We start from the raw sequence: 144179 nt of genomic DNA, 5'->3' as shown, positions 1-144179 counted from the left end.
TCCACCTCTCTTTCTTTCTCTATATAATGTACTGTATTTAACCAGAAGCACATGATTTTACATAAATGTGCTATATATACATATTTAAATCTAAATGAATAGATGCAGAATTGGGGTGTTTATGTACTGCTTGATCATATCTATTTAATTTATCTTTCTCCGTGATCATATCTATTCTGGGGAAAAAATATATGAGTCATCTGTGCAGTAACATAAAGACCCCGTAGGTAATGGGATCCGCTGCCACCTTAAGACTGAGGCCCGAAGTTGCAGAAACGCAGCTTTTATTGTGCCAAAGCCAGGAATGGCTTGAGCAGAAGGCAGTATAAGTATATAAGTATATATGTATTTCCCTTTCCTTTTGTACCATTATTGGCTTTGGCTCAAAAAATGCAGCAAAAACTAAAAGCATCTTTTCACTGTATATGGGTGCATTCACACGATGTAACATGCTGCGTGATCTGGCACGTATACGGTGTGTCAGAGTTTGCGCGCCGTAAAAGCTCCCATTCATTTCAATGGGAGTTAGGATCGTATACGTTGCGTTATTTTGCGGCCGTGATTTTGCGGCCAAATGAATGGGAGCTTTTACTGTGTGCAAACTCTGACACGCCGTATACGTGCCAGATCACGCTGCACGTTACATTGTGTGAATGCACCCTATAAGAGAATTTGCTATTGAATTACATAACACACAATTACTTGTGAATGGTTAGAGAGACCTAAAGGGGTTGAGCAGGATCAGCAAAACGCAGCTGCATTCTTCCAAAAACAGCACCACACCTCTCATGTAGGTGATGAGAGACATTGCAGCTCAGTTCCATTGAAGTAAAAGGGACTGAACTTTAATGCCATGTACTGTAATATGTAATATGTACCTGTAGCGTATATAGGCAAAAGGAGAAATAAAGGCGCACATATAGTGAGTTTGGCACAATAATAAATCAAAAAGAGATGAAAAATTGTGAACCTATTACTGTATAACTAAGTTAAGTGACCTCTTAAAAAAATGAAAATGGTATGTTTTCTTGGTGAATTCATGCACCAGTACACCGCGGTACCAGTGGCGTAACTAGGAATGGCGGGGCCCCGTGGCGAACTTTTGACATGGGGCCCCCCCCATCCCAACTGACGCCGAAGACCTCGACTGACCCCCTCCTCCGCACTCTATTATGTCCCTTACTTACTTGCCCCTGCACACAGTATTAACCCCAATAGTGTCCCCTGCACACACAGTATTAACCCCAATAGTGTCCCCTGCACACACAGTGTTAACCCCTATAGTGTCCCCTGCACACAGTGTTAACCCCTATAGTGTCCCCTGCACACACAGTGTTAACCCCTATAGTGTCCCCTGCACACACAGTGTTAACCCCTATAGTGTCCCCTGCACACACAGTGTTAACCCCTATAGTGTCCCCTGCACACACAGTGTTAACCCCTATAGTGTCCCCTGCACACACAGTGTTAACCCCTATAGTGTCCCCTGCACACACAGTGTTAACCCCTATAGTGTCCCCTGCACACACAGTGTTAACCCCTATAGTGTCCCCTGCACACACAGTGTTAACCCCTATAGTGTCCCCTGCACACACAGTGTTAACCCCTATAGTGTCCCCTGCACACACAGTGTTAACCCCTATAGTGTCCCCTGCACACACAGTGTTAACCCCTATAGTGTCCCCTGCACACACAGTGTTAACCCCTATAGTGTCCCCTGCACACACAGTGTTAACCCCTATAGTGTCCCCTGCACACACAGTGTTAACCCCTATAGTGTCCCCTACACACACAGTGTTAACCCCTATAGTGTCCCATGCACACACAGTGTTAACCCCTATAGTGTCCCCTACACACACAGTGTTAACCCCTATAGTGTCCCCTGCACACACAGTGTTAACCCCTATAGTGTCCCCTGCACACAGTGTTAACCCCAATAGTGTCCCTCTGTGGACACCCATAAACAATTATTATACTCTGAGGTCTTTTCAGACCCCAGAGTATAATAATCGGAGACTAAATCGGGAATAAAAACATAAAAAAAAACCCCACTGTTGCTTCTTACCTGTTCCCCGGCTCCTGTGCTGTGCTGTCCTCCTCTCGCGTCCTTCGTTAATGACGTCGGACGTCACATGACCCGGGAAGCATGCCGGGTTCATGTGACGTCAGAGACGTCAGACAGCAGTAGGACGGAGGCCTGGCAGGATCGCGGAGAGGTAAGTAACAGTGTTTTATGTTTATTACCTCTCCCGATCCGCCGTTCATTATACTCGGGGGTCTGCAAAGACCCCCGAGTATAATGATAGCCTCTGTGGGGCCCGCGGTGTCACTTGCCGATCCCGGCCCAGCCAGGATCGGCAAGTGAATAGGGCCCGTAACTGCCTATTGAAAAAAACCGCAGCGGTAGCGGCTGTCACCGGGCCCCCTAATGGCCCGGGCCCTGAGGCAGCTGCTACTGCTGCTACCACGGTAGTTACGCCCCTGCGCGGTACCATTGTGTACCATTTTGTTAGAAAGATGAGATTAGCGGCTGCATTCAGGACAGATTGTAGAGGGGAGAGTTTAGTTGGAGGAAACCCAAATAGAAGAGAATTGCAATAGTCAAGACAAGAGAGAATCAGAGCGTTAATGAGGGGTTTTGAAGTTTTCACAGTGAGAAAATGGCTGATTATGGAGATGTATGTGATGAGCAGGTGATAAGAGTGTGCAAGTCTCTGAATATGTGGGGTGAACCGAACCTGAGATCTGAGTCAAATAAAACGATTGGTGGTCTACAGTGTCAAGTGCTGTCAAAAAGTATAAGAAGTGAATAGTTTGGTTGTACAAAGCACGATACCTACCAAACAGCCATCGCCCAGACACTGGTATGACCCTCTCTCCCTTTACTGCTGTTTTACTACTCTGCAATAATGCCAGTTTTTATATGATCGTTGCTGGTGAGTGCTCCTATTTTTTCTATTACTATTTGATGCATAAACTGAATAGTTCCTTTTAGATTTAGTCTCCAGGAGGTCATTGGAGACTTTTGTAAGGGCCGTTTCTGTACAGCGTAATCTGCGAAAACCTGAATATAAAGAGTTAACAGAAAGGAAGGGGAGGTTAGAGATGGGTCAATAGTTAGCTGTAAAGGATGGGTCAACGGAGGGTGGGTGGGGATATGACAGTGTTTTTAAAGAAGAAGATAAAGATTCCAGAAGAGAGAGAGATGGGGAGACAGGGGTGTTAATGGGAATGTTAAAATTACATATAAGGGCTCGTTCACATCTGCGCCCGGTCTCCATTCTGCAGGTTTCCGTTTCCTGCATAAAACAGAGCAGGATATGGAAACCTGCAGGAGTCTTTCTCACCCATTCATTTGAATAGGTGAGAAAGCTGTCTGGCCGTGAGCGGCGGTGAGCGTTTTATTCTCTCCGCCGCGAAATCGTGTTTTTTAATCCGGACACAGAGTCGGGCATGCAGTACTCTGTGTCCGGATTTTAAAAAACCGGTTTCGCGGCGGAGAGCATAAAACGCTCACCGCCGCTCACGGCCGGACCCGGTCTGTGGTTTCCGTCTTCTTGCATGCAGAAGACGGAAACCATAGAACGGAGACCAGAACGCAGGTGTGAACCTAGCGTCAGAAAAGTAGGAATTTCCCAGGATTTGAAAGGAGAGGAGAGCAATGTTACTGGGGGAATGACCTGAAAAGTGTTTTGTGGTGAAGGTAGGATACCCCTCCCCACCATGCATATTATCAGGTCTAGGGGTGTGTGAAGATCGTAGACCATCATAACAGAGACTAACAGGTTAGGCCAGGGGTCTCGAACTCAATTTACGCGGGGGCCGCTGGAGGTAGAGTCTGGGTGATCCTGGGCTGCATCAGGTTTTCCACAAGCTATGCTCACCGCTGCAAATTTAGCTCCGCCCAATTTTATGATGTCTCCGCCCACTCTTATTCATTTTTCATGTGCCCCCACACAGTATAATCCTCCTACAGTCACCCATACATTATATGTCCCCACATTAAAATGTTCCCTTTCAACTGCCCCACATTATTAAGTCCCTCTCCTGGTGCCCCAGTTTAAACTGGGGGAAACTAGAGGGGACATGAAACTAGGGCAGCTGGAGGGGGACATAAAACAGTGGGGGTAGTTGGAGGGGGAAATAAATTAATGACAGCTGAAGTGGGACATTAAACTGGGGGCAACTAGAGGGGGACATTAAACTCGAGAGGCTAGAAGCAGACATTAAACCGTAGGGGTAGCTGGACAGTGACAATAAACTGGGGACAACTAGAGGCAGACAGGTCCCCCTCCAGCTACTCCCACGGTTTACTGCCCCCTCCAGTTGTCCCCAGTTTAAGTGCCCCCCTTCATCTACCCCCAGTTTCATCTCTCCCCACCATTTCTCCTCCAGTTTGATATCCCCCTTCATTTGCCCCATTTTATGTCCCCCCTCCATCTGTCCCCATTTTCATGCTCCCCCTCATTTCTGCCCCCAGTTTCATGTTTCCCTTCCATCTGTGTCCCCAGTTTCATGTCACCCCCCCCTCCATCTCTGCCCCTAGGTTACTGACACACACACACTCCACTCTGCATCTCACATTCCTCTCAGTACTACATCTCTTCATCTTCCCACCGGCGCACTAAGACACGCCTCCCTAGTCACGTGACGTCTGACATCACACACAGGTCCTTGAGTTTTAAACTTCAGTAGTACTAGCTTTCCACCGATCACCCATCACTTTCTATTGCTGTTATAAGAGCGGGGGAGTGATCGGAGGAAAGTTTAAGTAAAACACTGACTAAAGGGACATAGCGGGACATGCAGGGGGCTGCGCGGGGGCTGCAAACTATGGCCCCGAGGGCCGCAGTTGGCCTGCGGGCCGCAAGTTTGAGACCCCTGGGTTAGGCTTTATCAAACTTTTTAATCCAGGGTTCTGTTACAACCAGCAGGTTAAAAGACTTTGAAATTAAGGGATCCTGAGTAAAGTCAAGTTTTTCCACACTGAACGGGCAAAAAAGTGCAAGAGAAAGAGTCTGGGGGCAATATGGTGGCTCAGTGGTTGGCACTGTAGCCTTGCAACACTGGAGTCCTGGGTTTGAATCCCGCTAGGAACAACATCTGCAAGGAATTTGTATGATCTCCCTGTGTTTGCGTGGATTTCCTCCCATTCTCCAAAGACATACTGATGATAGGGAAAAAAAAGAAAAAGAGAAAGAGTCTGGAGAAGGAGATGGCAGATAGCAAATATTAATAAGGTTAACTGTGTTTCTCGGTGACACTGGAATGAAGTTGAGGTTGACAGAAGAAGGAGGACCAGGGCTTGGAGAAATGGCCCCTGCAGCTAGTATGAGGAAAATGGAGAGAGACAGGAGATGGTTAAAGGGATTCTATCATTAGAATCAGAATAGCCTTACAAAAGGCTATTCTTCCCCTACCTTTAGAATTCTTCTCCATGCCACCATTCCGTTGATATTCCTGGTTTTCGACGTATGCAAATGAGTCTCCAGACAGCATAAGGAGCGGTCCACCTGTGCTGTCTAAAGACTCTCCAGCAACATCCTCCATCTTCTTCTCAAAACCACCTCTTCACCATGTCATCATCCGAACGTGGCGACTGAACATGTCTGTCAACCATTTTCCTGTGGCCTCTTACACGATTGTCCGTTTGGCCACAGGAAAATGGCCGATGGACATGCGCAGTTGGTGATTTCGGATAAAGAGGCGGTCTCAAGAAGAAGATGGAGGGCATCACTGCAGAGTCTTCAGGCAGCACAGGTGACGCCCCCTATGTTGTTTGAGCGCAGGGGGACCGTCCTCTGTGCTGTCTGTAGACTCATTTGCATATGTCAAAAGCCCGGAATATCAACGGAATGGCGGTGCAAAGAAGAATTCTAAAAGTAGGGGAAGAATAGCCTTTCTTAAGGCTATTCCGACGTGGTGGAAAGTCAAAATTGGATTCTAATGCTAGAATCCCTTTAAAGCTTAACTTAACATTTGGACAACTTTTGATTTTCTGGTAATATTTGTGCCATTAATATATTTTGTAATATACTTTATTAAGAACTTTTGTCTCCTTTCTGTGAAATCCTACATTTTTTCACTCTTCCACTTGCTTCTTTATTGAGAGCTGTTTCTGCCTCTCTCTGAATGTTACTGTGTATGGAGCACAGGGTGTGTAAAACGTAGAGAACATAAGGGTAGGGGAAGGTTATATCTCGGACATTATAAAACGTACAAAATTTTTGTGTCCTATGAGAGAGAAGGTTGCAGTGCTATCTAAGCTATTTCCAGAGATTTCCTGTACTCCAAGCCCTTACTTCATATACAGTAACATTCAGTGAGAGGCAGGAACAACTCTCAATACTAAAAAAAGGGGAATAGTGGAAAAATGAAGGTTTTCACATAATTCACATAAATTTATTAATGACACAAATACTGCCACATAAAATCAAGTCGTCCAAAAGTTTAGTTACACTTTAAATGATTTGTGAGAGCGTTTAATTTGTTTCACAGAAGCCTAAGATGGGTTAAGGTGGTTGAGGAAGGTGAATAGAGAATGGGAGCTACACATAGCTGAGGGAAGGGGAGTGGGACTGATGTGGATAGATGTAGCAGGAGGTGGGCAGCAGGTTTGTAAAAAGCAATAAATAGAATAAAAAGAAATGCAGTGAATATGGAGGGGTAATATATTGAAATGTGTTTAAAAAACTTTTTTTGGTGTGATTATTTCTGCTGCTCTGTCTTCTGTCCTGTCTAACTGCCATGATAACATCCCTTGCATTAATGAATGGTGGTGCAACCATTGGAATGACTCCTCTTTTCCATACATTTGCTTATATTATAATGCCTCTGGGGTACTGGTCTTGTGGTTAACATAAGGATTAGCTCCTTCTTTTTCACAAGGGGCTAGCTCTATAGTACATGTAGCAATCGTGTTCCTAGTTAAACACGTATAGCTTTACCTATGGAACATTAGCGCTTTCCCCAGAAATGTGCTGATATGAGTGTTGGGTTTTAGGGACAGGACACAGGAAAGTGCTGTCTACCAGTAACTGGAGCCCAGTGTATGCTGTCAGCTTGGCATTCCTGGCCAGCCTATGTGCTATAAATACTACATGAAGCATAGCTGGTGCTCAGCAATAAGAGTGCAGTAGATGAGTCACAGAAGCATTGCCAGGTTTTATGTTTCTGCTGCAAGCAGCGCTCAGTGCACATTGTTGGAGATCTGCAGGGTGCTGACAGCTTTAATCTCAATATGTAGAAACCATTATTAGTTCACAGTTGAATTATGTGCATGATCCACCAACTACAGCTTTCCTGGGTGATCCTTTATAAAATCCTAATCATCATAACTAGAAATCTCAACCTAGTGGTGACATATGTAAGGATATAATGAATAAAAATAACAGTTCAATACTTTTGCCTATTATTCGTATTCTGAGAGTTCCCATTACATTGCAGACAATGATGAACTTTGCTGTTCATCCTGATCTTCTTGGTTCCTAAAACTTTGGCAAAGTCTGACTCAAAATTAAAGGGATCCTATCTTTCAAACCATTTTTTTTTTCTAACTAACACGTCGGAATAGCCTTAAGAAAGGCTATTCTTCTCCTACCTTTCGTTGTCTTCTCTGCGCTGCCGTTCTCTTGAAATTCAGTTTTTTGTCGGTATGTAAATGAGTTCTCTCGCAGCACTGGGGGCGGGCCCCAGCGCTGAAACAGCACTGGGGGCGGCCTCAATGCTGCAAAAGAACTCTCCAGCGCCGCCTCCATCTTCGTCTGGAACGAGGTCTTCACCGCATCTTCTTCCGGTGATATCTTCTAACTTCTAAACCTCGGGCCTAGGGCAAAGCCGACTGCGCATGCTCGCGGGCACAAAAAAAAAGGCCAGTACCAGCCACAGTTACAGGGAAAATCAGCCTCCCCCACCAAAAAAAAAAAAAAAAAATTGTGATCAGATGTCCCCAAAGGTCTATTATGATTTCATGGGTACACAATGTAAAGAAAATAAATAAAATGAACAGAAAATTAAAAATAAATAAATAAGTAGAGTAATTTTAAAAATAAATAAAATAAAACACCAATAACATGCCCGTATTACAGGTTTTAGCTCCACCCCCGATGGCACAATATAAAAATAAAAATTTACATAATGGAGAGGAAAAACTACTTTAGGCCGGGACCCCGTGGGCCGGAATGCCACAATTTGCCCTTCAATAGAAATGCTTCAGGAAAATTTGGAGCATTTTACAGTAACTGCAAAGTGGATGGGATTCTTGTCCCATGCCCACTTTGCGGTAAAAACCACAGCGCAAACACGCTCCGATTTCCAAAACTGGCACAGTTTAGGAAATCGCAATATGTCAATTATATCTATGGAAACTCTGGTGTCTTCCCCGTAGATATAATTGTAACAGAAAGTCCATGGAGGAAAACTCAGCAAACTTTCTGTTTAAAGCGCTGCAAGAAGAACCGTGATGCGTTCTTGCCGCATTTTTTTAAAATATTTTCCTAATATAAAAAAATTGAAAAACGTGCAAAGATAAAAAAAACAACATAAAAATAAAGCCCTATGTGTCACCAAAAAAAGATACCGAAATTAGATGAATAACCCAAATAATAAAAATGTTATAGCCCTCAAAATCGCACTTACAAAATACCAGAAAATGTATCTTGTCCTGAACCAGAAGTGGTTAAACTACTTAAGATTTATCACAGTGGCTAATGCTGCATGACAAATCTGGCCCATTATAAACTGTCTAGCCATAACATTAATTCACCTATATGTTGTCCAAAATTTTACCATGTTACTTGTGCACCAACAAACTTCCTTGTATTACATTTACCAATCATTTTAGAAACTTTTCTAAATGATCAGACAATGTGCGTGGCTAAAAAGGGAGTCTATAACCAGAACGCTGCGTACCAACTCAGCCCTGCACATCGATAGGTTAGGGTCACCTGAATCATAAAGTGTGTTCCCCATCTGAATTGCTGTTTTCCATTGCCGAGATATTGCCGTTTTTGTCAATTTGCAAATGAGCAGTTTGGAACAACAAGGGTGATGCTATCTCTCCAAAGAGGTAAGTGGCACCCACTCGCCGTTCCAAAGAGGTCTTTTCCTTAGTGACAAAAACAGCTATATCTCGGTTGACAAACCCACCAGTTCACAATGAGAAAACACTGCTCGAGTCAGGGAATCCTAAGGGTGTGTTCATGCTACCGTTAGTGGTGTCCGTTGCTAGCATCTGTTACGAAATGTTAACAACGGACACTCACAAAACCGTCATAAATCTGTTATTGATTTTAATGGGATTTTATATGTTCGCGGGCATAATAAAAAGGGGTGCAGGACTTTTGTGTCTGTTCAAAATAACAGACTCACTATGGAAGGCAAGCATTCATTATTTTTTAACATTAATGTCTATGGTTACCAGATAGTGACGGAAGGGTGTGCGCTATACTGTCCGTTATTACTGTCTGTTTTTTTTTTTGCGCATGCTCAGAAAGCAGAAACAAAAAATAAATGCAGAAGAACGGACAGTATAAAAACGGACACTAACTGATGCTAAGGTGTTTGTTTTTTTAACTGGTTCATTAAATGGATCAAATAAAAAAAATGGATAAATTGACATCAGTTAGTGTCCATTATAATAGGTGTCTGTTTATTTTTATCAGAATGGTTGTTAAATGGTAATGTGAACGTCCCCTAACCTATCTATCTGCAGGACTGGGTTGATACTTTACTCTGGCATATATTAGCATATGTTAATATATTTGAGGGTTTTTTTGTCATTTTTTTTTAATATACATAAAACCAAGACTATTTCTTCCACATGAAAATATGAATCATTAATCGGTAGTTATTGATGAAAATGAAAAAACTAAGTAATTAAATATTGTTATACTTTTTGATAGAATAATGTCCCTTTTAGTGGACACTTATACCACCCAATGACCTGTAGGTGTCATCTGTGCTGTTTACTGGCCCAAAACAAAACAGAAGCTGTTAGATGTAACTTTCTTTTATAGTAAATGCATTACACACCAATGTAATCAGAATGGTTGTTAAATGGTAATGTGAATGACTCCTAACCTATCTATCTGCAGGACTGGGTTGATATGCAGAAAAATATCTGCAGCGGACATGCTGTGATTTCAAAACTTGCGTTTTTGTAAATCGCAGCATTTCTATTATACCTACAGAAAGACTGGTGTTATCCATATGAGTGCGGAATTTCTGTGAAAAGCACTACAGGGAAAAACCCATTGCGTCATGTTTTTTCCCACAGGGCTTTTTGGCTGTGTCTCTCTATGTGGGACCCTACCCTAATGCCCTGTTTACATGCTTTTGTATTCCATCCAGGGAGAGTCCACATGGAGACCCCCCCGAACCGAATACAAATGCAATTGCAAGCGCTGTGCTGTAAAAGCACACAGACCCCATAGACTACAATGGGGTCGGTGTGCTTGCCGTGCACTGCCCACACAAATGAATCCTCTGGTTAGAAAAGTGCAACCTTGCGGGAAGATGAGTACATTTTTGTACAATGACAAGTAACGCGTATCGATTTTTACATAGACTCCTATAGGCATAACCTATCAATAACCACCTGACCGCAGCCAGGGACCCAAGAATGCCAAAACTTGGAATAATGAGCATGTGAATTGGAGTATATGAAGTGTTATGTTGAGCTCCTGCATTATGGAAGCTGATCTGTGTAAGTTGTTCTTTTTTTAAGGCTTGCATGCTAAGCAGTCATGTTCCTAAATCTGAAGGATTCGCAGTCTCAGCTTTACTATTTTAACTTACTGCTACAACTTTTCACAGCATTCATCAAGTTAGGTGTCAGTTACCCAATCGCCAAGAGCTACTGCTGTTTTTTGTAGGGAACTGGTGCAACCTGTTTTCATCGGCCAGACCCACATATAACATTCCCATAAACAGTAGTTGAAAAGTAGTAACTTGTAAAAAAAATTCAGAATGCGTTAACAACCCAACAAATTTTGCTGTCAAAAGCCGCCACTGAAATAATAAAAATTCTGTAGCAGAGATGTCATTATATAAAAAGGGAACCTAGGCTGAGGTTGTAGGGAAGACATTTCAGAAATTTTCTTTTCTTGGCTTGCTTTTAAAAACTTTACTTGCAAAAATACTACTATCAACAACTATATAGCATGGGGTTCAGAGCAGAGCAAGCGCTAATGCTTCTTTGTGAAGGATCATGTTCATTTAAGGTGACAGATACTTTTGAGAGCTATATATCACTAATCTTCTCATAGGTCCCAGCAATGAACTATTTAAGCATTTAGGGCAGTGGCCCATGGACCGCCACTATAACCCACTATAGTATAGGTTGGTTAGTAAGGTGCCATGGAGCTTTGTTCCGTTTGCAAGTGAATAGAGAAATATGCCCCCTTTTTTGCAGTAGATCCCAGAGATGAGACCCACATCAGACTCTTATCATGTATGTTATTGATGGGTGATAAGTTTAAAATTTGATACAACCCTTTTATCTTTTTAAATTAACTTAAATGATCTTGACAGAAAAGCCCTATATCCTGAGCATATCTGTAGTGTCCCCATATACCAAACTAGGGCCTAAAGAGTAGACTTTTGACTGGCATACAGAAAATTTTCATCAAAAACACCCATATGGAGTAATGTAGGAGACTACAATATTCTACAGAAAGGTACACAATTAAAAATAAGACATACTGTTTATTTACAATCTACCCTATGAGTGATGTACTATACATATCACATACCATAGATATTTACACATTAAACATACATATTTACACACACGTATAAACAAAAATAAAAACATTATATATACACATTACTCATACATACACATATACATAGATACACATTATTATCACCATCAGCTAATATCCACAGTAACCATTGTATGTAACTTGGACAGCAGCTAGACAAGCTGGTAGGTGCTAGGTTTTCTCAGGTATCTGGCACCAGGCTGTCTGCAGTACATACCTCCCAACCATCCCGAATTCCACGAGACAATCACGGATTTGGTGTCCTGTACCACGGTCCCAGTCAGCGGGAGGTATGTCCCGGTTTCAACTCATCAGCATCCTCTGGACGCCGATGATTTGAATAAATAGGCGATTAAAGAAGGAGCTGTCACAGGTCAGCTCCTGCTTTACCGCTCCGCTCCGGCATGTGTAGGCGCGATGTGATGATGTCACATCGCGCCTACAACTATGGGAGCGAGTGAGACTGCAGAGAGAGGAGTCGGGGAGCGTTGGAAGGTGGGTATAAGCGTTTATTTTTTTTTGGGTTGCACATTGAGTGGAACATAATGTAGGGGCCCATGACACTGGGGCAGATGAAGGGGGGAAGAATGGCATGACATTGGGGGCAGATGAAGTGTGGGGGAGAGTGGCATGACACTGGGGGCACAGATGGGGGACATGAAACTGGGGGCAGAGATGGAGGGAGGACATGAACCTGGGGGCAGAGATGAGGGGACATGAAACTGGGAGCAGAGATGGGGGGCATGAAACGGGGGGCAGAGATGGAGGGGGGTCATGAAACTGGGGGCAGAGATGGAGGGGGGACATGAAACTGGGGGCAGAGATGGAGGGGGGACATGAAACTGGGGAAGAGATGGAGGTGGGACATGAAATTGGGGGCAGAGATGGAGGGGGTACATGAAACTGGGGACAGATATGGAGAGACATGAAACGGGGGGCAGAGATGTGGGGACATGGAACGGGGCAGATGGAAGGGTGACATGAAAGTGGGGGCAGAGATGGAGGGGGGACATGAAACTGGGGGAAGATGAAGGAGTTATATGAAATTGGGGGAGAGATGGAGGGGGGACATATAATTTACGGGTGACTGTAGGAGGATTATACTGTGTGGGGGCACAGCGAAAATTAATGAGAATGGGTGGAGTCAACATAAAAGTGGGTGGAGCTAAATTTTCGCCGCACATTTTGTCCCTCTTTCTGCTCTTCAAAAGTTGGGAGGTATGACAGTACATCCCACATTTGCTAAAGGATACATGAGGAGAGAAGAATCACAGAGCAATCACAATGATCGGGATGGTCCTACAGATTCTTGGCCATTCTCTTCTCACTACTGTTGGACATTTCTATCCATGTGACAATGTCTAGGCATTGTCTTCCTGGAAGATTTCATCTACCCTAGCGAAGATAAATATCATATATAGGGGGCATCACGCTGGCTCAGTGATTAGCACTGCAGCCTTGCAGCGCTGGAGTCTTGGGTTCAAATTCTGTCAACGACAACAACTGCAAGGAGTTTGTATGTTCTTCCCGTGTTTGCGTGTATTTCCTCCTATACTCCAAAGACATACTGATAGGGAAAAAATGTACACTGTGAACCCTATATGGGGTTCACAATCTACAGTACATATAAAACCATCATATATGGGTATGTGATCTGCAAGGATGGATTCATAACCAAATTGGTTCAGAGTGCCTTCCAGCACCATAATGTGTGCAGTAGTGGAGGATAGCCAGAGTTAGACTATAGTTGTGGTCTAGCTTAGAGTCAAGAAAACTATACCTGTCTAGAGAGAGACATGGAATTTTATAGTAAGAAAAAGAGTTTATTTCCCGAGTCTGAGGATAAGTTGAACAAGGGCCTCAAAGCATTAACCCTGCCCATAGTATGGGAAAAATATGCAAATCGTTTTCCAAGATGTAAATAGGAAAACAGTGCCTCTACTTGCTGCCCTCTAGGGGTAGCCCCCTTAAAAATCATGCACGACTTTTTCAACAAGTCTTAATTCTATGATGCGAGGTTTAGCAAATAGATTTGCATATTTTTCTCACAATCCCCCAGTGAAGCGAAAAAGGATTGTAAGACTCCATATTCCTGTGAAGGTCCACACTCCCTAAGGAGTGTAATTATCCCCTGATCCTACCATCAGTATGACATAATTTTGGCCGTGGTTACTGAATATATTCAAGTTAAAATTTAGATATATTGGTTTCTAAAAGCTCTGAGAGTGTTCTACACTGTTTTAAAAAATTTTAACGATCTTGATCGCCTCAAAACGCATCTTGGACCTGAGCCACTCATCCCTTCTCCTGAGTCTCATTCTTGTGCCACCATGATGGGCACTACAAACATGTTGTAACGTCTTTGACCTTTCGGGCCTCTGCACAATTCCTCCGATCGAACACTTCGGCGTATGAAGCATGTTCATTTTTGATCCTTTGTTGTTGTAACACAGGTGAGGATTTGTTGCTGTGGGTCAGTCTAGCCAGTGCTCTAGTTCCTTTGGTCATTTTGGAGTTAAGCCAGTCTTCTGAATGACATTCCTCCTGGCCAATCAAGTCTAGGGCAAATTCCTTTATATACTTTTCCAGTTCACTTCCTAATGCTTGCTATTGCCTTTCTGTGTGTGCTGGCTGTATACTGTTTGCTGCCTATATTTATATTTATGAACCTTGTTTTTTTTTCTTGTAACTACTGTCATGGATACTGATTCTGTACTTCACTGCTCAACTGGTTCCGACCCCCTTGGCAACCTTGACCACTCATTTGTTGTTGTTTGTCTTGTCTGTGCTCTCACTGGCATTATAGGAAGAGACTGTCGCCCAGTTGTCCTCTATTGCCTGGGGTAGTTGAGGCAAATAGGCAGGGTCCGGAGATGGGTTCAGTATTAGGACTCACTGTCTCTGTCTTTCCCCTTCCTTTCAGGTTCCAGCAGCAGTTACTGGGAAATTGGTCATCTAGCAATTCCCTAGTACATATGTATAACAAAATCCCCTGTAATTGCAATAATTTTCTGGGAAAAATGTCAATGGTGCCAATATTTATCAGATCAAAAGAGCTGTATCTGACAAAAGTTCTTTTCTTTATAATTGTGGTGGGCAGTTTGATTTGTCAAGTGTCACAACACCACCTAGAGTGCTTCTGGGATATAGGAACAATCTAGGTACAACTATATCAGTGCATGCAACTGGTGAGTGTCAGTTACTAGCTGTGGATCTGGTAGGTACTGCAATTTTTCTGGTGCATCATGTTCCAGGTACTGCATTGGCTACTGAGGCTATTTCTTTTCTTCCCGGTAGTTGTAGCAATAGCATTGACAGAGGTGTGGGACGATGAGTAAGTGAAGTGGACTGGGAATGGGCACAAGCCTCTTGGACAGACATTCAACTTACGTAGGCATTGGTTTTTCAAAATGTTGCAGCAAGCAGTATAGTATATAGCGTATTTCCTGCAGCAAACAACAGTATACAACCCATCTGGGAGGCACGGAAGAATTCCCCCATTTTGGCTGTATATTGAGGGTCTAAAAGGACGCCAATCCAGCATTCAATCCTCTGCTTCATGCTAATAATGCGCTTGTCACTATGCAACCAGCGAAGTATACAGTCTGCCATGCTTGCAAGTGTGTGCATGGACCTGGGGCCTGACATGGTTAGTCTTCTTAGCCAGTGTGGTTGTTATTATCATCTTGAAACAAATAAGAGACTTCTTCTCCTGACCCTACATATCAAAGCCCCCCTCTGCAACCAAAGGAGGGTATAAATCCTTTTCCTCCTCCTCTTCCAGTCTAGGATTCCCAGGTCCTCCATAATAATGATCCTGACCAAGTTTGTCATTCTCCCCCAGTTCTTCTTGCATCAACACAGGGCAGTGACAGTGGCCAAGAGGTGGAAGCAGTTCTTCTACTTTCATCTCTCGTGGCATTAGTGTCCCTGTAAGATCCTATTAACCGGTTAAGGACCAGGCCCAAAAGTATGTTAAAGACCAGGCCTTTTTTTTTCAAAACTGACATGTGTCACTTTAAATGGCAATAACTTTGAGACGCTTTAACATAGACAAGTGATTCTGAAATTGTTTTTTCGTAACACATTGTACTTCATGTCAATAGTAAATTTTGGTCGGTATGTTATGTCTTTGATTATTAAAAAATATGAAATTTGGCGAAAATTTCGAAAAAAATGCAGTTTTCAAACTTTGAAATTGCAAGTCTTCCAAATAGAGTCATACCAACCAAATTTTTTCATAAATCTAATTAACCATGTCTTTCATTTATGTTGCAATCAAATTTTAATCACTCTTTAAATTTTTTCAGATATTATAAGGCTTACAAGTCAAGCAGTAATTTTCCAAATTTTCAAGAATATTTCCAAAACACAATTTTCAAGGGACCAGTTCAGTTCAGAAGGGAACTTGAAAGGCCTCTGTAATAAAAACCCCCATAAGTCACCCCATTCTAAAAACTGCACTCCTGAAAGAATCCAAAACAGCAGGTAGAAAGTTTTTTAACCCTTTCAGCATTTCACAGCAATTAAAACAAAATGGAGGTCAAATTTACATTTTTCAATTTCTATCACTAATATATTCATTTAGCCCTAGAATTTACACATTTACTAAGGGTTAAAAGTGGAAATGCACCCCACATTTTGTTGCACAATTTCTTCCGAACACGACAATACCACATGTGTGCTGTTACCCTAATGTACGGGCACACGGTCGCTCTCAGAACGGATGGAGCGCTAATTGGATTTTGTAGACCAGATTTTGATAAAATAGTTTGCAGGCACCATGTCCCATTTGCAGAGCTCCCAAGGTGCCAAAATAGTGGAAACCCCCAAAATGTGACCCCATTTTGGAAACTAGACCCTTCAAGGAATTTATCAAGGGGTATAGTGAGCTCTTTGACCCTACAGGTGTCTCACAGATTTTTTTACCATTGAGACGTGAAAATGAAAAATTACTTTTTTTGTAATAAAATGTTACTGTAGCCCTAAATTTTTCATCTTTACAAGGGGTTAAAGGAGAAACTGCACCCCATATTTTGTTACACAATTTCTCCCGAACACGACAATACCACATATGTGCTGTTACCCTAATGTACGGGCACACGGTCGCTCTCAGAACAGATGGAGCGCTAATTGGATTTTGTAGGCCAGATTTTGATAAAATAGTTTGCAGGCACCATGTCCCATTTGCAGAGCTCCCAAGGTGCCAAAATAGTGGAAACCCCCAAAATGTGACCCCATTTTGGAAACTAGACCCTTCAAGGAATTTATCAAGGGGTATAGTGAGCTCTTTGACCCTACAGGTGTCTCACAGATTTTTTTACCATTGAGACGTGAAAATGAAAAATTACTTTTTTCGTAATAAAATGTTACTGTAGCCCCAAATTTTTCATCTTTACAAGGGGTTAAAGGAGAAACTGCACCCCATATTTTGTTACACAATTTCTCCCGAACACGACAATACCACATATGTGCTGTTACCCTAATGTACGGGCACACGGTCGCTCTCAGAACAGATGGAGTGCTAATTGGATTTTGTAGGCCAGATTTTGATAAAATAGTTTGCAGGCACCATGTCCCATTTGCAGAGCTCCCAAGGTGCCAAAATAGTGGAAACCCCCAAAATGTGACCCCATTTTGGAAACTAGACCCTTCAAGGAATTTATCAAGGGGTATAGTGAGCACTTTGACCCTACAGGAGTTTCACAGAATTGGCCCAGCAAATTGGAAAATTACATTTTTTGCTATAAAATATTGCTTTAACCCAAAATTTTGCATTTCCACAAGGGGTTAAAGGAGAAAATGCACCCCACAATTTGTTACGCATTTTCCCCCAACTACAGAAATGCCCCACATGTGGCTGTAAAGTGATGTATGGGTACACTGTAAGGTCCAGAGCAGAAAGAGCGCTGTTGGGATTTTGGCGGGCAAATTTAGCTGGAATATCTTTCAGGCACCATGTTGCATTTGGAGAGCCCTTGAAGTGCCAGAACAGTAGAAACATCCCCAAAATGACCCCATTTTGGAAACTAGACCCCTCAAGGAATTTATCAAGGGGTATAGTGAGCACTTTGACCCTACAGGAGTTTCACAGAATTGGCCCAGCAAATTGGAAAATGACATTTTTTGCTATAAAATGTTGTTTTAACCCCAAATTTTGCATTTCCACAAGGGGTTAAAGGAGAAATTGCACCCCACATTTTGTTACCCAATTCATCCCGAACGTGACAATACCCCATATGTGCTGGTAATCTAATGTACGAACGGATGGAGCGCTAATTGGATTTTGTAGGCCAGATTTTGCTAGAATAGTTTGCAGGCATCATGTCCCTTTTGCAGAGCCCCCAAAGTGCCAAAACAGTGGAAACCCCCAAAATATCACCCCATTTTGGAAACTAGACCCTTCAAGGAATTTATCAAGGGGTATATTGAGCACTTTGACCCTACAGTTGTTTCACAGAATTGGCCCAGCAAATGGGAAAATGAAATTTTTTGCTATAAAATGTTGCTTTACCCCAAATTTTGCATTTCCACAAGGGGTTAAAGGAGAAATTGCACCCCACATTTTGTTACCCAATTTCTCCCGAACGTGACAATACCCCATATGTGCTGGTACCCGAATGTACGGGCACACGGTCGCTCTCAGAACGGATGGAGCGCTAATTGGATTTTGTAGGCCAGATTTTGCTAGAATAGTTTGCAGGCATTCAATAAGTGCTTTAGCATCTTCTTAGAGTATCCAGATTTTTTGTGAAATGTTGAAAAAGATGCAAAAAATGTAATTAGTATTTTTGTTCCCCAATGTATTCATCTAGGGGTATAATTTAGGGAATTTAGAGTTTATAACAATAGGAATTTGCAGGTTTATGCAAAAAATGTAATTAGTATTTTTGTTCCCCAATGTATTCATCTAGGGGTATAATTTAGGGAATTTAGAGTTTATAACAATAGGAATTTGCAGGTTTATGCAAAAAATGGGGCTTGGTGGCAACCACAAAATTAGAAGTGGAATATTTTCTGGGGAAGAGCTCTAATAATGAACAACAGTGTGGTATCTCTCAAAACAAGAAATACACAGGCCTGGTTGTGAGGGGCATGAGGGACAAAAGTAACGGGTATCTCTGCGTCGCCCATTTTTGGCGCAGACACGGCATTTTTTTTGCACGTTAGCTCGTGTTGTTGTGGAGGGAATTAGACTGATAAAATGCCTTTCAGTTAGTCGTTTGACATTTTCAGACTGGGGGTTCTCTATGGGGTCCTGAGGGTCAAAAAGGAGGTTGTGAATTTTTTTTTCCTGGAAATCCAGATATTTGTCGGTGCCTCCCTTCTTTTTATAAAGTAAAAAGGCATTGTGAATTCCAATTTGTATTAGGTAGATGGCCACTTTTTTGTACCAGGTTTTGGTTTTCCTTTTTATCAAATAGGGCTGTAAGATTTGATCACTTAAATCCACCCCCCCCATGTGTTTGTTATACTCGGACACACTTATTGGCTTATGCTTGTCTGCTGTTGCCCCTCTTTCCCTCACTGCCACTGTTCCTGTGGGGTGTATTGTGCTCAACACATATACATCTCTCCTATCTCTGTATTTCACCGCCAACAGCTCCTCACAAGAATAAGAACAGGACTCCCCCTTTTGTATGCCCTTCCCCACTAGCTGCTACGGAAAACCAATTCGGTTTTTGCGCATGGTTCCACATGCTCCTGTGTTTGCACAATGCAAGTGTCTAAATAGGGCCACACCTGAATAGAAGTTGTCACAATACAAGTGGTACCCTTTGTGTAGCAGGGGCTGCATTATCTCCACCACTATTTTACTACTGATGGGAAAATTTGGGGGGCATCCTGGGGAATTAATTTTTTTATCTCGTCCCTCATATATTCTGAAGGCGGCGGTGTAGCCAGAACTGCTTTCGCAAAGCTTATATAGCTTTATGCCATATCTTGCCCGTTTGGAAGGGAGATATTGGCGAAAGCTCAGTCTGCCGTGAAAACTAAGGAGGGATTCGTCCACACTGACGTTTTGCTCTGGGGTGTAATGTTGTAAAAAGGAGTGGTTCAAATAATTTATGAGGGGTCTCAGTTTGAATAACCGATCACGGTTTGGATCATTACTTGGGGGGGCCTGTGAATTATCACTGAAGTGAAGGAACCTCATTATTCGCTCATAGCGAAGCCTGGACATGACTGCCGAATATATTGGGGTTGACTGTGCGGGACTTTTTGACCAATATGATCTGATTGAGGGCTTTTTTACAATACCCATATTTAGGGTGAGGCCCCAAAATTTTTTCATTTCCACTAGATCTGTGGGTGTCCAATCTTTGGCATGGGCAGAGGAAGGTTTTTGGGTTATGTACTGGGTGGCATATAAATTCGTTTGAAGGACAATTTCATTGAGGAGGTCGTCGCTTATGAATAAACTAAAATAATTCATGTGGGTAAACTGGGAATCATCCACTGTTATGCCAGGAGATGCAGTAAATGGGTGGACTCTAGGGGCAAAAGATGGAGCAGGTGCCCACTGGAGGGAACGCACATCAATTAGTGGGAAAGTGTCACTGTGTGCTGCCGCACTGCTAGTTCCTGCACCTTCACCATCTGAAGAGTCAATGTCATCAGGGAGAACGTCCCCTGAAGACATATCGGAATTGACACTTATATTGTCATTTTCATTGTCTGCAAATGTTTCAGTGTCAGACGCATCTGATGCATCTGACCAAAGAATGGCGTATGCCTCCTCACTAGTATAAAACCTCCTCGCCATAATCGCTATACAGGGGACAGATATATATATATACCTATATGGCGGGTATATATATATATATATATATATATATATATATATATTTTATACGGTAGATATATATATATGTATTTAGCTAGAGAGCTGATTACTGCGAGCCCTCTTTGACACTTTGGCTGACAATGTCTGTAAAGCGCCACAGAATATGTTAGCGCTATACAGGGGACAGATATATATATATATATACCTATATGGCGGGTATATATATATATATATATATATATATATATATATTTTATACGGTAGATATATATATATATGTATTTAGCTAGAGAGCTGATTACTGCGAGCCCTCTTTGACACTTTGGCTGACAATGTCTGTAAAGCGCCACAGAATATGTTAGCACTATACAGGGGACAGATATATATATATACCTATATGGCGGGTATATATATATATATATATATATATATATCTATATTTTATACGGTAGATATATATATATATGTATTTAGCTAGAGAGCTGATTACTGCGAGCCCTCTTTGACACTTTGGCTGACAATGTCTGTAAAGCGCCACAGAATATGTTAGCGCTATACAGGGGACAGATATATATATATACCTATATGGCGGGTATATATATATATATATATATATATATTTTATACGGTAGATATATATATATGTATTTAGCTAGAGAGCTGATTACTGCGAGCCCTCTGGCACAGTGGCTGTAAAGCGCCGCAGAATATGTTAGCGCTATACAGGGGACAGATATATATATATATATATACCTATATGGCGGGTATATATATATAGATATATCTCCCTATCTAGATCTGATATACAGAGATATATATATATATTTATTTTTTTATATATATATATATATATATATATATATGATCTATGTATAAGGTGATATGGGGTGGGAATTAGGGGTTTTTGGGCAGTGGATGGGGTGATCGATGGGTTTTTGGGCAGTGGAAACAAAGTATAGTGCTTTGTGACAGCTGCTGCTCTAAAATATCGCTTCTTCTTCTCTTCTCCTCACAAAAGAAACTAAGTGTAAGAAGAAGAGGAGAAGGAGGAGACTTAGAAGCAGCTGTCACTACAGTAAATAGAACGGATCGCTGTGACTTGCTGTCACAGCGATCACATGACCGGGGACCAATCACGCGCGATCCCCTCTAAAATGGAGTCTAAAGACCGGCCGTATTTTTACAATCGGCCGGTCTTTAGGTACCAGGATCACTGGCCGTAATTTTACGGCCAGCGGTCCTTAACCGGTTAATATTATAAAGGTGAAAGTTTGTGAGTTTGGATGTTTGTGGGTTTGTGTGTTTGGATGTTTGTTCCTCAATCACGCAAAACCCGCTTCACCGATTTGGCTGAAATTTTTCACAAACATAGTTACTACACTTGATTGCACAATAGGCTACTTTTCGTCACAATAGCGCACATACGTTTTTCCCAGGACCCCCACAAAACCCAAACTCACATCACTATTTCTGCAATCTCACACACTTTGGACCATAGCAAGCCCAGCAGAGGTCAGCAACCCCTGGCACACATGCCAAGAGTGGCACTCCTGCCATATTTCACTGGCACACCAGCAGCACAGGACCTGCAAGAGTTAAATGAAGTCCGAGATCCCTTCAGTGCTCTGCTAGAGCTCAAGCATAAGGACACTCCCCTTTGAGAGGGGTGCAGGAAACCCAGGGGGTGGAGCTTAATCGCTCAGGTCTGTGCCTGCTATAGTGGTCTGCATCCTGCCAACATTCCCCGAGGAGGAGAGGAAGCTGCTAGCAAAGTGACACTGAAAAACACACAGGTACATAGGATTACTGTTCTCATTAATGTCAGGCATTTGGGGTTATTAGTTTAGTGTTAGTAACTCCATGTGCCTCACATTAATAGGAATAAACCCCATCATGTCCCTCATATTAACCCCTGTGTGCCTCATATAAAGGTTACTAATATGTGAGACATATGGAGGTAATAATAAAAAACCTCAATAATGAAGATACTTAAAGGGGTATTCCCACCTCACATACTCATCAGTCTTTACTGCTGTAAAATCTTCTTTCTTCCTGGTTTCTTGCATCATCTGGTGGGCGGGGTTTCACATGCAACCTGCCGTTTAGCTCCCCCCCCCCATATTGGACTATGAAGTACAGGCAGCAGCAACTCCATTCTGTGTTACATACAGAGACTGCCTGTCTCTGCCATAATGAACACAATTGAATTAGCCAGCCTGATAACTGGGAGAACAGAAGAAATGAAAGCAGCTCCTCTATCTGCTAACAGGAAGCTAGGTCACGTGATGTAGACACAGGAATAGCTAGATACACAGGCTGCAGCAGATACATCACTTGACTCATGAGCAGCTAAGTCAGGGCTGTGGCCACAAAGAATTGAATAAAATAATATAGTGGACAAACAAAGCAGTTTTGCTGAAGCAGTGTATTTAGGAAAAGTCTTACATCCACATTAACAAGCAGTATAGATAGGATCCTTGTGATGGGACAACCCCTTTAACTATTACCTCCAAGTCTCTCACATATCAGTAACTCTTACACAAGGGTTAATATGAGGGACATGATGGGGTTAATTGCTATTAATAAGAGGCGCATGGAGTTACTAAACTGCCATGCACAGGGCCAGACTTTATGTGACTGCTCAAGAGTATCCTGTGCCCAAAACTTACATGTACTGGCGGAAAATAACAAATCATACAATGTCGTATATTGAAGTATATTCACTTGAAATCCCTGTCCCAAAGACACTATGTACAGTTTCTCACAACACCGTATAGCAGCTGAAATACAAATTACATTCAACACAAAAGTCTCATGTGCTCTCAGAATTACAGCAAAAACAAGATACACAGTTACATTTCATATCCCATACCTTATACACAGTACGAAAACCTTACCCGCACCTGTATATACCCACTTCTACAATCACCGCAGACGAAGTCGCGGGTACCAGCTAGTATCTAATAAAGGGATGACATCACTGATGCCATTTGTCTATACTGACAAAATTGGTGGCTTCTTCAAAGGTTTCAGAAAACGACACAATTCCCTCATGAGCCTCTAGTGGTGACTCTCAAAATAACACGTCCCTGTGGTCTTTTACATGCAGCAATCATTCACCCTTTTCTGCTGTTTACACAGGTGCTCCAGTATGTGCAACGTGGAATTCCAGTGATTTGGATTGTTGCAGATGAAGCACTGCAAGCGCAAACTGTTTTGTCGCTGCAAGTACATCAGGGTGGTTTTACCTGAAAAGTCCAGACAATTTTCTGTCCATGAGCGGCACCTCCTTCAAACCTCTCTATACATTAATAAACCAGTGCACCACCAAATGTAACACCTGTACCATGCAGGGATGATGTGCTATTCTTCCCAACTGCAGGGCACCTAATATAGTCACGCTATAGTTTTTGTCAACACTGTTGAATTGTAGTTGGTAAGGAGATACCAAAGGGGAAATTTGCTGCAGGATACAGCTCCTCCACTGTGTGCCTTTTCTGATCCAGTGGATCACCTTACACCATGAAACGAGGGAGGGGGAGTGTAAGCATTGGCTTTCCCTGGTGAACATAGTAACTGGAAACGGTCCAGTACAGAGGATCCAGAGGAGGTGGATGGGCCCCATCTGGTGTTGGAACTGGGAGTGCACAAATAAGATAGTACTAGTATCTGGCGTTATTGCGTTTCTGGACTGTGGATGCAAGTGGAGCATTAAATCTATGTATTGCATGGAAGATGACTGCATATAGTTGCTATAGTTGCTAATGCCAACACCAGCAATGATGGAAACATGTCTGCCACCACCACTAACACCAGTGTAACACCTCCAACCCCTGAGCTTCCACTAGGTCTGCCCCAGGCAGGCTTTTTGGCTGTTGGGGCTATGTATTGGCTGGAATAATTACTTTCATCACCCTCTTCCTCAGATGTCACTTTGTCGTCCTGACCTGGTTGCCTGGCCCATTGTTGTAAAAGTATCATTGTCGGCAAAGTCATCTTCCCCATATTTTTCTGACTCAACATAGCCATCGGATTCTTGCATACTCTTATAATTTCCAACTTCAGATTTCCCTCTAGTTTCCCTAACAGAATGACTACTAATACCGCACCCCCTGACACCACCAACAGTCATGTCTTTCTCTTCCACTTCTGCCTTTTTTACTTCCAAAAAAGCTGACTTTTCTTATCCAACTCATCAAAAATAAGGGACAAACTCTTACTACGAGAAATACCTTTCTCAGCAGATGCCTCACCATTGCTAGGGAACAGTAAAGATGACGAAGACATGGTTGACAGTATAGAAAGGCCCTGCAGTAAATTATGTGCTGCAATATAGAGTAGAGTAGGAACACACAGAAATATGACTCAGGATTCCATTTGCAGCATAATTCTTGGAAGTAATATATTCCTGTAACTGAGAACAGCATGGAAACTAATCAAAAATTTAATCTTCATTCTCAGGAAGTACAGCAATCCTACAACTACTGGCAGTACCATCAAGACCAGAAGTAGAGTTGCTGTTGCAACTCACATATTTATTGTTAATACTTGCAGCCGTGGATGGCATGACGGTAGCATGAGTGTTTCCTCCTTCCCTCCATTAGTCTATCCTGTTCCCTGTTTTTTTTACAGTCATTTTAATGCAGTACTCATATAATGGTGATTGGCAACAATTCTGACACTTTTTGTATTTCTTTTTTCTATTTTATTTTAAGAAAATATACAAAAAATTTTTAAAAAATCAGATGTCAATAAAATAGTGACCCGATAATGAATATTAGACTACAACACACTGCATGACACTCAGCACAGATTTCTGCAGTGATAATGGTAGTGTCAATGTATTGTTTAACTAACAACATTATTGTAAAAAATACTTAACATGAATATGAGATTTAGAACTACAAGAGTGACCTGAACAGTGAGTATTAGACTAGAACACACTAAGTGAATTGGCTCAGATTTTTGTAGTGATAATTGCAGTTTTTCTATATTGTTTAACAAAAAAAAACTTGCAAACAAACCCTTAACAAAATTAGACTGAAAGGACTGTAAAGAAGTTTAAAGGATTGTAATACACTCTGTGGACAGTGAAATCAAAGTACAGCAAGCTACACTAATGGAAGATCTGACAATGTATTAAACACATATCTCTATTGTACACAATAGGAGTCGGTCAACAAGACACCTTTAATTGTAATGGTTTAGGGGCTCTTATGTTTTGGCACTTGGGCCAGTTGCCTTTTTCCTATGTTCTTGTCTACTGTAGTACTGAAGTATGAATAAGGGGAGGTTTAGAACTAGAGGATACATATTACATGTCACTGAGCTCTATCACTACAGAGTAAAGTCAAACAGGTGTCAAGTACACTAACCATAACTCCAACAATAAAATGCAAAGTCAATGCAAAGCAACTACTGATTCATTTTACCTGCAAGCCATGCTGAACTTTTGACTGATTTAACTCTTTATATTCTAATTTAGAAAAAACTGTCCAGTATTTGTTTTTTCCTATACATTGCAGCATTATTAATCTCTTCCTGATATTCGCTGTGAATGACAAATGTTGGGACTTTAAATATGGCGACTGTTTAGGATCTATATGGGCACAATAACTGCCAGGTCTACTGTTTTACAAAGAGCGGTGGTGAGGTGGATCACTGTCCTCCAAAGCGAGAACCAGGGCCAATGATCACAGACAAAAATCTCCTGAAGGCTCCAGTTAATGTCATAACTATGTTTTTATCACATGTTGCCATAGGTCGCATGTAATAAAAGTGAATTAATTTTACAACAATATTGCAGTATACTGTATGGATGTTGCCATAGCAACCTGCACCTCCACTGTAACGCTTACAGCGGTAATACCGAAGCTTATGCCTACAATCAGAGATCGCAGGCACGAGCTTCGGCATTTCCGCTGTAAGAGTTTCAGCGGAGATGCCCTCAGGAGATGTGCCCCCCCCCCATAAAAAAAAGTTTAAAGTTAGCCCCGGAGCCGGTTGCAGGGCAGCTCCTGCGAGCTCGTTGCAGTTCCGATCTGTTCCGATGACAGCTCCCTGGCCAGTCGCTATATTACTATTGCGGCTGGTCTATGACTCTCCACAATAGTAATGTATAGAATCTTCCACAGACGGCAATACACTTGTATTGCCTTCTATGGGACTTGCAATCAAATGATTGCAGGTTCAAGTCCCCTAGGGGGGTCTAATAAAATAGTGAAAAAAAAAAGTTTTTAAAAATTTTTTAATAAATAAAAGTTGTAAATCACTCCTTCTCCTAGAATACATATAAGGGCGGGTTCACACCAGCGCGCGATCTGCGTTATACAGGTTTCCGTTTTCTGTCAGCAGAAGTTGGAAAACGGCATTTAGTGTCCGCCGGTGAGCGCCCGTGAGCGTCTTCTGCTCTCCGTGGCGAAACCGTTTTTTTTTTATTTTTACCGGACACAAAGTCCTGCATGTCCAACTCTGTGTCTAGTTAAAAAAACAAAACGGTTTCGCTGCATATAGTAGAAGACGCTCACTGGCAGACGCTTTTGAAAACTGCCTGCTGGTTTCCGTCTCCTGCACAGTTTTTCGGGCAGGAAATGGAAACCTGCATAACAGAGATTGTGCACTAGTGTGAACCTACCCTCAAAGTAGAAAATTACTGTGAAACACATACATAATAGGTATCCCTGTGTCTGAAAGTGCCCGGTCTACTGAATATAGGGTGTCTGCAGTGCTCCTATTCCATCAGGAAGGGGTTAATAGTAGCACTGCAGATACCCTATATTCAGTCAGGCTGAGTTCCAATTGGGGGGAAAAAAAACCCAGTCCTCAAGCTCAGGGAAGGGGTAGACAGACAAGACTACTCCTAAAAACACCGACCAATTTAATTTTTGAAATTTTCCAGTAACTGCTGCATTTTTCCCCCTCGGCTTATACTCGAGTCAATAAGTTTTTCCAGTTTTTTTGTGGCAAAATTAGGGGCTTATATTTGGGTCGGCTTATACTCGAATATACGGTAAACATTAGCAAATTAGGTGTTGCTGCGCTCAATAATGCCTGAAATGTAAACATACATATTTTTATACTATATGTTGAATTATATGTTGTTGTAGTAGTCAAAAGAAGTTATGGAAAACCACAGTTTTTTCACCATTTTGTCTCACACAAATTTTTTTAGCATAAGATAAGTCAAAATAGCAAACAATCCCCAAAATGTTATAAAGAAAAAAGTGCAACTTGTCCTGCAAAAAAAAAAAAAAAAGAAAAAAGAAAAAGCCCTACACAACTCTGTACACGGAGAGTCAGAATATGGCGACTCAAAATTTTTAGGTTTTGGATTTTGTAACAGTATTAAACATAATCACTTGCCATGATCATACATAATAGGCCATTATCCACAGGTAATAGCAGGTAACCAGCAGGTAACGGCTGCTGTTTACTTACCGATCCCCAATCCTTCCCACTGCTTCCTCCGTTTATTCTGTGTAGAGGGGTCACTCAGTATGGGGTAGTATACTGTGTGGAGGGGCTACTGTAGGACATTATACTGTATGGAGGCCACTAAGACACATTATACAGTATTGAAGGGCCAAAATGGGACATTATACTGTGTGAAGGGGCCATTGTGGTACATTATACTGTGTGGAGAGGACACTATGGGACATTACACTGTGTGAAGGGGCCACTATGGGACATTACACTGTGTGAAGGGGCCACTGTGGTACATTATACTGTGTGGAGGGGCCACTGTGGTACATTATACTGTGTGGAGGGGACACTATGGGACATTACACTGTGTGAAGGGGCCACTATGGGACATTATACTGTGTGGAGGGGACACTATAGGACATAATACTGTGTGGAGGGGACACTATGGGACATTACACTTTGATAAGGGGTACTGTGGCACATTCTGCTTTGTGAAGGGCTGCTTTGGGACATTATACTAGGTGGAGGGGTCACTGTACAACATTACACTGCCCACTATGGGCCATTATTCTTAAAGGAGTTGTGCAAGAATTGAACAAACTCTGAGGGGGGCCTGGGGCAGGTTGCAGCATAAAGTCACTAGCACTTACTATATAAGTGCCTGAAAATTGGGCACTTACTGCAAAGGGGCCAATAAAGGGGCACTATACTGTGATAGGGGGCCAGTAAAGGGGAATTTACTGTGTGCAGGTCAGTAAAGGAGACAGCAAAATGTATGGGACCCAATTAGGAGGCAGTACACAGTGTAAGGGGGGGTTTGATACCATGTAGAGTCAGAAAAGGGGACGCTATATCATGTAGGGGTCAGCAAATGAGGTGTTTTACTGCATAGGTGTCGGTAAAGGGGGCATTATACCATGTGAAGGCATAGGGGGCTCACTCAAAAGTTGGAGTCCAGTCATTGTTAGTTATGTTCCTGGAGAAATAATTCTCTTTTGTTATGACATGACATGATATGATATGACATGATATGTTATCTATTCTATGTTACACATGGTCTGATGAAGGCCCAATGGGCTGATACGTTACTTCTGTACTACATGTGGATGACTTGGATTAAAACACTTATCCATTGTATATCATACGGAGTGCTGAAGTCAATCTATTGGGTTGAGACCCTACCTGAAGCTCCCAACCTCTATAACGCAATCATCTGACCTTCTTGGTTTAATCTCAAGTCACACATCACGGTAAAAAACCCCCCCAAAAAGCAGGAAATGGCAGAGAAGAGCAGAATGTTATTTTTGGCTTCGGTATTTTGAGCATATATTTATGAATTTTGCTATGTGGCGCCTTAGTCTTAGAAGGAGGAATACAGATGTATGCCATAAAGTTTATGTTTAAAATTTTTACTGCTATAAAATGTATTCAGTTCAGAAGTAGAATTAGCTATGAAGTGGGAGCGGCGTGCAGCCAAAGGTCTGTGAAGAAGCTCTTGGGCCCCACTGCTAAATCTATACCAGGCACCCCAACTACAATGTATTGTTTGTAGTACTGGTCTCCTCATAATGGGAAGAAACCTTATGAGCCCCTAAAGGCGGTGTGGCCCCTCAAGTTATACCCCTGGGTGCAGAATGGACTGTGACCGCAATGTAGCTCACAAACAACAGCAGTCCTTAGTAAAAGTATAAAAGGTCTTGTTTTTTAGTGCAATGATTTCTTGGAAACAAAGAGGTCAGACAACAGCAGACACTTCTCAAGAACCTGAGAACCTGAGGTCAAAGAATTATTAGAAAGTTAACAAGAAGTCATCAAGTAAGGTCAGTGAACTAGGAACAGAATACAATAAGTGCAATAAGTGTCCCCTTAAGACACGGGCACATAGGATATAACAGAATCATGACTATTAGAGTGTGGTGTGAGGTGTTTTACTGCAACACGGGACAATTCGGGGGCTTTAGTGTGTGGATCAAGGACAGGTTAAGGGTATAGTTATTACAAGAGACTCAAAGATGAACCTGGGAGCCAGGGCAGAGGAAGTGGTTAATATTATTGTCTTTGTCAGGGAACAAAGGGAGAGTAATTTCAGTAGAAAGATTAGGGGCTTTGGATCTAGGGACAGTTTTGAAAAAGAAGTGGACTTTCCTGTATATAGAGAGCAGTCACACAGTTGTAAGAATTGCTTCTTGTTTCTCCACACCCTCCTACATGAGAAGTGGTGACAGTGGATTGGATCTATCTTTGCTTTTCTTTTTAAGGTACTCTTGGTGCTAGATAGAGCATTAATCATGGCAGTTCACCAGGGGTCAAAGTGCTGGTACGGGGCTTGTGGCAGTTTGGAGCACTACTGTGCAGTAGGACAATTGTCAGGGGGTCCTGTTGTAAGTCCTTCATGACAGTAGTGAGCCAGGCGCCGGTTGGTGCTGGCTGGGTAGTTGCATTTCTGGGTGCAGACAGGGTTCATCTTTGGGTGAGGTGTTGAGATTTGCATCTGGGTCCTAAATGTATTGTGGAAAAAAGTTTTCTTAATAAAGAAAATTGTTGCCAATGGTTATTGTTGAAAAACAAGGGGAAATGGGAGTAGCAGATTCACTTTTATGATGAGGTATTGGTATGGCAGGTGGGTAGACAACTGTTGGAAGCAATCACTTTCAGCTAGTTAACTGCTATCTAATGGTATTGGAAAAATGGTATAATACAGTATATAAAGTAGTATGTATATAGGATATATGTTTCTCATAACAATGTTTTTTTGTTAGTTTTTGAAGATAGTATATGAGGCACTAGTATACAACTACTGATACAATCCTTTATTCCATCTCTGTGTGCAATAACTACACCCAATATAGTAACTTTAGGCGATTATGTTGGTGACGTAACTCTAGAGGATAGTTTTACTTGGTGGCCACGAAAAACCAGACTTTCAGGTCCTTCTGCAATCTCAACTACAAATGATTCTGTGCCACCTTCATATATATATATATATATATATATATATATATATATATATATATGTGTGTGTGTGTGTGTGTGTGTGTGTATACTGATGACTTCTTGTACTATATGGTGTAACATTGTAAACTGATAAATTATGTTTTGTTGCTAAGTCATTGAGGCTTCTTTGATCTGGAATTCTCTTCAATTGGGAATGTACCTGTATAAAAGGGAAGGGCTGGTGATGTTGGTGTAGTATTTCAGGTGTGAGCTACCTCAAGTTACATTTGATTAGACTTGTAGAAATCAGTCTGGATTCACATATATAGGTAACAAAGAAAAAGTTATGTTATCTTTGAGCCATGACAAAGTTGGGCATTTATTTTCCTCTGGTGTTTACATGCTACGCTGGTAGTGGGCATCATAACTGGACTGCTGGATGTACTAGATATTTCTTACATTGCAAGCTATCAGATGTGCAGAATGTTAAGTTCAGTGCACATAAAAAGCAGTTTATAGATGTGTGTGGATGCTATGAGGAGAATCAGCCCCTTCCCTCTATAGTCACTTTGTGAAGACAGAACAGAACCTTCACTCTCCACTCACTCCAAAGCCTTCTTGCATCTATGGAGGGAAGTTACCTAGTAACAAGGAGTGAACTGCAAATTAGCTAGTGACACCTAATGGCAAGAACTTTAGAGAGGTTTTTCAAACAGAAAGCAATATGCATGTATTGTATCAAGTATGTATGGATCTAGTACCCTAGTCGTGAGGGACCGAAGGAAAACCTTAAAAAAATTTATAAAATATTTAGAAATCTAAAAAAAAAATTCTGCAGACACCGATCTAGTTAAAATCCATCTTGCAAAGTAATAGTCTTGTAGACTGAAAGCCACTTTATAAGACACTGAGAGCAGACAGAACTCTCTGTATAGGCCAGCGGCGTGATGATGTCAACGTCGCACCGTCCTGCGTCAAGACACTGACGTCCTATGTGGACCCTCCACATAAAGTGCGGGTCATTAAGAGGAGGCAGCGGAGGCTCCAATCATTAGGATCTAGATATGTGAGTATAACTTTTTTATAGTTTTTTAATGCGCAGTTGTGTTTTTTTTTTTTAATTCAAAAGTTTATTGAGCAAAATATCAAAAACCAAAATAGCTGAATTGACATAAAAGCAAGAGAACAATAACGATCAACACATCGGCCAGTAGGCATGACGACCGATCATATCTAATAGAACAATTTTGAGAACATAAGCATATAGGTATGTAAAACACTATCTCTATGGATTGGGGTAAGGGGTAGGGGAACGAGAGTAAGGGAGGTAAATGGGGAGAAAGGTATAAGAGTAAGGGGGGAGACATGAAGTTAGAGTGGGACAAAAGAGTGAGGGACGGAAATAAAAGAAGAAAGGCAGTTGGAGAACCAAAGAATGAGAGAGAAGCTAAGAAAAAAGAAGAGACATTGAAGATAAAGAAAAGAAAAGTACTAAAGTCACACGTCACCATAGGAGCCTTTCCACTGAGCAAACTAAGGATTCCTGAGTAGATCACAAAGTAGCCAAGGTGACCACATTTGTCGGTAGGCATCTGTAGACCTAAGGGAACAGGCTAGGAGCTCAGTTGTGGTTTTTTGATAGTATAAGGGGATGGTTAGGAGGGGGAATTGTAAGGGAAGATTCATTAGGGGCTTTAGTATGACAGGGGATTATTTATATAAGGGCATTGTGAACATATGAGGGGTCATAAGGGCTATTAGGGGGCATTAAGTATAACAAGGGAGGAGGTTATTTATATAAGGGCCAAATCACATCTGTGGTTCAGTATTCCCTTTGGGGAGCCCGCTTGGGGACCCCCCGAATGGAATACTGACTGCATTAAAAAGCGGTGAGCAATGAAAGCACACGGACCCCATACTCACTGGTGGTGGTAGTGGCAAACAGGTTTCCGCTGAAGTTCATGCGGTTATCTCTTGTGTGGGAATTTTTTTGTACATTGCCAAACGCCAAATCCATGCAATGTGTAAGATCTGCAAGCAGAAACATGACAGTGGCCATGCAGAACAAATGTAGGAACGACATCTCTATGAACCAATATAAAAAGGCAAAATGGATTTGGCAGTGGCATTGCCTCTGCAGACTTTCTATGAAAAGCGCTGAGGGAAATACTGTGATGTATTGCCGTTGTGTTTTTTCCCGCTGTGGTTTTTTATTATAAGTAATTGTTTTTAAATTAACCTTTATTATTAAATCTTATTTTTAAAATGCACAGGCAGCTATTAGGGCATTCCTCAGGGCATAAGGTATATTAGGGCATTCCGCAGGGCATATAAGGGCATTCCTCAGGGCATAAGGTATATTAGGGCATTTCTCAGGGCATAAGGTATATTAGCATACCTCCCAACTTTTGAAGAACTGAAAGAGGGACAAAATTTATCCCCGCCCACTTCTGTGTTGACTCCGCCCACTCGTTAATTTTTCATGTGCCCGCACACAGTATAATCCTCCTACAGTCACCCGTAAATTATATGTCCCCCCTCTATCTCTCCCCCAGTTTCATATACACCCTTCATCTGCCCCCAGTTTCATGTTCCCCTTCCATCTCTGCCCCCAGATTCATGTCCCCACATCTCTGCCCCCAGTTTCATGTCCCCTCCATCTCTGCCCCCAGATTCATGTCCCTCCATCTCTGCCCCCAGATTCATGTCCCCCCTGCATCTCTGCCCCCAGATTCATGTCCCCCATCTCTGCCTCCAGATTCATGTCCCCCCATCTCTGCCCTCAGATTCATGTCCCCACATCTCTGCCCCCAGTGTCATGCCGTCCTCTCCATCTCTGCCCCCAGTGTCATGCCGTCCTCTCCATCTCTGCCCCCAGTGTCATGCCGTCCCCTCCTTCATCTGCCCCCAGTGTCATGCCGTCCTCTCCATCTCTGCCCCCAGTGTCATGCCGTCCTCTCCATCTCTGACCCCAGTGTCATGCCGTCCTCTCCATCTCTGCCCCCAGTGTCATGCCGTCCTTTCCATCTCTGCCCCCAGTGTCATGCCGTCCTCTCCTTCATCTGCCCCCAGTTTCACGTTCCACCTCCACATTACACTTACCTTCTCTTCCGCTCCCTCGTCACTCTCTGCGCGCCTCTCTCACTGACACATATGCGGCTGAAGCAAGGAGCTGACACAGGTCCTCTGGACGCAGATCTGAGTTGAAATCGGGACATACCTCCCTCCAACCGGGACCGCGGAACATGTCACCCAAATCTTGAATGTCCCGCGGAAATCGGGACGGTTGGGAGGTATGTATTAGGGCATACCATAATTTAGCAGGACACAGCCATCGGGCCTAAGTTAGACCCAAGTCTGCCATTAGAATCAATAGAGCTGATGACAGTAGACAAAGAAGTTCCCCTCACTTGTGATGCCATATTCACTATTATTCACAGCATCACAATGGTTATATGGCCTTGATCATCATTTTCTCCAATCCATTGCAGCAGGATGGAAGGAATCACAGTTGTGACTGACACAAAAATATACATTTATTCTACAGGAAAGAAAAGTGTTTAAAATGCTTTTGTGGTATTATATATTTATGGGTACTGGGGGCCTCACTACTGGCATGTCAACCAATCACTAGAACCAGGCCCACCATTCCTTCTCAGTGCAGAGGCTGAATGGAACATGCACAACTATCCTGTGGATAGTGGATAGATGATAAATGTTTAATATGGGAAAACTTCTTCAATGCATGGTCAGTAAATGTCTTACGTCTGAGAATAAGGGCTAGTTCACACGGAGTTCCGCATGTACACATTCCGTCGCGGCTGCCGCTGCAGTACTATGCACTGGCATCCCGTTGCGGCATTCCGCTCCAGATTAGGCCCAAATGAATGGGCCGGAGCCTCGCGCCGTGAACGCCACTAAATAGCGGAAAAAAGAAGCGAGCAGCTCCCATTGAAGTCAATGGGAGCCATTTTTGGCAGTGGATTTTGAGGGGGATTCTGTGTCAAAATCTGCTGCCAAAAGATCCTGTGTGAACTAGCCCTAAAGGGTCAGCACCACTAAAAGGAACTCATTTCAGTGCAGTACTGAAACAGTAATATATACATCCATGCCGCTATTAGGGCCCATTCACACGGGCACAGAAGGGGCAGATTATGGCGCATAATCCACGTCATAATCCGTCCCCTCACAATGGTGGTCTATGGAGACCGCCAGGCTGCTTTTTGCTGCTCACAGAAAAAAGAAGCCGGCTGCCCTCTCTTCAGGCGGATTCCGCGGCTCCAGAGTTGACCCATTCATTTGAGCCGACTCCGAGGAGGGGGGGGGGCTCACCGCATCACTCTCGGTGCCAAAACCAGCTATACCGCCCCCCATGTGAACTAGCCCTAATACAGCAGCTGCAACACCCCTTAGGAAGTGTTTACACATAGGAATTTGACACTGAAGTTATGAAGCAGAACATTTCTGCTTCAGGAATTTGAAGCACAATTTTTCTGCTTGTCAAAAACCGACAATGATTTTGAAGCTGAATTTGAAGCTGATTTTGACGCTGAATTTGAAATGGAATTTGAAGCAGAATTTGGAAAAGTGTGCCACTGTATTTGTCTTTATTGGGCATAGCCAAATTCCAGATTCCACAAGCAGATTTTGCCAAATTCTGTGTTGAAGGAATAGGTGTATTTTTTCCATTCATTTCAATGGGAGTGCGCAAGCGGAGTCTGTCTGAAGAATAAGTAGGGCGCATATTTTTTCCACTAGTTAAAAAAAATCAACTAGCAGAAGAAATCAGTTCTGCCACTCATTGAAATGGATGGGAAGCAGATTTCAGGCAGAAATTCAGTGTGAAATTCCTCAACACCCCCTAAAAGAGCATAGTTGGGTGGAATTGCGAAAAAAAAAGAAAAGAAAATGAAACAAAAATGAAAAGGCCTTAGAAGGGATCAAAGGAAGATGGTTTTCCCCTTCACATTTGGTAAATGTCTCCCGCTGGGTATTTCTTTTACATTCCTCTGGATCTTTGTAGCATGAAATTAATATTTTCAGCTTGATGGATTTATGTGTTTTTGCTGTGTTACTATGTGTGCAGTCATGAATGTAAGACGGTATTGTGTACCATGGCTATGAACAATTATATTTGTATTGTGCGATAAGTATACGGAATGTCCCATTAAATTCAAGAACTGTCAGAGCTGATTCATGTTTTGACACCTTGTAAGTCAAACACACCCAACAACTCGGTGGTGATTTTTATGAATAAATAAGAAATATCAGTGTAGAAAGAAAGCTAAAACTTACCAATAAAAGATCATACTGTATGGAGGGGCCACTATGGGACATTGTACTGTGTGCACTATGGGACATTAGTCTTAAAGGGGTTCTCCAGGACAGAGGGACCTGGGGCAGGTTCGGTCTAAAGTCTTCTAGCACTTACTGTCTGCAGGGTGCAGTAATTGGGGAATTTACTGTGTTGAAGCCAGTAATGGAGGCAGCAAACAGTATGGGGGCAAACAAGGAGGCAGTATATGATGTGGGAGTTGAGGGAGCTTTAGTCTGTGTGGGGCCAGAAAAGGGGATATTATATCATGTAGGGGCCAGGAAACTGGGTGTTAAACTGTGTGCAGGCCAGTAAAAGGAGCATTGTGCTGTGTGGGGAACAGTAAAGTGAGTACTATGCAGTGTGGGTCCTAATGAAACCTCTGATGCAGATGTGAATATAGACTAAGGGCTTATTCACCTGACAAGGTTTCATGACCATAAGCTATCCATTTTATTAATAGATAGCACAATACCCATTAGAAATTTCAATATCTGTACTCCTATTTATATCCATCATGCTTTTCAGCACAGCACTGCTCACAACATGCTTTAAGGTTGTTATGCCTACCAGTCAAACTCTGCAGCACTGGCTCAGCATTTGAAAGATTTGTCTGGATGTAAGTCCAGCCAAATTTTTCAAATGCCGAGCCAATCAGAATGCTGCCTCATTGTCCAATTCTGAGTTGAGACAGGGCTTTAGACGATCCTGCATTAGTACTACTAGAGATACCATAATGGCGTCATTTTGGGGTGGATTGCTGGCCAGCGATCTGTTAATATGACAGCCCAGAGCCTATTGATGGCTACCAGGTTTGTCATAGAATAGCTTCTGTATGGCCTCCTCGTGCTGTTGCAACCTCCACACTCTGCCACTGGGTCACTGTATAGCCTCCTAAGGTTGCTGCAACCTCCACATTATATCACCTTGCCACTCTGTGGCCTCCTCATGCTGCTGCCACCTCAACACTATGTCGCCATGTCACTATGAAGCCCTCTCCACTCTGTCAGGGAGGCTCTACTTGTATAAGCATTTACTATAACAGGTTCTGTAGACATCTGTGTGGAATCAGCAGACGATGGTGACAAAGGAGTGCGCTCTTTCATGATACATTAGGAAATTCCACGGTTGCCTATACGTGGCACTAATATCGTCGTGTAAGGCTTGAGTTCACACTTCAGTTATTTGGTCAGTTTTGGCCCCGTAACTGGCCAAATAAGTGAAGTGTGCCTTGGTTCTAAGAGCGAAGCCTGTCATGTGCGTGTCATACTGACTCACTGTATGGTTTGACAACCACAGCAGACTCCCCATGTGTGTTACTGCAAGGCACAGTGTTCTACATCATTATACAGGCTCTCTGCAGCCAGGAAATAGCTGTTTTTTACCACTATTCGCCGCAAATTATTTCGTATAGAACTTTTTGGGAAATCCAGAGAGGCGGCCAAATCAAATTTTTCGAAACTTTGCTCATCTCTATATCTCGTGGTACACATATAGGCATTTGATCCACATTATCCACAATGCAATGTTAAAACACATGAATAATCAACACAATGATGGCACATCCTCTTTTACATGAATTTTAACTGCATATTTTTTTTACATTTCACACCAATTGTATTGTAATTTACAGTCTTGTGTGGCTTGATGCAACAAGTACTGTATACTGTCCAGCTGTTCCTACTATCCAACCTGTAAGCAAAGATCCTTTGATGGTTCTAGTCAAATACTATGTAAAGAGAGTAATAATAATCTTCCTATTCTCATAATGAAATGTGCTTGTCATACAATAGACAATAGAGAAGCTAAGGGCCATCAAAGACAACAAGTATTAAAGGGAATCTATCATTAGAAATTCACCTTTTGAACTAATGGCACGTTGGATTAGACTTTAAAAGGCATGTGCTGAGCTATACGGGAATTTAATCTCGTTCATTCGTTCACTTCGGGCTAAGGCAGAGCTGACAGCCCATGCTGTGTCCACCATTTTGCGGTGGTCTGTTACACGAGCATACTGCGCAGTAAACTTGTGTAACAGACCACTGCAAAATGCTGTGCAGTACGCTCAACGGTGCATATGCGAGATTTCATCCCTGTATAGCGCAGCATCAGAAAATCAGAAGATGAAGAGGCGCGTGAACAGAATTAACTAAGGGGCGGCGAGAGTGTATGACGCGGCTGTGCTTAGAGCACAAGGGGAACGCCCCCTGTGCTCCCTGAGCGTAATTTGCATATCGCAATGAATTGATTTTTACAGAAATGGTGGGGAGAAGAAGAGAATGCAAGGTAGGAGTAGAACAACCTTTTTAAAGGCTATTTCAATGTGCCATTATTTCAAAAAGGTGATTTTCTAATGATAGACTCCCTTTAATATCTTCTATAGCTATACAAATAGATAGCACTCTGTTTTCCGGTAGTAGTGCAGCTTCCGAAACCATTCAAAATATATCATTCTGGAAGACTTTACTGCTATAGAGTCCAAGTTACTGTGATAGTAACCTGTAAACTCCCTATGTGTGTTCCTGCAAGGTACAGCAAATATGCCATACTGTTAGGGCTCGTTCACATCTGCGCCCGTACTCTGTTCTGCAGGTTTCCGTTTCCTGCACAAAACAGAGGCAGGAGACGGAAACCTGCCGACATGTTTCAAGCCCATTCATTTGAATGGGTTTGAAAGATGTCTGGCAGTGAGCGGCGGTGAGCGTTTTATGCGCTCCGCCGCAAAACCAGTTTTTTTAAAATCGGACACAGAGTCGGACATGCAGTACTCTGTGTCCGATTTAAAAAAAAAAAACGGTTTCGCGGTGGAGAGCATAAAATGCTCACCACCGCTCACGGCCGGACCCGATCTGACAGGTTTCCATCTTCTGCATGCAGAAGACGGAAACCACAGAACGGACTGCCGAACGCTGGTGTGAACCTAGCATTAGAGAGACCTACTGGATCCTCTTAGTCTACTGTTATATGTATATAGATACATGCTCAGCAGAGGTATCCTTTAGCTACTGTATCTATATGCAATATATAAATATTGCAGACACTTTATATAATGAACCATCTGGGTCATTTTATGTAGCCTGCAAGACATCTCATTTGGTTTACTTTCTATTGCTGGAGAAAGGACTCGGCACTTGACACAGGGAACAGAGAGCAAGGGCAGCATCTTGCACAGAAACAAAGCACCTCAGGACTGACGTGAACACATCTTGAGTTGGACACAGTACTGGTCTAGAAGTGAGAGGCAAGAACTTCATTTTCACACCCAGAAATGAAGTAGTTCCACCTCATCCTCATGGTATCTTGAAGCAGATGCAATGCTTGTCAGAGGGGACAGCACTAGCACAGGAAGTGAGGGCCATGTTGGCGTGCAATTTGCAGTAGTTACACATCAGCCCGCAATATATCTCTCTTGTGGATGCAGCACTTATGGGAAAATGAATACCTTTTTGTTCTTCAAGGAGAAAAATTGGTATGTCTGTTGTGGTTTGAGGCAGTGTCAGTGGTAAAAGAATATAATATATATCAGCAGCTTGACACTAAACATGACCCTTTGAAGGCAACTGTAATCCTAATATGGCCCTTGGTGAAAATGAGTTGATACCCCTGGTCTACAGCAAACATTGTGCAAAGAGTATAAGAAATGTTTGGCCATGGATCAGTATATAGGAACCAATTCTCTCACCGATTGTCTGCTCTACTGGTTTCATTATTGCCCAGATCCACAATTGTTTTTACTTCCCAGTGTCCAACATACACAGGAATTACTTGAAGATGCCCGAGCAGCAAGTCACACACTGAGGCATCACTGTGGCTAGTAATTGCCTGATGGGCATCTCTGGTGTCAAGAGACCTGTGGGATAGGTGAGAAGCAAAAATCACTTGCCTGTGTCCATTAATAAACATTGTGCAAGTGTCAATTTTATACTTACTTTTTAATACATTTGAAGAAATGTGTATGATTTAATTTAAGATCTTATACAAAGTTTGTATTATGGCTTGTATATCAGGGTTCACTATTTCTCTGCTATGGTGCCGTATAATCATTTACTACATATTCTTCTCTAGGCCTGAATATACTGCATGGATACTTACTATAAGCATGGAAAACAAACATTTGCAGTAGAAGGCTGCTTTGTAATGTTTTTTATTTGTATTGCTTGTTTGCTTTTCTAATAAAGATTACGACCTGAGTTTATTATGATGTAGACATTGGTTACCTCTGGATCTAGAGGTCAGTTATGTGAAATTAGCTCTGAAACCCAACATGCGGCATTACTAGTTATATCACAGTGGGACTATCCCATCCGAAAGAAAAACTCACTGAAGAGGAATATCTGGAAAGAAAAAGGGGAGAATATTATTAAAATGGAGAAATATTATAAATAATAGCCCCCTTAAAAATAAAAGTTTTACCTTTATAGTCAACAGTTCCCCCTTAAAATAGCCTTCCTTAAAAATAAGTTTCCCCCTCATAATAGTTTTCCCTTATAAATAATAGTTCCCTTCTTTATAAATAAAGGGGAACTATTATTATAACAGGGAGGGGGCTATTAGTTATAAATGGGGACTATCATTTAAAAGGGGGAACTATAAGATAGTACTATTATTTATAAAGGAGGGACTGTGACTGATAAGGGGGACTATTATTTATAAGAGGGAACTATTTAGAAGGGAGAACTATTAGTAATAAGGGGGACTATTATTTATAAGGAGGGACAATTACTGATAAGAGACACTATTTATAAGCAGAGACTGTTATTTATAAGGGGGAATTATTATTTTTAAAAAGAGATTATTATTTATGAGCAAGAAATCTTAGCCCACTTTTAAAAATAATCCCTGCTTAATAATAATGACCGCCTTATAAATATTATTGATAAGGGTGCAGTTACCTATGAACAGCAAGAGGGACTATTATTTATAAGTGCAGGGGTATGGCCACGTATATTGTATGGGGCCAGTAAAGTTGGGTTCACACCAGCGCTTCAACTCTCTTTTGGGATTCTGTTACCCGTTCCGCTTAAAAAATACAGAGAGAAAAGTGCTCCTTACTGAGCCACTTTTGACTGCTAGTGGGCAAAAAAAGCGAAGGGACTCCCATTGAAACGAATGGGAGTGAGTTTTGCAGGCAAAATTCTGCGTCAAAATTTACCTGAAAAAAAGTCCGTATGAACATACCCTTATGGAGCCATTAGATACACACTCTATATGGCTTACCCATTGTACAATTGTATGTTGATACACTGACAAAATACGATATACAGCATTCAGCTTCCTATGTTAGCAGCAGTTGGCCTCATTATCTGAAGCTAACCATATATGTAATATTACATATGTAGAACTAAATCTGCTCCATTGATCACTTGGGATAACTCAACATATAGTGGTCATTGTTTGGCAAAGTATTGGAAAATAGCATTGATATGTGGTTTAATGAGGTCACCATATGTGACCTTACCCTTATCGTTAATGGGCCACATGCTACTGCTAGAAGTTCATTTTCTAGCAGTCAGGATGGCTCAAAAAATGTAACATTTGACTACTAGGAGAGATGAAGGAATAAACTTGTTGTTTAAGAATGGGGACCCATATCAAGTTTTGTTCCTTGTTACATTCCTGCTAAAGCTATAGCATTCATAGCTATTGGCAGTCAGTAAGAAGCATTGGAGGTAGGTAATCATTTAACCATTTGACCGCTACATCAATAATCAACATAATCAGCAGATATACATATTGTACTAACCATATCCTTATCTGGAACAATTACAGTGCCTACCCTGAGGTGTGGCATACTTAAAGAGGTTGTCCAGGCAAAAATTGACAAGTCTTTTAAAAGTTTAAATAAGCTGTGGGCAGTGAAAAAAAATTAAAAAATGTAAACTCACCTGTCCCCGTTGCTCCGGGGTCCTCACGTACCTCCCAGTTCGTCTGCTCTGGCAGTGTCTTCCGGAGTTGTGCCAAAGCCGCTGAATGGCCTCAGCTCAATCAGCATAGCTCCAGATGCTGCTGGAGCAGATAACATCAGCCCGCATGTGCGCAAAAGAGCCGGAGTCCCAGCTTTGTGCTGACACTCCATCTTGATTGCGCTAGCGTGGGCACCTGCGTGATCGAGATGTAGTGAAGGCTACAGCACAGTGCCGGGACTACTGTGTGCTCGCAGTCACAAAAGGAGAGGATCCATTCCCCGCAGAAGGAATCCTGGACAGGAAGAAGAGAGGTACTTATGGGGTTGGGGGTTTGGCTTGGTTAGTAGTGGATAGGTTAGCTAGGGAGACAGGGAGGGAGTGTTAGAGACGGAGGAGGAAGGAGTGAGAGGGAGACAGTGTGAGAGCCTACAGATACCAGCTAAGGCAGCAGGAAGCTACACCAAGTAAACAAATGCAGAAGATGCTAGAGGCTCCCAGAGAAACCCAGAAGTCACTCAAAACACTGCTAAAGGTATTTGGTTGCACTTATTAACCCATTACTAGCACTAACAGACCTTTTTTTAAAAAAAAAAATTTTGCCCTGAAAACCCCTTTAAGGCCACTTAATTTCACCACATTATACATGACTTATATGTGTAAGTCACAGTCCTGAGAGGTGGTGAGGGTGGGTTGTACACTAGGGAATCCTTTTTTAAGAAGAAGAGCCCACCCATAATAAGATGAACTTTGGTTATCTCAGTGTCTAAACCAGAGATGAACTGTGACCTGTAAGAACAACGTTAAGGGAAAATGAAGACTCATTTAAATCAGTCCCATATGCATTGGGATTCTTAATCCATCTACTCTTTGATCTCATTACATAATCTAATGTTATTAAAATGTGGTAATGTGAGTAATTACAAGATACTATCTGTAGCCACAAAAAGGGGTTTGCAACACTCAGGAGGGCCAGGGCTAGTATCACGGTAATATATCAGATGTGGCCGGCTTGCAGGGAGTCCCTGGGTCCCGAATGTGCACAAAATTTCCCTTTTTGATGTCCCCGACTACCCTCCCCTGCGTGATATCTGACAATGACAACAGACAACCAGGCTTCGGGGGTAATCGTTGCTTTTCTTTTTACTAGCAGGACAAAGTAATACACATGTACATATGGAGGACTTCTTCACATACAATACAGCGATCTTTGCAGGTAGTGTCCAATTAGCAGAGGATGGGGCAGAATGCTTTGGATAGTGGTTGCTTGGCAGTTAACTTGTATATACTTGTAAAGATGGCCTGTATCCAGGGGGTTAGTCCTCAACAAACTGGGTACACGTATGTAGAAGAACAAATACAATTTTTCTTAGCAGCGGGAGATTCTCAATTTCTGCCAGACTAGCTATGGGCTTCTTTAAATATAGATTTGTCCCAAAGACTTACTTGGATAGAGATATACGTGGGAGGTCCCAGATGTATGGATAACCAGGTCCATCAACTTCAGCACTTGTAAGATTAGAGCTTCAGAGGAAAACACTCTCTGAGAAGGGCCTTGCAGATAGGGAAGAAGACATCTCTGCTTGGTGCACCCTGATAAGTCGGAAGCCATTATCCATGCTCCATGTGCTCTGTCTCACAGCTGTGTCTACACTTGTAGCCCCACACAAAAGACATCAGCCAAAAACGTCCCCAACCCCCTCTAGAGAGGGTGGTCACTCAACTCTCCCTCCAGGCCAGTCAAGGGAGCCTCATTGGTCCTGGAGGTCAGCTAATCATAATGGACACTCCCTTTACAGTTACAACTCAAATTACAATGGCAAAGTATAGGCAGGTGCAGTTCACAAAAACATCCACAAGATGGCGCATTAATAGACCCCATGTGTGCTGGCTCTGGAAGAATAGAAATATATAGAAGGAATGAAGGGGGAGGAAAATATTTACCTTATATGAAAATGTCCATGCTATCTCGGTCTGCATTAGAGGGAATTGGACTAGCAGTACAGGGACATTACATACACCCCCACTAAGAAAAGAGCCGTCCTCGGCGACTAACTAGCGCGGAGGAACCTAGAGAGATGGGATGCGCACAGGTAGTAGGGCTGGATACCTGAGAAACAATAAACAGAATAATGGCAAACAACAATGTGACATGACTTATGTACAAGAACGATACCCCGTGATTATATGCAAAACCAAAACATAATAAACAGTAGAAACATAATGCCAATAGGTGGGTAGAGTCTCTTTCAGCAATAGGGCATTGTCCATGGAAAGGCTCAGGGTAGGCACTATGTGGCACAAATACAGTCCTCAGTAGTCCATAGGCTGTAGAGAAATATGTCATGCAAAACAAGAACATAACAAAATGCTTGGGATTACCCAGGTACGGAGGCTTAAACGGTTGCTAACTAACTAATTAATAAGAACATAGGTATATGAAAGAGGCAAAGTATATATATTTTGTATATATATAAATTGTACAGCGCTGCGGAATATGTTGGCGCTATATAAATAAAATGTATTATTATTATTATTACCCTCCTGTTGTACCAGTTCCCTCATGTGAACAAGGAGATTTATGGCTGGCATGATATTGCATGTTGGGACAACAGGAGGTGCCTCATGTTGAGTAACATTGGTGGATCCTTTTTATGATTGGTCAAAGTCATTCTTTCCTTAATCATACATAAAAAATTCAAGACACAAACTTACTACACAGCTTAATAGAGGAAGACTGCACTTCACATGTACACAATACTTTCATAGTCATCCAGCTGCAGCACTGGAGATGCGCAAAGCCGTCGATGATCACCATTTATTTTGGCGAACCCTGTTTGTCCAGGTAGGAAATAACCTAAACATTTAAAGTTGCCTTACTTTAACAGACATACAGATGAAGCAAAACTTAGATGTTAGTTGCAGCTGAATTTAGCTTCTTGGGTGGAGTATAGTTTCTAAGATGAAGGACTACTCGGTGTGACAGATGTTAGCAGCGTTTCTCAGATGCAGCAGAGCCTTGTTTGTCACTCAACCCATTATGGGAGACAATTTGTGAAAGATTTTACACAAGAATGTAAGTGATACTATAGCATTACTTTTAGTTTTCATAGAATCATAACTGCATTAATCTGCTGTAGGTCCATATTTACCATTCAAAGGTCTTTTTAATGCAGATTCCATAAACCCATAAGAAAAAGGAGTGTATGCCCTTAGGTAAAGCATGATGCCTTATAGGGGAACTATATTACAGCACACAGTATTTGACTCTATAATATCGAACCATAGGTACTGCATATGTGCTGCTGTAAAGGGGCCATACTTAAAGGGGTATTTCATCTTATCCTTTCATACTGTTTGCTGGCTGCCCATGGTGGCCAGGTGGGCTGTTCCATGCTGTTTCCATAAGTCTGATAGAAGTAGATAGATGTTTACATAACTTAGAAATTCTAGAAACAATATTGCTTGCTATTCTATGCTGTTTACATAAGTCCCACCCATTTCTATGGCACTTACAGAAATAGGCTAAGATATGAATACGCCTGTAACATAAAGTAGCATCACTACTTTCTGAGGGACAAGCTCCAAGAGAAGTTTCCAACTCCCCCCTACCCAGAAAAAAATCAAAGACAACAAATAGAGACATCAAATTTAAGACAACATATCATATCATATCATAACATATCATATCATTACCTAAAGATAGCCATACACTTTAGATTTTATACTGCCATTGCTTGTCTGAAGCAAATGTTTTATGATCTTTTGTACAGTCAATTGTTCCAAATACACAAACAACCAAAACAGTCCTATGGACATTCATTATAAAAAAACACCGATAACTGCAGATTGACAAAACATAGAGCCTAAACACAGAGCCCTGTAGTGACCCCCCCCTCCTCACCACACCACCACCATTACTAGAAACAAATCTACAAATCTAATACACGAGATATTTGTAAATGCTACCCATTCCTTCAATACAAACTATCTACCAGGAATGGTGTAGCTCAAATTTAAAAAACATAATAACCACAATATATCAACAAACATCAATGTTTAATAAAATGCACAAAAAGGGAAAAATATTAAAAAATCATAAGAACAAATCTGGCTAGGTCACATCAGTTCATACACAGATCTGTGAAATTGCAATGTCTGTACTAAAGCATTGTAACGTGCATAGTGCAAGGAAATAAATAATATTTGCAATAATTAATATAAACAATTCATGTATCATAAATATATAAAGTGCATGAGATGTGAACAATTCCAAAAAAAAATACATTATAACCATCCATGTGTATGATACACAAAAAATCCTTGTGAATATCAAGTATATGCATAAACAGTGGTCTGAATGATCATGTGTACTCAGTATACTATACAGTTATATAAAAAAAATAGTACATATGTGTAAGAAATAGTAACAGACCACTGTTCTGAATATGCCCACAGAGATCACAATCTTACCATGCACAATAAAAACACAGACCCGCACCATGATTGCCGCGACCTCCACCTGATGCGCCAAAGCCCACAAAGACAAATAAAATACATAACAATTTCTTTTGTTGGGTGGAAGTCAACCACAGCTTTTTATGTTGAACCCAGATAACCACTGCAAAGGCACTAAAGGTGCTTGAAAGCAATACCAGCGTGAAATGAGACTGTATAGCCTTATACCGAGCTCCAACCCAAACCCAGCTATATCAATGCCTCCTCAACACCATCTTGCAGGACCACTAGGAAAATATTGGAAGCAATAACTGCTAGGTGCACTGCGCCCAGCCTCATCAACCTTCCGTTATCCCCTCATACAGGAAATTCTGTTATTCACCTTTCTAGCTTTTTCATCTACATCGGCATCCTGGGCATCATGTCACACCATGCGAGCAATAATTTCAGACCAGACTACCACCATTTCTGGAAAAGATCCAGTGAAGCGCTCAATATCCAAACTCATTTGTTGGACCATCTTTAAAATGAAAAAATCATTACCCCCATGTGGACAACTAGTATGACTGGACCTAATATCTTCTACTTATTTCTACCACCTCAGGAAGCAACTCGGACCACCTTAAAGAGGACTTTTCATGTCCTCAGGCACATGCGGTTTTATATACCGCTAGAAAGCCGACAGTGCACTGAATTCAGCGCACTGTTGACTTTCCCGTTATGTGCCAGCGATAATGATGAGCAGGAAACCCCCCCCCTCTTCCTCCTGATAGTACTCGTCCATAGACTATGAGGAGGCGTTCCTTACCGCTCAGCTTCATCGTCATGTTAGGGTGCGTTCACACAATGTAACGTGGAGCGCAATCTGGCACGTATACACATGCCGGCAGATCAAAATGCTCCCATTCATTTCAATGGGAGTTAGGAGCCAGATTGCGCTCCACATTACATCGTGTGAACGCACCCTTACAGGTGTATGTGAAGGACAGTATGTATTACAAATAAGAACGTTAAGGATTAGTGGGGGAGGGGGCCAACAAGTTGCAGGGATTGTCTATGCAACAAATCCTGCTGAATGTCAAAATTGAGTATTGTGGTATATTTTGAAACACCTGTCTTGGGGAACAAGAACTAGGCTATTTTTGTCTGTTTCTACGACATGTTGTTTTCTTTCTTCTACAGGGCAAGAATTTATTTACATTCTTAATAAAATGCAATGATTTGGTTTGACCTTGAAAGGAAATGTTTTTTTCTGTATATGAACTGAAAGCCAGTGTAACAGACAAGTTGTATAATAACTCATCTGTCAAACACTTGTTATGGACTAATATATAATAACTGAACCCAGAGAAGCGGCACTGCTAGGACTTGACTGCAGCAGTGGCACATAGGGGCCCATATCCCTGCATACACCAGTGTCACTGGGAAATACTGTACACTGCAATTTTACCATTCACACAAATGTGTGCAGGGGCCTCTTGTGATGTTGCTGTGACTTGAATAAATCCTTTAAAGATGTTGTTCAGGAATTGGAGCATCCCATATGGTGGGCCGGAGGTTTAAAATAAAAAAGCATACTCACCTGTCCTCAGCACCCCATTGTCCACCTCCAGTGTCCATTCAGTCTCTTGCTGGCACCTTCTTTCTGGGAGTCCTGCACCTCATGCGACCGCTAAGATAAATTGGGTACAGGATTTACAGAAATGAGGTTTCGCCATGAGATCGAACAGACAGAGGTGGAAGACAACAGTGTGCTGGGGACAGGTTTTTTTTTTAATTTTTACACCTCTGTAGCAGCTACAGCATCCTGCACTAATTGTTTTCAAAGGGAGACAGAATGAGGGATGAATCAGCTGTTTGAGTGAACTGTGGTACCTGTGTAAGTGTCGTGGCCCCTTCTCTGTTTACATAGTGTTATACATGTCATAGCAGCCATGTCATGTAACTACAGGCTCATCCTATACATGTCTATGTGACAGGGCTGGAATCACACAGTCACTATAGACAGACACTATGTGATATACACAGGCGCTATGGCCCCCTCATACAGCTGATTAGCAGGGGGGCACTGATCTCTTATTGATTTATTCTGAGGATAGATCATCAATATAAATGAGCCGGAAAACTCCTTAAGCTGAGGCCCCACATGGCGGCCTACAGCATAAAAGCGCTGCGGGAAAAACCGCGGCCATGACGCATGACGTTTCTTCCTGCAGACCTTTGCACAGAAAGTTTGGAAAACTTTCCTCTGCGTATTTTCTTCTTCAATTATATCTAAACCACCAGAATTTCCGTAGGTATGCTGCAATGTCTAAAACCGAGACTGTTTTTGAAATTACAGTGTGTATCTTATTTTACCGCAAAGTGGGGATGGGGCCTCACGTGGTGAAAACACTACAGGAAAACCCTACATTTTACTGTTCCTGCAAAGTGAATGGCATTCTAGCAAGTCCCATCCACAAATTGTGGAAAAATATGAGCAGTGGACATGCTGCGATTTTCAAAACCGTTGATAGTGGTGTTTACGGGCGCTAAAGCAATATCTCAGATACTTGAAAGTGATAAAGCTTTTTAATACCCACAACTGCAGTTATCAAGAATATGGTGAGCGAACTGCACAGCGGCCTGCATGTAAACAATACTGGGACAGTATAACGTGCTCCACAGGGGCCCCCAAACAGTATTATGTGTTCCATAGTGACCCCCAAACCATATTACATGCTTCATTGTGACCCCCATACAGTATTACGTGCTCCATAGTGACGAACAAACAGTATTATGTGCACCATAGTGGCCCCTAAACAGTATTAAATATCCCACAGTGACCCCCAAACAGTATTACATGACCCACAGTGGCCCCCAAACGGTATTACATGCTCCATAGTGACCCCCAAACAGTATTACGTGCTCCATAGTGACCCCCAAGCAGCATTATGTGGACCACAGTGGCCCCCAAGAAGTGTTACGTGCTCACCAGTGACCCCACACACAGTATTATATGCTCACAGTGCCCATCCCCCCAGAGCCTGCACCCCTATGTCTCTTCACTTACCCACACATGCTGTCTCTTCTTTCCTTCCATCAGACTGTCCCTGGCAAGATTCATCTTCCTATGTAACATCACCCTGTTCTGTACAATCCCATGTAGCTCCGCCTACACATGACGTCATCACAGTCCTTAAGCCCAAGAGCATCTTCCTGCAGCATTGAGTCTCTTTCCCCTCAGCACCTCACAGAGTCAGCACCCGTCAGCCTAGGAGGTCCCCTCAGTTGGGGCTGACACCGACCCTGGGTAGAGGCCTTACTGAACCTCCACTGCCTGTTAAAGAAAGGCAGTGGAGGTCCGGTAGGGCCCCATAAAGACCCCCATAATGAGGACTAATAGTGAGGGCTCGGGGCCCACTGGGGGATTCCCCTGTCCCCCGGTGGGCCAGTCCGACTCTGCACAAGGGGTACACATTTCAGATCCTCAGTGTAGGTGCCAGTGAACAATGTCTTAAAGGGGTTGTCCACTGTTCAGGTAGATATCCGGCTACTGTGCTGTGACTACTGTGCTGTGTACCTGTGTATTTATCAAATGACCATGGGCTGATTTTTATCCACTGAGAGTAAGCAGAATGAATGACAGCAAGCAGAGATTTATAAAACTGTGAGAAATTGATACAGAAAGTATATTGGAAATTTGAATTAACTTTAAATAACTTTATTATACACACAATAACATTTTCTCTTAATATTGGTTTGAAACTGGACTACTCCTTTAAAGTCTCCTCATATGTAGTAATTCAAATCACTCTCAAAATCTTGCAGATAGTAGAATACAGCTTTATTGGTGCATATTGTCAGATTTCAGGCTTATATGCAAACTAGCAACATACAATTCAGTCCAGAAAGCTATTTAATGGCCTAGTTGGCTATTCCCTTATTACATAACCCTCAATTAAGCAGGTAAAGTGTTTGGAGTTGATTCCAGGTGTGGCATTTGCATTTGGAAGCTGTTGCTGTTAACCTGCAGCATGTGGTCAAAGGAGTTCTCAAAGAAAGTGAAACAGCCCATCAATAGGCTGAAAAAAAAGGAAAAAATCCCTCAGAGAGACAGCAGAAATGTTAGGAGTTGCCAAGTCAACAGTTTGGTAAATTCTGCTATAGAAAAGAGAGCACTGGTAAGCTTGGGAACTCAAAAAGTCCTAGGCATCCATAGCAGATAAATGTGGTGGGTGATCGCAAAACCCTTCACAACATCCACCCAAGTGAAGAACACTCTTCAGGAAGTAGGTGTATCAGTATCTAAGTCTACCATAAAGCAAAAACTTCATGAGAGCAAATACAGAGGCTAAAAGGTGCAAGCCATTAATCGACCTCAAAAATAGAAAGGCCAGATTAGGCTTTGTCAATAGACATCTAAAGAAGCCAGCCCAGTTTCGGAACAGCATTCCTTAGACAGAAGGAAATAAGATCAACCTGTACCAGAATGATGAGAATAAGAAAATATGGAGAAGGCTTGGAACAGCTTATGATCCAAAGCACACCACATCCTCTGTAAAACATGAAGGAGGCAGTGTCAGGGCATGGAGATGCACAGCTCCTAATGGCACTGTGTCACTAGTGTTTATTGATGATGTGATGGACGAGAGAACCAGTTGGATGATTCTAAAGTGTACAGGGATAGATTTTCTACTCAGATTCACCCAAATGCAGCAAGGTCGATTGGACGAGGCTTCACAGTATAGATGGACAATGACCCAAAACATACTGCGAAAGCAACCCAGGAGTTTTTTAAGGCAAAGAAGTGGAATATTCTGCAATGGCTGAGTCACTCACAATTTCAACCGAGTAGGATAACAATCGAGCATGCCTTTCACTTGCTTAAGACAAAACTTAAGGCACAAAAACCTAAAAAAGACAGCTGCAGTAAAGGCCTGGCAAAGCATCACAAAGGTGGAAACCCAGCATTTGGTGATGTCAATGGGTTCCAGACCTCAGGCAGTCAATGGACATTTTATTTATGGTAATGTTATGCTAATTTCTCACTAGTGTTTGGGTTTCCGTCCCTCAGGTCTGCTTGGGAACCCGAGAAATGGAAACCTAATCAAAATACAGTCACCCATGGAATCCCAGGGGCCCCATAGACTATAATAGGGCCCACCAGGTTTCCACCTGAAAAATGCAGGGAGAAAAGTCCTGCTTGCAGGAGTTTCCTCTCTGCATTTTACAAGTAAATTCAGGGCTGGAAACCTGAACAGAGAACAAGTGCAAGTGTGAATCTGGCCTTAATTTGTTCAATTAAACCTTTGAAATGAAGAAGTTTAGTAGAAAATGGTTGCAATTTTTAAACATGTCACATGTCTCATGTTCAAGCCTTCACAATTTCTATGAACCTCCACTTACTATACTCTTGGGCTCAAAAGACTCCAGAGTATTAATAATTTTGCTTCCAATTTGTAATTAACGTTTTTGACCTGAAACTAATCTTTGGGCCGATATCTAGTAGAATCCCAGAAAATAATGAGAATATCAGATCCAGACGTTTTGGTCCAAATCTTACCTTCCTCAGCAGATGTCTGGTATAGAATATAAGAAAGCCATAAGGACCCCACATATATTATTGATGCCACAAACATAGATAGTACAGATGAAAGTCAAGATCAAACAAAAGGATCAAATAAAATACAGATGACAAAAATAAAACCAGGCAAAATACTTCCGGCTAAAATAAATCGGACAATAACAGAAAACATAACAAAATAACACAAGAAATGTGTTGTGCTACACAAATTATAAAGTAATAAAGTACAGAAGGAGTTAAACTGATCACAAGTGGAAAAATACATAAAGCAGAAGAAAACCGTCAGCACACAGAGTTCTGAAAGAACAGTAAATGCAGATGATGTGTTATAAGATTAACTATGCTGCCATTATTACTATAACAGGGATATATAAGTAAGAGGAGATAGGTGGCAGTAGATGAAGTTATAATGGCATCAATGGCGTAAATACTGGGGTAGCAGTGGTAGTGGGACATTAGGGATAGTGGGACATTAGGGGACCAGACGGGCCCCTGATTTTTTTTTTAATAGGCTGTTACCTGCTGGAGTAACCCTAGCACGTAAAAGGCCCTATTTACTTACCGATCCTCGCTCCTGCTCACAGCCGCGTGCACTTTCCCTTCTGCAGAAGTTGAGGTAACTGTGATCAGGGGCAGAGATCCATAAGTGAGGTCGCAGGCCTGTGAACCCCAACACACACTGCTATCATTATACTCTGGAGTCTTTTCAGCCCCCAGAGTATAATGATCGGAGGGCCGAGGAGGTGAGGGAACATAAAAAACACTGTTACTCACCTCTCTTGTGTTCCAGTAGTCTGCGGCCCTGTTTTGTGACATCCCAGAATTCATGCAGGCCAGGCTGATGGCATTATGCGTTGCAATGTAGGCCTGGCTCACGTGACGTCTGGTCCAGAAGATGGTCAAATGTAGCGGGGAGTGCGTCGGAGCCATGGTGAGGTAACATCACTTTGTATGTTTTTATCCCCCCCGGGTCTCCGATTATATTCTGGGGTCTGAAAAGACCCCAGAGTATAATGATTGTTCATGGGTGGTCCACAATAGGGCATAATACTGTGTGAAGGGGCCACTATGGGGCATAATACTGTGTGAAGGGACCACTATGGGGCATAATACTGTGGGTAGGGGCCACTATGAGGCATAATACTGTGGGTAGGGGCCACTATGGGACATAATACTGTGGGTAGGGGTCACCGTGGTGCATAATAGTGTGTGCAGGAATGCGGATTGTGCTGGAGGGAGCCATACCTACCTGTGTCTTACAGCGTCGTTATATAGTGGAGAAGAGAGCCGCACATGAGTGTTTTTGGAATTAATGGAGCTCTAAAAATAAATAATAATATTGTTTAGGAACCACAAGGGGACATTATACTGTGTGAGGACCACTAAAGGAGCTTTATGCTGTGTGGGAACACAAACTGTCCGGGAGGGAATGGGCAGGATTAGATGTGTGGCTTATCACCACAAGACTCTACCCTCTTTCTGTTGTCTGAAAGTTGGGAGGTATTATACGATCTTACTTAAACTATATAATAGCCATAAGGAGTCTACATAGGGAGTGTGGGTGATGAGTGGTGGGTCAAGCTGACGTCATTGGTTAGCCTTGCAATCCTGACAGACAGGTTTTCTGCAGGTGTGCATATTACAGGAGGGGAATAGGGTGGAGAAGGCGGATTGTGTCTGTAGGTGTGGCATACAGTGTAAGGGAACACCATCCTTACACTGTTCAGAAGTTAAACTTCCTCAGCTTCCAGCATCGGCTGCAGCAAGGAAATCACAAAGAAAAGCCCTGCTATAAAAGCAGGCTGGTGACCGGCTGTGCGAGTCGCATTGGCATCCAGAAATATGGCCACTAATATTACTAAAGACCAGGTAGGTGCGGAGGGCAGTGCTCCCTAGCTGTTGCTGTAGTCACTTGTGGTGTGTGTTGCCTGTTGTTATGCAGACAGGTCAGGTGTGGACTTGCTGCTGATGTACACTGTGTTATATCTGCTTACTGTGCTCATCCATAGCAATGTTGTGTAAGCTTAAATTGCAGTTTCAGACACTTTATCATAGTTTGGAACAGCCTTAGGAAAACTGTCTTCTTTTTTTTCTGAACTGTAACTCTTGGTGTATTGTGGTAAGAAATGCATACTCCAGATGTAGATCATGAAGCAAATATGCAATACGAGAAGCAGTTTTACCCTGGCATTAAACTTAGTCTTCGTGCGCACAACTGTATTTATATTCCATATACCATCCATGACTACAGATCCTGTATAGACGCATGCATGCTGCAAATATGGAGCAAACCCTATTCCTGTCTGTTTTGAGGACCAAGTTCATTCATTCAAGTATGGTTTGTGAAACACACAGACCCATCTGCTCTGTTTTTTTATGGACTCATACAGTTCCTATGGTCATGGAGCTGAAACCTGATATTCAATAGATTACACCTTTTCTGTAAAGCTGATATTTTTTTCAGTTTATCTGTATCTGGGAAAGCTGGGTGATAACCAATAGGGCTGCCATTACAGGGGTTATCAGTGACTTTAACGGGGTTATCTGGTTTGTAAGATTGATGGCCTATCCTTAGACTGAAGATACGGAGGACCAAAGCAGTTTAAGGGCCTATTCATACGGAGTAAACGGGCGCACAATGCGCCGCGTTTACGGTACGTTTGCGCCGCGATTTTGACGGTGCATGTTTGCGGTCGCGTTAGCGCCGCGTAAACGTGCGTTAACGCGACCGCAAACATGCACCGTCAAAATCGCGGCGCTAATGTCCCGTAAACGCGGCACATTGCGTGCCGCGTTTACTCCGTGTGAATAGGCCCTAATAAGTTGAATGAAGCAGATCTCCTTAATATAGATATATCACAGTGTCTATATATTCACCTGCACTGTTTATTTATGGGCAGTTGTGTATAACTGGAGGTAGGGGGAAAGCCTAAAACACCAGCTGACTGCACACAGGTTATTTCCTATGAGATGGTATAAGAATAAATATAATGATGAGGTGGGGTTCATATTCTCTGTGACTAGGGGCACAGTATAGGAGGGCACTTTCTAGCTTTAAAACTATAATATAGCATGCCGTATGGTGGTCACTATATACAGGAGCACTGCAGCATAGACAAATTTTTTCCAAACCTAACAAAGTATGAAAAGGAAAATTTGCCATTCTTGTCTAATGTATCAGAGCAGTTTGCATTTACTCCAGTGTTTCATTGGGTGTTGGTATAGTAAATGGGCCTACACAGGTTTTTTTTTAAGACCATTTACATGGAGTCTGTCAGGAAGAAAATTGGTTTTAAACTAATGACAATATCTTGTAGAGCGGCTTCTACACTTTCCAAAGATGACTTTCTCATTCTACATTGCAGCTCCATTTTCATTAAAATCAGTGTTTTATTCTCATACAAGTTAGCTAAGAACGGCTTTGAGGAAGTTTGTTTCTCTTGCCAGGGCTTCACTGTCTGATCTAGATAATCACCCCTCACTGCCACCCAGCACTGGCACCCCTTTCTCCATTGCCAGGGTGAAAATCTTCCACTTTGTCTGCAGATAGGGCAGTTATCTAGAGCAGGGAGTGAAGTCCTGGCAGGAGAAGAAACGTCTCTAAAACCGTTTTTGGCTAATTTGGATCATAATAATTTCCTAATTTGCATGAAAATTGAGCTGTAATGCAGAATAAGAAAGGCATCTTTGGAAAGTATAGAAGCAGCCCTACAAGGTACTGTCATTAGTTTGATACCAATTATACCTGATGACAGACTCCCTTTAAGGGCTCATCCCAAATACCTCAGAAATGTGAAAGTGCAATTGCACGTATTTAATAACATGAAATATACATGTATACACTTAGTTATCTGTAACTGCGGTAGAAGGTCAGACCTTTGCTTACACAGATGACTATATTATGTCTGCACCAAAGGATGCAATTAGTAAACACTAATTATCTTGGAGCTTTGAAGTTTTTGTTTCTTTTTTTAATTTCTACCCAATTAATGTCATACAAAGTGCCCACTGTTATTCTTATGTCTCAGTTGTTTCTTATTGTATGGAAATTATTTCTAGTTTACTCTGACTTCCCTGTGTTCAGTTTTTATTGCTACGTATTTGGAAGCATGCAGGATAACTGTATTAAAATGTTTAAACAATTTCAATTGCTGTGTGTGAATTCAGCCTTACTATGCTTTTAAGAACATAAGACACCACACACCTAAATGGTGGTCTCTCCCTATGGAGTGACGATATCCCCCCAACCCTGTCTAAGCCTCTCACCTCTGCCAGGTCAGTCCTTTCTGCGCCAAGCTGACGAGATGCAATAACATCGAATCAGCTGTCCTTGGCTGAGAGACTACCTGGTAAAATCCCAACATCATTGCAAACAAAGGCCTCTGAGAAGGTCGGCATGATGTTAAAAGGAGTGCCCTCTATTTTAACCGCCTGCATGTATAGATCCCATTCACTTTTACAGTGAATGGTTTATCATACTCTTTTTTTCTTCTTGTATATTAGTTTTCATATGTTTTACATGTTTAGCTAACACAATGGTTACCTTAGTTTTATGTACATTTAGTTAATGGTTCCATTCAGAAGAGTACACCTGCCTAAACAATGGTACGTGAAATCATCGTGGTTCCTTTATCTGAACATAGTGTGTGAGGCATTATATGTTCATAGATGGAATATCTGCCATGTGCCACTTATGTGCAACAATGGTTAGTTTAAAGAGAGAGTTGTCTTTGCTTAGCCTTTCTTGATGATGACTATTGATGGCTGCTATTAGAATTTTTACCAAGCAGCCCCTGTAAGTTTTTATTATACTAGCCTCTGCCCGTGACTTCATCTGATTGTTGTTGGCAAAATTGGCAAACTGCCAATTTGGTTTAAAGTGGTTTTGCCATCTCAGTGTCTCAGCATGGCCTGGAGCAGATCAGATAATATGCAAAAGCTTGTACACAATGGACTCCATGTTGTGTGTTTACATAGAGAGATAACAGACCTGGCTTTATCAGTAAACTCCAATTAGCAAAGAGAGTCTTGCAGGCAAGAACAGTTTAATATAGTATATAAATATAAATTCATAACAGTTGTGAAGCCATGTAATTTTACTATCTATGTGCCAAATTTCATCCAAATCCGTTCAGCCGTTTTTGCATGATCGAGTAACAAACACACAAACATACAAACTTTCACATTTATACTATTAGTAGGATAGGATTGCTTACTTATATACTGCTTGTATAGTATAGCACGCGCAACTTTATCTTTCATTACAAAAGTAAACAAATATGAAGGAAGTTTTCAAGTTGTTTACATTAGTATCATTGGGCAGGGACATACAATCAGCCTGTGCCCTTTCTTTTCTATGATGGAAGACAGCATGTTGTGGCTGCTGCTTAAAGGTGCTGTCCAGCGTAAAATTTTATTTTTTTAATTAGGCCGGGGAGGTAAAAAAAAATAAGGAAAATCATACTCACCTGTTCTGGTCCTCCGATACCTCCCAGTGCCTCCCAGCAAGTTGAAGTTACGCCGGGGATGGATATTTCAGCAAGACAATGATCCAAAACAGCGCCCCAAATCGACTCGAGGAACAATCGAGGAACAATTACAATGTTCTGGAATGGCCATCCCAGTCCCCAGACCTGAATATCATTGAACATCTGTGGGATGATTTGAAGCGGGCTGTCCATGCTCGGCGACCATCTAACTTAACTGAACTTGAATTGTTTTGTAAAGAGGAATGGTCCAAAATACCTTCATCCAGGATCCAAGAACTGATTAAAAGCTACAGGAAGCGACTAGAGGCTGTTATCTTTGCAAAAGGAGGATCTACTAAATATTAATGTCACTTTTCTGTTGAGGTGCCCATACTTTTGCACCGGTCAAATTTTGGTTTATGGGGGGCCACACGGTGGCTCAGTGGTTAGCACTGCAGCCCTGCAGCACTGGGGTCCTGGTGTCCAAATCCCACCAGGGGCAAAAAACCATCTGCAAGGAGTTTGTATGTTTTCCCCTGTTTGCATGGATTTCCTTCCCAGATTCCAAAAAGACATACTGATAGGGAAAAAATGTACATTGTGAGTTCTATGTCGGGCTCACAATCTACATTTAAAAAAAAAATAAATAAAAAATTTTGGTTTATGCATATTGCACATTTTCTATTAGTACAATAAACCTCATTTCAATCCTGAAATATTACTGTGTCCATCAGTTATTAGATATATCAAACTGAAATGGCTGCTGCAAACACCAAAATATTTAGAACTAAAAATGATTAAGATTAATAGGGGTGCCCAAAATTTTTCATAGGACTGTACCACCTCATTCTCTGCTCACCAGAAAATCCAAGTACTAATCCATGAGTAATTGTGAGACGTTCCCAGAAAAGGAACATTTTTAGATAATAGACTCTAGAAGCCTCTATTATTTTTTAGGGTTGCCTTGTGTGACCCATGGTGATCAGAAAATTGCCTGTAACGTTTCTTTTTAATATGAGAATATATAGTAGGGACAAGCGATTTGATATAACAATGTAATTCACATTCCTCGAGTCTTTTTCAGCAGAATTACCCAGTAGCTATATCCAGTAGCTGTAAAATATCCAAAGTCTGTTTTCAGGACAGGAATGACTGAGGTGATCATTGCTTGGCCAGGTAAAAGTCTCTTCTACAGCTGAAGCCATTGCTGTGATAAGGAGTAATAAGCAATATAACCCAGGGTGTTTCCTACTAACAGTAAGATTGACAGTGGAATTACTAAGCTAATAGAGACTTCGTACTCCTAAAGATGGTTATTTATCACCGATCCGGTGTCAACTGTAAACAAATTTCTTCTCAAGTGTTTGAATAACATGGAGTATAGAGTGAACGTTTTCGGTCCTTGTGTGACCTTCATTAGACTCTAAGAACTCCACAAAGTAATAGAAGACTGGTGTCATACCAGTAGGGGTTAAATATCTGGCGTTGTAGGGAAAAGCGACTGGTCGCATCAGTGACTGAACAGAGACTGAAAACTTTTACTCTATACTCCATATTGTTCAAACACTTCTGAAGAAATTTGTTTACTATTGACACCGGATCAGTGAGGAATAAATAAGACATTTTGACACCGTCTTTTGGGGTACAAAGTCTTTATTAATATATGATTAACGGTTGGGACCCCACATTTTCCGGAAATCAGATGTGCTATACCACACTCATATAACGGAATTGATACTTTCCTCCTATTATTTGGTTTATTGCTAATTAAAGGGGTGATCTCTCTACAGCAGACCCTTTCTATATAACTACCCTGTTAGGGTACATAAATGTTATAGGGAAATATTCCTTTCTTAGGATTCCCCTTTAAGAGCCTGAACTTTAAGAATGAGCATCTCACCCATGTATTCTCTCTTCTGGAGAAATGTTTGCCTAGTCACAGCATTCCCTTATGATTGGCTGTTACAGTTTGCAGTATCTTGTATTAACAATGGTACCACACTAACCTTAGACTCCATGTACACAACCCACTGTGCATTCACTGTGTGGCCAAATTTGTAGCGTTATACACTGGGAGTGATATTCCTATGACAGGCCTGGGAACTTTCATAAGGTTCCCAGCTGTCAATGGAACAGGTCGGCTCCTGCGATCTCGCTGAACTGCAATGTGAAGGGTATGGGGCTGATCCCGTGGGGCCAATGTGGAGCATCTAATACTGGGTGGGGGTCACTGTGAAGAGCATATAATACTGTGTGGAGCCCATTGTGGGGAGAATATAATACTGTTTCGGGGCCACTGTGGAGCATATAATACTGGGTGGGGCCATGTGGGGAGTATATAGTACTGTGTGGGACCCACTATAGGGAGCACATAAAACTGTGTGGGCCATTGTAGAGAGCATATTATACTGTGGGGGGGCCCACTGTGGAGCATATTATACTGTGACTGTGTGTGGGGCCACTGTGGGCCATATTATATTGTGTGTGGGAGGGGGGGCACTGTGGAGCATATAATATTATGTGGGGGCGATTGTGGAACATATTATACTGTGTTTGGCCCCGTAACCGCATTTTGCTGTGGATAAGAGATAGGGCGCCCCAGACAAAAGTTTGCTCCGCGGCCCACAAGACTTTAGTTAGGTAGAAGCCAACTAGATAAAAGACATCTAGGACCAAGTGATGGGAGTACAAAACTGAAAGAGGGCATAGTATGAAGAGAATACTCAGCATACCAGTAGCAAAGTGGAAGGGACTGGGGCTAAAGGACAGCATGGTAGGAGGGAGGATGCAGTATCGTATATGCCAAGTGTGCAGGTGGGGCCAGTTTGCAGTTATATATACATAAAAAGTAAAGTGAATTTTATTATTTATTTTCCACTAATCCTAAATTACAGTCTATATAAGAGTATTTTCACATGACAGAATCTGAGGGGTCTTTCTCCTCAAAATCCTCACCAGAAACGGTGCCTGTGGTAGAAAGCTGAAGCCAGACCTCAATCTTGTCATTGGAAAATAGTTATCAGGCTTGTCATCATACACAATCCTACAAGCTTAGCTGATGTATGATGCAGTGAAAGAAGCAGTTTTTCCTACACCTAGTTATGGTATGGAGTCAAGTGTAAGGACGATATTTTCAAGAATGCAAATCACCAGCCCAAGCTTTGTGCAAACATTGAGCTTCACAGACTATTGCGATTTCCTGCTTGGAAGCCTGCATAATTCAGACATGTCAACTCACCCAGCTTTCCCATGAGTATCCCAATTTTCAGGCCCATTGCTAGGTTCACATGTGCATTCAGGTAATCTGCTTAAACAAGTGGATACCTGTGGACCCCATAGACTATAATAGGGTCCCCTGGTTTACACCTGACAAGGACGAGAAATGCAGAGAAAAAAGTGCTGCTTGCAGAACTTTTCTTTCCTCATTTTTAAAGCAGAATGGGGAATGGAATCCCCAGGTGGAGACAAGGCGTTAACCTTGCCTCATCCAGCTTCTAGTTCATTAATATTCACTGTAGTGTGAGGTCAGCTCACTGCACGGAATACTAATAATGAGGTTTCTGAGGATTGCACTTATCTATTTAATCACACCTACTGATGATGTATGGAAGGCAGCCTCTGTAATGCTTTAGCCACTGCCTCCATTATTCTCTATGGCAGTTTTTGTCTCTTACTAAACTTCCCATTGAATCTGTGACAGAACGCTGCCTAGTGTGAACCTAGCGTTACATGCTGCCAGAAGTGAACAGACTCTGTGTAATCTTTGTGTTTACATAGAGAGATAATACACTATCTGAGCCTTTATCAGCAAACTGCAATTAGCTGACCTGATTGTCCTGACCACAGAGAAGCGAGAACTCAGCCTCACCAGAGAGCAGCGAGTCATCCCTCTGACCTATCTTATCAGATATAGGATGGTGACCAAGGCAACTATGTGGAAACAGGATAGCTCACTGTGCTAACTTTTTTGTATAACCGTCATTCACTTATATGGCAGTTATGGTAGCACAAACAGCTTGGTTGTTTCTGTAACTGCCAGCCATTGTAGAAATCAGGGCTGAAGAGTGTTGGTGTTGGAAAAAAGTTACTGACTCCAACTTCAGCTTTATAATAAATTGATTATTTTTAATCTAATTATATAATTAATTAGATACATAATTTGTTATATATTTATTGTAATAGAAATTGAATCATTGGATTGTTAATAATGTTATACAATTATTAGTATTGTATAATTAATTAAATGCATAGTTGCATATTTACTTCCTAAGGACTCAATCACTAACTTTTTAATAAATTTGAGAATCTTTACTACTTCTGACCGACCATTTTATGAAGGAGTGTGTGTGGGGGGATTCAGGAGTTAGAGTTGACCTGTGGAAAAATGGAAGAGTCATTGGTTTGGCCTACAGATTCCACAGCCCTGGTGTGAAGATGGGCCAAGGTCTTGTATTGATATAGGTGCGTGTCTTAGAGCTAAGTCCCACATGTGCACCTATCCCCTTAGTTTACACTCTTATATTATTTGACTCTTTCTCTTTACTTAGTATTATCATAATAATATAAGAAAATATTCTCATTTCATTTGTAATATTGGATTGGAGAATCTGTTTGAGACCTCCTTGGTGTTTGTAATAATTGTGACTTCTATGTGTAAGGTAGAACATGTTAAGACGTATAGTTCAAATTTCAAGAATTTCTCCACCTAACAGGAATGGACCCCTCCCCATTTGTCAAAAGCACATTTCTTCATCTAAACAAGAATGTGCTGCATACAAGACTAAAATTATATGTGAACGAACAATCAAACTAGCACTCATTTGGTTACATATAGTCACAATGATTTCTCCAAGTATATGGATATAGTGGGACAGGTTTGACTAATATTATCCATCAGAGCTCACTAGGGGCAGAAAATATGTCTGTATAAGGCCAGGGCCGCACGTGGTGTAAAAACCGTAGCATTTTACATTCACTGCAAAATGGATGGGGTTTTCCCCCAGCGCTTTTTTGCTGTGGCACTCTCCGTGGGGCCTTAGCTATAAAGATCATTTACTTGAATCTCTTATCCAACGACAACATTATTCCCTCATCTAGTAGGATATCCTATTCTGTCGTGTTATATAGTTGCATAGTGGATACAGTTGGAAAACAAAAAAGTCAAAAAGCCCATCTAGGTCATCCAAGGAGGAGAGTAAGTGGATGAAATAAGGAAAGAAAAGATGAGGGCTATGTAAACTAATCTGCCCTGAAAGGAAAAAAAATCCTTAAAGACCCCAAAAGGTGATGAGACTGAACTTGTATAAAATACTTCTATCCATTCATGTAAGCATTGATTTTACTTTGTTACAAGAAATTATCTGTTAGCCCCAGTTCACATCTGCGTTTGGTATCCCGTTCAGGGAGTCCGCTTAGGGACCCCCAAATTGAAACCTATACATATAGAAAAGCAGTCACCTGGAAAACACGCAGATCCCATAGACTATAATGGAGTCAGTGTGGTTTCCGAACAAAACATGCAGAGGCCGCGTCAGAATAGGACCAAAATGCACCTGACGTGACTGCCGACAGTTGCAGCTTCTCGCTCCGGAATATGCCCAAATGAATGGGCTTAATGCAGTTGGTGCTGCCGCGAGGTGGACGCTGTGGCCGAATCCGCCGCAGAATCCGCCTGAAGAAAGGGCAGCTCGCTTCTTTTTTCATACCGCTCACGGAAAAAAGGAAGCTAGCAGTCTACATAGACCTGTGTTATGAGGGGGCAGATTCTGACGTGGATTCAGCACCAAGATCTGCCCCCTATTGCCCGGTGTGAATGAGCCCTACGAGATCAACTGTTCTGCCAAGACCACCTTTGATGTGACTATTTTGTAGCTTCACAGCTCTTACAGTAAAGTAGCCACTCAGTTATATTTCGTGAATGAATCCTTGTTTCTCCAGTTAGTGTATTCCTTGTCTTTTCAGCAGACTTTGCAATGAATGTTTTGTCACAGTATTTTAGAAGCTATGTATATACACTATAATTTCATTTCTCTCCATAGGACTGATATACAAAATATCAGTAGTAATTTATACTGTGAAGTACTGTAGCTCAGTATATCATAAGTCACTTACTTCAGGTTTAGGAAAGCAAAAAGACATTTCCTTTCCATGTGTGATACTATAATTCATCGTCATGCTACATTTTCATTGTTCCATTACCAACACCTAGTGGAGTGCTGCTGCAGGGGAATGGAAGACTTGCTGTGGGTTTCCCCAACAGACTGCAGCATTTTTTATTATTTTTTTGCTGGGGAAGGGAAACTGTCTCAGCACTACTTCATGTATTCCCTCTAACAAAAAGATAATAATCCAAAAAATACCCTTTAAATATGCATCATGCTATTACAGTATATCACTGTGCATATCCGTGTATGTTCCTTGGTTGCCAGTGTTTTGTCTCCAGGGTGATCAATGTGTTGCTTTCGAAGGATGCGGCTAATTGTGGGAGAATAAGATTCAGCCAATTCCCTCAAAGGATTACTCATGTATTCCACACATCAGTCTCTACTCTGAACAGAAAGACGGCAAACCAGTTGTGCAAGCATTTTCTCAGAAAGGTGTAAAATAATCACCAAGTGACCATTTCATCGTGGGCATTCCCATAATAATTCTTACTATGATTCACAATTTGCACACATTTATTTACTACTTTGTAGCCACAGCATACAGATATATCTCCATATACCAAAACATTATTTATTTGTGGAAACACTGATAGAGGCCATTATACTCTATGGGAGCAGTGATAGGGGGCATTATACTGTATAAGGGTAGTGTTAGGGTAAGTATTATGTATGAGGGCAATGATGGTTGCAATTATACTGTATGGGAACACTGATAGGAGTCACTATCCTGAGAGGGGGAGGGGTGGCATTGAGGGGAGTATTAAACTGTATGGAACATTAAGGTGAATATTAAAGAGGTTATCCACCTTTCTAATATTAATGGCTGACTCCACCCAGCAGTTTGTCATGGTTAACACACCCTATGACTTGGAATTTTCAGGTACATCACGGTCCAAGTACAGACTAACTTGCTACTTCTAAATGCACAGTTTTGGTTCCCCTACAGGTATTAAGTGTTGAATATAGCTCCACTTAACCCCTTCCCGACATTCGCCGTAATAGTACGGCGCTGCAGGGAAGGGCTTCCCACAAACCGCCGTACTATTACTGCGGATGCATGGTGCGCACACAGAAACTGTGTGCGCACCATGCACAGCGGGTGACATCCGTAATACACAGCTGACAATGCCCCGTAACACCCGCGGTCGGAACCGGGTCCGATCGCGGGTGTTAACCCCTGAGATGCCGGTGATCAACATGACCACCGGCACCTCCGGGGTTACAATGTCATATGGTGCCGATCGGCACCCCCCGCGCCGGTTTCGGGGGGTGCCGGTGTTCGTAGGGGGCAGCCCGGGGTCTGATCAGTGACCCCGGGTCTGCCCCATCACTTACCCCGTCCTCGCTCCTGGCAGATCCTGCCGTAAATGAAGCTGTCAGCCTGTGCGTCTACACAGGCTGACAGCTTCCTATACTCTGCAATACACATGTAACACGTGTATTGCAGCGTATATCTATTGAAGCAGTGATCAGCCGATCACTGCTTCAATCCCCCATGGGGACAGAAAAAAAAAGTGAAAAAAAAGTCAAAATAAAAAAGTTTAAATAAGTTTAAAATAAATTATAAATAAATAAAGCCCCAAAAATCCCTTTTTCCCCATATAAAATGTTTTATTATGTAAAATAAAGAAAAATAGAAAAAAACATTACATATTTGGTATCGCCGCGTCCGTAATAACCTGAACAATACAATTAAAACATTATTTAACCCGAACGGCGAATGTCATAAAAAAACCCGTAGAAAACCGCACAAAATAATGATTATTCACCACCTTTCCCTTACAAAATGTTCAATAAAAAGTAATCAAATGGTCAGATGAAAACCAAAATGGTACCAATAAAAATAAGAGGTCTTCCCGCAAAAAATGAGCCCTCAACCAGCTCTGTCTAGCGAAAAATAAAAACGTTATGCCTTTCAGAAGATGGCGATGCAAAAACAATAGATTTTTTTCCCTGAATTGAATTCTATTCTGCACAAATAGCAACGCATTAAAAAATCATATAAATGAGGTATCGCCGTAACCGTACCGACCCGCAGAATAAAGGTAACATGTTACTTATGCTGTACGCTGCACGGGAAAAAAAAAATGCTAAAATTTAATGCCAGAATTGATGTTTCCTTTTACATCCCACCCAGAAAGAGTTAATAAAATGTAGTCAATAAGTTACACGCCCCAAAATGGTGGCATTGAAAAGTACATCTAATACCGCAAACACCAAGCCCTCATATGGCCACATTGCCACAAAATAAAAATAAAAATCTACCTTGTACAATGTGAAGCCAAAAACCCCAAAAGTCGCCAAATCATTAGGACATAAGTGGCTGCGACTAGAAGGAAATGTGTAAGCGGTGCGAGCGTTTTCAGGGGACACCCCATATTTAGAGCTTATGAGAGAGCATACACCAGCGCTGACCCCCCAGAATCCCCCTCTTCCCCGTCCGCGTCATAGGAGCTGGTGGGAAAATAGAATGGGATTTGGTGTACCCAATTTACTCCACACAGCTTACACATTCACTTCGGGGTTACTAATGCTCACTACATCACTTGATAAATACTTTGAGGGGTGCGATTTTCAAAATGGGGTCACTTTCTAGAGGTTTCCACTGTTTTGACTCCTCAAGGGCTTTGTAAATGCGACATGGTTCCTGAAACTGATCACAGCCAGATCTGCCCTCTAAAAGCTCTTTGGCGCACCTTCCCTCCTGCGTCTCGCTGTGCGTCCATATATTAGTTTACACCCACAAGTGGGGTACTATGGTAGTCGGGAGAACTTGCCTAACAAATTGTGGGATGCGTTTTCTCCTTTAACCCCTTGTGAATGTGCAAATTCTAGGGCTAAACGAAAATATTAGTAAAATAAATTCAAATTTGAAAATTTCACCTCCATTTTGTATTAATTCCTGTTAAGCACTTATAGGGTTAAATTACTAGGTATATGTTGTTTTGGCTTATTTAAGGGGTGCAGTTTTGAAAATGGGGTGATTTATGGGGGGCTTTAATGCAAGGGTCTTTCAAAACCCCTTCATAACTGGATTAGGCCCTTTAAAAAATGGGTTTTGGAAATTTCTTGAAAATTTTGAATATTGTTGTTTCACTTGTAAATCTTATAATGTCCGTAAAAATTAAAAGGGTGACTAAAGTTTGATGCCGACATAAAGCAGAGATCTGGGACATGAGATTTATGATATAATGTTGGCGGTCTGACTATCTGTAAATGTATCTGTATCTGTATCTGACGAATGGTAAAAGATAGAAAAAACACCGAGCACACTTTATAGTGTAGATAGTCTAATTCACCTTTTTAGATAATTGTAATGAATGTATCAGACCTGGTGGCCTCTCACCTGGTTTGGTTGTGACAACGTTCACAACTCCGTACTAAGGTGTATATGATACCAGGTATGGGGAGCAGCACGTCTCAAAGGCACCAGTTGTGTCAACCGGGGAAACAGCAGAGGAATAGGGCAGGACGGTGCTCACAGGTCCAATAGATTTTATTAATAAGAAGAATTGCAATTCTTCTTATTAATAAAATCTATTGGACCTGTGAGCGCCGTCCTGCCCTATTCCTCTACAAGACGAATGGGAGATATAAATAAAGTTCTTATACTTTTACCTTCTGCTCACTCCACTCCTGGCTTTGGCTCAAAAAAACGCAACAAAATCTGCAACAAAAAAAGCACTGCGTGGGGCCTTAGTCTAAAGGTACCTCTTTTTCCTAAATTTCTCCTAAATCTCTTGATGAGCCCCTGAAATTAGGGAGAAATAGTGTGTATGTGGGTTGAGTTTATTGTGGTACTGCCTTTGGCCAGGTGAGAGTTTTTTAAGTGTGATGTTTAGGGTACTGTCCAAGGCATAATAGGGTAAGGACAAGTCTAATGGTGACATCTTCCCCCATAGACTATAATGGGGTCCGTGTGCTTGCCGCGAGATCTCTGCATGGAACATGCGGAGAGGAAAGTACTACACAATCTACTTTCCTCTCTGCATGAGTTATGCGGAGATCTCACGGCAAGCACACGGACCCCATTGTAGTCTATGGGGTTCGTGTGCTTTTACTGCACAACGCTTGCAAATACGTTTGGTTGTCCATTCGACTGCGGACTCCCCGAACGGATTACCAAACACAGATGTGAACAAGGGGTGAGACTGTTCTTTTTTACTCCATTTGTATGGTAAGAAGTTAGTGTTGACTATCCAGAGAGTGTGGGATATCAATATGTTGTTATTGTTATATGTTATAACAATGAATGACAGTTGTCTGCTGGCTTTTGAGTTATTATTTTTCTTTGTGTGTGTGGCATATTCAGGCCTTTTACTAATATGTATTAATTAAATGTTAGGTTTTATTGAGGTTCATCTTGCTGTATAGGTTATTCAGTGTGTGAACTGTGTTTCCATTTTCTTTAATCCTGGTTCACATTTGATGAGTTATTCTGCTGCATTCACTCTTTAAAATCAATATTTAGTATTCAGGATTTCCTATTACTGCATATATCACCCATCTTTCCCAGAACCCTGAAAAAAAAAAATCCTGACAAGCTATGATATGATTATAACAAAAGCCAACTCTGGAGCAAGGAGGAAGGTTTATGTTATATTATGTTATTTATTATTCACCAGTTCTTATTGTAGCATTACCTGGTATGCTACCCAGTTTTCCCAGGACCCTGAAAAGCAACTCTGGGACTCTTAAGGGAGTGAAATGGATAAAGAAGTGTCAGTCTCAGTGAATATACATCACGGGAAGAATATGCAAATCTATCTTCCATGATGTAATTAGGAAGTCAGCTCCTGCCTCAGTGTTGCAAACCAATAGAGGGCGCTCACTGGAATGTGCAAGCCTGTCTTCCCTGATGTAATTAGGAAGACAGAATCTCAGTGAAATAACCCAATAAAGGTTTGCTCCCTTTAGCATCATACTCGACCCAAGAGGCCTTTGTTTTGCAATGACGCTGGGATTACTACCAGGTATAGCCTCTCAACCGAGGACGGCCGTTTCAATGTACTTGCATCTTGTCAGCTTGATGTAGAGAGGACTATAACCTGGTAGAGGTGAGAGGCTTAGACAGGGTTAAGGGGATATTGTCACTCCTTGGGGAGAGACCACCATATAGGTGTGTGGAGACTTATTAAGCCTTTAGCACTCCACTTCGCAAGGGACCATGGGAAGAATATGCAAATCTGTCTTCCATGATAATTAGGAAATTAGTAATAGGAAGACAATTTAAGTGAATACAGTACTGGGAACATTTAGTGACTTACAGGTGATCTGATTGTAATCATTCGCAATTTCCATCTCTTCCATCTGCAACGCCATGACCACTTCTTCCAGCGTTGCTTTGTCTCTGTAAAATTTGCAGAAGAGACATCTTTGGTTCCTCACTTTTCCAGGCTCCTGACCCACATTTTCCTAACCTGCTACTGCCTGCTAACCCCCAATTATAAAATATATAATATAATCCTGCCCCAGAATAAATAATGCCCATGAGTGCATCTATAAACTATTATTGACCCTGTGTGCCCTATTAAATAGCACACCTTATTACTGATCCCCCTGCGTGCTTCATAACTAAAGGGATTTTTCAGGTCATCAATAAATAAAAATCTTTGTCGTTCTGACACCCAGGAACCCTGTTGATTAGAAGCTTGAAGGGGACCATGACGGTTGTGCAAGTGCCCCTCTTTCTGTTTACATTGTATTGTAGTCCTACATACTTCTAAGGGACAAAAGTCATGGTCACTATAAAACAGTGTGCCATGTAAACAGTGAAGGGATCACTGTTCTTGCACGTGTGCTATGACCCCTTCAAACAGCTGGTCAGTGAGGGTCACAAGTGTCAGACCTCCACCAATCAATCCTTAGGACTGATCATCAATATAAATGAGCTTTAAAACACCTATAAGTAAAGCCCAAGTGTCTCCTTAATTTAATTTAATTCAATTATATTATAACACTACCCCCAATTACTACTTATGTAAATATGTAAATGATATCCTTTATATGCATAATGACCCGTATATTCATAATGTCCCCTTATAAAATGATCCTCCTTACTATCATAAAGCCACCTAATGTCCCCTTATATAATGGCTCTCTTCTATTCTTCTATGTCCCCTTATAAAAATTATCCCCCCTAAATTCATTATGCCCTTAATAACTTCTGATATAAATCTCCCCATTATATTAATTATGCTTCTAACGTCCCCTTTGATGCCCCATATAATAAGACCCCCAACTGACCTTAAAAAATAAAAGTTGTACTCAACTGCCTCTGACCCCTTGATGCATGAAGCTACCTCTGGTGGCCTCTCTCCTATTCTTATTTACAAGGTGACATGAGCACAGGATGGACGTCTGCATCTCAGCACAGGAGGCGCAATGTTGTGATGTCATTGCATCTGCCTGGGTGCAGACATCATAAAAAAATCACTAATTTTAGGAGTTAAAACACCCGTATTCAGGGGCCATATGGTGGCTCAGTGGTTAGCACTGCAGCCTTGCGACGCTGGAGTCCTGGTGCTCAGATCCCACCAAGGGCAAAAAACCATCTGCAAGGAGCTTGTATGTTCTCCTTGTGTTTGCATGGATTTCCATCCCATGTTCCAAAAAGACATACTGATAGGGAAAGATGTACATTGTGGGGCTCGCAATCTACATTTAAGAAAAAAACAAAACAAAAAACAACCATATTCAGTAACTTTTATATGGTAATCTTAAATGCACCAAGGGGTCATCTGGTAAGAGCTCTTTATATAAGGAATAATCCATAATAACCACATTACCCCCTTATCTATAATATGAACAGTAACATAGGATTATGATATGTCCGCTGCACAAAAGAATTCCCCAAGATCAATTAACCTCTTCTCTGCCAGTTCCTGGAATCTATGCAGGACAGGCTTTCTGAAGTTAATAGGATAAAATTCTGGGTCAGAAGTATGACAAACAGGAACATCAAGCAAAGTGTCACAATGAAACTAGTTATTGCAGTTTATGATATTGTAAACCACAAATATAACTCATTCTCAGGCACTATATACCGTCAATTTTCTTTATCTTTCTCTACAATAAATTCACCACTATCTCCATCTGGAAAAATATGAAAATGCCTTTTGACTGTTTATAGATGGGAAAGTATATTAAAATACAGAATAATCTCAAATATAATTTGTTGGAATGAAACTGTAAATAGTAATGTAAATGAATATGATAAAGTGATTATTATATTCCAGTAAGTGAACCATAAGGAGCTGCCAACGTTTTGGCCCAACCTGTCCCTTGTTCACGGCCTGCGTTATTATGACATAGATAGAGAGAGAGGGCTGGACAAAGTTTGTGGTAAGGTGACGAAGGATTGGGAGTGGGCCCGGCCGGGTCAGTAGGACATTTTTTAACTGTCACTTTTATCACCAGTGTTTACAAAAAAAATTCATTTTTAAACAGGAAAAAGTTGACTTGTTGATCTAAAGGGTGAGACTGCTGAATAGCAATGACCTGTCACACCTCTTCATCAAACCGGTGATTCATAATGATGGATACGGGTGGTTATAACCTTTAGCTTACGTCTGAGATAAGTTCTCTTTTTCTGCCTATCTTGCACTTCACAGATTTTATTATGTCGGTCACCTGCCAACTTTTGGAAAGTAATCACTATAACAATTGTAAAAAAGTCAAGCAAATAGTCATATATAGGGTCATATATGTGTAGAAGGTGTAAATGGTCTTTGTTGGTCTGGTTGCTATATGTCCTATTATAAAACTACTGTATATCGTAACCCCTTACCTCACAGGGTAGCTTGGACGTTAATGCTCATTGATTTTTTTTTTTCATATTTTCCTTCCCTGTCTTCCAAAATTCATAACTTTTTTCTTTTTCTGTTCATATAACTATGCAAGGGCTTATTCTTTGCATTATGAGTTGTACTTTCACTTGTCACCATTTGGGGGTACATATAATGTTTTCATTACCTTTTATTTATGTTTTTGGGGAGTCTACGTGAAATAACACACAATACTATTATAATTTTTTGCATTTTGTTTTTCCGTGTTCACTCTGCATTAAAAATGACATGGCAACTTTGTCCAGCCGGTCATTACGATTACGACGATACCATGTTTATATTGGTTTTATTATGTTTTATGGCTTTTACAAATAAAACGTTAATTTTTGAAAATGAACTTTATGTATGATTTTTTTCATCACTTTTTATTGTTATTTTTTGGGGTAAACAAAGAGACCAAAATATGTTAATTTGTGCATTGCGGTATATTTCTTTTTACGGGGTTCACTGTATGGGATAAATAGCAGTATTTTTGGAGAATGGGGACTTACGTGAGGATACCTAACATGTTTGTTTTTTTGGTTTTTTGTCTACATTTTATAGTTTTTAATACATGGGTGAATGTTTTGAAATTTTTATTATTTGTTTATTTTTGTGTGTTTTAACTATGTGTTTCTGTATTGTTTCACTTTTTACCTATCCCACAAGGGAACTTGAAGCTGGGGTCTCAGATCCCTTGTGCAACGTCCAGCAATATATAGTGCATAGGAAGTCATGAGGCCGTGGCCAAGGCTGCCATGGCAACCCCTAAGAATCCGCAATTTTTCGCAGGGGTTCTAAGTGATGACAGGGAGAGGGGGCGATCTTTACCCTGGACCTCTAGATGCTGTGATCCAGGTTAATCTGCCGGAGTCTGAGTATTTTCCGACTCCAGTGACTTGTCCCGCTCCTTGGTTGCGTAATACAGCAAAGAGCAGGATGTAATGCAGCAGATACAGCTTTTGTGCCCGAAGCATTACAGCGCCGTAATAGTACTGAGCTGAATATGAAGTATATACATGCCGTGACGTACTATTACGGCGCAGAGTGCGAAGGGGTTAAAGGGTTTTTCCTGGTAAAAAAAAATATTCAAAAAAGGTCTTTTAGAGCTATTGATAGGTTAGTAAGTGCACCCAATTACCTTTAGGAGTGTTTTGAGTCATTTCTGGGTTTTTCTGCGAGCTCCTGGTATCTTCTGCATTTGTTTACATTGGTATCTTTCTGTTCTGTATTTTCCTAAAACTACCATGATGCCTTGGGCTTCACTCAGAGCTGACTCACACCACCTCCCTCTCTCACTCCCCCTCTCCCTTTCTCACTCACACCCCCTCCCTGTTTCCCAAGCTAGCCCAAGTACTAGCTCTTCCTACCTTGCTTTATGTAGATAGTAAATAAGACTCTCATACAGAATAATGTCTAATATTGCATGACTGAAGATGTGAAATCTAATGTCTGTGTTTCTCTATTTACAGAGCTGGATTCCCAAATTATTTAAAAAGAAAACATGTACCACATACATCGAGGACAACAGACCTGGCCGGTGCGTTACATATTCCATTTATGCTTTCACTTCTTTATACACTAGTATTTGCAACTGTGATGGTTTATATATTTTGCCTTGGGGCATCTGGCAACTTGGCTAAGAAGGCCTAGTAAATCAAGAAGTGTTAATTAAATTGGGGACCACAGCAGAGGTGTACCCTAATGTATCTACTAAGCTACAATGCATAATCTGTAACAGAATGTATCTGCATTTCATCATATTGATGTCTTCTAATTTTGCAGGAGAGCCATGACTGATTAATATTATGACTGCTATTTCTGCACACCCTACAGCCCTTTTGCCCACTGTGTTTCTGGTAGCCACTACATATTGTATACTTGTATTTCCTTTATGTAAACCATTCAAGCCCCTCTGATGGAGCTGTTAAGAATCGTGCCTCTAAGACTCGAAGACTCTAGTATTATAAATGCTGACCCATGGCGGTGTTGGCTCCTGTTACAGATTTTGAATTGGGGTCTTGTCACATTGATTGCATAGCAAAGGAATCAAAGAATTCTGAATACTGATTCATTTGAAATAAATTAATTTTTATTGTATGAGACAGAAATTCAAAATATAGTCATGTAACGTATTTAATGCTTAGATCCTACATGCGGACCTTCATCAGGCAGTGATAGTACCAGAAATCAGAGTTTTCCTTGCTCTATATTATCAGGTTACCCAACTGAGCTACCTTGATTTCTGGTGCAAAGCATGTCTGATAAAGGTCAGAACATTGACTATATGACTAGATTTTGGATTGCTGTCTCACACAATAAAAGTTTGCTTGTGTGTGCATCGAAGCCTAGTGGAGTGACGTGCATTGTATTTTTAATGCAGAAGACATTGATTCCTATGTTAATATTTCCTGAACAGTAACATTATTTTATTTTTTAATACAGAAATGGGCTGTTTTGTCAGTGCGGACTTGCCAAAGAAAATCATGTGTCCGTGGCCATGGAGGACAATTTTGGAGCTGCCATTGTGAGCACATGGAACTCATCAGAGCACACCACTGAAGAACCCACAGATGCCTATGGAGATATTGAGTTTGTTGGAGCTGGGAAGAAGCATAGCAAGGTGAGAATATAGTTATTAAGCTTGTGTGCTTTTTGTAATGTAATCACCACAAAAATTGTAAAAAGTCAAGCAATTAGTCATATCTCTGGTCATATATGTGCTGAAGTTGTAAATTTTTTTATTTGGTTGCTATATGTCCTATTATAATACTGGTTGAAGAAACTACTGTACATATTAATGTGATTTGATGCACATTTATTGTTCTGTTTGGAGTTAATTTCTCCATACACATCTATGCGTTCGTTGGTGGAGATCACAATGGTAGCTCACAATGGCAGCTCCAAAATTGTTGTCCATGGCCACAGACACATGATTTTCTTTGGCAAATCCACACTGACAGGCTTAGGCTCATGTGCAATAGACTCCTATTATCATGGCTGGAGGAGGGATGATGTGCAGCATGTGCTCCAAGTGCTCTGGTGCCAAGAAGGCGGAGGTGTCATTAAGCCACTTTTTTTTGGCCAGGTCATTTACATATAACCAAGGATTAAATTGCCACCCTCTTTGTTTAATTCTCAATTTGGTTGATAGTTGAGATTTTGCTTCTTTAAGTTTTTGGCTATTTGTTAGTTTTGTTATATTGTGGCAGTGCTTTAATATCCCTGTCTACATTGTCAGCTATTTTTAGCCTCATCATACCTTGTTTATTAAGGATTCGCAAGAGCCGCTCACATGTCAGCCATTCAAAATAGGCTGTTCAGGCTCCGGGTCCCTGTGACAAGTAGACGCTCCTCTGTACGTGTGGGTTTTGTGAAAGGTCCCTATGCAAATGGCTGTTCTACAGTAGACGTTACTCAAACATTTCAGTAAAAACCAATCCAATCTTCATTTCCTGTCATTCTGCTCTAGCCACACATATACTATGTTTTCACACCTACATATAATTTTGGACATTGAAAGTATAAGTGGGTTCCCTTGTATATTCCACCCTTATGTAAAATTAGTGGTTGACATGTTGCGTGCTATGCTTTGGCCCGCTTTTTGTGTACCTTAGTAAAGCCTCAGTACTCTGGTATCTTACAACGTCAGTATCTGGGTCTTTATTTCATATGTTACATGGTCACATGATTATGCCATTATATAAATTGGCTTCTTTTTTGGTCCTATCTACTTCTACAGTTTATTCGGTTATCAAACGAGACTGACCCCTCTATCGTATACAACCTTATTACTCACAATTGGAGGATCCCGCCACCAAACCTGGTGGTGTCTGTAGTGGGAGGAGATGGGGACTTTAAAATGAAAACATGGCTGAAGGACATCTTGAGGAAGGGATTGGTCAAGGCTGCACAGAGCACAGGTAAGAAGTGGTCAAAGAGTGAATATGCAGTCAGTCAACCATGGACTATATACTGTAGTACAAGCTGGTAAGAGTAATGCTAGGTTCACACTAGCGTTCACCTGTCCGTTCTGTGGTTTCCGTCTTCTGCATGCCAGAAGACGGAAAGCTCAGACCGGGTCCGGCCGTGAGCGGCGGTGAGCGTTTTATGCTCTCCGCCGCGAAACCGGATTTTTTTATCCGGACACAGAGTACTGCATGTCTGACTCTGTGTCCGGATTATAAAACCCGGTTTCGCGGCAGAGAGCCTAAAACGCTCACTGCCGCTCACGGCCGGACATCTCTCTCACCCATTCAAATGAATGGGTGAGAGAGACTCCTGCAGGTTTCCGTCTCCTGCCTCTGTTTTAGGCAGGAAACGGAAACCTGAAGTACGGAGTTCACAACGCTGATGTGAACGAGCCGTAAGTCTTCTTTCTGGTGCTGGTTGTTACGACATCTGTAATGTCTTAAAAGTGCAAATTCGCATTCACAAGACAACATCAGATAAATGCACATAAGTCAGTTCTTTGTCCTAGTGTTCCACTGGGATGTTGCATCTAAATTATGGGATGCTATTTTTTATTAAATAGTTTAGACCAGGGGTACTCAACTACGTTTAGTAAAGGTCCACTGACCGTGGTCTGCTAACAGGTGAATGCCCAATTTTTATGCAGTTTCTCTAGGAAATAGGATGTTGGTTGACATTTCTTTCTTTTTACATTAAGTGGTGTTAAAGGGATTCTACCACTAAAACACATTTTTTTCTAGTTACCACGTCGGAATAGCCTTTAAAAAGGCTATTCGTCTCTTACCTGTGGAAGTGCTCTCCGCCGCGCCGTTCGTTCAAAATACCGGTTTGTACCGGTATGCTAATTAGTTCTCTCGCAGCGATGGGGGCGTCCCCATTGCAGCTCGAAAACCGACCGCAGCGCCGCCTCTCTGGTGTTCGGTGTCCTCCCCTTGCTTCTTCAGCGTACTGTCGGACACCTGCGCAGTACGCTCTGTTCGGCGAAGATTGCCGAACGTACTGCGCATGCGCGAAATTGCGGTCCCAGCCATAGTGCGGGCACCGCAATTTCGCGCATGCGCAGTACGTTCGGCAATCTTCGCCGAACAGAGCGTACTGCGCAGGCGTCCGACAGTACGCTGAAGAAGCAAGGGGAGGACACCGAACACCAGAGAGGCGGCGCTGCGGTCGGTTTTCGAGCTGCAATGGGGACGCCCCCATCGCTGCGAGAGAACTAATTAGCATACCGGTACAAACCGGTATTTTGAACGAACGGCGCGGCAGAGAGCACTTCCACAGGTAAGAGACGAATAGCCTTTTTAAAGGCTATTCCGACGTGGTAACTAGAAAAAAATGTGTTTTAGTGGTAGAATCCCTTTAAATCATTATTTAGCTCTTGTATCGTCAAGCAAGTCTTAAACGGCTATAGGAAGTCTCAGCAAATACAGGATAAAAGAATGGAAGTGTCAGCGGATTTGTTGTTAAAGCTATGGTTAGTGTTAGATCGTATTTGTGTAGGTAGTTATGAATTAGTTTTATTCCAAGTTTATTCCAGCCTTATGTAGTACTTTGCTTATTAGCGAATTAGTTTCAAGAGTAAACATTGTCCTTCCGGTATGAATGTTCAGGATGTCATGTTATTTGACAGATTTGTTGTTATTACATTAAGACGATCTAAGACTGATCAAGACGGTAAGGGTTGTTTTATACATCTATATGCTTTGGAGAATATGGAGATCTGCCCTTTGACAAATGTTAACCTTTTCCTGTCCAAAAGGCCTTCTGTTGTAGGCCAAAAGAAGAAGAAAGAAGAGGTAGACGTGCCAGAAGATGACTTGTTTCATGGACGTTTAGTTATTGGTTCACAATATTGATTAATTATTGATTATTAGATTGATTATCTTTATTATAATTATTTATTGATTATTGGTTATTATTGATTATTTTAATTAAATATATATTTTGGATAACCCCTTAGTAAAGCATCGTGGCCTATTAAGCCAAAAAATAGAGTCAGAGTCTCAGTCTTTTAATTATTTATTGTCTGTTGAGATATTTAGTTCATTAATAGGAGTATATCGGGGTGTGCATCACCATGTGGCATTATACAGTGCGGTAGGGCCCACTAAGGAGCTTTCTAATATGTGTGGTGCATTAAGGCATATTATACTGTGGGGAGGACAAGAATGAGACATTTGTGCTTCCAAACAGTAAAATCCCCCATTAGTGGCTCCTTAGTGCCCCCAATTTGCTTATTAATGCCCCCAAACACAGCCTAAGTCTCGTTTAGTGCCCCCCACACAGTATATTTCTGTTAAATGCCCCCACAAATATACATTACAATGGTAGCAGAAAGGATTGGGACAGCGTATCAGGGCTTTAGGGGACAGTGATTCAGAGATGAGTGTTTCTCCCAGTCGCTGTCATAATGGGGGTCTGTACAGCTGTCCGACTGTTGAGTCTTCCTGGTTTAGACCATAAGATTACTCTTTCCAATTCCAAATGGTCAGCATTGCTTCTAATGTGTGGCAATAGTTCAAATGGCAAGAAAAAGCAATGTAGACATTGTAAAGTGCTGAATATATGGTATGAATTGGTTTGCACTAGTTCTTCTCTGGTCCTCTGTTATAGATGTGCGGCTCCACTTTTATTGTTTACAGGAAACAAAATGACTGCGGTAACCTGAAAAAAGCTATTCATGACTAAGTCCTGAGTGTTTGGGAGAAATAGTTGTCAGAAGCGTAGACCTGCACACTCCCTTTCTACCCTAGTACCTTACACCCATTTCATTTTCAGTGTTCTTCTCCCTGTTTTCTCTTCCTTGATATTATTGCCCATAGTAATTTTGCTAATATCTACTTTTGTTTCTGCACAGTTGACCTAAGCATATGTTCTGGCCAGTTTACTGGTAAGGTCTCTTTGACCTTGCTCAGTGTGCTATATTATTTTTGTTTGCACTTGATCAGATCTTGCTTCATACTTGATCTTACTGCCTGAGTTTGCTTTCCTATTATACAGCCTTGATAAAAAGAATACAAAGTCAATAATTCACTATGTTTTACCATGCCATGATATAATGACAGGTGCCTGGATCATGACTGGAGGAATGCAGGTTGGTATCGGAAAATATGTTGGTGAAGCTGTCAGAGACCATGCCACTGCAAGCTCGAATTCTAGGACCAAAGTGGTGGCAATGGGAATTGCACCTTGGGGAATTGTAAATAATTGCCAAAGCCTAGTTAACCCTAAGGTGAGATTTTCCTTGTTAAAGACTATATGATTGAGGTGGCAAATAGATATATCTTTTGAAGATCATTCTTTGACTCATACTTAATCTCATTTTACACAGGGATCTTCTCCTGCAAAATACTATATGGAAAATGTGGATGGACCAACGTATTCTTTAGACAACAATTATTCAGTGTTCCTTTTAGCAGATGATGGAACTATTGAACAAATGGGAGGAGAAACTAGCTTTAGATTCAGGCTTGAGGAGCACATATCCCGACAGAAAACTGGAGTGGGCGGTAAGAAGACTTTACTGAAGGGCATAATTCAAAGTACTGACAAGTACTGACCAGCAAAAGAATTATTTGAACTTGACCTCTGCATTAGAGTCCTCAAGTACATTGCCCCTAAAGAAAATTCCATAAATTTAGGTGTTTGAGTTGTCCTTCTTTGTTTTTTTCATCTGTTTCTTACTAGATCTTGATGACAACAGTTATGGACATATATTAGCAAGCTTAGTGATTCAGTCAGTCAGGTTCTAGTTACCCCTTGTTCACATCTGCGTTGGTATTCCATTGGGAGGAGTCTGTATGGGTACCTCCCCAAATGGACTACTGAACGCATTTGCAAGCGCTGTGAAGTAAAAGCACACGGATCCCCATAGACTATAATGTGGTCCATGTGCTTGCCGTGAGATCTCCGCCAGCGAACATGCGGAGAGGAAAGTACTTCACAATTTACTTTCCTTTCCGCATGACTCGTACGGAGATCTTGCAGCAAGCACACAGACCCCATTATAGTTAATAATTCTGGCACATCTTGCATGAACACACAAAAGTAAATAAGACAGGCGTACAAAGCTTGCGGTCTTGATAAATTGGCCCTTTAGTTTTATGTATTTAAGGGCAAATGTTCTCTAATGTGTTTTTAAGAGCTCGTTCACATCTGCGCCCGGTGTCTGTTCATGCAGGTTTCCGTTTGCTGCACAAAACTGAGCAGGAAACGGAAACCTGCAGGACTCTTTCATACCCATTCATTTGTATGGGTTTGAAAGATGTCCGGCCGTGAGCGCCGGTGAGCGTTTTATGCTCCGTGAAACCGTTTTTTTTTAAAATCAGACACAGAGTCGGACATGCAGTACTCTGTGTCCGGTTTAAAAAAAACGGTTTCGCGGCGGAGAGCATAAAACGCTCACCGGCGCTCACGGCCGGACCCAGTCTGACAGCTTCTGCATGCAGAAGACGGAAAGCTCAGAACTGACTCCGGGCGCTAGTGTGAACCTAGCATAAAACAAATTACATTGCTACAATTTGTTTTACTTTGCAGTTATTAAAACGACATATTTTCAACTTTAATACTTTTTATTATATAGGCAAAGGAAGCATTGAAATCCCTGTTTTGTGCATGCTTATTGCAGGAGAGTCCAAAATGCTGGAGGTAAGAATCAAATAGATGAATTAAATTCTGTGTCTACTATATTTTGAAATATGAAGAAAAAAAATTACAGGCAATGCACACAAGGGTATGTTCACATGGAGTTTTTTGGCAGCGGAAAAAATCTTCTTCAGGAATTAGGAAATTGTTTTTTGACCGTTTTTTTTTACATGAGGTGTTTTCTGGAGCATTTTTATTTTATTTTTTTTTTTTGCTCCAGCACAGTTTATGGACCTGGAACCTTGTGTTTGAAAAAAGCTAGCGTTTTTTGAACAAAACTGCGTCAAAAACCTTGGCCAAAAAAACGCGTCACTGTCATTGACTTCAGTGGGTTTTTCCAAGCGGAATCCGCCTGAAGATTGGTCATATTACTTTTTTTTCCCACTAGCTGAAAAAAACGCTGGATGAGAAGAAAAGCTAGTCAAAATTCTGCTGGCCAAAAACTCTGTGTGAACTAGCCCTAAGATTGGAGGTTTATCCTACAATCACGTTGCTGTAGTTATTTTAGGTATATAGATATTTTCTTATCCTCCTGTGGCTTCTACTTCTTTTTATTCTCCTTCCTCTTCTCCTCCTTTATCTGTTTCTTCCTTTTCTCCTCCTTTTTCTTCTTTCTTTTCTCCTTCTTCTTATCCTCCTTCATCTTCTTTTACTTCTTTTCTCTTGGATATTCTATGTGTCTTATTTTCTCATACACATTCTACCTTTCTTTGTCTCTTTCTGCTTCTTTCTTTTCCATCTTTCTCTTTTTTACTTCGTTCTTCCTTTTTTCTGAGCATTTTCCTTCTTGTTATTCCTATGTATTTCTACATTTTTTTTATATCTGTCCCTTTATTTTCTTCTTCTTTTTCTTCTTTGCCTTTCGCTTCTTGTCCTCTTCCTTATTTCTCCCATTGTTCTTCCTCATTCTCAATGTTTTTTCATCTTTATCTGTTTCATTGCCCTCTTCTCCTTTTTATTCTTGACGTCAGCTCATCCAGAATGTCTTATGTTGGAGTTTTCACTACTTTGAAATTTAAAAGTTCTTTGATTTCATCTTTTTTCATTTCCCAGAGAGTTTACAAAGCCACAATGAGCCCCATCCCATGTCTTCTGGTGGCTGGTTCTGGTGGAGTTGCTGACTGTCTGGCTGAAATCTTGGAAGAGTCGCTTACGATGGAATCTATCCGTAGTCTTATAGAAGAGAAATTAACGCATCACTTCCCAGATGAAAACTTGAAAAAAATGATAGGAAAGGTCAGTAGTATATTTTTTTTTACCTTATTTTATTTCATGATAGGATAGCTATTGACTTTACTTGTGTGATTAGTACATAACCAGATGACAGTATGACTGATTAAAAGTCTTCTTTACAATTCAGATTGAGAAAATTGTGGAAAATCGAGATTTGGTCACTGTATATTCCAATGCTGATGGGACAGAGGATTTTGAGACAGTGATTTTGAAAGCTCTTGTCAAAGGTAAATGTACTTTTATAGTAATGTTGGACAGTATAACATATATATAGTGTTTACATACAAATTATTTAAAATTTTTATTTTCCTTTGTAACACAGCTTGCAAGAAGCAGTCAAGTGATGCCACAGAATACTTAGATGAGCTGAAGTTAGCAGTAGCATGGAACAGGGAAGATATTGCCAAGACTGAATTGTTTCATGGAGAAATACAGTGGAGGGTATGATGCCAATATTGTTATATTCCAACTGTGCTTCTATAGTTCCATATTGTGTGTATATTTAAAACAAAGGATCATTGAATTAGATTGGTAGGCATTACTAAGCTGGCTGTGCCAACTGCAAGATAAATTCACAACAATGCTGGTGCTCTTAGAAGGCGACTGTCAGCAGGAAAATATGAAAATATTCCTTCTAGTCCTATGCAAGTTAGCAGAGTAGGGCGTTTCAACCTTGGGTTTTGCAATACACTGCCCCCCTAACTTCCACCCAGCTCCGTCCCCACTAGTTGAGGGATATTTCTTCCTGATGCTTGTCTTCTGGTCCAACCATTTTGCTATCTCCTGCCCCTAACAGCTGATTTGCTATCTGCTTCCCCTAATTATTACCCAGATTTTTTTTTAACCATAAGCAGAAGTGAGTTCAAAAGCCTTGAGAAATATGAAGGAAGGGCTTATATTTCTGCTGCATATAAGGACTTGGTTGCAGTACAAAAGTCGTGTTATTTCTAGACAGAAAGCAGGCCCCTACAACTATTCCATAAACCTCAACAAACATAATTTTCTCATATTACATACCTCCCAGATTTCAACGGACTGAAAGAGGGGCAAAATCTGTGGCGCATTGCTTCAAATTTAGGTGCCATAAGTCACTCCTCCAATTCCACCCATGGCACACTTATTCCCAATTATGATTATTTGAGCCCATACAGTATATTACTTCTTTAGGCTGAGACCCCACGTTGCAGAAACGCAGCTTATTTTGTTGAGATTTTGTTGCGTTTTTTTTAAGCCAAAGCCAAGAATGGATACAAAAGGAATGGGAAATATATAGGAAGCTCTTATACTTCTACCTCTTGCTCAATCCACTCCTGGCCTTGGCTCAAAAAACCGCAACAAAATCTGCAACAAAAAAAGCTGCGTTTCCGCAACGTGGGGCTTTAGCCTTAGTGGGGCTGACACAGTATCAAGCCCCCTTGTGACCACAATTTAATGACAATAAAGGTGATCAAAAATACTCGTAATTCTTAACGTTTAATAATCATGTTGGTAAAACGTGTATGATAACAAGATTCAGTGACTAATAAAAGGTATACCAATATTAAACCAAAACAGGTATAACTAGGTAGAAGCACCACAGCCACATCTAAACACAGTATTAGGATAAGTTCACACAGAGATTTTTGGTCAGAATTTTTAGGCCATATCCACCTCAAAATCCTGACTAAAAAGACGGCTCCCATTGAAATCAATGGGAACTGCTCAGGTTTTTTTTCCGAGAGCTGGAACAAGCTGTTTATTACGGCTCCCGGAAAAAAGAAGCCTGAAGACACTCCCTCCTCCGGACTAGGCCCGTTCATTGGGCCTAATCCGGAGCGGAGTGCACAGCTGGATGCTTTCAGTCGCAGCTACCCAGTTTTTGGATCGGAACCAAAGGCAGCCTCCACCTCCGGTTCGGATCCAAAAAACCCTGTGTGAACTTACCCTGAGAATAAGGACCAACGTAACCCACGTAAAGCGCTGCAGAAAAGACTGTGGCTGTAATGCATTGTGTTTTTTTCCATAGCGCTTTTGACAGAAAGTTTGGTGAGTCTTCCTCTGTGGACTTACTGTTCCTATTATACCAGGGTTTCTATAGGTATAATTGACATGCTGCGATTTGAAAAAATGTGATTTTTTTTTGTTGAAATAGCAACATTTCCACTAGCGGGTATTTTTCAGCAATGTGTGGATGGGATTAGCAAGAATTCCATTCACTTTACAAATACTATAAAAAACAGCAGTTTTCGCAATCCAGGTCTTAAGATTCACGTACCATATTGGCAAAGCGTCCTGAAAAAAAAATAAACCCACAAAGTCTTAACACGTGGGTACTGCTGGATTGGAGTCCATCCAAACAAGACTGCAGGGGTTCAGTGGTCCAATTCCTCAATTCCTAACTTGGCTCCACCTCCCTGTGTAGCAAGTGACCCTGATTGGAACCTGGTCCTAGAATAAGGAATATCCTAACTGCTCCCTACCTGTAGTATAGGTCTAGGTCCTTGTGGCTCCCAAAGAAAAGTGCACAGCAAAAAAAAAAAGAGTAATTCAACCCTTACCTCTTTCCTTTAAGTTCACTCCAGTCTCTGTTTCTGGGGGCATGAGAGCAGCAGACGCGATGTACTGACATAACTACATTGCCCATAGCCACTATCAAGCTGCCAGCAGTAGAAACAAGGGCCTAATGGTGAAGTAGATAACAGACGGGTCTTTGCTTCACTGTTCTACTCAAATTTATCTGCTGCCTTCAGACTCTGTTCTTTTTGAATTTAGGACATACCTCCCACCTGAAATTCGGAACTGTGCTACTGTTACTAGGATGGTTCAGTGGTTTGCATATATAGCTAGCATTTACATTTGCAACCATTTCCAAGATGTCTGCTTGTTACCAGGGAACCATAACATTCTGACATACAGTCTGAAGCTTAAAATCATCCGGACTTAGGCTAGGTTAACATCTGCACCATGCTCTCTGTTATACGGATCCACCGGCGGACCTGAATGACAGAGAGACAGACTGCTGTTTTAGCAGTTACACACCATTGAATATAATGGGGTCTGCGAGTTTTCCCCGGTCTCTGTGTAGGACTTTTCTCTCCGCCAATTTATGGTGGCTTATGTGGTGGAGTTTCTGTTGGAACTATGTTGGATGTGAATTTAACTAACAACTATATTTTGTTACAATGTTTTAGTGTAGGCAACAGCTTTTAGCTTTGAGTACTAGGATTCAATAGAGATGTGAGGTTAGGTGAGGTGTTTACTGTAATACAATCTACAGACACACAGAATATATTAGAAAATTTCAGAACTTAATTTACTTAAAGGGGTTGTCCCATTCAAGACACTTATCTACTATTCTCTGGATATGTAACAAGTGTCATATTGCTGGATCCTACATCAAGGAGGAGAACAGGATGCTGAAGGTCCCCCATCCCTCCTCTCTGTGAATGATCCCCAGTGCACTTGTTCTGACCGGTGCGTCATTCACTGCTGTGGGGCTGCCGAGATTGTAGTCCAGCAACCCCATAGAAGTGAAAGGAACGTCCGTCACGCATGCCCACTGGTACTTCATTCACATACAGGGGGAATAGGGACTTTCAGTTCCCCATTCTCCTTATCACTGGGAGACTAGACCCCTGCAATGTGGTACTTATTTCCCTATCCTGTGGATTGGGGATAATCATCTTTAATGGGACAACCCCTTTAACATAGAACAACCCCTTTAGGCTTTATTTATATCATTTCAGGGAACCTCTTTAAGTACATACAGAGTACATGTTTGCAGCCTGAGATGTTGCTCTGATCTTTGTTCTGCTAGAACTTTCAGAATGTTTTTTCCTGTTTAAGTAACAATGGTTCATATGCTATACCCAATGACAATAGAGCTGAGCACAAGACTAACATGTTATTTCAGGGTTACTCCCTTTCCCTGCCTTTCACTTGCATTCCTTTGTGGAATTTTAGACAGAACAATTTTTTTTGGTTGCTGTTAAACAGATCAAACTAAAGCAAGGAGAAGGTCAGAGGGCCATGTAGTGTAAAGACCTCGGCAAAAATACTGCATTTTACAGTACCTGCAAAGTGGATCGGATTCGGCTAGTCCCATCCACATGTTGCAGAAGAATATCCATTGCGGACAAGAATTGATTTAAAAAACGTCTGTGTTTTTGTAAATGGCAGCATGTCAATTATACCTACGGAAATGCTGGTGTTTTCTGTATAGGTATAATAGAAGCAGAAAGTCTGCAGAGGAAAACTCTGTGGACTTTCTATGAAAAGTACTGCAGGAAAAATTGACGTGTTTCTGCCGCAGTTTTTCCCGCATGGCTTTTTGCCTATGGTTCACTACGTGAGGCCTTAGCATAAAAATAGATGATGTGAAGTAATTATGTTTAATTGTCAGGGTCGTAATCAACAACACCAGGTCAATCAGTCAGATCCAAATTAATATTAGCATGTGTGCACCATCGCTTTAAGAAATGAATCACACTCAATCTGTTTCAGAACTTTAGCTCATGCTATATTGCTTCCGGGCTAGCACTGAACTGAGTTTATTTCACGTCACACATAGTTATACAGGAAAGGAAAAGAAAGGGTTAATGCATAATATAACATGAAATTCTTCTGACGTCCCAGAAATGCACACTCATGATTGGCTCTTGATCTTGACGCATAGCAGGTTGTAGTCTTGGTTACAATCTAAGGAATTCAGCAAACCAGGGAGTCGGCGCCATCTTAGATACACTCTTTGTTCCAAAGCTGATTTCTTTAGTAGCAAGGAAAAATTAGTATTTGTAACACACCACATGTACAGTATATACTCGAGTATAAGCCTACCCGAATATAAGCCGACCCCCCTAATTTTACCACAAAAAACTTATTGACTCGAGTATAAGCCTAGGGGGGAAATGCAGCAGCTACTGGAAAATTTCAAAAATTAAAATGGTCTGAGTTTTTGGGTGCAGTAGATGCTGGGGGAGGGGAGGGCGTGTTTTGGTTGTCTGTCTGCCCCTTCCCTGAGCTTGAGGACTGGGGGTTTTTCTTCCCCCCCACTTGGAATTCAGTCTGGCTGAATATAGGGTATCTGCAGTGCTCCTATTCCTAACCCCTTCCCGATGGGACAAGAGCACTGCAGATCCCCTACATTCAGTAGACCGGGCACTGTCAGACACAAGGATACCTAATGTGTTTGTGTTTCACAGTCATTTTCTACTTTTATATGCATTCTAGGGAAAGGAGGGATTTACAACTTTTATGTTTTAATTTTTTTAAAATCTTCTTTTTTTTTTCTTTTGCACTATTTTATGGGAGATTCTATACATTAATATTGTGGCTGGTCATAGACCCGCCTCCTAAAAAAAATAAAAAATAATAATAATATTTTTTTTTAAAAAAATTTTTTAATGCTGACTCGAGTATAAGCCGAGGGGGGCTTATTCAGCACAAAAACTGGTCTGAAAAATTCGGCTTATACTCGAGTATATACGGTATAATATAAAAGTATAAAAATATTCATTCTTGATCTCAGATCTGACATAATCATACAACATCAGAGGAACCTTGTCTGACTAAGTGGCTATGCACACGACCAAGTCCCGTCCGGGAAAAACGTTCCATGTGTGTGGGTCCTATTTCCTAGACTAAACTAGGCCATGTGAATAGAACTCGCTGCATTATAGTTAGTTATATGAAATGACCTCCCAAATGACACAACTGCTACTGTACTGACATAAAGCTGTACATAACTGACTATGATACAGTGAGTTCTTTGCACACGTCCAAGTCAGAGAAATATGGCCCACAAGGAATGTTTTTCCCAGACAGCAGGCCACATATCAAAACCGCCATGTGTTTTGTGCCAAATTTTGCTGCTTTTTTTAAAACCAAAACCATTAGTGGATTTTGAAGAAGGGAGAAGAATAAGAGTTTCCTTTATGTTTCCTGTTCCTTTTGAAGCCGCTCTTGCCTTTGGTTTAGGAATTCAAAGAAAAATCTACCACAAAAAACACAGCTTTTCTGCAACATGTGGCCTCAGCCTAAAGGTGGAATTCTTCCCATCCCATGTACACATCTAGTTCTGACCTAGATATTAAGTACTGAGAATATGCTGAGTATTGCTATTTTCTATCAGACTCTCAGATTATAGCTTTGTCTACAGTACATGAGCAGCCATGAGTCAGAGGTTATCTCAGCTGTATTATATACACACCACAGACGGGGATTTCCTTTCGGAAGAAAGCACAATTCACAATCTCCTGAACACATCCTACTTTATGCATTTTCTCATGTTCCTTTCAGACTCTAACAATATCAAGGAAAAACGCTTCCAATGAAAGATGAGTGCAAGTAAGCCTAGAGTGCAAGTCCTAGTTTGTGGCAGATACACAGCAGTAATAATAATAATAACCTAATGTTATTATTGATATTAGTATTTCAACTAAAAACTATGCAAGAAGCCTATCAGTTTTATATCATATCAGAATTTTCAATTCAATGAAAAAATTGCAAATCATATACATTGATCCACTTATTATTATTATTTATTTATATAGTACCATTAATTCCATGGTGCTTTACATTTGGGGGATACATACAGTACACAAAATATACAGGTGGATATAATACTGACAGTGATCGGCTGGCACAGTGGTGTAGAGGGCCCTGCCCGCGAGGGCTTACAATCTATGAGGGAAGGGGGGTAGAGACAGAAGGAGAGGGGGGAGACTGTACAGATGGCAGTGAGGTGATGGTGTTATTGGAGGTTGTAGGCCTTCCTGAATAGGTGAGTCTTCAGGGCCTTTTTGAAGCCTGTGATTGTGGGGGTCAGTCTTATATGTCGTGGTAAGGAGTTCCAGAGTATGGGGGATGCACGGGAGAAATCTTGGAGACGGTTGTGTGAGGAGCGGATGAGAGCAGAGCGGAGTAGGAGGTCATTGGAGGATCTGAGGTTACGTGTGGGCAGGTAGCGGGAGAGTAGGTCAGAGATATATGGAGGGGACAGGTTGTGGGTGGCTTTGTATGTTAATGTTAATAGCTTGAACTCGATTCGCTGGGCTATGGGTAACCAGTGGAGGGACTGGCAGAGGGGAGCAGCCGATGAGGATCGGGGGGTGAGGTGGATTAAGCGAGCAGCGCAGTTTAAGGTGGACTGGAGGGGGGCGAGGGTGTTAGCTGGGAGTCCATGCAGAAGGGTGTTGCAGTAGTCTTAACTAAATGTCAAAAATTGTCAAAATATGTAAATGAATTCTGACAGAAATTGGTTACAAAATTGTCAATGAGCATTTTTTTGGGAAAAAAAGAGAAGTTGTAGTAAGTATGAATGAGGCCTTACTTTGTGAAACCAATAGCTAGCTAAACAGTGGTCCCTTAACATATGATATTGGTTGCTTTCTGGATGACTATTATAAGCTTATAACATTGTATGCTGTACATATCTGTAATCTTGTAAAAGACATCATAATAATATGATGGGATAGTAACTTTTATCTCTTCTTTATAGGCTTGTGATCTTGAAGACACAATGACGGATGCACTAGTGAATGACAAACCCAGCTTTGTAAAGCTCTTTGTGGATAATGGAATGAACATTGTAGATTACCTGACCTATGGACAGCTTGAAGAGCTTTATAGCTCTGTACTGGAAAATACTGTTCTCTGGCATTTACTTCAGCGCAAACATGAAGAGCGCAGAGAGTCTAACAAAGCACAGCAGCACCAGGACTACTTACCACTGGATACTGTAGGCAAAGGACACGACTTCAAGCTTTACGAAGTAGCCAAAGTTCTGCGAGAGCTCATGGGTGATGTCTGTGCCCCATTCTACACACATGTACTGGGGAATACCAAGAACTCTGTCAACAGGAGGAACTCCAATGTATGTACTAATATCAAATATATGTCACTCATTGTTCACTTTACATGACTGCAGTATGGATGTAGCAAATATGCTTAACGCTACACAACATTATTGGGTATGTGCATAAGTCAGGGGCCTATTATAGCTTTCCCCTATTGAAGTGTATGGAGTATGCAGTGGCTGGTATTCATTGTCCAGATAGATGAGGGTAGGACCTGCACCTTTCAGGCATTTATGGCATATCATTCTGAGTCATAACATTTATTCCTTACAATTTGTTTGCAACTTGACAAATGCAATAGCAGTCTGTGTCCAAATCTGCAACCATTTTTCATTGCTCCAGTGCATCTAAGATAAAATTAAAAATCAACTTTGATTCACAATTTTCTATCATCTTATCGGTAAGATTCCTGTTTTGACCGATGTATTTCCATGGTTATAGACTACAAAGAAACCCTGTGTAGTTTGATCCTCATCCATTCTCCCTTCTATCTGTTTCTTATCTTTTGGTAACTTTCCAAATTCCAAGTAAGCACAAAGTAATGAGCCAAATAAAGGAAGTATTATTGCAAGATCAGTCTACATAGGGTCAGTAGTCTACTACCATGGAGACACATAAGTTTACATGAGTTGCATATATGAAACAGTAGGACATTTTGAGATTGCTAAGATGAATACAGCTCAACATTTTAAGTTGTTTTTCCATAACTTATTTCTGTATCCCTTCCTACAGAATAAAAGTAATACAAGCTGTATCGATCAAAGATATGATACCAAAAAGTCAACAACCCCCTGGATTGATCTCTTCATTTGGGCAATTCTACAGAATCGTAATGAAATGGCTACTTACTTCTGGGAAATGGTGAGATCTACAAAGGCTTATATTTGAGCCTGCATACCAGCATTATTACTTATCTGGGGACCACTGGAGGACACTATTGCTTGCCTGGGAGCCACTAAAGTACATTATTAATTGTCTGAGGGCCAGTGGAGGACATTATTGCTTGCTTGGGGGCTACTGGAGAACATCACTACTTGTCTGGGGCCACTGGAGTGTATTATTACTTGACTGAGGGGCACTGTGGAGCATTATTAGGTGTCAGGGCCCACTGGGGAGCATGATTAATTGTCTGAAAGGACCACTGGGAAACATTATTATGTGTCTAACAACCACTGGGGAGTATATATTGCGCCACTAGAGAGCATGCTTCTATGTGGGGCCACTAAGGGAGCTTGGCCATGGTAAAAGGTGAATTTTTCTACGTGCTGAGTGGAAAGTATAGGATGGTGTAGCTTTGAGGGTGCATTCACATGATGCAGTTAAAATTGCATCAAAACTGTAACAGTAAAATGCATGCAGTTTTGATGTGGTTTTTGGTGAGGTTGCTGTGCTCAGTCTGAAACATTTTGGAAATACTGTGATAGGAGGTGAAGTGGTTTCAGTCTCTACAGGGTCCTGTACCTTGAGGGAGCTCCAAACTATTCTAAATGGCATAAGGTAGGAAAGGGTGCTTAGGATCTTCAAGTTATACCTCTGCCTTTAAGTCTTCCATTATGTAAATCTCTGGGATTTCCTCTAGCTAGGCTCAAACCTATGTGTGATGTCCAATCCCAAATTTTCATGAGCTGCCTCAAAAACTAAAAAGCAGTCTTTCAGGTAAATTAAAGGATTTGCATTAGTTAATTTAATAAGGAAACCTCTAAGGTACAACCAATGCCACTGTACACATATTACACGTATATAAGGGCATAAATCACCCATAAGCTAGGTTTACATCTGCATTGGAGTCTCCATCACAGATTCCACCTAAAATCAATGGAGAGAAAAGTCTACACCGATGGACACCCAGCGGACCCCATTTAGTCTACTGCTTTTTAGCGAACAAGGGAGAGACAAATGCTAGTCTTAACTTAGCCATAGGCTTATTTTTTATGGGATGCCCCTATATGGAATCTCACAGTCTACTGCTCTTTTTTATAATATAAGAAAAGATATACCAATATATACAGATTACGGTACATTAAGTTGTATAAATGACATGTCCCGTTGATATACTCTGCAGGGAACAGAAGCCGTGACCTCGGCTCTTGCTGCTTCCAAATTGCTTAAAGAACTCTCTCGTCTGGAGCCCGAAGCTGAAGAAGCGTTAGCTATGAAAGAGCTTGCTGCAAAGTTTGAGCAGCTAGCAATAGGTAATCCATAGCATCAAATAATTCTGTTTTATAGAATATTTTGATTATTCATACATCTACACTACTTCATTTTTACCAGCTGAAAAATTGAGCTTTAACAGTTTTCCTGAAGATTGAGTGTGATGCTTATTTTTTCAGTCTCTGATAAAATCAGTTTGAGGAAAACATTGGCATTTGCCTCTTATCAAAATGAATGTGAGGCCGCTTTCAGGTGGAATTTGGAATACAGTTTGAGGTGTAATCTTCAAAATGTATGCTTGGAGTGCGCATAAGGGCTTTAGTATGAAATTTGATTTATAGGTGAACTCCTTTAATTTCTTCCTAGTACTCGGCTGCAAGAATAATAGATAGGTTAGAGCCATCTCTCTTATTTGACAGACAAATTAGATCCTTTTATACCCTAGCTTCAGTCGTACACATAGAGTAGAACACTGCTGGCATTAGAAATGATTTACATTGTACCTTTGCTTCTTGCTGTTTATTAATGTTACTATTACTGTTAGGTAATAGCACACAATGATCCCATTTAGTTGCTAAGGAGTGAATAGACTATCTAGTACACAACACAGTCCTTTATCTCATCTTCTAGGTCTACCATGCATGTTTCCAAATATTAGGGGGCGTTCACACTACCGTCAGTGTCCGACAGGTAGTGTCCGCTCCTAGTGTCCGTTCAAAATCTGGCACGGACATTAGGAGCGGACACTAGCTGTGTCCGTGACACCTGTCATTTATTTAAATGGCGATCGGGTGCGTTCTTTTGCACTCCGTGCCCTTCCTTCCCTGTCTGCATGTAAAGATGTCCGACTTTTCAAGCGGACAGAAAAACCCGACATATAGGGTTTTTCTGTCTGCTTGAAAAGTCGGACATCTTTACATGCGGACAGGGAAGGACAGGCACGGAGTGCAAAAGAATGCACCCGATTCTGTCGGACACAGACGGTAGTGTGAACGCTCCCTTAAAGAGCACAAGATGGGCTCAGTTATTAATATTAATGAATAACAATACCTCCATTGCCTTATTGACTTTGCAGTGAGTTTATATCAGTCTAGCCTCAGAAATATTGATGTCCCCTACTTTGCTTATGTATGACCAGCTTTATTATATGACTGCTTCTCATAAAAGGACAGATCATGCAGAACTTTTTCACTTAGTGTAATGGCACATCTTGCAGTCCGTTATGCTGGTTTGCCCAAGGGGCAGGCCAGTCTAATGATTAGTCCTGGAGAAAGCAAACACACACATGCTTGAAGGAACTGTATCACAGGTACTTTACAGAAGTAGATCTTCAGCAGTCCTACAATAACACACAACAGTCTTCCTATTTGCTTAAGGGTTGCGCTCTGCTCACACTGGTCCTGTTTCTTAGATACATGCAAAGGTTCAAGCCACTAGCTTTTGTGTAAAGCCTACACTGACAAGAACACTGATGCATGCTCATCAATGGACAGATAAACTGGAAGGCATAGGAAAACCTTCTTTTGTACGAAAACTTTCCAGTACAGTGCCGTAGTGTGTGAAGGCTACACCTCAAACAAGCACAAAGGACACCACCTGCTGCACAGCCAGTGGGCACAATTGTTTCCACCCATTTGGGAGAAACATCACTATGAAGAGGAAGATGCAATGACCTAGGAACAAGCATACTTATAGTAACAAAGGCACAAAATACACAATGCAAACATGCAACTGGCCCTAGAGGGGTAGGGGTCCTTGACTAGCTGGAGATGGCCAGGGCTCAGCAGCATCATGTCAATGGTTGGTGAAAGGCTGATTCTTCAACTGTTATCTACTCTATACACCTCCAGTAGCAGAGATTGGCTCTGCCTGCAGAGGTCTTTGCAAAAAGAGAGGTGTGCCAATGTATAGTGGAGATAACAGCTGGAGTGGGTTGTACAAGTTACCGATTATTGATAATCTATCCTCATGTAGATCATCAATAAGATATCAGTAGGAGTCCAGCACCCCTAGCTGTTTGAAGGGACTGTGGTGCTTGTGTGAGCGCTGTGACCCCTTCACTATCTTTATTGCATATTATGCACCTTTTGAAAAATGATGGCCTATGATTAATTTTAGATCGATGGTGGTCCGACTGTTAGGACCCCCACAGATCAGCTGTTTCCAGTAGCATGCAGTTTCCAGCATTGTTTACATGTCAGGCATTGTGCTGCTCACTCACAGTATCACTCACAGTAAACCTGTACACAAGCCTATCCTAAGTGAGAACCTAATGAAAGTCAGCCACGTACTGGAGCATGACACGGGGCCTTAAAGACCACCCAATATATAACATGTCAGATAGGACCAAAAAACGATAGGGATCACCGTGCTCAGCCACATGTCAAAAGAAAATATTTTTTATTTATGTCCAAAGAAACACTACGCATTTTGGGCTCTCCGAAGCATCCAGCTCGACGTAAAGAAGCTTATATGCTTGATAAAGGGCGGACATAAATAAAGAATATTTTCTTTTGACGTGTGGCTGAGCGCGGTGATCCCTATCGTTTTCTGGTCCTATCTGGCATTACTGACACCAAGGGTGGCATGGATCCTGCAGCTACAACACCTGGGGAGGAACCCCCCCTTCTAAGTGGTTCATAGGCTTATTCAGTGGTTGTGTTCACAACCACCTAAGGTGAGAAGCTCTCGTATCTTACCTATTATATCCATCAAACGGTATTTCACATATGCGGTTCGGTGCTGTCTCTGTTTATATCCGAATATATAACATATGTCCTGCACCATCATTTCAGACCCTGCACAAGGCATAACATGAAGTATTGTAAGTGTTCTGAAAAGGTCTGAAGGTCCAGTGACTAGAAATGGGCAAATCTCTCAAGATTTATTTCATGAATTTTTGCAACTGTCCTTTTTGTAGTTGTTTTCTATTTCCAAATTCACCAGCCAGTTTTGTTTTTAGACTGAACTTGTTCGCTCCCAACCAGAAGCGCTATTATTACTCTAAGGTTGCTTCATAAGTGTAGCCTTAAGGAATGGGCAGAAAAAGAAGAAAACACTGATATTCACCTACATTCACCTCTCCTGCACTAGCCAAGTGGGTGGTAACGCGGCATGGCAAGCAGCACACAGAGTCCTCTCCCCTATAGAAACCATAGTGTTACCACCAACTTGGCTAGTATACCCCAATATGCATAAACACCGAAAGGGATTATATCTTTGGAATATCCAAAACACCAAAATGTTCAAAGTCGCTGGGCTTTTCAGACCAGATAACATGTCCTGTTTAAGGTGACCCTTGTGTGACAATATTTTCACTTCCCACTAAGTTATCTTTCTGTACTGAGATCCCCAGCGTGCTTTTGGAGTCCCATTATGGGTGGGTTATACTATTACTAAGGCGGTCACCGTGATTCTGACTGTCGTGTTACATTCTTTGGAGCAGTCTTTAGATAATGTATATGATTCCTTGTTATTATCGTGCCTTCTGTAGTTTCTCCCTAATTTTGATTCGCTTTGAGATATTCTTATATGTTAAGTAATATAGTCATATGTGTTGTGGCTGTTTGTTTCTTTTATTTCATGTCAATTCAAAACCACATCACATATATTAATACTAAAGATCTTTTCTGGTCTCTGTGCTTTAACCAACCATATAATGAAAATTAGACCTTTTTCCCACACCCGCCCATATACCACAAAATAGTGTGCCTGTGAATTTCCTTCAGCCAAGGCCTACAAGCTGTAGAACAGTTTAACCTTTAGTATATTATTCATTTTTAATAGATAAAAAGGGTACAGAGGCCCTAAAGCCTATATATTAAGGACAGGCTTGATTTATCATAGACATAACTGTATATTATATAAATATGACTCTCACATTGTTGCAGGGGTGTTCAATGAGTGTTACAGAAATAGTGAGAACAGAGCATTTAAGCTACTGGTACGACGGTCGACTGTCTGGGGTGGTGCTACCTGCCTGCAGTTGGCTTATGAGGCAGATGCGCGGAATTTCTTTGCACAGGACGGTGTTCAGGTAAGACAAGATATTTATCATTGTTATTGCGGGTATCTATGGGATCAACCTATAGAACACAATGGCCTAGGTTTACTGTTGTGATTACAACCAGACTCTGGCATAAATGTGGCAAATCTTATGTGCAACTTGGCAAACCACCTAATTTGAGCTACAATTTCCAACTTGCCACAGTGATAGATCTGACACATTTTGACATTTGCCTGTCTGATGTTACAGTGTCTAAATATCAGGAAATCTGTGTCAATGACTGCTTAGCTTATCGGAATAGATTTAGGAATGCAGTGAACCAGCTATTGGAAAAGATCTCATTTGATTTTCACTTTGTCTTAACTTTCCCACAGCACCACCATAGGAATGTTTAAGCATTACACCTTAACCCTTAAAGGGGTTTTTCCATCTCCTTGTTTCAGGCAGTTTACATTCTGTCTCTTGTTCTCTCTTCCTGTATTTCTCCCCCCTTCCCCCAGCCCCTCTCTTTGAACGGGACAGTGCAGTATCCCAATACTTATGCAGATCAGATAATATGCACATGCTTGTACAGAATGGGCTCAGGGTTATCTGTGTATTTACATAGAGAGATAACAGACCGGGCTTTATCAGCACTGGTCACTTGTCCGATTTCACAGGTCCATGGTTATAGCAATGCTGTGTAAACAATTAGAGGAATAAGTTCACATAGCAGGAAAACAAAGCAGCATTTATAAAGCAATATTTAGGAAAAGTCTTCAATTTACATAAGCTACCAGTATAGATAGGATCCTTGAGATGGGAATACCCCTTTAATATAAAGGGTTATCCGTGTAATAAACAGGCTTGTTAGGTACGCCAGAGGGATTGACACTTTTTGTAGCCACTCTCCATACATACTAGAAGATGGATGAGTGTCCTGAGTAGGGGACCCCCACTATTGACTCAGATTCTTCAAAGGGAATTTAAAAGTGGGTTTTCCAATACAAGATCCTTTAATATTCATTTTAGCGACTCTAATATTATATTAAAGTATAATTTGTAGACTTGAAGATTTTTTTTTATTATCTAATCCATTGTAATGTAATGTTACTCTTCTATCCCACAGTCCATGTTGACAGAGAACTGGTGGGGACAAATGGCACAAAACACACCAGTATGGGCAATGGTGCTGACCTTCTTTTGCCCTCCTCTCATTTATACTGATCTGATTGAGTTCAAGTGAGTAGCCACATCTATATCATTCTCCATACGTACTCTGGTATTCTGTAAGAAATTCTCTGAAATCAAATTTCTATTTCTCTTGGTCCAGAAATCTATAGATCTAACAGAATCAAAATCATTCTCATGTCAGAATGACAATGACAAACATTTGTAATGCACCTTTCCCACACAAAGAACTCAAAGCACAAGGAAGTTGCTCATCCCCAACATCCAATTTACCTATGAGTATATTTTTGGCATGTGGGAGGAAACCGCAGTACCCAGACAACACCACACAAACACAAGGAGAACATACAAACTCCATGCAGATGTTGCCCTTGGTTGGATTGAAACCCAGGAGCCCAGCGCGCAGCTACAGTGCTAACCACTAAGCCGCAATGCCTAATGTTAAAATAATCAACTGAGAATGCAGTACTGGTGAGCCATTAGTGGGCAGCAAGTTCGTTGCAGCAAGTGGCATGCACATATATGAATTCCACAGGCCAATGGCATAGTAAATATGAATATTCCCAAGTCTATACTTTGTGTCAGCACCTAGATTACATTTCATGGCCTAAATTATTTGAGCCAGTATTCAGATGTACATGTTGCAGTGATAACCTTGACATACTGATGTCCCAATGCTGATGTCATTTATTCCTCTAAATATAATCTAGGCCTTACCATTGGGCATGGAGTAAACTTATGACACCTCTCAATCACTTTCATGATGGGACCTACTGCAACAGAGGATCCGAATGATATGGAGGGACACTGTAAAATAAGTAAAGTTGTCCTGACATGATTAATAGTAATTTTTTCTTTTTTTAAATGTAGATTGTGAGCCCCACATAGAGCCCCACATTTTTTTCCCTATCAGTATGTCTTTTGGAATATGGGATGGAAATCCACGCAAACACAGGGAGAACATACAAACTCCTTGCAGATGGTTTTTGCCCTTGGTGGGATTCAATTCCAGGACCCCACCGCTGCAAGGCTACAGTGCTAACCACTGAGCCACCGTGTAGCCCCCATTAATAGTAATTTATGAATATATTTTGCAAAATATTTTTGTAATATATTTTAGATTGTGAAGAAAGAGGGATCATCATTTTTGTATAGAAATTTTAATTTATATTTTTTTTTCTCTAGAAATTTTGACCATGAAAATGGAATTGAAAGCAGCAATAGAGTTGAGATGGACAGCTTAGATATTGATATAAAGACTACTGTGGCGGAAATAATGGAAGGGTATGTAAAATTACAATCTTTCATGACACTTAGTGTGCTTTATGATCTAGTATTCATGAATATTATGTCAAATGTTACTTTTCAGGGAGGAAATTATGAAGGAGAAAAATGAACTTGTACCGCTAAAACCTGGCAAGGACTCTGATGCCAAATCCACTGTCCCTGAAGCAGAAATCACTAAGGAGAAGCCACGGCCAAGGTGGATGAGGCGCTGGAAACAGTTCTGGAGCGCACCTGTCACTGCGTTCTTCGGCAATGTTGTGATGTACTTTACCTTCCTCTTCCTGTTCTCTTATGTGCTCCTCCTGGACTTCAAAAGACCTCCACCAGATGGTCCCGCCACTTCAGAAATTATCCTTTATTTTTGGGTTTTCACTATGGTTTGTGAAGAAATACGTCAAAGTTTTTTTGTAGGCTCCATGCCTGTTGCACAGAAGGTCAAGCAATACTTACAGGACTCTTGGAACCATGTTGACATCAGTGCCTTGTTGCTTTTCATCATTGGAGTCATCTGCAGGTACTAAGTCTACCCAATATAGAAATAGGTGAACTCCCTTCTATATAAATACTTTGTACTTTGGGTGTTGCTAGCAGCATTTGCTACTATAAGGGTGAGGTCGCACAGAGTGTCTGAGAATGCAGCTATTACCCTGTTACTAAACAAACCATGCAGTTTTGCAAGTTTACAACATGTCCAGTCTTATGTTTTGCCTGAATTTAAGCTGGTGTCGTTAGGAAGGGTAAAGAAAATGGCAGATACTGTATCATATGGATATGCCCAACTCTAGTTTAATCTGTTTTTTTTAGCATTTTGCATTTAAGTATAAATCCAGTCCTAATGAACCTCTTATAGATACATGTGAGAATATAACATTGGTGACATATGTGATCCCATCATACTATGACAAAATTATTGTACAGTAAAAGAAATCGAGCTATAAGGCCCGATTCACATCTGCATTTGTGTTTCCATTCGGGAAATCCACTTGGGGACCCCCCAAATGGAAAGCTATGCACATTAAAAAGCACATACCTGGAAACCCGCGGACCCATAGACTATATAATGGGGTCCATGTAGTTTCCACTCGTCCTGCAAGCAGCACTTTTCTCTCCACTCGTCCTGCAAGCAGCACTTTTCTCTCCACATGTTTCGTGTGGAAACTACATGGACTCCATTACAGTCTATGGGGTCTGCAGATTTCCTGAAGGTAACCGCTTTTTAATGTGTATAGATTTACGTTCTGGGGTTCCCTAAGTGGACTCCCCAAATGGAAACCCGAATGCCGATCTGAACACAAGACGTTTTATTCAAAAGAAAATGGACACTTTTCTGCACGACATCAATAAATATATTGGGGCAAATTCTTTTAACACATTTACACCAGTTTACATCTTCACCAAAGATGCTCCACATTCTCTGGTCCCTGCCCTCCTTGCCACTTATGGGCAGAGTGAGGCAGAAAGCTGGGTGGGCCATGGGATGGACACCTCGGCCCAACATATTTATTATAGTTCACACAGGGAAGCCATCTGAGAAGCTGAAACTGAGAGGAACCAGGAGAGAGCAGTTGTGCAGTATACATGCAAGCTATCTTAGACAAACTAGGAAATTTTCAATACTGTCTTATGGGGAAAATTATTTTGGTTAGTATGTGAGTATAATGAGAAAAAAAATGGTAAAGAATTACATAGACTTTAACTTTTTGTTAAACTGGTGCCTCCACAAAAAGTTGTAAATGGGACATTGGAGTGAGTGTAAGTGGCTAGCACAAGATGAGTTAAAGGTGACAATAGTTCTAAAAATCCATACTCGCCTGTCCCTGGTGCTCCAATGTCTGCCAGTACAGACCGGCCCTGCTGCTCCAGTGTTTTCTTCCAGCAGAAGTCCCTACCACACTGTGATGTCCCATGTCCCTTTTCTTAGGCCGCTGAGGCCAATCATGTACACAGCAGGATAGGACCAAGCTGGGAGACACTGGTGCACCTGGGACAGATAAGTATGTTTTTTTTGTTGTTTTTTTTACACTTTTCTAGCCTCATGTTAAAAAAGTGGTTATCCTAGACAACCCCTTTAACAAGTGTTTCCAGACATAAGACCCATTCTTACCTTCTTTATATCTAAAGGGTTATAGACAAATAACAAAAATTTAGTCCACAGTCTTGGTGCTTCTTTATACCACTATACCACTGAACAAGACGGTACCACTTGCTATTTTACCCAATCCAATTGGCTTTAAAGGGAGTCTACCACCTCTCCTAAGCACCATGTTATAATGCACATTACAGTGATAAACATAGCATCATCACCTATTATCATATCATACATGTATTTCACTCCTGTAGAGTTGAAGAAAAAAACTTTGAAGTCTTATGCAAAGGAGGGAGTTGGTGCACTGGGGATGGACCTTCAACTCCTTGATGCACTGCTTTTGATGCTCAGACCTCTACCATCCTCTGCCTGCACCACTTTGTGCAGTTGTAGTTGATTCTCCTGCTGCTATGACATCACCCATCCCACTTAAGCTGCAAGAGCAGTGCCCCCAGGGCTGAAGACCTGCCCCCAGTGCACCAACTGTCTCATTTGCATAAGACTTAAACGTTGTTTTGTTTTTTTTCAAATGTACAAAAGTCACATACATATCAAAGGTATGTTGTTTATCACTGCAATATGCTCTGTAATGTGGTGGTAGCAGTTGAAGATGCTTGGGGGAGGTTATAGACATCCTTTAAGTTTTGGCCACCTCTTCCATTGTGTCATATGTATTGCATCTTTGCTCTTTAAAAGATTTCATCAGCATAGCTACATAGCATAGTATAGATAGACCATTCCATCTTAACAACCAGAGAATAATGTAGTATGATCCTACCTAAATAACTGAGAGCATATCTCCCACTGAATGTATATACTGTGTAAAGAAATCATCTAAATAAGGACTTTCCACCACCCAATCAGAACTGTCAAGGTAAAAAATCTAAATATCTATATACTCATCTTTATTTCTTTGTACAGAATGATGGAAGACTCGTTTGAGTCAGGACGGACCATCCTGTGTTTTGACTTCATGGTTTTTACTCTTCGTCTTATTCACATTTTTGCAGTCAACAAACAGTTGGGGCCAAAAATAATCATTGTCAGAAAGATGGTAAGTGTAAATGGACCAAAAAGAGAGTAGGATGTCTTTCTCCTTTGTCTTTTTTTTATCCAACACTTTCTCTCTCTTTTCCTCATCTACTTTTCTTTCCGTTTTATTGCTCACATTTGATATTAGAGGCAACAGGCCAGAAAAGGGGTATTTAATATATCTCATCACATATCTCTGTTCCTAACTACTGAGGGTGACAAACAGGGATGAGAATGATTATGGTCACAAGGGGTGTAACTGCAGGCCCGTGGTGAGCTGGAGATGCTCAGGGCCACATAGCATCATGACAGCGGTTAGATTATCATTCTTTCCCCAACCACTGTCTCCCTTGGCAAGACAATACATCATCAGCAGTAGAGATTGGCACTCAACTTTGCTACCAGTAGAGGTCACTGTACTGAAGTTTTCAGCCAGCAGAGATGAGTGCTGCTGCTGGTAGGGGCATGAATAGCAAAGACTGGGCCCTATAGCAGACTTTTGACTTGGCCACATGGCATAATGCCACCTTTCCTGGCCTCCAAATGGTAAAACGCTCCCTTTGCTGGCCCCACAAGTTATAACACCTCATTAACACACAGTGCCACAGTGGCCACTTCACCAAGTATAATTTGCATCAGTGGCCTTTCCACAGAGTATGTTGTCCCATAATGGCCTCCACACAGCGTTAATGTCCCACAGTGGGGACATTCAAACAGTTTAAAGTCCCATAGTAACTATCATACAGTATAATGTCCCATATTGGCCCCTTCACACAGTATAATGTCCCACAGTGGCCCCTACGGTATGCATTTGTTACAAATATTGCAAAAATTTGGAGTTTGGCCAAAATCCAAAATTTGGGGGGTATACCGCCCATGAATTATTAATATACTCTGGGGTCTCTTCAAACCTCAGAATGTGGTGAGCAGAGGCCCAGGGAAGGTGATCAGACATTAAAAAACAGTGTTACTCACCTCTCCTGCACTCTGGTGCCTGTCTTTGGGTTTCTTCAATGACATCACAGACTGCTGAGGCGTCATCATGCGTAACCCACGTGACCGCTGAGGCCCAATTACACGCTGAGTGGTCTGTGATGTCATTGTAGAGGCAAGAGGGCCTTTAAGGTCGTGGGCCCCATAGCAGCCACTTTGGCAGTAGTTCCACCACTGGCTGCTAGTTGTTTTTGCAAGGGAAACAGCTGTAGAATTCTCAGTCTTTCCCTGACCACTGTCCGATGAGAGAGCACACCTCAGTGGATAACTCCTGTAAAGGGTTATTGCACTTCCTTGCTATTGATTAGCTCACCAGTCCTCAAGATAGCACATAAATAAAAGATCACTGGGGGTCCAATGCCAGGGATCCCTGCTCATCACCTGTTTGAAGGGACCTAGGAATATACCAATAAAGGGGTTGTTCACCTTTTAAAAATGAAATGATTGAGATAGGCCATCAGTTTTAGATTGGCGGGGGTTCAATTCTCAGAACCCTGCTGATCACCTATTTCCTCAGATTCTCACTTATCTAAAAGTGATGACAAACTCACGTGTTGGTAACTTTGTATAGGTCTTATTATTTATTAGAAATATACTGTATTTTTTTTTTTTTTACCAAGAGCATGAATATAATTGTCTTTTCACAGATGAAAGATGTCTTCTTTTTCCTGTTTTTTCTTGGTGTCTGGTTAATTGCATATGGAGTTGCCACGGAAGGTCTCCTTCATCCCAATGATACACGGCTGGGGTGGATATTCCGACGTGTGTTCTATAGACCTTACCTGCAAATCTTTGGTCAGATTGAGCTTGATAAGATGGATGGTAAGAGATAAATATGTGACTATTATAGCTATACCATAGGTGCAACCATTTCAGGTTTCAGCTAGTGTTGACTATCCGGTATCACCGCTGTTTACCCAGAATGTAAACTACATATTTATAGCTAAAGCAGATGATTTAATCTATTTTGTCAATAGAAGCTATTGGAAGAACTTTATTCTTACATAAGTTTATTGACCAGACCTTGAAAGTACAGTGCTCTGAATCTTGTATCACCTCTTTGGGCCATTACTGCATTACAAGCTCTGGTTGCACCTTCGTGTCTAGACTACATACAGATTCCAAATGCAAACTCGTAACTTGCTTGTTGACCTACAGTGTCATTGACTTTGTCTTTTCACAGCTGCTATAAGAATGTCCTGTGCAATGTCCTGGCATCTTTTGTTCCAGTGTGTTGAATAATCAGCTGCCCCTTTAACTCTTTAATGCTCACTTCTCAACCTTTTATACTTTCACCATCTGAGACCATGATTGTAAAGTCTCTTTTTGTTGGGTATAATGATTCTGCACCAGAAGAATGATACCCATTACAGCAAGATGTTTTCCTACTAACCAGCTTGGGAAATTAATTGGAAAAGAGCTATTTGGGAAAACTATAGTTTATTTAAAAGCTGCCTTTGGCAAAAAAGCTCTGCCGAAAAGACCGCCTGAAGATGTTTCCTCTGCGAACTTTCTGTCCCTATTACAAATATATGGAAATCACCACTGTTTCTGCAACTTTTTTTCTGCAGTGCATGGATGGGATTAGTTACAATCCCATCCATGTTTTTGCCGTGGCTTAATCGCAGCATTTATGCTACGTAAAGCTATTACTGACTATATTAAGGTCACTGTGTTATAATGTTTATAATCCACTCTGGTACTGTCTGAAATTTCTGTCATTGAAAAATGCTCACCAAATTTGACTGTGACAGTATGTGTAGTTATGTTATTTCATCTAAATGGTGACAGACTTTGTATAGCGGAGATAATGGAAATTTCTGACTGGTTATGCATATCATTACACATTTTATTGAACCTGTGCTTTGTACATCAGCTATTGACAACTGCAATACCGGGCATTGCCATTACTAAATGTATGTATGTAGAGTGGAACATCATTTGTCCCTTCATAAAGCTGATCATGGAGAGCCGTATTGTCCACTTATATGATAGTGATGTTCTATCCTAAGGTCATCCGTATCTAAGTTTGGAAAGCCAACCTCTTTGTAAGTGAACAGGAAGTCCTGCAGTCATTTATGTTATTATTCACATTACATATTCTTTATTCCATAGCTGGAAAACTGGCTAATGAATCCTGCTCAGACGACCCTGAAGTCATCATGAGCGGACTACAGCCACCATGTGTCAACACATTTGCCAACTGGCTGGTTATTTTCCTGCTTGTTGTCTTCTTGTTGGTTGCGAATATCCTCTTGCTGAATCTGCTGATCGCCATGTTCAGGTAAGCAATGAGAAGAAACTTAATTATATACAGATCAATGTCTACATAAAAAACGAAATTCTGTTTGTCGCTGGCTTAGAGTCTCTTCATCTCCATGCTCAGATGTTACTGGTGTAACTTGAGGGGATGCAGAGGATGTGGCTGCCAAAGGGAGCTTTAGGGGGCCATGAAAGAAGCGCTTGTTTCCATCCCTTCACCCCTGACTGTCACTCTCCAGGCTTCTTTCATGTATATTGCCCTCATATCCCTACAATGCAGCTTCTCCTCACTCCTGATCTGACTCCATCTTGACTTTTATATTTCTCTTTCTCTTTACTATCATTCCTATGATCAGTGCAACATCACATGACCAGCTGGAGGACTGTACTATCACTGCTGGAGGGGGGCAGTGGAGTTGTTCTATTAGATATTCTCCCAAATAATCAAAAAGACCGAAAACATACAGTGTATTGTGATCTCCTTCACTATAGGTGTGTGATATGAGCTGTCTTATATCAGCTTAGATAGTAATAGCAGATTGTGTGCCCCCCATGGACAGTCTTTGTGGTACAATCCATAACATTTTTATATACAGGTATATACTGTATATATATATATATATATATATATATATATATATATATATATATATATCCTGTATATATATGGAATAAATGGGAAAAAAATTAAGGTTCCCCTTCAAAAATGAAGAGACCACTGCAATAAACAAGACTGAAGGAACTACAATGCACGTTCATGCTCCATGCCCTTTTGCGGCTCTTGACTCCATTTTGTAGAGGAGTTAGTGCTCTGAAGATAACATTTATCTGACATTGCCTCTCTTGATCGCAGAAAATCACTATATAAACAGCAGCTTAATGCATAAGTCCCTGGTACACGTGGAGGACTTGACCTATCGAAACTATATTATTATGCAAATGGTGGTGAAGCACTTAGCTCTGTAGCAGTAACACAGCTTACACAGTTTACACAGCATTTATCAAGAATTGTGTTTAATAAGGACATCAAATAAAACATGGCATTTGGGATTAAAAACCAGTCAATCCTTCAGACCTGCCTGTTTGGCTCTCGCCAACCCCCTCTTAGAGCATTGTCTAGCTTAAAGGGATATTCCCATGTACATAATTATTTTTAAATTTAGATAATTAAAAGTTAAACATTTTTGCAAATATAAGTAATTGAACATTTTGCAGAGTTTTAAAGATATTATCTAAGCATCCTGAGGTCACAGTCTTGTTGTCTTGATCGGTTGCCAGTAGATACGACCATGAATGCAGGAACTTTCTAAGGTCAGAAAATCCATGCCATGGTTTCATTATTGTGGCCCGGCTATCTTCTCATATATGTAGTGCCCTTGCCTGATAACCCAGCGACAATAAGAAAATCATAGCTGGGTTCGTGCATTTGTGGTCGTATCCATTGGCAACCGATCAAGATAACAGATTGTCAACACTAAGAAAGTTAGAGAAAATCTTTAAAACTTTGCAGAATTTTTAATTACTTATATTTGCAAAAATGTTCAACTTTTAATTATCTACAAATATAGATATGATTATGTATAGAGATGAGCGAACACTAAAATGTTCGAGGTTCGAAATTCGATTCGAACAGCCGCTCACTGTTCGAGTGTTCGAATGGGTTTCGAACCCCATTATAGTCTATGGGGAACATAAACTCGTTAAGGGGGAAACCCAAATTCGTGTCTGGAGGGTCACCAAGTCCACTATGACACCCCAGGAAATGATACCAACACCCTGGAATGACACTGGGACAGCAGGGGAAGCATGTCTGGGGGCATAAAAGTCACTTTATTTCATGGAAATCCCTGTCAGTTTGCGATTTTCGCAAGCTAACTTTTCCCCATAGAAATGCATTGGCCAGTGCTGATTGGCCAGAGTACGGAACTCGACCAATCAGCGCTGGCTCTGCTGGAGGAGGCGGAGTCTAAGATCGCTCCACACCAGTCTCCATTCAGGTCCGACCTTAGACTCCGCCTCCTCCAGCAGAGCCAGCGCTGATTGGCCGAATTCCGTACTCTGGCCAATCAGCGCTGGCCAATGCATTCTATTAGCCCGATGAAGTAGAGCTGAATGTGTGTGCTAAGCACACACATTCAGCACTGCTTCATCACGCCAATACAATGCATTAGCCAGTGCTGATTGGCCAGAGTACGGAATTCGGCCAATCAGCGCTGGCCAATGCATCCCTATGGGAAAAAGTTTATCTCACAAAAATCACAATTACACACCCGATAGAGCCCCAAAAAGTTATTTTTAATAACATTCCCCCCTAAATAAAGGTTATCCCTAGCTATCCCTGCCTGTACAGCTATCCCTGTCTCTTAGTCACAAAGTTCACATTCTCATATGACCCGGATTTGAAATCCACTATTCGTCTAAAATGGAGGTCACCTGATTTCGGCAGCCAATGACTTTTTCCAATTTTTTTCAATGCCCCCGGTGTCGTAGTTCCTGTCCCACCTCCCCTGCGCTGTTATTGGTGCAAAAAAGGCGCCAGGGAAGGTGGGAGGGGAATCGAATTTTGGCGCACTTTACCACGCGGTGTTCGATTCGATTCGAACATGGCGAACACCCTGATATCCGATCGAACATGTGTTCGATAGAACACTGTTCGCTCATCTCTAATTATGTACATGGGAATACCCCTTTAAGCAAAGCCAAGAGTTTGATGGTAACCAAAGAGACAGTGAACTCACAGAATGTGTGGGACCATTTTTGCCATCAATATCAGTAAATCTGGCCCATTGTGCAGGGATTACTTTACTAGATAGTAGTGTCAGTAGATCCCATATTCTGGTCTAGAAGTCTCTCACCTCTGCCAAGTCAGTTTTCCTTACGCTGTGCTGATGAGATCCAATGAGATCGAAACAGCCCTGTCCACAGCTGGGATACTGACTTGGCAAAATCCCGCATCATTGCAGCAAAGGCTTGTGGGAAAGTCGGGCATGATGTTGAAGGGAGCTTCCCCTAGAGGGCAGCATACAGAGGCACTGTTTCCCTATTTACATCTTGGGAAACATATTTGCATATTCTTCCCATAGATGTCTAAATACACAGTTCATTACACAATTGTCATGGCCTGTGCAATATGGGTCAGTTCATATATAAATAACCCAATTCTAACTATTCGACGTATGGACAAACCCTTTATGGCAGTACACAGTGTCCCCACACATTTGTATTATAGATTCATAGGAATCTTTCCTAAAAGCATTTATTGTAGAGAGAACAAGTATAGTACATAATATAGCATTCCTTAAAGCATGCCATTGAGAAAGTCCAGAAATCTGCCTAGTGATGGTATAAAAGTAGATAAGACAGGTTGGAGACAAATGATCTTGCTCTTATTATTATTTTGTCTTTATGGACATGTACAATATTATATGTAGATATGTATTGCTGCTTGCATGATAATCTGTTTCTCATCTCATCAGCTACACCTTCTCCAAAGTACAAGGAAACAGTGATATATATTGGAAATTCCAGCGATACAACCTGATAGTTGAATATCACAATCGTCCAGCTCTTGCCCCGCCCTTCATCATTATTAGCCACATTCACACATTTATCAAGCGCAAGATCCGCAAAGTCGAGTCTCAGAAGATAAGGCATTTCAGTAAGTGTTTGCCAAAAATTACCGTATATTCAAGACATCTAGTATTTTACCTTTTCTTTATAAAACGTATGCCTCAAAAGTGACAACTATAAGCATGAAAATAATTGACTACTTGTCATACAATGCTCATTATATACATGTGTATATATATATATATATATATATATATATATATATATATATATTATATATTATTTTTAAAGATAAACAATTGTAGCAGCACCAGCACATCTGGGTATCAGCAAATCTGGTATAAAATATTATATACAAGTTCAACCTGTACGGTACAAACCAACCATTTATGACAACTGCTGAAACGAATTGTTGTCACATTGAACTCAGTAGAAGTCTACATTTTATGTTTCAGTGTTTTCCTTTTTTTGGGGGGGCTGACTTCTACGTCATAGTCTTGGTTCATGGCAGGGTCCTTTGGTGGGCTTGTCCAACCTGCTTGTTGATGGCTGACAAGGATATGTTTGGTTTTTAGTGTTGGAGTTGAAGGAGCCTTTAGACAGCAGGATGCTCACATGGGAAGCTGTACAAAAGGAGAATTACCTGGTAAATATAGCCAAACAGAAGAGAGACAGTGACACAGAGCGCCTAAGGCGCACATCGCAAAAGTAAGTCATAACTATTCAAAGTCTAGAATTAAATTTAAAGGAATAGTTCATCTAAAACTAAAATACTTTACTGAGCAACAGTCTCTGACAGTTTAGTGTGCACCAGATTTCTGAACAAAACACACCACATTGATGAGTCCGCCAATGCTAGGCCATACAATTTGACATTTTTCAACATACCTCAATGTAGAAAATTGTGTTACTTAGTTGTGATCATTGGAATCCTGAACCCTGCCCATGTTTTCGCACATACCTGAGTGGGGAAAAAAGTATGTTATGAAGTGGGATATAGAAATATGCCATTTACTTTAAATTCCATGAGTTCATGTAATTTTGCCTCAATCTGCTGTCTAATGCAGAAGCTAAGGCAGTGAACACATACAACACTCACTGTGACATACCTGGAAGAGAGAATCCCGTGTACTAGACATAACATATATGTGCTGTTAGTGTTGCTTTTAGATAGACCGTTCTTTGATTGTTTGTGGCAGTTTTGATCACTTTTATTTGGTGCTTCATTTACTTTGCTCACCCTCTTCACAGCCCTCATTACATTTTTACATCATATGGCTTCCAAGTGTCTACTAGTCACACTTTTCTCATCTTCTGTAGGGTTGACACAGCATTAAAGCAACTCAGTGAGATCAAGGAACATGACCGAAGATTAAAAGCGCTGGAAATGGAGGTACACATCATTGCCTATATAGAAATGCTAGAAAAAAATATGTAAACGTGACCAAAAAGATTAAATGGGGTTGTTGAGGATGGGAAAAACATGAAAAACACTGCCTTTTTCTAGACTGCTCTTTGATTAAATACGTCTAGGGATGGTCCACTCTTAACTGCTTCACTCTGCATGGACCTACAGCCTTGTATAGGGAAAGAAGGGACCGTATGCAGATCATAGGTCTGCAAAAAACAATGGAAGCACGTCTTCTTTTTTTTTCTTTTTTTTTTGACTGATGCATCACAAATGCATCACCTCAATGAAAGTTTAAGGGCCCATGAAAAAAAATGGATGATATCTGTGTGTCATCCGTTTTTTACCAATCCAGAAACATACAAGATATAGAAAATTAAACAAACAAAAATTGAGCTGTATCTCACAAACATGAAAAGTGGATCAACCACAGATAGCACAGCATCTACAAATGAGCAGGGTAAAGCACGGAAAAAGCACGGACTATAGTTGCAGACCTCTGAATGAGGCCTCGTTCACATCTGGATTCCGCATGGGGACCCTTCCCCCCCCCCCCGAATGGACTACCGAAGCATTGGCAAGCGGTGTACATTGAAAGCACACGGACCCCATAGACTATAATGGGGTCCATGTACTTTCCGCACAGTCTCCGAACGAGTCATTTGGACAGGAAAGTAGATCGTGAACTACTTTTCTGTCTGTATGTTCTGTGCGGAGACCGTACAGAAAGCACACGGACCCCATTATAGTCTATGGGGTCCATGTGCTTTCAATGTACACCACTTGCCAATGTGTTCGGTAGTCTGGTCGGGGGGTCCCCATGCGGATTCCCCAAAACGGATTACAGATGCAGATGTGAAACAGGCCTAAGGCCTTATGGTTAGTGTTAAGATCAGCTAATCCAGGACTAGCCAATCCAGGGATCTATTCTGATTACTAGTTTGGAGCTGGCAAGAAATTCTTCCCCTAAACTGAGGAAAACTGGCTTCTAACACAAGGGGTTTTATGCCTTCTTCTGGATCAATATTGCAGGATAATAGACTTCCAAAACTGGTGCATGAGTTTCTGTCCCAAATGGGGCTTATAATTTATGATGCTCTGCCTCACATATACACGTTCAATGGATTTCATAAAGCCAAATTAAGACTAAGGCCCCACAGGGCGTAAATGCCACGATTTGCCTGCAGCAGAAACACCACAGGAAAAATCACAGTGTCTTACAGTCAGGGCAAAGTGGATGGGATTCTAGTGAATACTATGCCCACTTTGTGGTAAAAACTGAGGTATGAACACGCCGCGATTTCCAAAACTGACGCGATTTTGGAAACTGCAGCAAGTCAATTATATCTACGGAAACGCCGGTGGTTTCCCTATAAGTATAATTGAAACAGAAAGTCCGCAGAGGAAACCTCTGCAAACTTTTTGTCTAAAGCGCTGCGGGAAGAACCTTGATGCATTGCCGCTTTTTTGCTGTGGGACACCCCATGGAGCCTTTGCCTTAATCAGCAGTGTGTTTTTGATGGGGTGGGAGGACACCTACAAAAACAACATACAAATTCCATTAAAATGTTTTTGGTGAAGTTCAAACTCAAGATCCCAGTGCCATAAGGCAACATAGCTAACTACTGAGTCACTTTGCCTGTTAATAAATGAGAACCAATCTCCTACAGTGAGACCTGTTGACAAACTAGCAATTCTGAAGGTAATAAATGATATTCTGTCAGACTTGATAGCAGTAGGACATTACCTTAGGTGCAGCACTCCATTCAGGCCTTTAGGTATGGAAAATTACATCTACAGACTATCTTTGAAGTCGGTTCCCTTTAATAAAAGCCCATGTGAGCCTTGCGTCTTTTATCCTTGAGTGAATCATAGTATCTGGAAGGTGACCTGAGGCTCAGGGTAGAATGAAGCTTGGCAAGGAGCAGTAAATGTTAATGTATGCCGTGCTTCTCCAATTACTCCACACAAAGTGCTGTAACTTTCCAGCCAGAATCCTGGGTTCATTCAAGGAAACCAGTGCGGTGATAAGGAGACATGAAGGCATCATTTATTCTACTTAAACTCTATCAGGGCAGATTTTTATTGAGTCACTATTAAAGAAGTTCCCAGTTATTAATCTAATAGCAAAAAGTTACGTGCATGGAAGGTTCATGATAATTTTGTTTTTCAGGTGGAATACTGTAGTAAGGCACTTTCCTGGATCGTGGAGGCCCTACAAGATAGTGGCACAGTGAAAAGTGACAAACCACCTCCTGTGCATAAATAAGGTAGGTGGCAAACATGAAACATGGGCGTGAAGGCCATTCATTATTCAATTTATGTTATTTTATAACAATCTCTAAATATAAGGAAGGAGCATGACAGCAAATCTTGCGATTGCTATGGAAAACTTGGAGAAAGGGTCTAGGTTTAATTGTTCCCATTCCCTTTAAGGGTGGGTTCACACAGGGATTTTTGGACCGGATTTTGACATGGATTCATCCTTAGAATCCAGTTCAAAAAACAGTTATCTGCAACTGGATGCTGGTGAAGTGCACTGACATCATATCGCGGCATTCTGCTCCGGATTAGGCCCAAATGAATGGGCCTAGTCGGGGGGAGTGTTTGCGCTGCAGACACTGCAGCAGATTCCGCTGAGGAATCCGCGGCAGGTAAGGGCAGGTAACTTGTTTTTTGTGCCTCTTGCAGAAAAAGGAAGTGAACTGCTCCCATTGAAGTCAATGGAGGCATTTTTTTTGGACCGGATTCTGAGACGGTCCAAAAATCCCCGTGTGAACCCAGCCTAATACTGAGATGAGGGATAGGACCAACCTCTTCATAGAAACTGCAGTGTTGGCAAACATGCGGTGGAAAATTAGCGCAGAGGTCATGTAAAAAGACAAACACCTGTCCCTTCTATCCTGGGTGGTGAAACTCAGCACTATAATGAAGGGTCCATTTTGATCTGTTAGTGGATACCCACTTTTCTACATACAGTCCTATGAAAAAGTTTGGGCACCCCTATTAATCTTAATCATTTTTAGTTCTAAATATTTTGGTGTTTGCAACAGCCATTTCAGTTTGATATATCTAATAACTGATGGACACAGTAATATTTCAGGATTGAAATGAGGTTTATTGTACTAACAGAAAATGTGCAATATGCATTAAACCAAAATTTGACCGGTGCAAAAATATGGGCACCTCAACAGAAAAGTGACATTAATATTTAGTACATCCTCCTTTTGCAAAGATAACAGCCTCTAGTCGCTTCCTGTAGCTTTTAATCAGTTCCTGGATCCTGGATGAAGGTATTTTGGACCATTTCTTTCTACAAAACAATTCAAGTTCAGTTAAGTTTGATGGTCGCCGAACATGGACAGCCCGCTCTCAAATGATCTGAAAACAAAGATTGTTCAACATAGTTGTTCAGGGGAAGGATACAAAACGTTGTCTCAGAGATTTAACCTGTCAGTTTCCACTGTGAGGAACATAGTAAGGAAATGGAAGACCACAGGGACAGTTCTTGTTAAGCCCAGAAGTGGCAGGCCAAGAAAAATATCAGAAAGGCAGAGAAGAAGAATGGTGAGAACAGTCAAGGACAATCCACAGACCACCTCCAAAGAGCTTCAGCATCATCTTGCTGCAGATGGTGTCACTGTGCATCGGTCAACTATACAGCGCACTTTGCACAAATAGAAGCTGTATGGGAGAGTGATGAGAAAGAAGCCGTTTCTGCACGTACGCCACAAATAGAGTTGCCTGAGGTATGAAAAAGCACATTTGGAGAAGCCAACTTCATTTTGGAAACAAAGATTGTGTTGTTTGGTTATAAAAAAAGGCGTTATGCATGGCGTCCAAAAAGAAACAGCATTCCAAGAAAAACACTTGCTACCCACTGTAAAATTTGGTGGAGGTTCCATCATGCTTTGGGGCTGTGTGGCCAATGCCGGCATCGGGAATCTTGTTAAAGTTGAGGGTCGCATGGATTCCACTCAGTATCAGCAGATTCTTGAGAATAATGTTCAAGAATCAGTGACGAAGTTGAAGTTACGCCGGGGATGGATATTTCAGCAAGACAATGATCCAAAACACTGCTCCAAATCAACTCAGGCATTCATGCAGAGGAACAATTACAATGTTCTGGAATGGCCATCCCAGTCCCCAGACCTGAATATCATTGAACATCTGTGGGATGATTTGAAGCGGGCTGTCCATGCTCGGCGACCATCTAACTTAACTGAACTTGAATTGTTTGTCCAAAATACTTTTATCCAGGATCCAGGAACGGATTAAAAGCTACAGGAAGCGACTAGAGGCTGTTATCTTTGCAAAAGGAGGATCTACTAAATATTAATGTCACTTTTCTGTTGAGGTGCCCATACTTTTGCACCGGTCAAATTTTGGTTTAATGCATATTGCACATTTTCTGTTAGTACAATAAACCTCATTTCAATCCTGAAATATTACTGTGTCCATCAGTTATTAGATATATCAAACTGAAATGGCTGTTGCAAATACCAAAATATTTACAACTAAAAATGATTAAGATTAATAGGGGTGCCCAAACTTTTTCATAGGACTGTATGTCATTCAGAAAAATATTGCTCATCCTGGCTTTTCTAAGTCATTATCACTTTATATAGTCTGTAACAATCAGTCATACATACACCGGTCTGACACCACCTAATGCTGGGTCTGGGGTTGATCAGCATGAATCTCAAGTGTAATAGGAGATATAATATAATATACATATTCAGAAACCTCCTCAGTCACCACAAAATCTGTACAGCATTAAACAGAAGACAAGAAGGAGGGGAAGGAATGGGATGTAGCTTCAGTCTACCTGATCAGTGTGTGTCATGAATAATCTTAGTCCAAAGGACAAATTTATCAAAAATATGAAAAATATTTTTATACATTTCATTTTTGTATTCTAGGTGGAAGAACTCTTCATTCCGTGGATCACTTAAATATTGTTTACTACCAATACGATGGACATTACCCCTTCCTGCCATGTGTCCTACACTTTACAATGAGCCTACTCATGCTCAGCCATGAAATAGTGAATGTTTAAATATTTATCTATTGTCATGTTCATTTTCTGTGACCTCTGACCCTTCATTCCATGAATTAACACTTCAATAACAATCTATAAATATGATGCAAGAAATGGGGAACTGAACACAAGTTAATTCAGCTTTGACATTCCTTTGCCTACGATAGTAGGTGCAGCTCTATCATTTACAGCTTCATTCAGGCAGGGACAAATAATGTATTTTCTAGGAAATCTGACTATTACCATAACATTCTAAAAGTTATTTAGGCCCCAGGGTGATAATGGCCATGGCAACATAGAGGCAGACCATGTGGTTGGTATTGGACCCTATATTCGACTTTAATATGTTTGTCCTTAGCCTGAATGCAATACAATACAGGTACAGTTGTTTAAAGGTTAAACAATTATTCAGTCAGGGACACAATAATGGGACAGTTATGAAAACAATCTCATTGCCCCTAGCACCCAATCATCTGTCCCCCTGGTGATACAAGTCATAGGCCCCTCACCAACCACATAGTAATAACATATAAGAGGCAGGCCAACACAAGGCCTTGGAGCTACATTTATGTCATGAATCTATTTAATTTTTGGAGACCCTGAAATGAATCAGGATATGTCGCTCCTTTCTCACGATGGTCCCTCTGTGGTTACCCCTACCATACTACCATAGACAATATTGGTTTAGAATCACTGTCAGGTGATCATATTTACAATACTTAATAACATTTACATTGGTAATATAAGGACATTTATGTCTCAGCCCTGGAACCACCCTGAAAATGCCCTATGGATGCTCCAAGATGTTTGGAACACACACATTTGAGCTGGGTTTTGGGATGAGACATGCCCAGATTTGCAGAGATTGTTTCCTGTAACCCTGGATTGTCATACCAAATTCGGAATGCTCACTGGGCAGCTCAAGTGACTTAAGTTCAGCAGATCCACCTTGGCTGTAACGCAGAGATCATACAAGAATGGTGTAAAACCAGACGTAGTTGGAGTATTCCTTTAAGAGTTTTGTCTCTGAGATCATGAAGCTCATTCATTACATTGCTGAGCCGTGTAACCTTTTAGTATGACTGGTTTCAGTGGTACTAAGTACTACTTTATATTTATGATGATAGAATTGTTATTGTCTTTTATATTCCTTTCTCTGAAAGAAAACCTCTACATTTGCTACAATTTTGGTTACTTTGAAGTGGATCAGGATATTTTCTTTCCTGAATATGTTTTCATTTTTTAAGATGCATTTTTAAGAATGTTTTATGTGTTTACAGAAAATGAAAGTTATTTTACTTCCTCAAATAACTGAAACTGTACATTACCTGTTCTAAATAAAGATGGAATAAAGTGTCAGACTGGTCTGGTATACCATGGAGATACGAGAGGAAAAGACTACATTTCACTGTACACATATACCATAGAACTTTGTTTCACTTCTAAAACCCCTCATGTAGATGAGAAAGCTCCAAGGGGCAGCCATTACTATAGGACACAGAGGCAGCCTTTGGTTACTAGGTCAACCTTCCAATAACAACTACCTAGACCAATTTGCTAGTTTTGGGGAGGTCATGTCAAAACCAAAATAGTATACTGCTGGTTTTTATTGACTCCATTTTGGTTAGATCCCATTATCATGTCAGAATCTGCTCCCAACATCAGTCCAGTTCCATGCGAATGGATCTCATAAGGGTGAGTTCACGCTCCCATTGATTTCAATGGGAGCGTGAACAGTCCGCAAAAGCTCACGCGGCGTCTACGTGCCACGTAACTCTGTGTGAACTCTCCCTAACAAAGATACAGTATACAGAGCCGATGCATACCAATGTGAAAAAAGGACGTGTAATGGGCATTTCCTAGACTAATGGTCCTATTTACATGTCCCGTTCTGAATGGGCTGTTAAACAATAGGACACGTCCTATTTTTGTCTTTTCACAGACGGATGGACCAATGGGTTAGTTTTTAAGGTCCACCACAACTGATTTGCATTTGTGTGACGGGCATTAAAAACGGATTAGTGGGTTGGGTAATAAAAAAGAAAGACCAATGAAGTTCATCTGATGTTTTAACTGACATTTAAAAACTAATGCTAAACTGTTGCATAACCCCTTCAAATACTCAATTCCTCATCACTCTCAAGATCTTTGTTACTGTCAGTAGACATATTGTTTGGTGAATTCTAGCATATATGCTGCCTGAGGCAAAAACTTAAATGAATCAGTCACTTACCTGCATCAGTCACTCAATGTCTGTTGCTCTCATCTTATGATGGAAGAGACCAACGGACATTAATAACGGTAGTGTGAACTGACTCTCAGCTTTCTATTGTCCACCTAAATCTGAAAATCTCCTTTAAGATGGGTCCCCAAGTGGTGTAAACACTGTGGTTTCCTTGTGTTTTATAGCCACAGCAAAGTGGATGGGATTTTAGCAAATCTCATCCACACTTTGCGGTAAAAAATGCACTGAGGACATATGGTTGCGCTTTTGAGAATCACAGCATGTCAATTATACCTACGGAAACGCCGACGGTTTCCGTATAGGTATATTTGAAGCAAAAAGACCATAGAGGAAACTTCTGCAAAATTTCTGTCCAAACTGCTGAGGGAACAACCACAATATGTTACCGTTGCAGTTTTTCCACAGCTATTTTTTTTTTTTGCGGGACGCCACATGGGGCTTTAACCTTAGCCCCTATGTTGTGGAAATGCCGCTTTTTTATGTTGCAGATTTTTATGCATTTTTTTGAGCCAAAGTGAGAAGTGAATTGAGCAGAAGGTCGAACTATAAGTATTTCCTATATATTTCCCATTGCTTTCACAGCCAGAGCCTTTTTTTTTGTGGGGCTAGATATACCATTTTGGGGTTATTTGGCGATGTACAGTAAGTGTATAGTGGATGACATTTATCCAAACCTCCTCCACAGATTGTAAGTAAAACCCCCTACAAAGAGAGCCCTGCTGGTGTGTTACCATAAAACCAAATCAAATTTGTGTTGTTTTTGCAAGGGTGGCTTTCAGGGAAACACACTACTTAATAATCCTGATAGAAATGCAGCAATGTGTCACCTGCCTAAATGAACTTGTCTATTGCCAAAAGGCTTTGCCAACCACCTAACAAGCATGTAGGCTATTACAGCAATATATGAATTTCCTCTTTTGTTCTATTGACAGCCTGAGCACCAATGACTATTGCATGGGGACAAAGCGTGCATTCTTCTGTTAAATTTGAATTTGGCCCAGATAGCCATGTAGGGAAATTTGCATTGATGAATAATTGAGAATGGAGTCCGTGCCACTGTCACCAGCTAAAGAACATATGCAAAAAAAGTCAAATCCAACCTGTAGACACAGCTCCATTTATAATTCATTGTGGAGTTTCTATGTAAGTCACTGTATGCTGTATGTAAGTTAAAGTGTCAAATGATAGGGAATACGTGTTTTTTTTTCCATTCCGTAAAAGTAAACGCTAAAAATAGAACGAGTAATGGAGACTGAGTGAGGATCCTTGAGGACAACTACTGCTATCTTAGCCCTAGTAACATCTATCCATTCACAAAGTATTTACAGAAGCAAATTCTCCGTCCTTTGTCAAATGTTGACATCCCCATATTATATAAATTGATACAATGGGGCAGGTTTATTATTTGGTTAAAGCTAGACTCTAGTGTCAATGTGGCATGCCTTAGGTGTATCTTGCTGCATCTTTTGTAACTAAAATTATTCTGACATACAAGACATGTAGATATGTTTCTAAGAAAAGGGTGCATGGCTTACATGCGACAGAATATACCTAAACTGCACCAAATAATTTGGAATAAAATTCTGGCTTAAAATAAGACATCTAATATATAGCATGAACTTAGAACAGACAGTCTTAAGAAGCATCATCCACTGTGATAAATCGGACACAACAAAACTTTATTTGGAAGGTGGCGTCGGCCACAGCATTTATTAAGCTGCTGTTGTAAACTGATGAATAACTTTTTCAATATAACCTTACAGTCAAACTATCGGCTGATAATGGAAACATACTTTCTACTACTGGCCCAATTTTTTTCTTCGCTAAGGCTAAAGCCAAATTGTTACATAAAGGCAACAATTTGCAATTGCAGAAATATCGTGGAAAAAAAACAGTGTTTTGCAGTATCAGCAAAGTGAATGAGATTCTAGTTAACTCCATCTACACATTGCAGAAAAAAATCTGCTGCGGAAAAACTGTTTTCAAAGGGAAGAAAATCTGCAATGAAAACGCTATAGAAAAAAATGCAGTACATTTTCCGCAGCGTTTTTTTGCCGCATTTCGCTACATAGGGCCAAAACAGGCCCTGGCTACTGTGCCAATGGACTGTTGATTCCTGTGTGTCGTCCACCAGGCTGAATCTCAGCTCAACGAGCAGAAACACGAAGGAATTCCCCACAATGCAGACTACTGTAGTGGAAGGACCTAAAAAAAAATCAAAATGTAAGAAATTCTGGCCTGACATATAGCAAGCAGGGTGCTATCATCCCAACTGCATAATTCTAACTCACTGGCAACAGTCGCTGTATATGGATTACAATAAGGTTATCCATCCAGAAACGTACCTTTTTATACCAGAAGGCCCCGCTCCACAACTTGACAGCAACTACAGTAGGGAACAGTTTAAGGAGCATATAGTTTCTACACTAACTGTGTTCATGCCAATCATCCAGTCATGGGGCTGTGCATCAAGCATCCCCCAAGCCACCCAGAATTGCCTGTTGAACAGAAGTGTCAGTAAACAATGATACATTCACATTAAAGACTACCCTGAAATCCATCAAGAATAACCGTTGCACTGCTGTAAGAGTATACATATGATCTGACTGCAGGGGGTTTGAGAGTCCGATAATGTGTTGAGGCTTCCTTACGTCCCTAGTGTCCAACAACAGGTGGTGAGAAAAACCTGACCCATGGGCATTATATGACAAGCAAACACTTAATAGGCCTAGAAGCAAATGAATCTGGTTTAATATAACCTTTTTGCTGAACAAGTCCACCATTTCCAGCAAGCATGCTAGCTTGTCTGCAAGCTAACAAAATGCCATCGCCACCAAGTCTATTTTGACTCACAGAAAGGTTAAAAAGACCATGGAAACTCAGTTTTGTCCACTGGCAAGGGAACCTCAAAACGCAATGCAAAACAACAAACAGATACTGACAATGGGCAGAATTTTCCAAGTACTGCAAGGTGTCCTCCCATTTTCTAAGGTATAGGATGAGTTATCTACTGGTGTCCTTTCTCCAACTACCACTCTGGCGCCAGGTTGGAGGCTTGGCTTTTCTGTAGCAACGAATGGCCGAGTGGGCACCTATGCAGAAAGAAAACTCATGCCTAATGAGGCATAGACTCTGCAATACCTATCATTAAAAGACCAGCATGCATCCAATACCCAGAGTTTGATGATGTGTTGGCTTCTGTAGCTGTAAAACTGCTACAAAGGGGCATTGCCAGTCTCTGAATGTGACCTCCTCTAGTTGTGTAACTCTATGTAAAACTAGCACCAACAACCCAATACAAGTAATAACGTAGTGCTGGTAAATTCTGAACATTCATAGACTGATAAAAGAACCAAACACCAGTTCCACCTATTTCTAGCTATAATATGTCACTTATAGTTCGTCGGCTTCTCCATAAATATAAAGTTTTATCACAGTTACAAAACAAATGACCGGAGCATCAGACAAGCCGCAGGGACAGTTTAAGTGTAGCTCTGGGCAAAATTGAAGTGCCTCTAGTTTGCTTACATCTTCTGATCTGGACTGCCTAGGGCACAGAGAAACAGATGAAGCTGTGGCTCCAACTGGGTGGGTCAGAAATGTTTCAAAGCTCCATATTGCTGGCTATCTGAGTCATGACATCACTAGTCACAGCAGTGACAACCATGCTGTCTCCATGTCTCTGTGCTTAGTGACTTATTGCTAGACGTAGAGAGACACAAATACAGTTGGGTGCAATTGATATTGTTGTACAAAGGGACCATAAATTTCCAACCAGGGATGAAGCTGACCTTTCTGCCACAGAAGGAAACTGCAATAACAAACATATAAGTAATTATAGCTATATACAGATGCCCCTACCACTGTATAATGCTCCTTAATGACCCAACTCTTCATACAATGATCCTTAATGCCCCCATCCACTGTGTAATACTCTTTAATGCTGCCACCAGGATCGCTTTAACCTAGCACTTGCACCAGGCCCTATGGTAGCAGGGACCCCCTTGGGACAGGGGGGCAGTCCTACATTTGCTGTCCTGCCATTTCAGGCTGCCCCACGGGCGGGCTGCTTCACCATTCCTCCCCTCTCTTCCTAGTGATGATGTCACTTACATTATGCCTGCAGCTCCCTGAAAACTCCAGACCAGAACAAAAGGGGAGCGAGGGTGATGAAAGGTGAGTATTAGGCCAGGTTCACATCCCTGTTTGGGATTCTATTTGGGAAGTCCTCTCTGGGACCCCCCAAATGAAAACCTAAACCCATAGGAAAGCGGTTACCTGGGAAAACACGCATATACATAGACTATAATGAGTCCATGTGGTTTCTGCACTGTTTTTGTACTTAGGTACTGCTGCTAAAATTACTAAGTAAAATTATAAGTATGGCAATACTTATTGTATATCTCTCAACTTTCAAAGGACAGAAAGAGGGACAAAATTTGCAAATTTATCTCCATCCACTTCCAAATTGACTCCAGCCATTTCGATCCATTTCTATTTGTGCTCCTCACACAATAATCCTAATAATATATGCCCCCACATTATAATGTTCTCCTCAAATTGACCCCATAGTATAAAGTCTCTCTCCTGGTGCACCCACAGTTTATTGACCCCTCCAGCCGCCCCAGTTTAATGTCCCCCTTTAGTTGTCCCCAGTTTTACCCACAGTTTAATGTCCATCTCCAGCTGCCCCCACGGTTTAATGGGGATCATTAAACTGGGGTAGCAGGAGAGGGAGATTAAACTGTGGCAACTGGAGAAGAACATTAAACCGTGGGGGCAGGTGGAGAGGGAAATGAAACTGGAGGCAACTAAAGGGGGACATTAAACTGTGGAAGCTGGAGAAGGACATCAAACTGTGGGAATAGCTGATGGGAGGTATTAAACTGGGGCAACTGGAGGGGGGCATTAAACTATAGGGGCATTAATGTCCCCAAATTTATATTTTTTGTTGCATATTTTCTTGAAAAACCTGTGGATTTGTCGCAGATGTCACAGTCCGCGTGGCAAAAGATGAAATCCATAATGAAAGTCTACAGCATAAATTTGACAGGTTCTAAGGGATTGGGCTGGGAACACACAAGGAGTACAGGTACAGTTTTTGAACCAACAGCACATCGATCATTGTTGCAAACTTTAATTATTATTTCAAACCTTGCAATGTTAAAACTGAAAGCTGCACGAAACCTGTTGCGATTCCTGCAGGTATTTTTATGAGCTGTGATTTGATACATGGGGCCTTAGCCAAAATCATATGTTTTATTTGGCTAAGGCCCCAAGTAGCAATTCACAGCTCAAACATACACTCTAGAAGAATAACAGGAGGAAAAATACAGGAAAAATGCTTGTGTTTTTCACAGCATTTTTCATTTTTGCCTCTCCACCATATAAGTCTGTGAAAAAGGCAGGGTTTCTGCAGGAAGAAGTAACATTTTCTAAAGTGTTTCTTTCTGCAATGTGGGGATGAGATTACATAAAATCTCATTCACCTTGGTGGTACTGTAAAACACAGCAAAAAACAAAAAACGCAGCTTTTTTTGTTGCAGATTTTGCTCAGATTTTTTTGAGCTAAAGCCAAGAATGACCACAAAAGGAATGGGAAATACAGTATATAGGAAGCTCTTATCCATCTCCCTTCTGCTCAATCCACTCTTGGCTTTGGCTCAAAAAAACACTGAAAAATCTGCAACAAAAAAAGCTGTGTTTCTGCAACTTGGGTACTTAGCCTTGGATGGTTTTTGCAATGATGGCTTTCAGGTAAACTCCAAAGGTTCCATTTTGGTTCCATGTGGGCATACCATAACAACAAGCTGATCATGGTGATTTTGGAAGCTGGTACAGTCAGTCAAATAAATGCAGAGTGTAAGGCTCCATGTACATGAAGGTATGCAATGTCAGTGTACTAGTTTTGTTTTCCACAACTAGCAAACCGACCCATTATATTGTAATGCCCTCTTACACACGTTTGTGTATTATCAATGTCCCGTGAATGATCCTATCAGGGATTTTGTTCAAAAGAAAACAAAAGACAACACCGAGCAGCCCATAGTGCAGTAATACCGAATTTCAGTGACGTAATTTGCATAAGACAGGTTCTCACCTGATAAGGTTGTGATTACACAACCCTTAGAAGGCGTTGGAACCAATCTCCAAAGGGTTCCTCTCTGTGTGGGAAGAAATGCAGCTGCAGAAATTCCAAAACACCCCGAGGTGTAGACTAACAATAGAGGAGAGGACCAGACATGGACCTGCTGGGAGGTCCTAATCTCAGGAATTGTACTTCCACCAGTGGTAGATCAAGTCGGCTTTATTTAGCAAAACACACACTATGCGTTTCGGGCTTGGGACAGCCCTTTATCATTGGCTTTTTATTTGGCTGGAATCCTCTTTGACAATTCTTGTTGTATATTTATAAACTATATGAACATCTGTAATTGGTCTTTCATTTGGCTGGACGCCTATTTGACAAAATGTGTTGTATACTTGTAAACTATTAGAACCTCTTTAGAAGAGACTAAACACTGATAAACTGCCATGCATTTGATTGGGATCTGCTGCTATTTTTCTTACTAGGCATTTTAATTCTGTGTAATCTGACTTGGCTCTTACTATTATTATTATTATTATTATTATTATTATTATTATTATTATTATTATTATTATTATCATTTTAGTTTCTAGTTTTTTAAAGGAACAGGACATTGATCATCTAAGTTCATAATAGTTCTAGATGGCACAATCCATGTGATGTCCATAATGATCTATATCTAGATATTCCATTTTTGATGGAATATTATCTGATTGCAGTACCAGTAGTTAATGAGAATATCTGTTTAGTTGATACACCTTTTTTTTTTAAAGGATTTTAACCTAACTGTCTGATCAATTTTGAGTTAGTTTCTTTTTTTTATATTCAGATGCATTTCTTATGACTTGAAATTGTCATTGTGTTTTATTTTATTTTTTTCTTCTTCTTCTGTTATATATGATGCAGCTTATTACACTTGATTATTACACTTGATAAAGGGCTGTTCCAAGCCCGAAACGCATAGTGTGTGTTTTGCTAAATAAAGCCGGCATGATCTTTACTGTTGTGGGAGTGCAATTCCTGAGATTTGGACCTCCCAGCGGGTCCATGTCTGGTCCTCTCCTCTATTATCAGGGATTTTGTAGAATGGTGCCAGTGGAAGCACCTCAGGATTAATGCTGGGAAGACCAAGGAGATGGTGGTGGACTTTAGTAAATGGAGGAGTGCTCCAATCCCAGTGGAGATCCAAGGGTCATGCAATGAGATAGTCAGGACCTATAAGTACCTGGGTGTGCTCCTCAATAATAAACTAGACTGGTTTGATCACCAAGAAGCGCTGCACTGAAAAGGTCACAGCAGGCTTTACCTGTTCAGGAGGTTGAGGGCCTTTGGAGTCCAGGGGCCACTTCTTAGGGCCTTTTTCAACTCTGTGGTTGCTTCAGCCATCTTTTTCAGGGTGGCCTGCTGGGTGGAGCAGTATATCAACCAGGGACAGAAATAGACTTGAGAGGCTGAACAGAAGGGTCAGCTCTCTCCTGGGGAGCCCCCTGGACTCAGTACAGGTGGTAGGTGACAGAAGGATACTGTCTGTGGTGAGCGCCATGCGGGAGAATAAATCCCACCCCACGTATAAGACCTTGATGGAATTTGGCAGCACTGTAAGTGACCATCTGCTTCACCCCAAGTGTGAGAAGGAGCGCTATTGCAGGTCCTTCCTTCCAACCGCGGTCAGGTTACATAATCTACATCTGACCAAGCGAAGACACTCCGCACAGACAACTAAATGAGTATGAATGTCCTCCTTCTTTCTTTACTTCCTTAGCTGCTATGGATTTCTAGCATTTTTCTCAGCTTATGTGTGTCTCCTTCTGTAATATATTACTGTTATTCTCCTGCATCTGTATTATCATGCTGCTGTAACACACTGAAATTTCCCCATGGTGGAACTATTAAAGGATTATCTTATCTTATCTTGTGTCCCAGGGTCACTGAAGATCGGGAATCTGGAGACACGGGCAGCACACAGACATCATCCATTTGCCATCCATCACAAACTTGGCACATGTACATGGTCATGTGCAAGTATGCATATGGATAATCCTCACTTTCGATGGGGCACAGTTATTAAGCTACTTCTGCCTTTTTGTTGTAAATTGTCCCTTTTTGTTATTTTTTTTCCTTCCCTGGGCTTAATTTTGGAGCATTTGTGCCTTTTTTCCACCACTTCTGCATTTTGTCAAGAAAAGGGGATGTGGCCTAAATGGAGACCCTTTTCACACTACATTTATGACTAGCGACTTTTTAAAAAGGAGCAAAAAAGGTGCAAATGCTCTCCAGTACATGAGCAGTGTAAAAGAGCCCGTCCGGTCAGACTGCATTACAAAGAGGCAAAAAAGGGTCAATTGCTCCTTTTTGAACAAAAAAGGTAGCAAAGTACACATAGTTTATAAAAGCGCATCTACGCTAACATTTGCACAAAATTCAACAAAGAGATGACCTCACGTCATAAAGAAGTCTAAAAAAAGGTGCATCTGTGAAAAATATGGCCAAAAAAAGGGGCAGATGATGAATAACCCCCAATATGTCAAAATGTCCTAATATAGCATTTAAATAGAGGTTAACTAATGCAGACAGTCCCTTTAAATAAACCATACCATAGTATTTCAGCAATGCCATCTAGTGATCATATCTGATTACACAGAACAAACAAATAATCTGAGGATGTTGGCTTGCACTTCTGCCTCTTCATGTAATCTTATACATTAATCTTATGATCATGGTCATGTCATCCCTTCCAGGACTCCTTGTTCTAAAGATAGTTTTTAATGATATTACCTATATGTATGGGGTCTTTGCCCTGCTGGACAATAAATTTGGTACAGAAGCCTCCTAGACGGTACAAATGGCCTTCTGTTAGGGGGCGTTCACACTACCGTCGGTGTCCGACAGGTAGTGTCCACTCCTAGTGTCCGCTCAAAATCTGTCGCGGACACTAGCTGTGCCCGTGACACCTGTCATTTATGTCATTTATCTATGTTCTATCCCCTGCATGCAGGGTTCTTCTGTCCGCTTGAGAAGTCGGACATCTTCACTTGCGAACAGGGAAGGACGGGCACGGAGTGCAAAAGAACGCACTCGATGCCCATTGAAATAAATGACAGGTGTCACGGACACAGCTAGTGTCCGTTCCTGATGTCCGTGACAGATTTTGAGCGGACACTAGGAGCGGACACTACCTGTCGGACACCGACGGTAGTGTGAACGCTCCCTTACAGATAAATTTAAAAGACCACCAATAAACTGGCAACATTGAGGACCAAAGACACTGGTCAGCCAAGGAAACTTACTGCAGCGGATGAAAGACATATAATGCTTACTTCCCTTCAAAACATGAAGGTCCAGCAATGCTGTCAGCTCAGACCTGGAAGAATCCAGTGCGACCTATGCACACCCATCTACTGTTTGGAGAAGTCTGGCCAAAAATGGTCTTCATGTACAAATTACAGCCAATACAATTACACCTTCAATGTAAAGCAATGCCAAGCAACTTGGCTATGTATACATAGGACATAGGAAATGGGGTGAAGAAAAATGGCAGGACGTGCTTTGCTCTGATTTTGGACTGCATTTAGGGAATTTTGAGGAGTTGGGTATTTAGTCAGGTGTAATATGTCCTTAAAGGGGTTTTCTGGGCATTTTTTTAATGTAAAAAAAAAATCTCTGTTAGTGCTAGTAATGGGTTAATGAGTACACCCATATACCTTTAGCAGTGATTGGAGTGATTTCTGGGTGTCTCTGGCAGCTGCTGCAGCCTCTGTCTTTGTTTACAAGGTATTAGCTTCCTGCTGTGCAGCTTCCTGTGTAGCTGCTGCACTAACTCCCTCTCACTCAGCCTCCTCCTCTCTCACTCCATTACATCCCCGTCCCTGTCTCCTTAGCTAAGCTATCCCATTCACTACTAGCCCCTCCCTCCATTTCCCTAGCTAAGCTATCTTGCCTACTACAAGCCCCTACCCCTCGCTAAGTTACCCCGTCTACTACTAGCAGAGAGGAATAGGCTGTTCCTGGACACAGGAAGGTTGGTAAGTATTGATGAGGATGGGGGGTGGGAAATAATGATGACGTTCCAGTTTATCCTGGACAACCCCTTTAAGGTTGAGAAATATAGGCATTTATTCATCCACCATGAACTGGTGTCTGTTGGTTCAAAATTTATTCTGCAGTAGGATAACAGCTCCAAACAGACAGCAAATGTCACTAAGAACTATATTCAGCATAAGGAAGAACACAGAGTCACGGAAGTGATGATATGTCCCCCATAGAGTCCTGATCTCAACTTCATCCAGTCTGTCTGGATTTACATGTAGAGAATGTGACTAAGCCGACATCCACAGAAGATCTGAGACCACCTCTCTGCCGAGTCTACCCAGAAGAATCGAAGCCTCGCCAAATTTTGATTTGATTTAGATTTCTCTGTTATCACTTCTATTTTTGACAGAATTCTTACTTTGCAGCATTTTTTTTCACATCTGCCTAAAACCTTTGCACAGTACTGTAGTTCTTTGTCCTGTTCTCTTTATGTTTAACAAGGACCCATTTTAGAAAAAAACATTAATCCAACTATTATTCTGATAGAAATTTACAAGGGAAATGTTTAGATGGCCCATGATGCCATGCTTGTGTCTCTGCCTTTTGCCATATCTGCGCCTGTGCATCCTCTAAATTCTCTTATGACTGACACTCCACTTTCTGCCCATAGATGATTAGGTGGATAAAACCAATAAACAATGGGGAAAGGGGAGCTTGAGATAGCCTTATGGGCATAAAGCGAGTTGCACCAGAAATTTTACCAGTCATGTCCAACGCCTGTGCTGAGCTGCAATATAAGACACAACCCCTGGACATGTGTGACACTGTTTCTGAAAGAGAAAAAGCAGACATGGCGCAACTTCTGGAAAATTATCATTTCCCTATGCAAAAACTGCAACGGCAGGAACAGCGACATTCGGACTATAAGACGCACCCTCATTTTCCCCCCAGATTTGCGTCTTATAGTCCGAAAAACTTTTGTAACAAAATTTGTAAACAAAATTCATGTGATACAAATATCGACCTCTAGGTGTCACCATCATAGCTTCCAACTTATTGGACTGTCAAAGAGGGACACTATAAGTGTTAAGAATTTGTTTGTATAGATATATGAATATTTTTTTTTATTAACATAGTAGCACAAACTATCTGTATATTGGCATTTTAAGGTGTAAAATATATAACATATTTTGATATATTACATAGGCTGGGGTCAAAAATACAGATAGAGACCAAAAAGCTAGTGTCTGGACAGTATAGATAAGTTTATTTTGTACTATTCCACTAGAATAAAGAGGGACAGACGGATTTGGGTCAAAAATTGGGCTTTCCCTTCAAAAGAGTAAATCTTGGGACACATTCTTTATGAATCTGTACTACAGATACATACATACTAGTTAAAATGGTTCTGTCCTTCTGTTCATGTTAACTTATTATTTATTTCTCTTACTTGTATATCGCCAACATATTCTGCGCCGCTTTACAGACATTGTCAGTCACTGTCCCATGTAGGGCTCCCAATCTAATTTCCCTATTCACAATCTAACTTCTTGCAGATGTTGTCTCATAATATAGTTTATATAATAATAAGTTTAGATACATAAAAAGGAGTCTAAATTTAGGAACCAGCACAAATAGAACAAATAAAACACTTTGTGGTGAAATGTGGCTGGCAGCTATGTTCCCATTCTGCAACAAAAAGAGTAAGTCCTGCACTGACAGTCATGTGTTTGTCACCCAGCTTTCCTAGAAACACCGCAATGACTGCTTAGTATGTTTTACAATAGGACAGGCCAGCGCAAATTAATAACTAATTTTTAGGACCCTTTGACAGTAACTACTTTCTGTCTATGTTCTATCTTAACAGCACAAGGACTTATTACATCTAGTGGAGTCTCAGCCATTCGAGTCTATGGGTCCATGAGGAAAAAGGACAGCACACAGATGCCATCCAAGTGTTTTCCATTTTTCACAATTTTGTACATGATTCAGAAATATATAGAAGACAGCATCTGTTTTTTTTGGGTACCAAAAACAAAAAAAGTTATGGTACTCAGAAATACACCAGGATGTACAACATTCATTGTTTTATAGTCCCCAAACAGTTTGAATTCATCCTTAGCCTACATGAACGCGTACATGTACGAGACTGAAAACAGCACTGACAGCACATGGATATCAGTGTATTCTCTGTGACCTCCATGGACCCATATATTTTATTCATGATCCTTGGCCACAGAATGGATGCAAATAGGACATGTCGTCAGTTTTCTTTCCAGGCTCACAAACCCATCATAATACATAGTCAAGTGTACGTGGCCATAAGAAAATAATTGGTCAGTGCGCTAAAGGTTAAAAACATGGATTGCACCCTGACAAAGCATTTGGTTGTGTGCATGGGGGCTTAGGCGATATGCTGTATAGCACTATCCCATACTGCCAGCAGATGGCGATATTGAATCACACATCAGACAATAAGCCTCCTTGGCTAGGATACTGCTCATACACCTGCCCTGCAGCATGCCATTTAGGAGCCTGGTGCTTGCCAAGTGTCACTCGTCCAAGAAAGGAATTGCTGCCAACTGACCCAGTTTTCTTAGCTGAAACACTCCTAGTGCTTCAAGTCCAGCCCCAGTGCATTCTGGTAGCTGTTTTGTTTCCAGTTTACTTTCCTGTAATCCAGAAGTCTACAGAAAATGTAACCATTAAAAGATGTTTGGTAATATTACGAGAAAAGCTAACAGACTGCTTGCTGAAGAGTGCGTCTAGGCCCCAAGGAAAGTCTATGCTATTTTTATATGACTTTACATGTAATTCTGCATTTGTGTGGACACTTTTTATGCTAACCTATGAAATTATTTCAGTACAAATACATTAAGGCTATTTTTTGCAGGTTTTTTTTTTTTTTTTAGCCAAATCAAGTAGTGTCTACAGAAGGGATAGGGAATAACTAGGAAGTACAGTATATTTCTTCTAGAGATGAACGAGTAGTGAAATATTCGATATTCGTTTTGAGTAGCCCCTCAATTTTCGACTATTCGTCCGAATATCGAATCCCATTATAGTCTATGGGGAAAAAAATGCTTGTTTCAGGGGAAACCCAAATTTGACTAAGAAGAGTCACCAAGTCCACAATGACACCCCAGGAAATGATGCCAACACCTCTGGAATGCAACTGGGACAGCAGGGGAAGCATGCCTGGGGGCATCTAACATGCCCAAGTCCCAGTATTACCCCACTATCACATCCTATCAACTAGACACTTTCCATACTCAATAGAACCTCTATGAAAGTTGAAAAATACCTGGAAGTCTTCTTTCCTTCACAATAGTATGGACAGAAACACAAATTTAAAGCTAAAGAAACATTAGCATGCACCCCTTTAAATCACGTTGCCCATGACAACCACAGATGGCATAGGCAATGGGAAATCCAACAGCCCCCACACTTAACTGTCATTGTGTGTGTGATGTGGTGAGACCTCCAAAAATTAACTTTTCTGGCCCTTAACGTGAGCCCTTCCAAATTAAGATAGAGTCCCTTAAAGGGGTTGTCCCATGAAAAGCATTCTATCTATACTGCTAGTTTATGTGGATTTAAGACTTTTCCTAAATACATTGCTTTATCAAAACTGCTTTGTTTGGCCGCTATCTTAATTTATTCACTTCATTGTTGACACTGTGTTTCTATGGCCACTGGGCTTATCTGCTCATTTCCTGAGTGATGTAGCTGCCTGCTCTCAGGGGGAGGGAGGGGCTGACAAGCAACGGAGCTCCTCAGATAGGGGAGGGGGGAGGTGAGAGCTCCGGGATTACTGTGCTGTCTATCTTCATCTTTTCCACTTATCAGCCGGTTTAATTGAATTTGGCTGATAAGGGCTGAGATAAGGAGTCCGTTACCTCTGTATGTAATGCAAGCTGACTCAAAACCAGCTCTGCTACATCAGTTGCCACATCAGCTTTATTCTGTGGTAATGCATTTACAACCCATCCCTCATTACTTACTGCACACATAGCAGATAGCAGAGCAAGTGAAACCCCACCCACTAATATGCCGAAAAATCCAGGAAGTGAAAAGAGCAAGTGAAAAGAGGTGACTTGAGCCTTTCACCAGCAGAGTTTTAGGCCCTTTAAGTTAGTTCAGCCTTGCACCAGTAGAGTTTTAGACCCTTTAACTTAGTTGAGCCTTGCACCAGCAGAGTTTTTTGCCCTTTGGGTGAGTTGAGCCTTGCAGCAGCATTGTGTTAGCCCCTTTAAAAACCTGGGGGTAACTTTTATTTAGAGGGCCGCAAAGGTGGTTAATTGGCTTAAACCACTACTACCGATAATGGTCCTCTAATATGGGACTCTACATTACCTCTACAGGGTTCTGATCAGGTGTTAATAGTCCAAACAACATGCTCCAGTACTTTAGCTGTAGATCAGAAACCACTTTCCCTTCCGACACCAGATTTAACAAAGCTTCATCATTATCAACAGCCATCACATCTTACCGAAAGGAATCACCCTCGGTTTGGAAAGAAGCCATCTAAACGTTGCACCTTTAATTGAGTTGAGCATTGCACCAGCAGAATGTTAGGCCCTTTGGGTGAGTTGAGTCTCTAACCAGCTTAGTTTTTGGCCCTTTGGGTGGAATGAGCCTCTAACCAGCTTAGTTTTCGGCCCCTTGGGTGGATTGAGCCTCTAACCAGCATAGTTTCTGTCCCTTTGGGTGAGTTGAGCCTCTAACCAGCTTAGTTTTTGGCCCTTTGGGTGGATTGAACCTCTAACCAGCTTAGTTTTCGGCCCCTTGGGTGGATTGAGCCTCTAACCAGCATAGTTTCTGTCCCTTTGGGTGAGTTGAGCCTCTAACCAGATTAGTTTTTGGCCCTTTGGGTGGATTGAGCCTCTAACCAGCTTAGTTTTTGGCCCTTTGGATGAGTTGAGCCTCTAACCAGCTTAGTTTTTGGCCCTTTGGATGGATTGAGCCTCTAACCAGCTTAGTTTTTGGTCCTTTGGGTGGATTGAGCCTCTAACCAGCTTAGCTTTTGGCCCTTTGGGTGGATTGAGCCTTTAACCAGCTTAGTTTTTGGCCCTTTGGGTGGATTTATCCTCTAACCAGCTTAGTTTTTGGCCCTTTAGGTGGATTGAGCCTCTAACCAGCTTAGTTTTTGGCCCTTTGGGTGGATTGAGACTCTAATGAGTTTAGTGTTTGGCCCTTTGGGTGGATTGAACCTCTAACCAGCTTAGTTTTTGGCCCTTTGGGTGAATTGAGCCTCTAACCAGCTTAGTTTTTGGCCCTTTGGGTGGATTGAGCCTCTAACCAGCATAGTTTTTGGCCCTTTAGGTGGATTGAGCCTCTAACCAGCTTAGTTTTCAGCCCTTTGTGTGGATTGAGCCTCTAACCAGCTTAGTTTTTGGCCCTTTGGGTGGATTGAACATCTAACCAGCATAGTTTATGGCCCTTTGGGTGAGTTGAGCCTCTAACCAGCTTAGTTTTTGGCCCTTTGGGTGAGTTGAGCCTCTAACCAGCTTAGTTTTTGGCCCTTTAGGTGGATTGAGCCTCTAACCAGCTTAGTTTTCAGCCCTTTGCGTGGATTGAGCCTCTAACCAGCATAGTTTTTGGCCCTTTGGGTGGATTGAGCCTCTAACCAGCTCAGTTTTTTGCCCTTTGGGTGGATTGAACCTCTAACCAGCATAGTTTTTGGCCCTTTGGGTGAGTTGAGCCTCTAACCAGCTTAGTTTTTAGCCCTTTGGGAGAGTTGAGCCTTGCACCAGCAGTGTTTTTGGTCCTTGGGGTGAGTTGAGCCTTGTACCAGCAGTGTTTTTGGCCCTTGGGGTGAGCAGAGCCTTGTACCAGCAATGTTTTTGGCCCTTAGGGTGAGTTGAGCCTTGCACCAGCAGTGTTTTTGGCCCTTGGGTTGCGTTGAGCCTTGTATCAGAAGTGTTTTGGCCCTTGGGGTGAGTAGAGCCTTGTACCAGCAATGTTTTTGGCCTTTGGGGTAAGTTGAGGCTTGTACCAGCAGTGTTTTTGGCCCTTGGGGTTAGTAGAGCCTTGTACCAGCAGTGTTTTTGGCCCTTGGGATGAGTTTAGCCTTGTAACAGCAATGTTTTTGGCCCTTGGGGTGAGTAAAGCCTTGTACCAGCAATGTTTTTGGCCCTTGGGGTGTGTTTAGCCTTGTACCAGCAATGTTTTTGGCCTTTGGGGTGAGCCCTTGGGTTGAGCTCTAAAACATTATTTGTCAGGCCCTTGGGGTGAGCCCTAAAACATTATTTGTCAGGCCCTTGGGGTGAGCACTAAAAGATTAATTTTCAGGCCCTGGGGGTGAGCCCTAAAACATTAATGGGGTTTTTTGAATTATTTTTTAATCGTGATGGTGTTGGAGGAGGTGGACAAGGAACTTGTGAGCTGGCACAGACACATGGAACTGTGTCTCATCAGTACTGTTGATGGGACATGCTGGTTGCGGGTCCACAATATCTGCCATCCACTCTAACATAGGTTCCTGGTGCTCAGGCCTTGTCAGCGGGGTACCCTGCACCCTGCTTGACATTGTGGCACTGCTGGCTTCCCCTCTCCAGTAGCTAATTGGATCCGCAGTCGAGCTACTGCGGCCTGGATCGCCAGCTGGATTTCCACGTCCCCGTCCTCGTCCCCGTACTTTTGTGCTAATGACGAGGGGCACTGCTGGCTGCCCCTCTCCAGTAGCTGCACTGTGGCCTGGATCCCCAGCTGGATTTCCACACCCCGTCTTCGTCCCCGTCCATTTATGCTACCCTGATGCATTGTCAGATGTGTACAGATGACAGTACGAAGCTTTGGCAGGTTCATTGTATATACACTGTTCCTGCAGTGTAGCTCTGAAAAGAGCTGTTGATTAAGAAGTTTTCCTGCCTAGCAATAGCTAAACTCTCTCTCACCCTCAATACAATGTCTCTCCCTATCTCACCAAACCGCATCTGACACGAATATGGCTGCCACTATTCTTATAAATCCTAGGTCACCTGATTTAGCCAGCCAATGATTTTTTTCTATTTTTTTTCGATGCCTATGTTTTCCTGCTTCCTGTCCCACCTTCCCTGCACGGTTATTGGTGCAAAAAAAGTGCCAGGGAAGGTGGGAGGGGATACAAATTTTTACTGCGTTTACCACGTATTCGTTCGAAATCGAATATGTCGAATAGCCTGATATTTGATCGAATACCTACTCGATAGAACAGTATTCGCTCATCTCTAATTTCTTCCTTTTGCTCAATCCATTCCTATCTTTGGTTAAAAAAAACAAAACACAGCAAAATCTGCAACAAAAAACCCAGCTTTTCTGCAGTTTTTAGACAAACTGTGGCCCTGGGCAAAATTGAAAGCGGGGCCCAAAATGCTGATATACCAACAATGCCATCACATTTCCAGTGGCAGCCCCTTTAATAACGCCCCCTTTCTGCCCCCCAAAACAGTGTCAATAACCCCCTCTTATGCCCACACACAATTCAATTTCCTTATATATAATAATTTCCTCTTATAATAGCCCACTTATAGTTAAGTTTCCTCCCTTATACATAATAGCCTCATTATATATAACAGTCTCCCCTTTATAACAATCCACCCTATATATACCGTAATAGTTACTCTCCTATAACAGCCCCTTATATAAAATAGTCCCTAGATAATATCATCTCTTATAATAACCCCCTTATATATAACAATCTCCCCCGTATAATAGGCCCTTTATAAATAATAGATTCCCCTTATTTATAATAGTGTCAACCTTATAATATCTTCACTTATTTGTAATAGTCCTCCTCTTTTAAGGGGGCTATTATAAGGGGGGGGGTACAATTATGCTATTATTTATAATGGGGGTTATTATAAAGGAGGAACTACTGTATAATAAGAGGACTAATTATAAGGACTAATTAACAAGGTGTTTTCAAAATCACATGCAGCATGCAAAAATTCCACATTTTCCCCGTAGACTTATATGGGATGAGTGACAAATGCAACATGCAGTGGACTTGCAAGCTATATTTCTGTACTTTGTTTCTCCTGCATTTTTTTTAATCTGCAATTCACTACACGTGGCCTAAAGTCAGAGTTGTAACCTTTGGTAGATTATGTAGTATCAAAAAGTCACTATTTTGTGCAAAAATTCTGACTTGGGGAAAAAAATTGCGACCGGTATGCTAATTAGTTCTCTCGCAGTGATGGGAGCGTCCCCCAGCCCCGGAGATGCGATGGGGGCGTCCCCATTGCTGCTCGAAAACCGACTGCAGCGCCGCCTCTATGTTCTTCTGTATCCTCCCCTGACTGACCCCCTCCCCCGCATTCCTGCGCACTCTATTATGCCCCATAGTAGCCCCTGCACACAGTATTATGCCCCATAGTGGTCCCTGCACACAGTATTATGCCCCATAATGGCCCCTATACACAGTATTTTGCCCTATTGTGAACGCCCATGAACAATTATTATACTCTGGGGTCTTTTCAGGCTCTAGAGTATAATAATCGCAGACCGGGGGTGGGGAAACTAACATAAATAAAACACTGTCACTTAACTACCCCGGCTCCGCTGCAGTCCTCGATGGTGTCGGCCATCTTCAATGATGTCCGGGATGTCACATGACCTGGGACGCAAGTCCAGGTCATGTAATGTTATGGACGTCACACAACTAGGCCCGAAGCCTGCCTGGAGAGGTAAATAACACAATTTTTTATGTTCCCTTACCTCTTGGGGGTCTGAACAGACCCCCGAGTATAATAATAGTGTTTGTGGGGCCCGTGGCATCCCTGCCAGGATCAGTAAGTAAATAGGGTCTGTTACCGGCTGGAGTTACTCTATTAAGAAAAAAAACGCAGGGGTAGTGGCGGTTGCGGGCCCCTAATGCCTCAGGCCCTGTGGCAGCTGCTACCCCTGCTACCCCGGAAGTTATGCCCCTGGTGCTATGCCATGTGGTGGTGGCCCAAGTCAAAACTTTGCTTTAGTGCCCAGTCTTTGCTAGTTCCCTAAAATATATTATCAGATTTGCTCCCTTTGAACAGGAACACATTTCCATGTAGGACCTTTAAGCGCTGGTATTTATAGAGGAGCAGTATATTTTGAACTCTTCTTTTTATGAACCCTAACTTTTATTTGCTTTTGCAGCTGCTGCTTGGCATGATGTGCAGCTATATACCTGTAGGTTGCGGGTAACTTTACATTTCTCCACATTAAATTTCATCTACTAAAGCTGTCATTACCTTATTGTCTGTACAGTTTTTTCTATATTTCACAATGGAGATGAGATTTTAGTATTGGTCATAAGAGCCAGCAGTGTCCAAAGTGTCAATAATATAAAAAATATAAAAAGCTGTTCCAAAAAAATGTTTGAGTTTCTATCTTTTACAGTTACTGTATTGAGTATTTTAAGTTCTATCAACATAGCACCAGATGTGATTTTGGCTTGATGAGGTTTTGGCCTTTGTATACATAGATGGATTGAGAGCTGCCTTGTGGCTCATTGCTCAGCTTTAGGCAGAAATGCCGCAGCAAAAAAACGATGCAAGTTACAGTACCTGCAAAGTGGACAGGATTCTGGCTAATGCCATTAACATATTCTCAAAAAATATCTGCAGTGGACATGCTTCATTTTCAACAAACGACTTGTTTCTGTAAATCACAGCATATCAATCGTACCTACAGAAACGCTAGTGTATCCTACATAGGTATAATAGGAGCAGAAAATCAGCAGAGTAAAATCCTACAGACTTTCTGTGAAAAGCGCTGCGGAAAAAACGCGATGCATTTCCAGAACGTTTTTTCCACATCGCTTTTTGGCTGCGGCTCTCTACGTGGGCAACATCTGTAAGAAATTTGGCCACTCTTCTCATGGTCACAACTTTCCTCCCACACTCCCAACACTGGGTTAAATGCATTCCAGTGACATTGGACTTAGCGTGTTTGAGATAATGAGATTGTGGGTCCTATGTGGATTGCAATAGATGTGGGAATTCTATAGACAGAAAATGTTGCTATGTAAATGACGGACAATTAGATTTGAACTGCCCTTATTGTCCCCGTTATTTCCCTTTGCATAGGGCGTACAAATAGGCAGAAGTATGTGCATCCCAAATATGTGTTATCTGCGTTCCAAGGATGCTTTCAACTGTGGGTGGGGCTGTTTATGGAGTTGGGTTTTGGACAAGTTGTTCCCATCAGGGGTGGCTTGAAATAATACATTCAAATGAAAGCTCTGAGGTTTATTCCAAAACACTTCAGAGCTCACTCGCATGTCACGCTGTCCCCTCTCGCACCCAGTTATGTGTTACACGGATGGAAAAGTCTTTAGAAGTTTTCCCGTAACAATGTCGAAATTTTATATGCTGAAAAATTTTGACCGAAACATTCTGCCAAACTTCATTTGAGCCTGTGCTGTGTTTATTCCATTGCTCCTTCCAGGAGTATTAGTAACAACTTCAAAGCAGAAAATGCGGAACAGTTGCAGAGTGCCTGCTTAATAAAGTCTGGTACATCGGGGTCCATAGATGTTACATTCGCTCTGCTTGAGGCATCACTATTTCCTAGTTCATAAAGACACAGTGCACAGAAAATGACAACCTGTTCGTAAAACAAAAAAATGCACCTTGCCAAAAAAAAAACCTTGCCATCATGTCGATTGGCAGAAAGCAAGACATACAATGCAATGTATAAACATTACAGCTTTCTTATATTTTTTGGACAGAAATAAGTAAAGGAATAGAAATTGTCTAAAGGGGTTGTCCAAACATGTTTCTATAAAAAACTGCATGTATCCAAAAATTTGTGTCTGGGGTTGTAGTTTATCTGCATTGAATTAGATCAGGCTAAACTGCAATAGCACATACAACCTGTAGACAAGTGTGGTGCTGTTTTTGGAAGAAAGCAGCCATGTTTGCTCTAACTGAACAGTAAAGGGGCGCACATGAGGAGCTATTTGAATTGATGAGATCGCTTCTGCACATGTGCACAACTTTCGCCTTCATCTAAAAGTAAACAAACAAGACAGAAAAAAAAGCTTTGATTGAGTTTTTTACATTACAGTTGCTGGAGATGGTAGTGAGGGGGGTATGAACATTGTCATGCCATGACTGTACAGTGCCTAAGCGTGATAACATTGAGGCCCCCCCACCATTGTGAAACTTGGGGTATCAATCACAGGCTTTGGCAGTGACTTGGGCCAATGACATTGACGCCTTATAAGTCATCAAGAATGACTGGGGAAAGAAGACTGGAACACCATACAATGCCATGTGTGGCAGATCAACATGATAAGTTTCATACATAAATGATTGCAGCAACCCCAAACATGAATGGTTTCAGGATGCTTTACAGTTGGCATGAGACAAGACTGGTGGTAGCACTACCCTCGTCTTCTCCGAATAAGCTGTTTTCCAGATGTCCCAAACAATCGAAAAGGGGATTCATCAGAGAAAATGACTTTACCCCAGTCCTCAGCAGTCCACTCCCTGTACCTTTTGCAGAATTATCAGTCTGTCCCTGATGTTTTTTTCTGGAGAGAAGTGGCTTCTTTGCTGCCCTCCTTGAGACCAGGCCTTGCTCCAAGAGTCTCCGCCTCACAGTGCGTGCAGATGCACTCACACCTGCCTGCTGCCATTCCTGAGCAAGCTCTGCACTGCTGGTAGCCCGATCCCGCAGCTGAAACACTTTTAAGAGATGGTCCTGGCGCTTGCTGGTATTTCTTGGGCGCCCTGGAGCCTTTTTGCCAACAATGGAACCTCTCTCCTTGAAGTTCTTGATGATGCAATAGATTGTTGACTGAGGTGCAATCTTTCTAGCTGGGATACTCTTCCCTGTTAGGCCATTTTTGTGCAGAGTAATGATGACTGCACGTATTTCTTTAGAGATAACCATGCTTAACAGAAGAGAAACAATGATGTCAAGCACCAGCCTCCTTTTAAAGTGTCCAGTGGTGTCATTCTTACTTAATCATGACAGATTGATCTCCAGCCCTGTCCTCATCAACACCCACACCTGTGTTAATGGAGCAATCACTGAAACGATGTTAGCTGGTCCTTTTAAGGCAGGGCTGCAATGATGTTGAAATGTGTTTTGGGGGATAAAGTTCATTTTCTAGGCAAATATTGACTTTGCAAGTAATTACTGTTAAGCTGATCACTCTTTATAACATTCTGGAGTACATGCAAATTGCCATTAGAAAAACTGAAGCAGTAGACTTTGTAAAAATTAATATTTGTATCATTCTCAAAACTTTTGGCCATGACTGTAGAAAGCAGACACATTTTTAATTAAAGTGTAGAGATGAGCGAACAGTAAAATATTCGATATTCGTTTCGAATAGCCCCTCAATATTCGACTATTCGAACGAATATCGAATCCCATTATAGTCTATGGGGAAAAAAAACGTTCGTTTCAGGGGAAACCACTATTCGACTCAGGAGGGTCACTAAGTCCACTATGACACCTCAGCAAATGATGAGGCTAAAGGCTGGCTAGAGGTAGAGGCATGTCCAGAGGCACAGGACAGCTGCTTCACAGAAGCCAGGCCAGAGGCAGCAAGGCCAAAGAATTTCCGTGTACTAGCCACTCACCCAAAACTTGCCCATGTTGGCAACCTCCCTCGATGGTGTGGAGATTTTTCAACGTATGCATGGAGGACAAACTGAGTGCGTTTTACACACCTTGCAACTCTAAACTAAATAGGGGCTCAGAGAAAAACAACCTGACCACCTCAGCCATGCGCCGTCATTTTGAAGGCAAGCACTGGGCTCAGTGGGAGACAGCAAACGCAGAACAATCCCGGAGTTGCCGACACTGCCTCTTCCACTGTTTACAGTGCTGGTGCTGCAGTCCAGACCACCAGCCTGGACACCTACACATGTCTCTAACACTTTGGGGAGTTCACCCTCATCTGCCCTTTTTGCCTACACCATCATGCGCCTCTTCCCAACCACTCCTATCTGCCAGGCGTTTCATTGCAGGCAGAAGTACAGCGCAAGTCACCCACATGCCCAAGTCTTCAACGGCCTCATCTAAAAACTGCTGGCCCTGGAAAAGTTGGCATTTATGCTTCTGGATACTCAGGCCTTCCGTCACCTGATGGCAGCTGTGGCTCCTCGCTATGCTGGGCCTAGCCGTTACTACTTCTCTTGGTGTGCTGTCCCTGCCTTGCCCTCACATATCCCATAATATCAGTCGGGCCCAGAGTTCCGCGCTTTGCTGCAAGGTCCACTTGACCACCAACGCATGGACAAGCGCCTGCGGTCAGGGATGCTGCTTCTCTGTAATGACAGGTCGGGTGAATGTAGTGGAGGCTGCGCCTGGGGTGCAAACTGGCCTATCTCCTCTCCCAGCCCAAAATTCATGGCAGGGGTTCTCTGAAAGCCTACTCCTCCGCTGCAACCTCGACCACACCTGTGACCTATAAGTTGAGCGAATATTTTTTGAATGTTGTGTATCCCACTTTGGTTTTGGGGGGTACACACCGTGAATAACTGGATTGAGCATATATGACTGATTTAATTGCTGTGTATCCCACTTAGGTTTTGGGGGTACACACCATGAATAACTGGATTGAGCATATAGAGCCTGACTTAATTGCTGAGTATCGCTGGGTTCACACCTGCGTCTGGGGTCTCCGTACTATGGTTTCCGTCTTCTGCATGGCAGAAGACGGAAACCATAGATCGGGTCCGGCCGTGCGCGGCGGTGAGCGTTTTAGGCTCTCCGCCGCGAAACCGGATTTTTTTATCCGGACACAGAGTACTGCATGTCCGACTCTCCGGATTATAAAACCCGGTTTCGCGGCGGAGAGCGCAAAACGCTCACTGCCGCGCACGGCCGGACAGCTTTCTCACCCATTCAAATGAATGGGTGAGAAAGTCTCCTGCAGGCTTCCATCTCCTGCATCTGTTTTATGCAGGAAACGGAAACCTGCAATAAGGACCGACGACGCAGATGTGAACGAGCCCTATCCCACTTAGGTTTGGAGGGGTACACACCGTTAAAAACTGGATTGAGCATATATAGCCTGACTTAATTGCTGTGTATCCCACTTAATTTTTGGGGGTACACACTGTTCAAAACTGGATTGAGCATATATAGTCTGACTTAATTGCTGTGTATCCCACTTTGGCATTTTGGGGTACACACCGTGCAAAGCTGGATTGAGCATCTATCGACTCCTCTCCCTGAAGTATAGCTCTGAAAAGAGCTGTTGTTGTTCTTCAGATTTCCTGCCTAGCGGAAACTAATCCCTCTCTAGCCCTCAGCAGATCTCTCTCCCTATCTCTCACCGCAAATGAGACGAAGATGGCGGCGACTATTCTTATAAATCCGAGGTCACCTGATTTCGGCAGCCAATGGCTTTTTCCAACTTTTTTTCAATGCCTCCATTGTCGTAGTTCCTGTCCCACCTCCCCTGCACAGTTATTAGTGCAAAAAAAGCGCCAGGGAAGGTGGGAGGGCATACGAATTTTTACTGCGTTTGCCACGTGGTATTCGATTGGAATCGAATACCTCGAACAGCCTGATATTCGATCGAATACCAATTCGATCGAACGCCGTTTGCTCATCTCTATTAAAGTGCATTACATTTTGGTTCAGAAACAGATGCACATGAGACTAAGGTGTCTGAAAAGTTAGTGATCATTTAAGGAGCAGTGTTTTATGTTTGTTGTCTATGGGAGATATCACAGCAGCTTGTCTCCATTTGCTAGCTGATGGACAACTTAAAAATACAGAGACAGTCTGCAGAGGGATGAACTTCTATTAAATACAGAATACAAGTCATATAATGAGCATTATTACTCATGTACATGGATCAGTTTTTCCTGGAAACTCCAAAAGGTTAGGTATGCTGTAAATAGCCATTAACTTTTACACAACATAATCAAGCAATGAGCATGTGATTCTGGACTTTATTTAAAAATGCTGTTTTCTGCCTGGATCTCTGCTGCATATTATGCCATGATGCTGCCTCCTATTTTTGGGGGGAGACAAAGAACATAGCAGGATGCTGAAAAAAATAACTGTACTGCTCAATCTTACTGTGGGTTCTGCAGTTTATTCAGCTGCAGAGTCTGTATCTGTGAGACACTCCTTAGATGAATGGGCCCAATCAGCAGCAGAAAGCCAAACCTATGCTTGCCTGCCCACCTCAAATTCATTTTCATTTTCGTCCATCTGAACTTTTCAGCCTACAATTCCTGCCACTAGGTGTTTCCCACTTTCCTATTTTGCTGTTTACAGCCTGTTACTAGGGAAGTTCCTTCTTTAGAAACCAACAAGCTCAAGATGTAAAACAGGCAGTAGGGGGTAGCCAGTTCTTCTTCATAGAAAGTGGAGGAGGAGTGGTGTGATAAATTGCATATATGTTATGTTGTCTAGTTATGTTTTTATGTTTTTGTAGTAGGAGTCGCTTCAATGTGTCAGGATGGCTTCTGTGTAATTAGTGTGGTAATTATAATCCACAAGCCAGGATACAGAATACAGATGGTCAATTAAGTCCTGGATGTTCAGTACAGACAGCCACTAATTAGCAAGCCTTTTGTTTGTGACTTGAAGCCAGCCAAGCCAACTCTATATATCAAACAAAGAAAAAAATATGACATCCTAGTCAAAGGTTCCAACTGTACTTTTTGTGTATATTATATCTAAAATTTATGCTGACTTGGCTCCAAACACCCCCACAATTCCAAGAGAGAAAATATCAGTTAGGCTTGCTACCCTTTTATTTGCTACAGTGAGTGGTCTGGATATATTGTTGTCTCACTTACTATAAACCTATTTGTCTGGATGTATGACTGTAGGGGATGCTTGCCAGTGAGATATATATGAAGAGGCAGGTTTCTCTTCACAGGCTCTGCATGCTTATATGCACAGCTTTGTTGCTCTATGCCTGTACACTACTAAGAAAGAAGTCTGATGTTTCTCAGAACTCATAGTGAGGATAAGGAGAGTTTATGTACTTCTGACTAGCTGCTTGTGTTACTGCTGATGAGATGTTAGTCACAGACAACAAGCAGCTTTCCTGATTGTGCTCAGATTCACTTTTTTTTTGTCAGGGATCTTTTTAGCTGAATTATAAAATGGATTTGAAAATGGATATCTCCTATATTATGTTCACTTTTCTCAGATATATATTTTTTTATTTTACAATTACTCCTGCAAAATTGCATGTAAAGAAATCAGAATTCATAATAATGGAAATGGATAAGACTGCTCCGTATGGTACATGCTCCCTGCTTCAGTCAGAAATGAAAAAAAACCCTGCTAGGATGTCACATATAAAAATTTATACAGCCATGGAACAGTTTGCCTACCAAAGCACTAGACATATTTCAACTTGATGTAAACTCAGTTACACTTTAAAGGACTTTTCCAGCCAGATAAAATCAACGTCCTGTCTTCAGGAGAGACGTCAATATTAGATTTTGGGGGCTCTAACATTTGCCACCAACACTGATTAGATCCTTGCTCACATATGGAGTGGCTGTGCATGGTACCGCAGTTTGCCAATATGACTGCTGAACTGTAACACCACACACTGCCTCTATAGGCTGTGACACCGTTTTGCTAATATAGTTGCTAAAGGGGCCACAGCGCTTGGGCAAATTTTACAACCCCTTCAACTAGTTGGTCGTACACGGTGCCTGAGGACAGGCCATCAATTTTATCTCGGTGGAAAACCCCTTTAACTATTCACAAGAACTATGCCTGACCAGGTCTTTGAGCCTATGGCCTTGTGCTCTTAGGCTTTGCACAAATCATGCCCAGGCTGCCAGCGCATAATGAAATAGGGAAAATCAGACCAGAGTGTTACAAACCAGGTAATAAAGTCTTGAAGGTGTAGGGCCTGACCAGCTTTCTCAGCATGGTATACATTGCCACTTAACTAGACGTTCAGTCACTATGATAACAGCAGCCATATTTGGAGCTTGTAGAAATAAATGACTTGTCCTGGGACCACATCCAGGGCTGTAGCTATAGTGGGGTGCAGCAGTAGCACTTTCTACCGTGCCCTGAACACTGAGGGAACCCATTGGCCTCTATACAACATAGGATATGATCATAGATAGGACATGTTAAGTTGGGGCCCTATTACAGATTTTGAACCGAGGTTCCGGAGCTGCACGTTGCACCTCTGACCACATCCGCTCGCTCATGCTCTCCTAGGTGTTTAGAGCATTCACTTGTAAAGCAAATATTGTACTTTGCAGTATGTACAGCAGTGGCTCCGGCCGTGGTTTTCAGCAGATGACATTGTGTTATGATTCCTCACATGCGGTATGCTTCTTCAGTTTACATTTTAACCAGCATGTACTCTTTCCTTTCTAGTGGATTATTTTAGTAGTGCAGGTGCTGCCGGGTGTCTGCCAGAAAGCAGGTAACACAAGCCCCTCAGTGTCCTCGGCAGGCAGAGTCGACCACAAATGCCCGTGCTAATCTCTGTGCGCTCATTCCTCACCGAATCCCTGGAGCTGTAACAGACGATCTGGCAGGCCATTCATAACACAGAACAAGTTGTAGCACAGTACGGAAAAAGTAACCCA

General features: G+C 41.5%; 1 protein-coding gene across 1 annotated transcript; it reads left to right on the top strand.

Annotated features, from left to right (window-relative positions):
* The first annotated feature begins 53887 nt into the window (after positions 1-53887).
* On the top strand, positions 53888-115479 carry TRPM4 (transient receptor potential cation channel subfamily M member 4). Its single transcript, XM_075280221.1, has 25 exons — positions 53888-54019; positions 73081-73148; positions 74054-74231; positions 75351-75531; positions 78643-78809; positions 78909-79086; positions 80160-80224; positions 81275-81457; positions 81582-81681; positions 81777-81895; positions 88932-89306; positions 90022-90150; positions 91352-91481; positions 95331-95476; positions 96555-96667; positions 97802-97900; positions 97986-98417; positions 100911-101043; positions 102662-102836; positions 104130-104298; positions 107753-107934; positions 108422-108554; positions 109167-109239; positions 111428-111524; positions 114177-115479. Exons 1-24 carry the CDS (start codon positions 53993-53995, stop codon positions 111521-111523), a joined length of 3651 nt encoding a protein of 1216 aa, XP_075136322.1. The 5' UTR covers positions 53888-53992; the 3' UTR covers position 111524; positions 114177-115479.
* The last annotated feature ends 28700 nt before the right edge of the window (positions 115480-144179 follow it).

The sequence above is a fragment of the Leptodactylus fuscus genome, chromosome 6 (genome assembly GCF_031893055.1).
Source record: "Leptodactylus fuscus isolate aLepFus1 chromosome 6, aLepFus1.hap2, whole genome shotgun sequence".
In the NCBI taxonomy this organism is placed as follows: Eukaryota; Metazoa; Chordata; class Amphibia; order Anura; family Leptodactylidae; genus Leptodactylus; species Leptodactylus fuscus.
This window is presented reverse-complemented; position numbering and strand designations above follow the sequence as displayed.

Coding starts and splice junctions, on each gene's coding strand:
- TRPM4 (XM_075280221.1), top strand. CDS start 53,993: ATGGCCACTAATATTACTAAAGACCAG. Junction 79,087..80,159: donor ACAGAAAACTGGAGTGGGCG/GTAAGAAGACTT, acceptor TTTATTATATAG/GCAAAGGAAGCATTGAAATC. Junction 80,225..81,274: donor GAGAGTCCAAAATGCTGGAG/GTAAGAATCAAA, acceptor TTCATTTCCCAG/AGAGTTTACAAAGCCACAAT.